The 122,228-nt window shown below is 42.5% G+C and overlaps 1 protein-coding gene across 5 annotated transcripts; it reads right to left on the reverse strand.

Annotated features, from left to right (window-relative positions):
* Window positions 1–8,552: 8,552 nt before the first annotated feature.
* ARMC3 (armadillo repeat containing 3) lies at window positions 8,553–56,873 on the reverse strand. 5 transcript variants are annotated; one of them, XM_058655301.1, is made up of 19 exons: window positions 56,730–56,873; window positions 53,907–53,955; window positions 48,778–48,895; window positions 43,490–43,615; window positions 37,025–37,093; window positions 36,593–36,768; window positions 33,037–33,231; window positions 29,733–29,916; window positions 25,365–25,517; window positions 25,164–25,269; window positions 23,064–23,313; window positions 21,179–21,315; window positions 20,261–20,429; window positions 17,622–17,722; window positions 16,140–16,238; window positions 15,726–15,833; window positions 13,729–13,929; window positions 11,092–11,254; window positions 8,553–8,948 (listed from the first exon to the last, which is right to left on the reverse strand). In XM_058655301.1, exons 2-19 carry the CDS (start codon window positions 53,952–53,954, stop codon window positions 8,739–8,741), a joined length of 2,613 nt encoding a protein of 870 aa, XP_058511284.1. In that variant the 5' UTR covers window position 53,955; window positions 56,730–56,873; the 3' UTR covers window positions 8,553–8,738. The 5 variants fall into 5 exon arrangements, with proteins under 5 accessions (XP_058511284.1, XP_004597701.2, XP_058511283.1 ...); XM_004597644.3 differs by lacking the exon at window positions 56,730–56,873 and adding an exon at window positions 56,615–56,715 and having other exon boundaries at window positions 15,726–15,821; XM_058655300.1 differs by lacking the exon at window positions 56,730–56,873 and adding an exon at window positions 56,615–56,715.
* Window positions 56,874–122,228: the final 65,355 nt, after the last annotated feature.

Consider the following 122,228-nt stretch of genomic DNA (forward strand, 5'->3'; position numbering starts at 1 on the left):
TCCATCTAACCTCTCGTTTCCTTCTGGCTTCCCAGGGGTTCAAGCCTACCAAGTTTGAAGGTGCCCACCAAAGGTTAGTGTAGCCTGTCCCCACATCCCCACCTCTCAGAACATTCCAAGGCCCCCAGCTTATAAAAAAAAGCCCAGCTCTCATTATTCACCGCTCTCATTATGACCTGGGAGAATAGCCGAGGATGGCTCAAAGCTTTGGACCCTTACAACCACCTGGGATACCTGGACAAAGTTTCTGGCTCCAACGTTTGCACCAGCCCAGAGCTGGCTATTGCAGTTACTTGGGGAGTGAACCAGCTACACGAAGATCTCTCTTCTCTCGCTCTTTCTTTTTGTCTTTTCCTCTCTAACTCTAAATTTCAAATAAATCTTTAAAATAAGTAGATTTTTAAGAAAAAGAAGTTTTCTAAAGTAGCTATAATGTAATACTTTTCCAGACAATTTTTATGTATTTAAAACTGTTTTTTCTTTTTACAGAAATAACGTCACTCAAAAAAAGTTTGGTTCTTATTTAAGAAAATAAAACCGGGGATGGTGGTCTGGAGTCATGAGTTAAACTGTTGCTTACCATGCTAGCTCCCCATGTAGCCGTACTGGCTCATATGTCAGCTGCTCCACTTTCCGTCCAGTTCCCTGTTAGCAATCCTAGAAAAGCAGTAGATATGGCTCAAGTGTTCAGGCCTTAGCTACCCATTTGGGAGACCCCGATGGAGTTCCAGGCTTGTGGCTTGCACCTGGAAGAGTTCAGCAGCTGTAACCATTTGGGAAGTGAACCAGACAATGGAAGTTAATTGCTTTTCTCTCTTCCTATCTCCCTCAGTCACTCCACCTTTCAGATAGACAAATCCAAAAAAATTTCTTTAAAAAAATGATAAAGAGTAACCCCATATTCAGAGTTAAAGTAGAGAGCAAAATATTATTAACCCAATCAGAGATTTAAGACTAGTTCTGATTTAAAGGAACGGTTTGGAGCTGAGGCATCCAGAATATTCCATTTCTGAGATGGGAGTTATTTTGAGAAGATATTCAAGTTCCTGTCATTTCTTACCTGCCTAAATGCGGAGCCTCCCAAGGGAACATGAGTGCACCTGTTGGTCCTAAGTTCCTCTTCCAGAGCAATCAGGGATGCCTGCTGCATCGCCGGAGATACCAGCCCAACATATTCAGACACTGTCATAAAGCTTCCACAGCCCCCATTTAGTTCTCTTTTAAAGGCCAGTTTGTCTCTCTAAGAAGTCATTGCTTTCCCTACATGCCTTAAGCACTTCTTGGCATTACATTGTTCTGTGAACTCTCTGACGTGTGAAACTCTTCTCTTGCTAACCTGTCTTTCATTGATTTAATTTTCAGGCTCCTAGAGCTAACCATGAGATCAGTAGAAATTTCTTGTCCAACATGTATTTTATGCTACTCTGCAGAGGAGTTCATTCTAAGCTCTGCTTGTGAAATCTTGTATCCCTCCAAATATACATGAAAATGATAAAACATGTCCTTGAGGGATCTCTGGGTGACCTCCCCCAGATCTCAGCCAGTGATAGGCTGAGGGGTGTATTTGGCTTCTTTCCTGGAGAGACTCTGTTTAAGCATCTGCTCTGTCATCTCCTATCAGGAGGCAAGTTTACTGCTCTAACCTAGCCTCGGCTTTCAGTTCCTTGAAGACAGTGGGAAACTTGGTTTTGCAACTTGAAATCATGTAACTGCAGAACTGTTTATGTAGGTTAAAGCTATTAATTCGTTAGTATGCAGATAAAGGACTTGATAACAGAGATGTGAGTGCATTTTTCTGGATTTTTCAAAAGTAAAAACTATGAAATCAAAAGGAAAGATAGGGAACTACACATGAACAACTTAAACTCAGTAATGAACTATGATTGTATGTCTGATATGTAAGTGCTCGGATAGGATTACTTACTATCTCACTGTGTTTCATTGCACTTGTATACCAGCTGGTTTTGCATTAAAAAAAAAAAAAGCTGGGACTTTCTCTAGATAATCAGAGACTTTCTATAGAATTTTGGGGCTGAGGCCTGTGAGCTGGCACAGGAAGCTGGCAACTCCTAGCTCATAAATCAGAGTTCAGAAACACATGACTGGCACATGTCTAGAGCAGATGCTGTTCACTGGGGTCTTGTGAGACCAAGCCTATTTCTGTCTAGGCTATTGCCTGAGGATGGTCCTTAGACAATTCAGAGACTTATACATCCTTAGCAGGGTAATAAAACCCCAAAAGCCTTAAATACACAAATAGTATGTCAGAATATTAAGTGTTGAGGACTGACGCCTTGGCTTTGTGGGTTGAGCTTCCACCTACAGTGCCCCAGCTGTCTTTGGGCTCCTGAATGCAGAGCTCCAGGATCCTGGCTTCAAAAAGGACCAGCTCCAGCTATTGCAGCCATTTGGGGAGTGAACCAGCAAATGCACGATCTCTCTCTGTCCTTTCTTCTTCGTGGAAATCTGCCTTTCAAATAAAAATAAATCCTTAAAAAAGGTAAGTACACAACATGAGTAATCCAAAATCACACACTCGGTCATCCAGCCAGCAATACTAAATCTTACAACCATGGGAGATGATATATCCTTTTGTAATAAAGCAAGCACAGGTAGGCAAGGTGCTGGTATTGAAGGGAAGAATATATGCATAGCGGAAAATCATCTTGGATATAAGCTCTCTAGAACATGATATATTATGCCTTTTTCACATTCTGCTATACAGTTTCAAAAGCTGATGTGCAATCATCATCACTTAAAAGGAAATCTAATTGGAGATGAAACTGATTTTCTTTACCACCCAAATGCTTTCACAAGTATTAAAATCAAAATGAAAACTAAATAAAAACCCACGTTAGGCCTTTAATATCAGTTAATTCAATGGCTGGAGATTGTCAAATGTCAAGCTGAGAATAAGCTGTATGCCAGATCTCAAAAAGTGCTTTTATTGGAGCAGATCAAAGCATAATAGTTAATAGTTGTCAAATATTTGCTGTTGATGAAAACAGAAGCTGTGGTTTAGATACAAGGGTGTTTCTTGGTTCATGGCACATGGAATTAAAAGATAACTCTATTTTGGTGCAACAAGGAGTTGAAATCTATGCAAAGTTTTTTTTGGTAACACATTCTATGGAATTTTTGGATATCTTTCATACATTCATGAAATATGTATGCAATAAGAAAATATTGAGTTGAGACTGGCACCATGATGTAGCATGTTAATCCACTTCCTGCAGTGCCAGCTTCCGTGTGGGCACTGGTCTTGGCTGCTCCACTTTGAATCCTACTTCATGCTGTTGGCATGGGAAAGAGGCAGAGAAGGGGCCAAGTCCTTGGACCCGTGCACCCATGTGGAGTCTTAGAAGAAGCTCCAGGGTGTTGGTTTCAGGAAGGACTGGCTCCAGCCATTGCAGCCATTTGGGGGAGTGAACCAGCATATGGAAGATCTGTCTACCGCTGTTTCTTTCTATAATTCTACCTTTCAAATAAAAATAAGTAAAACTTTAAATAAAGAAAATAGGGACTGAGGCCTATAAAAATGAAAAAAAGATATCAGAATGAATGTCAAAGACACTGCTAGTGAAACTGATCGGTAAAAGCTATCTGGAGAAGCTTAGTGAGGAAGCTAAGGCTTGATGTATAGTTCAGCTTCAAGTTTTGGTTGACAGTTTGCTAACAGGGATGTTACTGAAGCTATCTCTTTTTCTTGAATACGCTTCTGGTCCTACCAGAAAAAGAACTGGCCTCATGAACCAATGAGCTCACTCATTGCCATTTTTCTTATATGTCATAAGCATATATACATTTATATGTAGACATATATAAAAGAGATACTGTGTATACGTCAGTCACTTCTATTTTGAAGATAGATTCCTGAAAGTGTGCACTACGGGAATTGGTGAAACTGTTGGGAAATACTTCTCAATGCATCTTTGAATGTTGTCTCAACTTCTCTGTATTCCACACTATCATTTCAAGGACATGTAGTGAATTTCCTTGGAAGTAAAAGATACCTCTCACAGCCCACCACAAAAGTTTTGGGATCTCTCAGTTTAGGGTTGTGTAATAAACCCCAGTGCGTTTTTAGATGTTCTTCTGGATCTATCCACACTGATCCTGTGAGACTTAGAAGCAAAGAAAATGGACACAAATCGTCTTTTCTCACATTGCTATGAGTAAGAAGGATTTTTATCTATGACCTGGTTCAGTTCATCATACCCATCAACCTATACACACACTAATGATGATAGTTGCTTGGTCAGTTCTGTCCCCAGCCCCACACCCCATGCAAATCAATGGGTGGTGTGGCCCAGCCCAGCATGCCACAGACTTGGCCCTTGCACACACCAGTGAGGACTATAGCCTAGCTGTAGCAGCCTCCAATAACTCTTACCAGACCTGCCCCCAGACCCAGCTCTTGCGCATGCCAGTACATGTAGCAGACTAGTCCAGTCATTGCCACGTCTGAATCAGGCACTTGTGTATACTAAGTTGTACAAGTACACTAAGCTACACAAGTGCAATTTAGCTCAGCCCACCCCACCCCACAACTCAGTCCACACATATGTAGATTGGGCTGCAGCCTTGTCCAGTCTGGCCAGCCCCCAGCCCTGGCTCTCATGGAGCTGCAGCCCAGCAGAGGAGTGACCACAGTTTCTCTACTACGCCCAGTCCACATCCTGGATCTAGTACTTGCACTGTGATCCAGTCTGATATGACCTGCACCTTGTCCTGACACTTGCTAGTGGATGCCTTGGCAAGTTCCGACCAGTTGGAACTTATCCTGGCCCTTGCATTTTCCAGCAATCCTGCCCAGGGTCTGTTGCAGTCTGGTCTGCCCCCAGTCCCAGCTCTCACATTCACCAGTGGGAGTGGAGGCCCAGCAGGGCAGCTCCCACAGCTTCCCTCCCAACCAGGTTTTGCTCCTGGTCTGGGGTCTTGCATGTGCCAGTGGGTCCTGCAGCCCAGTCTAGCATAGCCTGTCTCATGTTGGCATTCACTGGCAGGTGTTGTAGCCTGGCTCTGCCTGGCCTTCCCCCAGTCCCAGCACATGCTGGGGAGTGCTATAGCCTAGCCCTGCCCAGTCAGTGCCCAGTCCCAGCCTGGCTTGTACCCTTTCCTGTCTCTTACACTTGACAGTGGGTGTTGCAGACTAGCCCAGCTGGCCCAGCCCCAGACCTGACCCACACGTATGCCAGCAGGTAGTGTAGCCTGGCCTGGACTAGCCTGCCCCTGCCTCCATTCTCATGCTTACCAACTGGGGCTGCATCTTAACAAGAGGGTGCCCCAAGCTTCCCTATCAGACAAGCTCCCAGTCAAGGATCTTGCAGACGCTGGTGGGTATTTGGTTCAGTCTGACTTGGCCTACCTCCAGTCCCAACCTGCACTGGCAGGTATTGTAGCCTTGCTAAATGAGCCCACGCCCATTCTGGCTCTCACTGTTGGGTGCTACAGCCTAGCCTTGCATGACCCAGCAACCATGCGAATCGTGTGAATGAGCAAGTGTCTCAACCTAGCTCAGCCCATCCCACACCCACTCTGGATCCCGTATTAGCAGGTGCTAGAGCCCAGCCCAGTCTGGCACATCCCCAGGCCAGCCCACACACATGCCAAGAGATGTTGTATCCATAGTGACCTTGTTAACTGTGGGTTACATAACAGGAGTAATGGCAGATTTAAAACTTCATAGAACAACACTAGATAATGCTAAATAATATGCTATTGTTCTTTCTCCACCATTTACCAGCAATAAACTGAGGAACCAAGAGGTTAAGTATCTTTTCAAGGTCACATAGTTAGAAAACCGGAGAGACAAAACTTACTTTCAGCCCTGATTCCAAAGCCTGGAGCTTAAATATGTATGTGTGTGCGTAACTGCTGCTTTATAACATATCAGTAATAAAAGCGTTTTGATCTTTTCAGTTTGAAAGTCAGAGTGTGGCTAGCATTGTGGTGCGGTGTGTTAAACCACAGCTAACGATGCTGCCATCCCATGTGAACACCCATCGCAGCTGCTCCACTTCAGATCCAGCAACCTGATAATGTGCCTGGGGAAACAGCAGAGCTCCAAGCATTCATTCTGCCACTCAGTTAGGAAACCCAGATGGAGCTTCGGGCTCCTGGCTTTGACCTGATCCAGCCGCAACCATCACAGTTATTTGTGGAGTGAACCAGCAGACAGATCTTTCCTTCTCTCTCTCTCCAAATAAATTAATCTTTTTAAAAAAAGTTAGGGATATACATACATAAATACTTACATAAACCATGCAGGTGATAAGTGAAATGCTTGCCATGTCCATATCCTCAGAAACCCTCAAAATATTCACACACACACACACACACACACACACACACACACCATCTTCCGGTTCACTTCCTAACTGCTTGCAAGAGCTGAGGGTGAACCAAAGTTAAAGACAGCAGCCAGGGACTGCTCTGGGTCTCACACACGAGTGTCAGAAACCCCATGATCAGAGCTATTACTGTTGTCGCACAGTGGCAAGAAGCTGGAAGCAGGAGTATGGAAGCCAGGCCTCCCATAACATCAGGCTTGTTGCATTTACAAGTAAAGTCACAAAAATGGAACTTCTTTGTGTTTTCCAGAAACGCTTATTGCTATAAGATGTGTGTGTGTGTGTGTGTGCGTGCGTGTGTTTTACTGGTAGATTCTGAGTGTCTCATCCCGTGAGAAGCTCCATAGGAGTTTTAGTGGAATTCACTATATTAATATATTAATATATCCTTTGGAATGAAACCTAGTTTTACCCTCACAATAATAGTATTTTTGATTTACAAATTACAACCTGAAGAAAAGCTTTGACTAATTGTAGTACCCAGTATTTTGTTTCCAATCTAGGTTTCCTATACCAGAGGCAGGGACTCAGCCTCTTGAGCCAACATTTCAAGATGCCCATGAGCAGGAATTCAGAATATGGAGCAGAGCCAGGGCCTGAAATGAAGAACTCTGCTACTCCATGCAGGCACCCCACCTGCCACCTTAACTGTGATGCCAAACACCTGTCCCCTAATTATTTTTAAAGAAAAAATAATATTTCTGAATACTGAACTCGAAGCTATCGACGCTATTGTTTGGTCTAAGAAAATGTCAAGGAAGTGACATGTTCCACGTCGTCTTTGGCCAGCTCATCCTGCTCCTGGCATTGAGTTAGAGCAGGGTTTGGATTGTAGCCGTTCCAAGAGAGGTTCTCAAAGAACATGCGTCACCTCCTGCAGCCTTCTCTCACATGCCATTTCCTGTCCCTGCCGGAGGAAAGGTATGGCAATATCTTGCACAGAAGTTACGATATATAGAAAGTCTAAATCAATGCAAATAAAAGTTCTGCATTTTGTTGGTTTCCTTAACCTGAACCCTTAGAAAAATGAAAGTGCTGTTACTTTGGCAAAGAAATGACAGCTTTGAAATCTGTGTATGCTGAGTGAAAGTAAAATTAAATGACTTACGGTGCTACAAACAGATCGAACATTTGTGAAAACGATTTGACTCAGCTGTCCATTTCTCCATTTTATTAACAGCTATTTAAAGTTATTATTAATATATCAATTTTAGTGAAACATTTTTGATCTCCATAAGTGAATTATTTTTAGATTTGTTTTATCTTTATTGGAAAGGCAGATTTACAGAGAGGAGAGACAGAAAGATCCTCCATCAGCTGGTTTACTCCCCATGTGGTTGCTATGACCCACGCTGAGTCAATCTGAAGCCAGGAGCCAGGAGCATCTTCCGGGTCTCCCATGCGGGTGCAGGGTCCCAAGGCTTTGAGCTGTCCTTTACTACTTTCGCAGGCCACAGGCCTGCAGATGAACCAACAGATGGAAGATCTTTCTCCCAGTCTTTTCTTCTCTCTGTATATTGGGCTTTCCAATAAAAATAAATCTGTTTAAAACAGGTTCATACAAAGTAACATTGACTTTAATTACTAAATTTAAAATCTTTTAAAAACACTTTCTAGGCAATTAATCATGCAGGCAGACTTCAGACCAGGAAACGCACACTTCATGGGGTTCATCACATTCCTTGTATCTGCCTTCTCCCTTGCAATGTGCTCTGCTCTCTCCTTTGTGCTCAAAACTGCAATTACAGTTCCCAGGAGCCTTTCCTCTGTTTGTATACTTCACAGTTTTTTCAAATATCATTTTTGGTTATATAAATTAAATAAATTAATATTTTGTGGCGTCAACATTCAAATGTTTATTTTTCTAAGCACGGGCAAGTCCAAGACACTTGGTGGAAATATTGTTTAGGGATTTTTTTACTTTCAGCTAAATATATACCACTTTCTCGGGGTATATTTTCAAAATATGAATAGATTTTTTAAGTAGTGAAACTACCAACATTTTAATGAAAATGAGGCAGGTGACTTTTCTGATTAAAAATGCCATGAGGATTCTCTCTCTCTCTCTCTCTCTCTCGCCTGGCAGCTCCTGGCATGATATTTCCATGACGGTCGTGTGAGTGACCGTAACAAGTGCTGTCCAGGAAACAGCCACTGACTGTTCTGGCAGAGAAGCTCCTGAAGAAAGCATGGAGGCGGTGAATTTTGACAATACGTTTTATATGAACAACCATGTGAGTAAGATGACCGAATATGGTGGACATCTTGCTAAGAAGCCAGAACTCAGCAGCACGGTACAGCTCTGCAGCGAGTTAAGTCAGTTGGTGGGCTGCTTAGGAAAGAGTCAACTTCCTGTTTCAGCCTTGCTCGTGTCCCACTAATACTTCAAAGAAACCTGTAGAGGTCAGCCTCCTTGGTTCCCAGCTTCATCAGTCCGCCCGGATGGAACATGAGGTCCACGATGTACACTTCGGGCGGAGAGAAGCCCCCAAGGGCTGCCTTGGGAGACGCAGTCAGGAGCTTCACCTCATTCCAAGCCCTGCCGTAATCTCCTCGGACTAGAGTACAGCCGACGCCGATCCGGTCAGCGAGAGCCTGCGGGGAGACGAAAACACATCCGGAGTGACGCGGGAGCGGGAGAGAGAATTCTTACATCTAAATCCCCTTGGCTGAAGGTAAAACGTCAAAGGCTTGTGAAGAAACGCGTAGTTTGTTTCTCGAGATTCGGTAGGACTCAAAAGCTCGCGTGCAGATCTTGGGGGCCGGGGTGGATGGGAGGCGGGAAGTGAGCTTTTTTTCCACATGTATTTACACTGTGTTGCATCAGGGTTGAGACTGAGCAGGGAACTGAACAATGTGTCAGGGGCGCTCTATCAGTGCACATCTGTGTGCTGTGCTGTCATTATGCAGTGGGGGATTGAATGGAGGCAGTAAATCAACTTATTCTTTGTAACGTGGATTAGTGTTCCAGAGCAGGAAAAGCCAGTTTGTGACTGGAGAGTCCTGACATGGGAGAAGGCCAGGAACCGGAAGCCATACTTGTCCTGTTCTATGTAATCCTCTGTCTACCTATGTAGGAATCAAATAATCCCTTTCCCTGTATGTGATCTGCCTTGACCTGGGACCCAAAGGTCTCGACTGGTCCCTTCCAGCTTCCTAAGTGGCCAGCAGCGGTGAGGGGCTTGGTCTCTCCCTGCAGACCAGGACAGGTGCCAAGGTACCATCTTCCCACACCCATCCTTTCTCTTCTTGACCGCTCCATTCTACAACAATGCCCACGTGTGTGTGTGTGTGTGTGTGTGTGCTTTAAACAAATGTTGTAACTTTGTACACTCTACCTGTGCCTATACTTAGATTGCTTTCCGAGACAAGAACCTGGACGAGGAATTTGGAGCCCGCCTCTCCCACACCAATCCTTTGGGGCTGTTTCATCTAGGAAATAACAATAATACCTATGTGACATGATGAAACTGAATGAGTTAACACATGTGGCTAAAGGTTAAATACCTAGTGGATAATGTCATAGCACAAGCATTGTCTTGTTTTAATAACAGGTATATTTATACATTGACTTACTACATTGACTACTATGCTGAACTGTCCCAGAATTTGGATTGAGAACGAGACTTAAGTATGGATTAGAAGTAGTGTGGTAGGTTTTTTTTTTAATTCAAATGGACATGAATTGAAATTCCAGCTCCATCTTTGGTAAATCTTGTATGAATTATTTCAATTTACATCAGTTTTCTTGTCTTTAAGGATGATAATGTCAATCTTTGGCAATTTTGAAAGCACTTACAATGACATTTGTCAAGTCCCTGAAAGGTAGCTAAAAACGAGCTATGGTGGGAGTTTGCAGATATGGGGAGAGATTTGTAATTTCTCTTTGATGGATCACAGTCAGCACATCTGTAATTTACAGGGGGAACATCTGACATGGAGGGAGGAGGCAGAAGACCTGATACAGCAAGAAATCCAAGGAAACAGGAAAGGCTGACATTGGGATGTCAAGCAGAATCAGGTTGAAACTAGAGTTAAGGTGTTTATGTTTGAAATGAGATTTACAAGTATTTTGAAAAGGGAATGAACACTTCAGAAAACAGTGGGTTATTTTTTTTAGCTTCTGTTGTGTGCCAGTCATTGGGATATAATTGAATAAAAGTTCTCCCTGTCTCTTAAAGTTGAGCTCCCTGTAGACTTGCATTTGAGTCACCAGTCCAGTTCTGTTCAGATGCCCCATGCAGTGGCCGGAAGTACTGTCCTTCCATTCGGTCTTAGGCACTTTGGGTTTTATATAAATACAGCATTTTCCTCTCCGTAACAATCTCCTTCATATCTTCACAACATAGCCTTAAGAGGGCCAACCATGCTTCTTGCTTTAGCCACCTTCTCACTGGAATTCCTGTATCTGTTTATGTCCATTCCCTCTTGTGCCTATAAGACGGCTATCGCCACACCTCTCCGGCTCTGCACTGGCAGGAAGCTGGAGTCACAAGCCGGAGGTGGGCATGTAACTCAGACCTGGCATTCCAACCGCTACATCAAACCTCCGATCCTAAATTTATCTTTTCATTTCATTTCCCATAAACTTTTTGAAATATCCTTGTAAGTCAAATATAAGTAAATATAAATTATAAGACTAATCCTGTCCAGTTAAATGTTAGCAACTAGCTCAATTCAATATGATTCAAGCAAACATTTTTACCTAATGGTAAATGCAGCAAAATGTCTTAAATACCTTGAAAAGCAAAGCCCGGTGGTAGAAGATTCCTTTTTTGATCAGTCCAATTGGAACAACATTGGATTTAAGTTGGAATTTTAGCTCACTTATGTGGAGTTCCCAGCCGAAAGAAATTATTTTCTCTTTTGCAATCTTACCACCCATTTTTTCTGCTACATACCTGTGTCAATTGCAATGAGATCAAATCAATCACATTTAATATTTCATTTTAAATTAATTTAGTGTATTACCCACATAGATCTAATAGAAAGGGTAAAAGATATATTCATTCTGGGTTTTATTGCTTGCTTTAATTAAAACATATACCTACAATTAGGAAGTTTTTCAGTTTATTGTACGTAAACAGAAATCGAAATTCTAGTAACTTTGTTGGAAATGCAGAAAAAAAATGAGTGCTAATTTTCCCAACATTTATAAGACACAAGTCAACATAACACCAAGTATCAATGCAGTTGAAAGGTCGCATCTTACTTTTGCTCTTTTTGAAAATGGTTATCTATTTACTTGAAAGGCAGAGTGACAGAAAGAGTGAACGGGAGGAAGAGAAAAAGAGAGAGAATCGTCTTTTAACTGCTATTTCACTCCCCAAGTGGCTAACAGCTTGACGCTGGGTGAGACGGAGGCCAGGAGTCAGTGGTTCCATGTGGATCTCCCACAGGAGTTGCAGAGGCCCGAGTACCTGAGCTAACAGATGCCTCCCTGGTGCTGAGTCAGAAATGGAGTAGCCAGGACTTGAAGTTCCACATGGAATGCGGGAATACACACAAAGCGGTGGCTTAACCCGTTAAGCTAAAACCCCTGTCCCATGCTACTTTGAAAATTATTTTAAAATATTTTAATCTGAACTCTGAGGCTCTGCACTGAACATGGCCCTTCCTACAAAGAATGTAAGCTCAGAGTAAAGACAAACACAGCTTTCCAATTTAATGCAAGTTCAATTTTTAAAATAATTTTATTTTCCTTCTAAATGTATTTTTAAATATAACTTAGAAAAACATTCGACATTACCTAGCACTGAAAATAGAAGAGACAGAACGGGAGGAGAAACAAACAAAAAGGGAGGGGGTGCAGGGAAGTGGTGATGGGACAGACCAGTGAGCAAGGGAGGAGTGGTGGGGTGTACGGGACCTGGGAGCTTCTCCGCATGTCAGGCTCTAAATGAAGAAGTCAGGGAAGATACCTGCACAATTCTACCAACGAAGCCACCATCACTACACTCTTGGAGTAAAGGAAGAATCTCAACTCTTAAAGAGATGACGTCCTGCTGTTGTAGGTGAAGCCATGTCTTTCGAGTAGACACGTGTCGTCACGCACATGGCAACTGTTTGAAAAGTCAGCAGCTCTTGCTGGATGCTATGGGTCACAGAGCCTTTATCTTCACAACCAGTAATTGCCTTTTCTTGTAGATACCTTGGCAATTTCTTAACCTTCCCTTGGTGAAATCAGATTAAACATTCTTTTAAAAAAAGATTTATTTGTTTTTATTGGAAAGGCAGATTTACAGAGAGAGACAGAAAGCTCTTTCATCTACTGGTTCATTACCCAAGTGGCCACAATGACCAACCCTAACTCTGATCCAAAGCCAGGAATCCGAAGCCTCTTCCGGGTCTCAAATGTGGGTACAGGGTCCCAAGACTTTGGGTCGTGCTCTAATGCTTTCCTAGGCCACAGCAGGGAGCTTTATGGGAAGTGGAGCATCCAGGATTTGAACCGGTGCTCCTATGGGATCCAAGTACAAACAGGGAGAGGACTGTAGCCATGAAGCTACCGTGCCGGGCCCAGATTGGACAGTTGTGGTAGGCATTTGGCACAGCAGTTAAGGTACCATTTGGAATGCATGTGTCCCCTGAGAGTGCACCTCGATTCAAATCAACTTCAACATCTGAAATCAGCTTCTTATTAATATACCAGCTGGGAGGCAGTAGATGGTTGGCTTTCTGCTACCCGCAAGGAAAGCAGGTACCTAGTTCCTGGTTTCTGTATGAGTCAACCCTAGCTACTGTACGTATTTAGGGAACGGATTTGTGCAAAAAGCATTCCCTTTCTCTTTCTTCCTCCCAAAAGACAAACATAAACAAGCAAAAACAGACTTTTTGAAGGGTGCAACCTCATAGGTTTATGTGGAATCCGCATCATCTCTTGCGATTTTCAAATCTTATGTTGGAACAATATGAAACACAACAAAGGAAGAAGACAATCAGATATATCGAAAATGTATAATTTATCCAAAATCACACGGAAAGCTGCTGCTAATGGTGTAGCTGAGAAAAAAAGAACAAGAATTTTCTTTAAGCAGTTTCTAACTCTTAGCTCTGATTCTTTCGGGAAATGTGACCACGAATAGAAATTAGGAAACTTTCCAATTCACTGCATTATAATTCACTGTCACTGACAAAAGTGAAAGGACTGTAAATTTCAGTTTCATTGCAGTTTATTTGAAAATTGGCTAAAAAAAGACAATCACCATATAATTATAATTATATATACATATAGACATGTAATTGTGTGTATATAATTATAATGTATATATACATTAAAATGAAAAGTATACATGTGTATATGTATGTTATAATCATACATGTTAATATATGATTGTGTTATATAATTATGTTTATATACAGAAAGAGAGCTTACTTGGCAAGAGCCTCAATCTGCTCCTTGATGTTGGTTATGGGCAGTATTGACTTGGTAACCTCATACACGTAGACGTAGAAATCAGGGTCCGAGGGAGAGCACCATTCCTTGTCGAGGTTTCCTTCTCCGGTCAGTTTTGGGGCTGCCAGAACCTCTTCTTCTTCCTTGGCTTTTTCCTCTTCCTTTCTTCCTCTGCCTTTCCTACAAGAGTAAATAACAGCAATAGCAAGCCACGTCACAGCTTCTGCTAAAAAAGTGGGCAAACTCGGGGCTTTGACTTAATCTGAAAAACATCAACAGAAATAAAGCATCCATGTCACATGTAGTTTAAAATTTTCATTTATACAAGCTGTATTATACAGAAGAAACTGATTTTTTTTAAAAGAATATTATGTAGTTAATAAATAGTATTAAATCATGCATTGGGCTTTCATATAATTGCTCTAGCGAGGTATCTGGGACTCGGCAGGTATGTAACACATAGTTTTGAAATAGTGGTTTGAAATTTGGGATGGATTTGGCCAAATCAAAGCAATAGAAAAGCTATCATAGTAGGTGAAACAGCAATCAAAAGCAAGGATGACAAGAGCCTGTGTAAATAAGATACTAAAGGAAATAAGAGAAAAGAAGAGACAAAACCTAGAGATTTCATCTGCATCTCAGGCCCCACGCCTTTGAGGACGGGCTGCACAGCACATCAATTCCTGCGCAATTCCATAGAGCATGGCGTGGCTGGAGAGAATCAGGTGTTCGTGAAATCATTTAGTACAATAATACTAACAATCATAGGTACCATTTGCTGCTTTAAACATTTTTTCAAGTCGCATTTAATTCTACAATAATGCTGTGAGGTGCATGCTAGTCTTATTTTCATTTTCTCAGCGAGGAAACAGGTGAATAAGATACTTAATTAACGTTTTCAAATGGGGGTCCTGTTGCTGATGATCTTTTCCTAAAGCGTTCAGACTGTTATCCTGTCTGATAGGTAGAAATGCCTGTTTATCCCCATCAAGGACCACGTAAGTACTGAGGATGGAAAGAGGGTATTCCAGCAAAACATGTTCTTATTTTCAAAGACTTTTATTTTTTGCAAAAAGAAGCTGAGAAGGAAAGGGACCGGAAGGGAAGACAACAGAAAACAATGTCAGAACAAGCACAAAGAGAGGAATGGCAAAACTCAGCAGGGATTGAGGGAAACAGAAGGAGAGGCAGGGAAAGTCGAGAGAGGGGCAAAGCTCACGACGTACCCACAGACCCGCAAGGCAGTCCTAGGAGAGATCCCTGCAATGAGTGCCCACGTCGAGAAACTGCAAAGGCACCAGGTAAACAAGCTAACTGTCTGTCTGGAGGAGCTAGAGAAACAACAGCACAATGCCAAGATTAACAGACACAAAGATACAATCAACGTAGGGGAGGAGATACACCAAACAGAGACAAAAGGATAAAACATAACGTCAATGAATCAAAGTACAGGGGAGGGGTGGGATACCTACACCTATAAAACTGTATCATGGAAAATAACAGCAACAGCAATAAGAATTGTTAAAATATATCAAATAAAAAGCACAGAGATCTACAATAATTGTTCCTTCAACTTAGATCTCTGTCCTAGTTCCTGCTACTCCTTCTTCGTTTTTCTATGCTCAGTGAGTGAGAGGAGGCAGCGTGAGAGCAAAACACAGGAGGAGAGAAGACACAAAGTTTGGAAAGTTTAATATCCTGCCAAAGGATCTCAAAGGGGAGGGGATGCTTTCCAGCTGCTAAAAACCCAGGGCTGGATATTCAAAGGACTGATTGGAGCTTGCGGCTCCTGTTGCTTTGTGGATGAACATGGTGGTAAGATGGCATAGTTCCTGCAAGTGATCAAAGTGCTTGTAACAGGCCACAATGAAGTCATTTTCAGCTCTATTATATAAAGAAACTCCCACTTGAGCAAACTTGCGGAGCAGTTAAAAGGGACGTGATGCTAATTGGGAGAAGGAGGGTCCCTTTCCTACCTTGTTCCTTTCTCTTTAGTGGCGCTTTTGCTAAGAACAGTATTTCGTCCAGAAGCAGGCTCTGATTTCTCTTCCATGGGAGATCCAAATCCAGTACTAAAACGAGAACTGATTTTTTTTGTCATTTGCAAAACAATACAACCAATTTTAATCATGTGGATAATAACGATATATTAATTTTGCAAGGCATTTCACTAAGCGCTTCAATTTCCATTGTATGGGTTTTTTTTTTTTTCATCAGCATGACACAAGGGCCCCAGCTTTATTCCACCTTACAGTTAAGGCAACTAAGCCTGCACACAGGTGCTGAGACATCCAAGATTGTTTTAGGCACACAGCGGACGGAATGTGGAACCAGACTTCCCGATTCCCTTTAAGAGGTACTTGAGGATAGATAAAACATCTGTTTCTTACTTGGTTTTTTCTCTGCTTGCCCGTCTTAAGGAAGATGAGGAAGAAATACTCCGGCCATATGCAATGTCTGATTTATCTTCCATAGATGGAGGTGGAGAACTGAAATTTTCCACATTTAAGATTATGTTTATATTAAAAGAACATATTTGTCGGTATTCACTGTACCCCACACACAAAAAAGATTTTTCTGAAAGCCAAACTTGTAGCTGACTTTTAACAGTGACACACTATTTGATAAGCTCAAAAGTGGAGATAAGACAAAAAAAAAATCTATAATCCTTTTCATAAACCCGAACAGGAAGTACTTTTTAAACATGGGCTGTTAATACCATATAGACATCTGAGGTGGCTTGAAAAGGCTTTATAAAAATCTACAATTAGAATTGTGTCTATGCGTGATGTTGGCAGAGTGACGCCCAGCCTAAGTTGCCACGTAGACACATGAATGCCACATTGGGGTGCCTGATCCAGTCCCACCTCGACCTCTCACCTGGCTTCCTGCCAGTAGTCCTGGGAGGCAGCCCAAGGATTTTGTTACCCCATCCCACCCCCTTATAGGAGACTCAACGTAGTGCCTGACTCCTGGCTTCGACTTGGTTAAGACTCAACTACTGCAGGCATTTGGAGAGTACATCAGCAGATGGAAGATTCTTTTTTTTTCTTGAAGATTTATTTTTATTGCAAAGTCAGATATATATAGAGAGGAGGAGAGACAGAGAGGAAGATCTTCCATCTGATGATCCACTCCCCAAGTGACCACAAGGGCTGGTGTCACACCAATCTGAAGCCAGGAGCCAGGAGTTTCTTCCGGGTCTCCCACGCGGGTGCAGGGTCCCAAGGCTTTGGACCATCCTCGACTGTTTTCCCAGGCCATAAGCAGGGAGCTGGATGGGAAGCGGAGCTGCTGAGATTAGAACCGGCACCCATATGGGATCCCGGCACGTTCAAAATGAGGACTTTAGCCACTAAGCCATGGCACCGGGCACAGACGGAAGATTCTTTGTGTTATCCTTCCTTTCAAACAAAAGAATCAGTCTTCAAAAAACCACAATGCCCATTTTCTATGAACTTTTGAAGCCTGCTCACAAACTAATAATATACATGGATCAGCTTTAAGAGAAATGCACACTTTCATTTCTAGCTCTGTTTTTAAATTCCTATAACAAAGAAAAATACTGGATGGTTATCATGCTCGAGTACACACATCTGGGGACTTGGAGGCACTTCATTTAGGTTTTCATTTATCTGTACTTTCTCCAAGCAAGAGGCTCTGACCTCAGAAATCTTGCAAATTTCCTAGTAATGTGGAATTGCGGCTTCTCATATCAGGCTCTTAGTTTACGGAGCAATGTTTATTTTTGGTGATCTTAGAGCAGAGATGGAAGATAACACATTGGGAATATTTACATATTTATATGCTGATGGCTAAAACAAAACATTGTACTCTCTCCAACCATACATCCCTCCCCCTCCTAAACTCACATATCAGAAGATTTACTGTTAATTAAGAGAACAGCACGCCGGTGATTTAGTTCTTGCAGGCAGAGCTCCTTCAGAGGTGGAAGTTTTGTGCCAGAATTTATCTACAAGAAATTTTAGGACCAAAAAGTAAAACTTGTGTGGGAGTAATTATAGAACATAATCTCCACTATTTGAGCTGTCTATTTTCACATACGCACACATACGACAAACACCTCAAAAATGAGAGATAGAAACTGAAATCTTGTGCATGTTGTTGTCTTTGGCTAAGATACATATTTCAATTCCCCATGCTCTTCATTGCTTTACACACAGCTGTTTCATTCTATTGTGACACCTTGGATCCTGAATCCATCCATATTTAAGGGAGAGTTCACTGTCTATGAAAGTATTGCAAGACTTCAACAGATTACGAAGAGTGTTACTAGGAAATCCAAAACCCGACTGGGAAAAACTTTACACTGGGAATTTTACTAACTGGCAGAGAGTTATAATAGATCACCTTCTGAGAGCTCTCCTTGGTCAAGTTAATTTAGATCACTTCCTTATTCCAAAGTAGTTCTCATGATCCTTTCTTAAGAGTAATGAATTAATTTATTTTCTGATACAGTTCCAAAGTCTCTGGAATTTCCCTTCCTTTCCTGCTCAGATCCCTTCCCCTCCCCTATTTCACTACCATAGTACAGTCCTTGAAACACACTCATGAGTCCATAATTCTGCTATTTAAGCATATCCTGACATAGGGATAGAGGCAAAATCTGAAGATAACACCTGTTTCGTCTGATGGCAAATTTACGGGATTCAGAAACTTTTCTTCACTGTTGATTTTAATTTTTTCAATCAGATGAAGCAGAAAATGCTGACTCATTAGACAGCCATTATAAGAAGTCCTCAATATTTTAATTCTTGGCTTTTCACCTCTCTCAAAGAGAAGATTCAAGATGACCATATAGTGTGCCTTCTCTTCCACCAAGATATTCCAAAGCTGCTAGGTCGATAGGTCTAAAGGTTTGCGGAAGACCAGTAGAAGCGGAAGGAGGGAAGCAGAAATATGGTGTAATAACTACAGCAAGCATAGCAGATGAGAGGGAGGAGAGAGACCAGGGCCTGATCAGGGCATTTGCTGCTGTTGGGGAGAGAGTGAACAGAACGCGGGCAGAGTCCATCTGAACAGAATTCGCATCCATCTATCCTCCTTGGAGAAGAATCTTGTTGTAACAGACCAGCAGCTCAGTGAGGAGTGCTTGCTCAAAGATCTGCGGCTCCTGGACTTTGGATTTGGCATCTGTGCAGTTCCCTTCCCTCCTTCTCAGAGCAAGGATTGTAGGCCTTAGATATCACCTTTACAGGGAAATTGCTTCCAGTTCTTGCCAATGGTCCCAGATGCATTCCTCATCCTAGCTTGGCAGAGTGAATCCTGTCAGTCCAACTGGACACAGCAGGGGAAGTTACAACCTTGTAGCCCGGGTCCACACAGCGGTCAACAACACTGTGGTAGAAAGTGGACCTGAGCAAGTGGGGAAGGAACACCCCAACAGGACAGGGAACCATTTCCTCTTCCGTTGCCTCTAATCCACAAATAAATTAAAAATCACAAGTTGTGATGTGATTCCCATGAGCTCACGCGGTCTGACTGTAAAGATCCACAGCTCCTGCACAGTGAGGACTGGGTCACACTACAGAGCGAGGCAGTGCTCCACACAGCGCACGTGCCAGCGTGGGTGATGTGTGCTGGCACTGTGAGTTAGCTAGTACACTGGCTCAGAGAAAAGTTGAACCTCGAACACACAGGTGTCTCTAACATAGCCTCCCCAGCACCGACAGCAGCAAAAGGATAGTCAATACACCCATCTGGGTTTTCACTCTGGCCTCTTGCCCATTCTCCAATGGTGGCGGATGTTCCCCAATCCCACCCAGCACACAGGGTAAGCTTTAGGTGTTCCATCTAGCCCCAAAAGGCACACCTCCAGAAATAAAGCCTTTAGTAAAACAAACAAAATCCTCCACAAGTGACAGAAGCTAGAGACGGCCCCTCTGATACATAAAAATCAACATAGAAATACGAAGAAACATGGACATGGAAGGCATCATGACTCCCCAAAAGGAACACTAATATAGATGTATTAGTAAACTAATATGGATTGGAAAGACAGGGAGATTGATGGAATGCTTCCCATCCAGCTCCCTGTTTGTGGCCTGGGAAAGCAGCTGAGGATGGCCTAAAGCCTTGGCACCCTGCACCTGCGTGGGAGACCCAAAAGAGGTACCTGCTTCGGATTGGCTCAGCTGCAGCCGTTGCGGCTGCTTGGGGAGTAAATCAGTGGACAGAGAAGATCTCTCCTCTCTATATTTAACTTTCTGATAAAAATAAAATAAATCTTAAAAAAAAGAAGTAATAGAATCTCCCAATTAAAAACATTCCTTGTAGATTGATGAAAATTGAGACTGATATTAGTAAGCTGACCTAAATACAAGTAATCAGATTGTAGTTAAAGGAGCACAAAAATGCAAAATTTTATAATTAAACAGAGGATAAACTTCAGTGTAAACAACTAAATTAAGCGATTATAATATTAACACAATGGCACCATTATTAAAGAAAATATTATTGTCACAAATAATAAATGAGTGGTGTCACTTACCCTCCCATAGTCGTAGAATCCATCACAAATTATGTCACTTGATGACAAATAGCCGGTCTGGCTGTATTTCAGGGACAGGTTATTGTTGAGCAGATTGTTATAAGCTATCTCACTGAATTTATTTTTTCGACTTATTGACAGATTAATTTCTTCAAGGACATCTAAAGCTCTGTCAACAAAAGAAAAAGACTAGTACTTAATTTCTGCAACAATCCGACGCTGATTTCATATATCTATATTTACTTAAGATTCTGTATGAGGAATTGATAGAGGCCTTAATAGTTCCTCCATCCTTCTAGCTAGAGCAACACTGACAGAAGAAGCAAATCAGCTCTTTTTCACAAAATATGTACTGTGACAGGACTTTCATTGGAGAGTTGAAACAAATGCTTTCAGAAAAACATCCATTTCTTAATTTCAAGCAAAAGTAATATTGGACCCCAACCTTTTTGTTTATCAAACCCGGCAAAATACACAAACAATAATTTAAAATCTGTACAGTAAACCTTCATGTGGAAGTTTAAAACCCCATTTACTGATGTGTCGGAGGTCACTTGCTCATCTTAAGTAGAGACGTGGGAGTGTGGGCAAACAAGTGCTTCCGCTCAAAAAATTGAAGTGGATGGGAGTGATAATTAGGGAACTCCTGGCTTTCACCAACATAATTTATCCTTAAATTTCAGAGACAAAGAGGGTTGTTTTCATCAGTAGCAGGAAACCATAAAAGAGAAGTGTTTATCAAGCTGATGATAAAAAGCTGTGAGTGGTAAGGGTGCTGAATGAGGGCTCAGGTCAGGACGGAAGGACTATCTTTCACCCGCAGGTGGTGCTCAGAGCTAGGCTGGTGGCGCGCCTAGGCAGAGCTGCCCAGGCACCAGAGATGGGCAGCGTAGGGCACTCCCATGCACATCCACTCACCCGAGCCTGCATAACTCCGTAGCTGTCAGTTCATCGTTGGCACAGGCCGCCACAGCCCAGCTAGCATGCCTTCTGACTTCCACGTTGTCTGAACGCAAGAGCTCCACCAGGGGTTCCAAACCACCAGCATTTCTTAACTAGAATACAGAAAACCAAAATTTGATGAATGAAACATTTCAGCTTTTAAGTAGCCCATTGTTGAAAAGTTTTAAGCTGTGTAAAATTGTTTTAAAATCTGTCCATAATGATATTTATTCAATTTTGCAGGGATAAGAGATTTTTTCCCTCCAAACTCTAGCCAACAGAATCCATCCACAGAAGACACTCACTTTGTCTTTAACAGGTGGACCAGCTGTAAACGGTGAATCTGCTAGAACAGCTTAACTTGCAAAGCTGTAGTCCTCCAGGTGAACCCAAAGACAATATCTAAATGTTAAAAGCCAAAACGCAGGACTAGCATTGTGGCTCGGCAGTTTAAGTTGCAATGGCATTCCACATGTGTGCTGGACCCAGTCCTGGCTGCACTTCTGATTGAACATGTCTGGGAAAGCAGCAGAGGGGTGGCCCAAGCACGTGGGCCCGTTACCCCCATCCCACACTCGCTTGGGCTTGGTCCAGGCCCAGCTGTTGCTGTCATTTGTGAACTGAAGTGGTAGAGAAAAGAGTATCTCTTACTCTTTCTCTCTCTGGCCCTTCTCCTTCACTATCAAATCTGATTTTCAAATAAATAATAATAATTTTTAAAGCTAACTACAACTCTGTGACTTAGCCCCCCCCCCCCCCCCCCAGTTCCCTGCAAAGAACCTGATGAGGCCACCTGTTGAGATGCTGAGATGTTCTGCTCACTGCATCAAAGGCAAAGAACAGGGCAATCATAGCAAACAAACTATCTCCAAGAAGGTCCAACAAGGACCCCTGTCCCCTCCCTCAGGCCAGGTCAGCCCCCTGACCCAGTCCCATGACCCCCTGGACCTCTGTAAAGCTTTCCTTTAGTTAATTGGAACAGTAATTAAAAGGGAAAAAGAGAAAGAGAAACCAAGTGAGAGGTACCACAATAGAAGAAACACATCTTGATGTTACAGGGAATAAGGAAGCCTGTCTTTCCCCCGCCCACTTTATGCATGAAGGTAGACTGTGCTGGCATACATGGCACATTTCACTGATTTTGAACTTGGTGTGCTCCATCAACCACATCCCCTCCTTTTGATTTTCTTAGTAGTTTTCAGAAGCGATACGAACAAAACAATTAGCTCCATAGTTTTTAACATGTACACATCAGATGGATTTTTTTATTTTTTGAGAGAGAGAGGCAGAGACCTGCCGTATGTTAATTCTCTGCCCAAATGCCTGAGAGCCAGAACTCAATGCAGGTCCTAGGTAGGTGGCGGGGACCCAAGCCCTGGAGCTGTCGCTAGCTGCCTCCCAGGGCACGAGTCTAGCAGGAATCACGGAATTGGGGGGGCACCTGGGGTTCCCACTCAGCCCAAACACCTGGCCTCTAGTTTTGTAAAACTTTCAGTGTGATGTGCGAATCTTCTATGGCTGCGGCTCATTCATTTGGCTGATTGGAGATTGAGCACTCCTATATGGCAAATCATTTATCCAAGCACCTAACAGTTGGACAATTGATGTGTCTACAGTTGCTGAGGTTATAAACAACGCCTTCTCGTATTTAGAGGCAAGAGTCTCTTTCAGGTAGATTCAGAAACAGACTTCCTGGATGATAAGGTATCTTAACATCTTTGCTAGAAAGTTGGTGATTCGTTTCCCTAATAGTCTTTTTGAAGGGTTCCAATGATGGGTAAGTTCAAATACTTGACAATGTGTTAAGTGAATCCATTGGTACACACTGACCAGGAAAATGAAGAGCAAGTGTAACTCTTACCTCTGTGCGGGCCTCCACATCACAGGCAGTGGCAGCCACAGTGAGAGCGGCTCTGCTCTGCACCACCGTGTTGGTGGAGCGCAGTGGGCTGATGATGGCCTGCATGAGGCCGTGGCTCTGAAGGGTCCCACGCAGGGGCTCCTGCATAGCCATGTTGGTTAACACTGTGGCGGCGTTGGCGATGGCTCCGTCTCGTTTACTGGATAGGATGTTTATTAGAGAATCAATGCCGTCAGCTTCAGCAGCAGCACTGGGGGCATGAAAAAAATCCAAAGAGATTCAGGAGACTGTCTTTGGAGCATTCCACCAGCCTTTTACAAATAAATGAGCTCCAAATGCAAATTTAGAAATAATTTCCCTGGTGATGAACCTTGACTTCAGGGCTAATGAACTCAAATCAAGTCTGGGGTCATTGAAGAGGGGCTTCTACAACTTTTCAATATAGAAACCCACCCACCACAAACTATTAGAAATCCTACTACGCTGTCAATTTTTACTCAGGAATAAGACCATAACATTCTACTCCAAGAACTGTTCAAATGTTCCTGATTGTTAGGAACACAAAAAAAGTAAACAGGAGGAATGTGGGAATTCAGGATTGGAGCTACAATTTTTAGCCCATCTCCTCCCCACCACTTTTAAGATTTATTTATTTATTTTATTGGAAAGGCAGATTTACAGAGAGGAAGGGAGACGTGGAAAGAGATCTCCCATCTGCTGGTTCACTCCCCAAATGGCCACAATGGCTGCAGCTGAGGCTATCTGAAACCAGGAGCCACAAGTTTCGTCTGGGTCTCTGATGTGGGTGCAGGGGTCCAAGGATGAGCCATCTTGTGCACCCAGGAGGGAGCTGGGCTGGAAGTGGAGCAGATACATGACCCAGCACCCATACAGACGGCCAACAATGCAGACTGAAGATTAACCTGTTATGCTACACACACACATGAGTACTACAGGTATAGTCAGTTGTTAAATTTCCTATTTACAGTATAAAAATACTATAGTTATTCATCAGTGTATGGATATTCTTCATGATGATAAAGAATAAAGTTTAAGAACAGGATATTTCTCTAGTTCTTGCTATTTAATTATTTTAAAAGCTCACCAAATGATACAATAAGAATTAGACTGTGATCTCTAGCCCTATATATAGCATGTATATTTGTGTATGTATATATGTATCAGATATATGTATATATCAGCTCTCTTTACATAGTGTATATACATACATACACACTTATATATAACAGAGTAACAACAGTAAAAACATGAGAATGATCCAGTTACCCATTGAAAGAGGAATTCATTAGGAAGCCATGGTACATCTACTCCATGAAATACTACACACCCTTGAAAAAGAATGAAATTCTACATTTGCCATACAATTGTCTCAACTAGAAACCATCACGGTCAGTGAAATAAGCCAATCCTAAAAGGAAAAAATATACTGTATGTTCTCTCTGGTATAAGGCACTATTAAAGCAGAATACAAAACATTTACATATATGGGTGTGCATTAGGTACATATATGCTCATAAATAAACTGTATAGCAGGGACTAACATACCAGGAAGTGAAATTACATTGTGTAGGCATCGATGCTCCTGAGTAAAATGGGGCCTCGCAGTGAAACTTTTCAATATGCCTTGACAGTATGATCAGGTTTTCTGTCTGTTCCTATACCTCTGATGGTATCATACGCTCAAATAGCAGAATGTTAAATTTGTAACGGTTACTAAATGACTGTACTACTGTCAGAATAGAGGGGAAAGTCGTGGGAGTGGAAGTTGCCGAAGGTTAAAGGGGCTCTAAAGGGGCAATCCTTGAATCTCCAGAGGTACAGCATGGAGAATCCTTAAAAAAAATTAAAAAGAAATAATATGCAAATGATCTTGACACTATAAAACATGAAGTTAAGACTATTTTGACTTGTTGAAACAGAAGGGCAACTCAAACATTTTATGGCTAATGGAATGTAAGATGCTTATTTTTGTGCCAAAAGTTTTAAAATCTCGACAGTTTTTCAGACAGCTCTTTCCCAGGCGTGCTTTGAATTTCTCTGGGTTGCATCATGAGTGGTGCTGAGTGCTCCTGTGCCTACCTGGCACTGACGGGGTTGCCAGTGGTCAGGTTTGCCAGGGCGAGAGCTGCAGCTTCCCGCACCTCTTCATTGTCACTCTTCAGCAGCTGCAGCAGCTGGGGAATCCCTGCGGAGAAGAAGGGTAGAAATGTGACTTTAAACGTGTCTCTCCGTGCGCACCAGAACATGAGAACCTAAAGCATTTGGTTCCAATTTGCTCACCGTGATTATTGAAAAGACGCTTGCTGCCTGAACTCTCACACATTGCCGAAATAGCTTGCGAAGCCGCAATTTTAGTCCCATCGCTTTCAGAACTCAAAAGGGTTACAAGACACTTTTCAACCTCTTGCTCTTGAAAAAATTTCCTATTTTCAGCTTGCATAAAACAAAGGGAAAAAACATTTAGGATTTTGGTGTAGAACTGCAAGAATACTGCTGACCTACCAAAGTATCATAGGATTTCAAACTTTCTGTTTCTTTACTGTCAGGGTCTAAGTTAAACAAATTCTATACCTTCTATTAAACTTTTAGAACACATCAGTTAAGCATCATGAGCCATGGTTGCTGTATTGCTCCCCCCCCCCCATTCTTTTATATGATGGTACTGTTGCAAAGAAAATTCTAAAATAGGTTGGGCAACTTCTCAGCTTTACCAAACATTCATTTAATGTCGGTCACGTGCTGGCATGCGCTTCTCAGTATTCACACAGGCTGTTGTCTGACTACGGGCAAGACTCTTTTATTTGATGGTTACTTTAAGCACAAAATCTAAGATTTAAAAATACATCACTTGGTAAGATAGATGCTTGAGACTTCAGATGGGACTGGCATTGTGCTGCAGTGGGCTAAATGCTGCTCCTGGTAGCAGTGTCCTGGAGTCTAGGGTGGCGTTCTGGTTCCCACCTGCATGTGATGTATGTATGTGATGTATGTTCTAAAGATATTATACAAAAGAACATTATATTAAAATAAAAATCCCTGCCAAAAGTGTTGATAATAATTTAGACTACAATATTTATAAGTGGGGCTAATCTATTAGTTCTATATGTTTCAAGTAATGTTTCACAGAATATTCTTCAGAAATTTGTAGTAACTAGGTTTTCTTTTTTAAAGTTAAGATACATTCTGATGACATCGTATGTTCATATTTTTAGATCATGAAATATAGCCATACCTGGCACAGGGCAAAGTTGCTAACACCTTGGGCATTTACTTTAAATCAACCCATGAAGCATGTCCTGTAATTCTATTGTTTTAATCCGTTTTGCTTTTTACTTAACATTAGAATCCAGGCACTCATTAACTGTGTTTCTAAAACAATATGTGACAAAAGATTGCAACCAATACTTCAATCTCAAGTATGTGGTTCCTAAAATGTTTTAAAATATATTTAATCCTTACCAATTTCCACTGAATAATATCTGACAATTTTCCAGAGCCTTTGATCTAAAATGTTTAGATTTATTTAAATATTTAGATTTAGCTAAGTCAGATTTCCTGAGTAGGCTACCGTTGGCAAGGATTCTATCAGGAGAATCAACCAAAATAATTAATGCAAGTTTAATAACTTTGTAGTATATAATTTTGCACTCAGAGAGTTATATCTAGCCATTGAAAATATTTTAATAATTTAAGTAAACATTATGAATATTTGATTTTTTTACCTTGCTGAGAATGCTAAATCCAACTGTGTTTCCTAAATCTCAGAACTGTTGACCACAGCATGACTTTAACAGATTTAAAAGATGGATTCACCTATTAACTAAGTACTTACATTCAGTTTTGAAGTATTTAGGTTTTCTTTTTTTTTTTTTTAATTATTTATTATTTAACTTCAGTAATTACATTGTATTATGTGACACAGTTACATAGATACTTGGGTTCTCCCCACCCCTCCCCAAACCCTCCCACCATGGTGGATTCCTCCACCTTGTTGCATAACCACAGCTCAAGTTCAGTTGAGATTTCCCCATTGCAAGCGTATACCAAACATAGAGTCCAGCATCTTATTGTCCCGTCAAGTTCAACGGCTTCTTAGGTATACCCTCTCTGGTCTGATGACAGAGCCAGCAGAGTATCATCCCAGTCAATTGAAAGCTCCAACATACCATCAGCAAAAATTTACATCATTATGGAATTAATTGACATAGTAATGAGTAACCAATATGTTAAAAGTAAATGCGGGTTCCCAGCCACCTTCTGTGACCACCTCACCTATAAAGTATTTAGGTTTTCATTGTGCTGATAGTAAAGACGGAAACATTGTTATGCTCCCAATAGAGTAAACTTTTTTAAAAGCAACACCTGTGGGGTTGGTATAATTATATAATTTTGTAAGTATAATTTTACAAATCCTCAAAAATACCATGTTTGGTATCACTGAGATAGGAAGTGTAGGTTTTGTTCCTGAAAGCTGTGTGAGCTCATTTGCAGAAGGTGGCATTGTGCCATGGCCATTCCTGCTGCGATGATAATGCCAGTTCAGAAACCTCACGTGAACATGGTCATTAACAGCTTCCTCCCGCGGGGACCCAGTCCAATGAAGCCTGATAATGCCTTTGTGCAGGGAGAATGCCATTTCAAACTTCACACAATTTAAAGAATGCAGGCTCTGTGTCCCAAGTATGTTTTGACATATAGTAATGTATGATATAGTAATCTCATTTTAAAAAATACATATGATGTCATATAAAAATAGACATTAGTACATATAGCTACATTGCTAATTTTTTTTTTTTAATTTATTGGAAGGTCAGATATACAGAGAAAAGGAGAGACAGAGAGAAACATCTTCCATTGACTGGTTCACTCCCTAAGTGGCCACAACGGCCAGAGTTGAGCCTATTTGAAGCCAGGAGATTCTTCAGGGTCTCCCATGCGGGTGCAGGGTCCCAAGGCTTTGGGCCATCCTCTACTGCTTTCCCAGGCCACAGGCAGGGAGCTGGATGGGAAGTGGGGCAGCTGGGGCAGGAACAAGCACCCGCATCAGCACATGCAAGGTGAGGACTTTAGCTACTAGGTTATTGTGGAGCCCTACATTATTCATTTTCATGAACAAATATTTGGTCATTTTTATCCATTATAGTGCAGGATATGGGGGGGGGGATCAAGAGACTGGCGCTATGGAGTTGTGTGCTAATCCTCTGTCTGTGGAGCCTGCAGCCCAGATGGGTTCCCATCCAGCTCCCTGCTAATAGTCTGAAAAATCAGTGGAGGGTGGCCCTAAGGCTTGGGCCCCTGCACCCATGTGGGAGACCTGGAAGAAGCTCCTAGCTCCCAGCTTCAGACCAAACCAGTTCTGGCTGTTGCAGCCATTTGAGCAGTGAATCAGAGGAGAGAAGATCTCTTTGTCTTTCAAATAAAACATAAATCTTTGAGAATGGGAGAGGGAGAGAGAGAGAGAGAGAGAGAGAGAGAGAGAGAGAGAGAGAGAGAGTGGTTTTGTATCCTCTGGATCTCTTAAAATATCTGTAATAGCCAGGGCTGAGTAGGCTGAGGTCAGGGACCAGGAACTCCAACCAGTTCTCCACTGCGGGTGCAAAGAACTCTTTTTTTTTTTTTTAAAAGCCAATACCTGCTGCCTCCCAGCAGAAGGTGGAGCTGGGAGTCCCTCCCAGGTCCTGCAGGTCAGGTGTTAAGCATCCCAAGCAGTGGCTTAACCAATTGCAACACAATGTTCATCACCATAGCATTTCTGATCACAGGTTTAGGAGTGTGTTTATTTAAAAAGCTACATGTACATGCAGTTTTCTAATTGCAGAAGTTTTTTTTTTTTTTTAATGCTCATGGTTAATTAGGCTTAATCCAGAAATGTTAGAATTTAATTGTGTGAACCCTTTTTAAATTTTTAAAGCTTGTGTTTGTAGTATAGAAACTAAAGCATGTCTAATTTAGCTTGACTGGATGTGGCCGATAGAGATCAAACAGAAAACAACTGGTATTTTTATAGACAAGTGAAATTATGTTTACTGCAAGAAAGCTTTGCCCTGAATACATTCTGTGCTTATGAAAGGAAACTTCATAATACATACGGAGAGATGCAGCTGTAAATATAAATCACTTAAAATGTTGTCAAAATGTAAAGTAGTGATGCAGAAAGAGAAAAATACAGTCACGCTCTTTGTTAAATAAAATATTGCACAGGGGCTTAAATTGAAATGATTCCTCATCCCCAGAGCTTGCAATTAATTCCTCCCATAGGCAAGATCGCTACCAACACAGCTTGTCACAGAAATGGAAACTGTACTGTTTAGATACTTTGTTACATCCATGCAAGATGGCGCGCTCAGCTCCAACTGGAACTTGAAAACTGCTTTACAAATATCACTTTGAAGAAGGGTTTCTTTAAACAGCCTTTCCAGGAGAGTATTTCTTTCATAGAAGTATAAATGTACTATGTAACTAAAAAATAAATGGGTTAAATCTCATGTAAATGGCATTTATTTTTACATTGAAACTGTTAGAACCTTGACACAGTAATCAGTACATTAAGTATCCCACTATTTTTCAGATGGCTAGTCAAAAGCAGACCAAAAATACCCTAGTGTTAAACAGGCTGAAGAGGACTTAATTTAGGTAAAAGAGACCTACAATCGTAGGCTGCTTTGGCGATTGCTTTTGCCGCATTCTTTTGAATGTCAGGAACTGTAGAACTTTCTGCAAATGAGAGGAACTTTTGCAGACCGCCCGTTTGCTGGATCAGCACCCTGGTGTCCACGTCTTCCAGGCAGTTGGCTATCACTGAAAGTGCTTCTGTGTGAAGGTCGTTCAAGTCCTAAGAGGGAAAGCAAGCAAAACTTCAGAGAGATGGATGGAAGGAAATTGACATAACCGACGTTTACTGCTGGAGGGATTGGCAGTGTTTATCCCTGCCAAGTTTACTGGATTTTGTTCAGCCAGAGGTCTGAAGAAGTAGAAGCTCTGTGTATCACCTCTCTACTCCTCTTTTCTCATTTTCCTCACTCTCAAATATTTGATAGATGAAAGGTTTTTTTTATTAATTATTGTGCATTATGTGACAGTTTCATAGGCTCTGGGAGTCCCTTCCCCCCTCCCCTCCCCTCCCCTCCCCCCTGGTGGATTCCTCCACTTTGATGCATTATTACAGTTCAAATTCAATCAAGATTCTTTCCTTGCAAACGTATACCAAGCATAGAGTCCAGCTACTTATTGTAGCTGGGTTATTGTAGCTACTTATTGTAGATGGGTTGAACAGTTTCTTGGGGAGACCATTTCTGGTCTGAAGTTAGAGCTGGTAGAATATCATCCCAGTCAATTAAGAGTCCCAATATAACATCAACAGCTATTTGCAATATTATGGAATTGACATGGTTTTGAGTAACCAGTATGTTAAAAAAAAAAAAAAAAAGCAAGTCCTAACCACAACCTATGATTAGCGATAGACGAAAGTTAAATGCTATTGAGGAAGCTTCCGATAATGGTTGTTAAATGAAATTGCCCTAAAAACCTTTCACATAAAACAATTCTAAAATCTAGAGGAAAAGAAAAAAAAAAATTTTTTTTTTAAAGCAGACAGAACCTGGAGGTTCTTTTTAAGCTGTGCAAAAGGGCAAGTATTGTGAAGTATTGTGTGCTTAAGGTATTTCTCAAATCCCTCAAAAGAAGGAAAAACATCAGGCTTGCCTACAACAGCTAGAAATTTCAAGGGGAAATCCTGAGGGTGAGGAAACAATGGATGGCCCTTAATCACAGCATTCGACGAAGAGCTGCTTCCAACTAGGGAACTCTCTTCACAGCCCAAAACGACAACGATGGACCCAACTTCATGCCACTCCCAGGTCTCAGCGTTTCCCCTAGCATCATAAGGCAACTAGTTGAAAAAGAATGGCAGATGGGCCTCATAAAGACTCACTTAGAAGGCAAGATTCTCCAAGAGGTTCCTGATGCTCCATGTTTGACCAACAGTGGCATTTGTCTAGAAATCAAGGCGTTCTATTAATCCTACTGACTTGCTAGCAAAATGCTTGCTTCCTATGCTCTACTGTTCCAGAGGATCTTACCTCCAAGTGGAGGGACACTTCCACACCAGGAATAGCTACGATGAGTCCCTTAAACTTAAAACTGCTGCCTGGATGCTTTGTTCTCCTCGTGTCTCTTCGTCAATAAGTAAGGGATACTGTGCAAAGAGGTGTTGAATTGCTTCATCACAATTGAAGGAAGGAAGACTGTGTGTGTAAAACATGCGCTCCCTTAGGGAATCTGCTAGCATGACCGTGCCCTATGACCAAAGTTGGTGGAGACTAACATGGCTCGATCCAAGACCGCAAATGGCTCAGATCTTCAAGAAACGAAATTATGATCACACGGCAGCCATAAATGATGGTGGTGCTTCCTGAGGGCAAAAGGATTAATGAACAGAGGGTGGAAGAGAGTAACAGTGATCACCAACTACAACCAGGGATTATTGACAGAACTGAGGTCCGCTTCTCATAGACACTTCTTTGTTATGAATGTGTTTGTCGGTATACATGTTTTCCTATGCTTTTCCCAATGATATGAATGATAATTCATGTAATATGAGATGTGTTAATTCTATGATGATGATTTTTATTTCCTGAACATCAAGGAGAATAAACATCATCCAAGGACTTCACATTGTTTTCTGTGAAACTGATACATTTTTCATGGCACAGAGATGTTATAAAATGGTAGAACAGAAATAAAACTTCGCCTTGTTTTGCCTGAATATTAAGAATGATTTAAGGGGTAGGCTTGTTAACAGATAAATACTGTGACAATTTAGGTAGGTCACAGTGTCTCTGCTATCTGACCAAGCATTATTCCAGATGTTTCCATGAAGATAGATTTCCAGTGAGATTAATATTTACATTTGTAGACTGGATAAATCAGATTACCGCCCATAATTTGGACACATCCCGTTTTAATCGGCTGAAAGATTTCATAGAAACACACTGAACTCCACATAAATAGAGACAATTCTGCCAATACTTTTCCTTAGCATTTCCCTGATTCTGCAGTTGGCTGGCTTTCTGGCCCCCAGTCTACTCTGAAGATTCTGCACCTGCCAAACCATTATAATCGTGTAAGCCAATTCTTTAAAATAATATACTCTTTTATATATATTTTGCTAATATCTAACTTAACTTACCAAACTTTAATAGGGGCAATGAATTTGAAATCCATGTACTACCATTTCACTATAGAACTAAGAAATTGGAAGCTTCCTTTCTTTTTTGCTTTCTTGCTGTCTTTGTTTCTATTTTCTGATATAGTTTCATAGGCTCTGGGATTCTCCCCTCCCCCCGCTCAAATATCCCTCTGCCTACTGATTTCCTCTATATTATTACACTAGTAGAGTTCTTAACAATATAAGTCCATCATTCTGCTGTTTAAGTGTATCCTGACATTGTGGATTTGAACAATGACAGAGTCCAGAATCCTAACCAAAACACTTCAAGTCAACTAAATGGTAGCCGTTAAACAGCATGACTGTTTTTGTAAGAGAACTAAGAAGAGACATTGCAAATTCTAAATGAGAGTCATTCACATCTAAAAGGCTTGGAAACAACTGTGGAAATTCAGATCCAATATTGATCAAAATGTGGTTAGAATGTGAATTAAACTTTATTCCTTAGTTGGAATAACAAAGCTTAGAAGATTAAATTCCAGTGTTTCAGGATACTAGGAGGAAGATCTACACAAGAATCAAAATATCTTAAATGTCAGAATACTTTTTAACAACCTCTGGTATAGCTCTGACTCAACCAGGCTAATTAATATAAATTGATTAGTCTTATGTCAGATGGTCTTATGCTAAAACCTAGTAATATTTCCTTGAAAATTTACAGTTCTTGTAACAATATTCAGGAAAGATGTATTTGCTCAAAGAGAACTGAATGGGTGACGTGAATACCTTACTTTCTAGGATCTTAATCAGTTGCTCCAGCCCTTGATGGTCTCTCAGCATTGCTCGGGACTCTTTGTCATTTGTAATGACACCCAAGGTCTTCAGAGCCAACAGCTGGATCACCGGGTAGTCCGACTTCAAGAGAGCTAACATGGGAGGGATCGCATTCAGTTCTTGAAGTGTAATCCGACATTGAAAATCCTGCCACAAGATACAAAGGACCAATTAGCAACGCTCTAAGATAAAAGGCTTTCTGAAGAATGAAGAAATACTGTCTTCTAGCAAAGCATATGAGTAGTTTTAATTTTCTCAACTTCTGTTTCAAGCTACTTCCAAAATATTGAAAACAAAAAGGAGGAACTCCTCAATTGACAAAACCAACATTTGTAGTTTAACCATGAAGACCCTGACAAAACAGGAAATACACATGATCTGTGACTTTTGTGGTATCTGTTTTCATAGCATGAAATGAGGGTCTCAATTCTTTATTATCTTCATTCAAAAGGATTGTTTGTGAAGTACCTGTGTGCATGCCACGTTGCTAACAGGTCATATGCATGCGAATTTATAGGCAGTTTAGTTCGGCTACATGGTTTTTTATTTTAAAATATTATTTTATTGGATGATATAAAAATATCTGAAAGATAAATAGGATAACATGATGTGTCTTAACATGAATAACTTTCTTTTACTCCATTGTTTTCCTTCACAGCACAGCAGGCAGTGACTCCATGTTCATTTCCTCTTTCATTATGCACTGTAGATGTCAGAATCCATGTACCATCCTCAGTCTCCCATTTATAAAGTAAATTAACTTGCAGGTCATTATTTATAGTAAGCATATATGTTTTTTTCTGCTTCACAAAGAGGACTTTTTTGTTCACGAAGGGTTAACGCAAAAAGAATCATCTCTGCGTATAGGATACCAGCACCACTGGCGAAGGATCAGTTTGTTACCCCACTGCGCCAGATGTGTGATTATCAAGACTCTTACAGTATCAAAGGATCATTATAATCTAAAAAACTTGTTCTCTGTGTTAATAATTCTGTGTGAGTATTTGGAGTGTAGGGGTCGATTGGTGTTGCTTTCAGTAGAGAGTGAGCAATGGAAAAAGTCATGAAGTCCAAAAACTCTGACTAGTAAATCATGACATTTTAAATAGTAATCTAGTAAATACAAAACCAAAGGTGGAAAAGATTCTATTTATGATTTAGCTTTCTTCTAGCCATCCTTCAGCTCACATGTGATCTGAAGTTTCTTTTAAATGAACAAAAAACATTAGTTAGCTCTGTTACGGGTTGAATTGGGTCCCCTCGTAACATACACTGAAGTTCTGACCTCAGTTCCACTCAAGATATTATCAGTCAGGATGAGGCCATCCTGGACGGCTATGGCCTGCAGAGAGAGACCCGGAGGGAGAGGGCACAGTGATGGCATAGACAGCACTCCTGAGGATGTGGCGACAACCACTAGAAACTGTCAAGAGGCAGGAAGAATTCCACTCCGTGTCAGAGGAACCACATTCCTGTCGACACCTTTGTTTTTAAAACCTTGAACTTCCAGAACTGTGAATGACTGTGGTTTTAAGCCATCCAGTTTGTGTTAGTTTTGTTGTCAAAGGTAATTGTTGTTAGCACAACAATTGTTTCTGGTACTAAGATCTGTGGAAGTTGTTCTTTTCGTTTCTGCATGGTAAAAATGTATGTTTGATGCTATGAAGAGTCTTGACATTAAAATCACAGCTATAGGAATGTTGAATGTATCTGGTGAGATGAAGCCCAAGCACACACAGTGGGAATAGCTCTGGCCCCTCAGAGCTTTGTCTTCAGATGTTTCTTTCGGGGAGGAGTGAAGGACAACTTAGTAAGGTCCCAGTCAAGCTGCAGTGACACATTCGGGCTGGGAATATTTATTCTTCCCTTGTTGCTTGAGCACTTATCACTCTTTGCTTTAAAACTTGCCTCTCAGTTAATCCATTCTCCTTCCTTTGCTCTGCTTCCATTTCTATTGCTTTCATATTCTACTGGTGGCTGCTTCAAATGGTGGTTTTGTGGGATCAGCACTGGGATATTGCGGCACAGTGAGCTGAGCCACTGCTTGCAATGCTGGCATCCCATATGGAAGCTCCTGTTTCAACCAGCCCTGGCTATTGTGGCCATGTGGTGAGTGAACCATCAGGTGGAAGAGCTCTTTCCCTCTGTTTTTCCTTCTTTCTCTGACAATCTACCCTTGAATAAATAAACACATTTTCTTATATTTTCAGCTGATACAATGGTTATCAAATGTGCATAGTAATGGTTAGGGAAGAGCAGCAGGAAGAAGCAGAGCAGTGTTTCAAAGTGTCACGAGGCTGTTGGGCAGTAGGGGTGAGGATGCGGCATGCTGAATTGTGTCTGTGTTATTACACCCAATGTGCTGAGGTCACCACAATAACAGGCTTCTCAGATTCAGCATGAATACCAGCTTTCCTCTTTCAGAAAAAAACACATTTTATCCGGTCTGACTCCGCCTTAATTTGCATGTTGTCTTATTCTTTTAAAATAGAAATAAATTTCTCAGATCTTTTTCATGGGAGACAATTACTTTGGAAATGTGATGTTTGGAACATATTTACACTAAACTTGCATGGTTTCAAAATATTAAATAGAAGTTAAACACTAAGCTCAGAGAAATGAATTCCTGGTATCACACAGCAGAGTGAGGAGACAATGGCTCCCAGTAGAATCAAGAAACTCCAGACCTACACTCGCAATGTCAAGCGGAAATATTGATGATCCTGTTTGCATGGGTATACATTCAATAATGACTGTTGATAAAAAATTAAACAGGCATTTCCAACGAGTTGCAGTGTATGGAACCTGATTTAAATGGTTTAACCTATTTCAAAGTTATTGAGAGCTTCCACATTAGTAAATGTTTTCCTTCATTATAGGAAAGATGAGTTGGATTTAATATAGGAGAAAAAGTGGACTACTGTATGTGCACTAATACGATGAAAGGTGACCACCTGCAGTGGACATGAGAGCGCCGTCCCCTCTGTCACGTCCCCTGACTTGTCTTACAAGTGTATCCTGCTTGCTAATTCTGGGCTATGCCTTCTGTAATACATCAATTAACATAAATAAAATGATAATAAAGAATATTTAGGACATCTGTGGATAATTACTTAAATTAAGGTATTGTTAATTTGTTAGATATGATTATGTCTTACACATTTAAAACAACCCTCATTTTTAGAGATGTGTGCTGAAATATCTCTATGACATGAAATGATATAAATTGTTTTGCAATATTGAAGAAGATAGATATGCAGGTAAAAGAAAATTATTGTGTTACTATATACTGAATCGCATTATGAAATGTGTATTTTAAATTCATAATTATGTTGCAAAAAAACTCAGTTTATATTTGAAAGCTTAAGTAATAGACATTTTAGAAAAAAGAGAGCAGCAAAAAAGGGGTTATGTAAGATGGATGGGTTTTTAAGTGTTTTCTTCTTAAAATTGGGAAAAAAGTCGAATGTCATCTTTTGTCAAAACACTTTGTATGAATGCTTCTTACCTGTACCAAGTTGTAAAGGCTCTCGATGGAGTTCTTCTGGACATCAGGGTCCGGACTGTTCAGCAGTCTGATAAGTGGCTCTAACCCACCATGCTCACAAATTTGCACTTTCCCCGTGTACTCTACAGACATGTTTGCCAAACAAAGACTGGCAAATTCATGGTTAACCACGTCTTCTGTACACACACACACACAAAAAAACAAGAAAGACAAGTATGTGAAACACTTACTCAACCACTACTGTTGAAATATGTTTTGAAAACTAAAGCACTGCAAATTTCACCTACATGTTTCTAAGTTCAAAACAGAAATAAGTTCAAAATTGACAGAATCTACAATGATCACTTCATGAACTCTTTTCAATAAGCTATCAAATGTAAAAAAAAAATAAACAAGCTCTACTTTAAAAACATATAAAGGATATGAAATTACCTTCTGGAGCGAGCTGGGAAATAACAGAATCCATGACATCTAACTCCCTTAACAATTTCTTAACATCATCTACACAGGGAAAGACAGAACATTGATGCTTATTATTATGATGAATAAATGCAACATATATTAGACAGCACTGATGGGATAGGTAATACCGTGATCCACTTTGGCAGTTAAGGAAACTGAGGTTCCAAATCACAGAGCTTCACGCCCAGGTAGGTCTACTCCTGACAGACCCTAGCCCCCACATTACTGGACAATTAGACTATCATACCTTTCAAAATACTAAAATGTGTACACATGAAAGAATAAGTTGTGTGTAGATTAAATATCAAGTCAAGTTCCTATGTCCTAACAGTTGTTTATTATAGAATAATTCATTTTCAGATTTTTTGGAGGGTATTTTTAAATTTTGATTTGAATAGAACTTATACAACGCAAATAAAATTATCTTAGCATATTTCAGTGAATACATATTGATTGATTACGTTTGATGTGATCATAAGAAATGCTAGGGATGTTGACTAAGAAGTAGGTTACTTCTTAGAAGGTCATTTTTGTGCAATTTATATTAGCCCAATTAATGCTGGACAGATTATACCCCTATTTCTTTCTTGAAATCTTCATTCTTAGTCTTTTCTTATAGATAAGACACAGTTGCTGTTTTGTTTTTTTTTTTTAAACAATTCTAAAATGAACCATAATACACATTTGTTTGGATATAGTTTGATCAAGGCGATCAGCTTTTTCTCTTCGACTGACTTTATAACTGGAGGCATGATGCTCATTTCTGGCATTTTGTTCATAAAACACATTCTACGTTCTTGTGAGTCCGTCATCACACAATGCTGCATGACGCTGGCAACTTCTTCCTTTGACCTAACTCTAATTTGCGGCTCATGTCCAAGCTGCTTCCAGCCCCTTATCCCTCTCCAGTCCTCAAGGGTGACCACTGCTGTGCTTGGACAGAGCTGTGTGCTGTGCTTTTGTTTTAGATTCCATAGACAAGGAAGGACATGTGGCATTTATCCTTCTCTTTCTGGCTTATTTCATCTAACACTATGACCTCCAGTTCCATTCGTTTTGCTACAAATGACAGGATTTGATTCTTTATTATGGCTGAATAATATTTTGCTGTATATATGAAACATATTATCCTTACCCATTCATCTGTTGAGAGATACCTTGGTTGATTCTATGTGTAAAATCAGAAACTATGATATTATCATCAGCATCATTTACAAATGCGTTTTATATATATATATATAGCATCTCGCCTAGTGAAATAACAGAGTCCCCCAGAGATAAATTAGCATATGCTTTCCTTGATCTATAATAAGTAATACGCAGAAGATTTATTTTGTGAAGAAAAAAAATCTGATGAGTAATTTAGACCCTCACAGACACAGCTCATTAACTCTAGCAAAACAACAAGAGTTTCTTTTTGCAATTGCAAAAGGGAACTAGTGTTTCCAAAGGAATCCTTCCAGTGTCTGTCATTCTGTTGCAACATCAGATTCATCCACCATGAACACTGACATCAACGAGTACATGAAAAACCTAAGATAAAGGTTTCTAAAAAACCATCAGATATCTTAAGATTGTCCGACGATTATAGTTTAACTGTGTATCTGTTATGATCATTCATTGCATATTAAGCTAAAAATGTGACCTTCCCTTAGGGATCCAATAATAACTAGCTACTCATTTCTTGTTCAATGTTTTCTTGCATGAAGAATAGATAGCGATTAATATGGTGATTCTATTAACACAGAAAGCATTTCTAAAGCAATTGGGGATTTATTTTTGCTTTATCAATACCATCAGATATTTCAAATACAAAGCAAACCAGACGTTTCCAACAATTTTTTTTTACTTTTATCGAATTTCTGAATCAAAATAAACTTCTAGCTATTATTTTTTATAGCTGGAGTTCAGGCATGAAGATTAAGCCATAGTCTACAGGTTGGCATCCCATATGATTGCTGATTTGAGTCTGTTTTTTAAGATTTACTTATTTTTGTTGGAAAGACAGACATACAGAGAGAAGGAGAGACAAAGATCTTCCAACCACTGGTTCACTCCTCAAGTGGCCTCATCAGCCACAGCTGAGCCGATTCAAAGCCAGGAGCCAGTAGCCAGGGGCTTCTTCCACATCTCCTACGTTGGTGCAGGGTCCCAACGCTTTGGGCCATCCTTGACTGCTTTCCCAGGCCACAAGCAGGGAGCTGGATGGGAAGTGGAACAGCCAGGACACAAAGTGGCATCCGTATGGGACGAAGCCTGTAAAATTCTTCATCACACATTTTGTTGATGTCTTCCTCAGTTAACTCTGAGGTTGACAAAAGTTTTTGCTCCTTTATGGTGAGTCTTCAGTAATATTGCTTGTATATCTGTTTGTTCTTTTTCTCTGGGTCATTGCTATTTTGGTTAGCAGATTCTCCTCCTTAGGGCTGGTTTCTACGCTGTGCTGCCCACTGGTCTGCAGGTCCATTTTACTGATTGCGTTTGTACCCAGTTCTTCATTTGCAATCATTTGTGCCACTCCCTTGTGTTAAGCTTCTACCATGGTCTCTGTCACCCAGCTCCTGGCTCACCACACTCCAGCCCTTGTCATTCTGCGCTGTGGCTGCATCCTGGTTACACAGGCTAAACCCAATTCCCAGCGCCAGCAATGCCCAAGATTAGGGATACACCAGCTGCGTTAAATCACTGGGTGCTGGTCTTGATGGAATCTGCTGAAGGCCACCGGTACCTATTTTTTCTTAGAACGCATAGGATGCGAAGTTGGTACAGATTTCCCTGTGAGATCAGTGTAGTGTGCTGAGCTGGAACTGATTTTGCTTCTGGCTTAGCACTTGCACAGCTAACTGTTTTCACTCTGGTCCCTCAGCCTTTGCTGCAGTGCGCAAAATAGTGCTGATGTCTTCCGGTTTAGTGCATGCACAGCTCCCTTTTGTCCCTCTGGTCCTGCAACATTTGTCACAGTGCATAAGCTGGTGTCTGGCGTGGCACTGGTGGGGTTCTGGGTCTGCTGGCTTCTAGGTCTGGGGGCCACCCAGAGCTGTTTTGCTTGGAACCCATAGGATACCAAATTGGTACTGATTTCCCTGTAAGACCAATGCAATGCCCTGAGCCAGATATGATTTCACTCCTGGTTCAACACATGTGCAGCTCATTGTTGTCTCTTTGGTCCCCTCAGTCTCTGCCGCAATGTACAAAATGGCTCCCAATTGCCATGGCTTAATGCATGTGAGCACATTGTAGGCTCTGCCACAGTACACAATGACGCCCGATGTAGCACTGGTGGGGTTTGGGCCATGAAACCCACCCTGTTCCTGCACAGTGGCTTGGGCCTGCCTCTCTATCTCCGCTTTTGCTCAAATCAAATAAATCCGCAGGATAGGCAGTTCTTTGTGTTAGCTCACCTTCTGATCTCCTAGGGAACTTCCCTTCCCACTGGGTGTTGGTAGAGCTCTATTCACCGATTGACTTTTTTTTTTCTCATGCACATCTAAGGGTATTTTCCTTATGTTCAACTGAAAAGAGTTTGACTATCATGTGTCATGGTGAAGATCACCTTTGATCAATCTTATTGGGAGTTTTGTGCTCCTCCCTGATGTTGTTTTCCCAATTCCTTTTCCATATTAGCAAAGTTTTCTGTTGTTGTTAGTGGTGGTGTTTTATTGAATCCAGCTTTAAAGCTAGCTTTTCTTTCTGCACCTTCTGGAATTCCCTTAACTCTTCCGTGTGGCCTTTTAATAGTGTCTTTCAATTCTTGAATACTTTTTTTTGGCCTGATCCAGTTCTGCTTCCAACTTTTTGGTGGTTTCCTGATTCTGCCTGGTCACTGCAACACCACTGCATTGTCTGCTGCTTCCCCATGTCCATGGTCTCCAGATATCCCTTGCCGTTGGCTTGTCCTCTTATTTCCTGAAATCTGTCCTCCACGCTTCACCCCCGCTAATTACTCTCTGCCTTTTAAAATCTGTCCTCACCTATACTGCCATCTGCAAGTATCCTTGCTTCTCATATTTTATGGTTCAAAACCAGAATAAAATAGTCTTTCTATTTTTTTATTTGTAATGTTAACGTGTTTTTGATTGTAAGATCAATATGATAGTACTGCAGAGTTATTACGTAGGAGATTCCCGAGATGAACTTACAAGTGATTCGTAACACAAATGTCTACTGCCTTGTTTATTTATTGATTTTTTGCCTCTTGTCTCACATGTATACAGAATAGCACTTAGCTCATAAGGCTTAAATAATTTGGTACCTATTTCGAATAATGTCTGGCATAGTGTAAGTGCTATGAACTAGTATTATTAACATAATCTAGCTGGTAGGACATGTCTGCATTATCCTGCTGCCAGGATGCTCCGCGAGCGCTTGTACGATAGCAAAGCCACCACTAGCACTCCTGAAAATCACTGCTCGCTCCTAAGCATCTCAAAGAATTCCAGCTACGCCAGACACTGCAAGTGCTGTTATGCAATGTCTGTGTCGGAGAATATATTTGCACAGATGTGACACCAAATTCCCTTTTCTTTCTTCTTTCCATCCTCTGGTGTCCCTGAAGGTACGTTCCTTCTGAGCATCATGGAATAAGAATGCCTCTCTTGGGGCCGGCGGCATGGCCTAGCGGCTAAAGTCCTCGCCTTGAAAGCCCCGGGATCCCATATGGGCGCCGGTTCTAATCCTGGCAGCTCCACTTCCCATCCAGCTCCCTGCTTGTGGCCTGGGAAAGCAGTTGAGGACGGCCCAATGCTTTGGGACACTGCACCCGCGTGGGAGACCCGGAAGAGGTTCCAGGTTCCTGGTTCCCGGCATCGGATTGGCGCGTACCTGCCCGTTGCGGCTCACTTGGGGAGTGAATCATCGGATGGAAGATCTTCCTCTCTGCCTCTCCTCCTCTCTGTATATCTGGCTGTAATAAAATGAAAAAATCTTAAAAAAAAAAGAAAAAAAAGAATGCCTCCCTTGTCATGCAGAGACCAGAGCTTTTGTGGTGGTAGGGTTGGGGATAGCACAAAGTAGGGGAAGCAAAATGCTGTTGTGTTCTACTACACTATGATAAAAGGGGAAAGTATGATTTTTAGCCATGGTTGGTAATAGACACACATATTTATTACTGGAAATTTGAGTTTCATAGGATTCAGTGTCATTTAAGATTTATTATAAGTTCAAGACCTTTTTGGGGTGACTCATAAACTGTCCTAATGATATAGGTAAAATGAACTATGTGCAGAAAGTATATCCTGTTAAGTTAAAGACTGTAACGATATGACTTTGGAAAAATTGATACCTTCACATATATAAGAGTATGCTTTAATTAATATAATTATACATCAGATTAAAACATTCCAAGTAACTAATAGCCCTGATTTAAGGAATAAATGCACATTTAAATTTATTTTTGGAAAAAATACAGTTTCACTATGAAATATATATGAAGGGAAACTCATGTTTAGTTAATCAAATATTAGAAAAAAATTATTTTTTAAAAAAATGATGGTTCTCCCAATTGGTAAGGTTGGTACATATCATGACATCAAGTCTTAGAGGAGGTTTTGCATGAGTGTAATTTCATATAATTTTTACATTAAAATATCCTTTAAAATATGAAAGTGCACTTGTTATATTGAGTTTAGTCTAGACAATGTTAAAACACATCTTTCCCATCCAGCTCCCTGCTTGTGGCCTGGGAAAGCAGTCGAGGACGGCCCAATGCATTGGGACCCTGCACCCGCGTGGGAGACCCGGAAGAGGTTCCAGGTTCCCGGCATCAGATCGGCGCGTACCTGCCCGTTGCGGCTCACTTGGGGAGTGAATCATCGGACGGAAGATCTTCCTCTCTGTCTCTCCTCCTCTCTGTATATCCAGCTTTCCAATAATAATAAAATCTTTAAAAAAAAACCACATCTTTTAAGTTTATTTATTTATTTATTTTTAAAGATTTATTCATTTTATTACAGCCAGATATACACAGAGGAGGAGAGACAGCTTTCCAATAATAATAAAATCTTAAAAAAAAAAAAACACATCTTTTAAGTTTATTTATTTATTTTTAAAGATTTATTCATTTTATTACAGCCAGATATACACAGAGGAGGAGAGACAGAGAGGAAGATCTTCCGTCCGATGATTCACTCCCCAAGTGAGCCGCAACGGGCCGGTGCGCGCCAATCCGAAGCCGGGAACCTGGAACCTCCTCCAGGTCTCCCACGCAGGTGCAGGGTCCCAAAGCTTTGGGCCGTCCTCGACTGCCTTCCCAGGTCACAAGCAGGGAGCTGGATGGGAAGTGGAGCTGCCGGGATTAGAACCGGGGCCCGTATGGGATCCTGGGGCTTTCAAGGCGAGGACTTTAGCCGCTAGCCCACGCCGCCAGGCCCACATCTTTTAAGTTTAAATGGACAGTGCATCATATAAGATTGGTTATTCCAAAAGACTGGTACTTACTGTTAGAAGTCAAAATGCCAAATATCATAGTAGCATTCCTTTTTACTATTTTGTCCTCGTGGATCAGAAGTTTAGTCAAAGGCTCCACAGCTCCAAGTTCAAGGAGAGTTGCTTTATTTTCTTCACCTGACATCACAGGTAAAATTAAATCATACATGGATATCAACCAACTTCATCAGCACTCTTTTTGTCAATCTGATTTCTTACCTGCCATTTTCCTTTCATGGTCCTTTTTGTGCCCCTTCTGATTCTCTAAGAACCAACCTGAGAGCAAAGGTAGCCCACACACGTGCTGGCCTCCCGCCCCGAGAGCAAAGGTTGCCCACACACGTGCTGGCCTCCTGACCCTCCTGCTGAACGTGGACAAGCTGGCTTCCTCTCTTCCCTGACATGGGCTTTCTCTGCCCCTTCATTTTTGTTTCTGGTGTTTTTTTTTTTTTAACGTTTATTTTATTTTTTAATTGGAAAGGCAGATACACAGATAAAAGGAGATACAAAGAGAAAGATCGTCCATCTGCTGGTTCACTCCCCAAGTGACCCCAATGGCAGAGCTGAGTCAATCTGAAGCCAGGACCAAGGACCAAGGAGCAAAGAGCTTCTTCCAGGTCTCCCATGCAGGTGCAAGGTCCCAAAGCTTTGGGCCATCCTCTACTCCTTTTTTCCCAGGCCACAAGCAGGGTGTGAAGTGGAGTAGCTAGGATACAAACCTGCTTCCCTATCAGCTCCTGGTGGATGCAAGGTGAGGATTTAGCCACTAGACTATTGCGCTCGGCTCCAACGTTTTTTACTGAATGGTGTTACACATTTTTTTCTCATCTCTCCTTATCCTGCTTTATTTACATTAGACCACCTCTTGCTTTAGTGGAATTTAGCTTTCTTTGGGGACAGAGAGCCTTGTTCTCATCTCCCTGGGTAGGCAGCACATAGTAAGCGTTCAGTAAATGGCAGCTCGCATAATTAATTATACACGTGACCATCACATAGAGTTCCTACTTCAAGTGAAACCTCTTGAGGACTCATTTTTCACTAAATAGGGTTACAACTCTTAATATATTACACAAGATGTACCTAAATTTCAGCACAAAGTTGTACGCAAGGACAGACTAGCTGGGGACCCTGGTTGTAACAGGGCCGACAGCAGTTCAGTGAGACCAGAATCTAGCATAGCTGTAGTAGGCTGTCCACACCAAGATGAGTGGGCTACCTATATTATGCAAATCTGGAATGTTGTGTAGGTCCTGGTTAATTTCTGCTTTTCAATTTTATTAGCTATGAAAATATAGCTGCCATTTTTGAAACCGCTTTCAGAGTGTAATCTTTTTGCCCAGTTTTCTCTTAATACTAAACCACTTTATATCTTAAGGATGGGTTCACAGTCTAAAAACAGATTTCAAAACACAGACTATATTTCTGTGTATTTAATGTATCAAACACATCACTAGGTAAGAATATATTGAGACACACATATTGAAAATAACAAAATTACAAAAATTACAAAATCTCACAAAATGCAATATTTCCATTTTGTTTGAGTTCTAAAGTTAATTTTTTAAGGTAAAAGTGTCTTATTATACAAACCTTACGAGAAGTTTTAAGGTACTTATGGTTCAATAAAAACTCTTTTACATATCAAATTTTTGCAACAATTAAAAATTTTATCTTCAAAATTTTGTTTTGAGATTTTTACATGTAGTTTGAATTATTCGTTTACACATTTATTACTAGAATATTTTTTAGATTTTCTAATTTCATAATGCAAGGAAAATAATTCATAAAATATGTCAGTTTTGTTAACTATAGTCTTTGATTTTGAGATTGATACATGTTGTGGTATATATACTATAGTTCATATCTATTACATAGAAATACAATAGTTCGGCTGGATTTTATACTAGTTCAATATTAACTCTTTGAGAAACTGACAAACTGTTTTTCCAGGGTGATTATCCTGTTGTATGTTCTCACATACTGTGTGAGGTTCCAGTTTGTCCAAGCTCTAGATCACACTGGTTAATCTTTTTTTTTCCGTTCCAGCAATCCTAATTAGTGTGATTTTTCATTGTGCTTTTAGTTTCAGTTTCCTTAATGACAAATAATGCTTAGTGAAGTGTCTTTTCTTTTTTTTTTTTCTTGCCATCTGTGTTTCTTTGTGAATTGCGTCTATTTTCTTATCATGTAATTTACAAGTTCTTTGTATTCTGGACACAACAAAAATCCCTTACTATTTTATTGGACATATGTAAAAACAGTTTTTTACTATGCTTTTAAAAAATTAATTTCACATTTATACAAAGAATGCACATGTTGTAGGAGGTTAAGCTTCCCCCTTCATTGCCTGCACCCCTTATGGGCACTGGTTCATGTCCCAGCTGCTCCATTTCCAATCCAGCTCCCTGCTACTAGCCTGTGAAGGCAGCAGAGGATGGCTAAAGCCTTGGACCCTGCAGTAAATGAGAGATCCAGAGGAGTCTCCAGGCTTCAGACGGACTCACCTCCGGCCACTGTGTTCATGTGGGGAGTGAAACAGGAGATAGAAGATCTCTTTCTGTCTCTCCTCTCTGAATTTGTTTTTCAAAATCAAAATAAAATAAATCTTCAAACAGACAGTGACCCTGAAATAGTTTCCATATAGTCCCTTTCAATCCCAGGCCCTCTACCATAAACATCTTACTTTAGTGTGCTGTGCTTAGTACCACTAATGAACCAGTAGTGATTTTTTTTTTATTAACTAGCATGTACATCTGGTAAATACATCAACTTTCACTTTTCATACTGTAGAGTTTTATGAGTTTTGAAGATGCATAATCATCATTACAGCATTGTGCCAAGCAGTTTGACTACTTTGAAAATTTCCTGAGCTACATTTATTCACCCATCGCTCTTCTTTGTCAGTTTTTGGAGATGACTGATATTTTTAATCTCCTCATAATTTTGCTTTTCCTGGAATAGTACACAATTTGAACCATGTGGTGTATAGCTTTTTCAGGCTGATTCCCATCACTTAGAAATATATATTTCAGGTTCTTCAGGCCATTTGTGACTTTAGATGTTTTTTAATTAAATCTATTTTGTTTTTCCATTGGGAAGGCAGATTTACAGAGAGAAAGACTGAGAGAAATATCTTGTGTCTGCTGGTTAACTCCCTAAATGGCCTCAACAGCCAGAGCTTAGCCAGTCTGAAGCCAGGAGCCAGGAGCTTCTTCTTTGGGTCTCCCATGCAGATGCAGGGTCCCAAGGCTTTGGGCCATCCTCAGCTGCTTTCCCAGGCCACAAGCAGGGAGCTGAAAGGAAAGTGGAGCATCCCAGACACAAACTGGTGCCAACATGGTATCCTGGTGCTTGCAAGGTGAGGATTTAGCCATTGAACCATCTCACTGGACCCATAGAGTATATTCATATTGATGATAATTAATCCATTGTAATGGATTTTAATAGTTTATACATTCAGCGTCTAGAGGAAATCTCATTAAGATTTATTAAAGCTGTTCCTAAAATGTACAACTGTTTATGTGTATATTTTTCCACATAGCTATCATTTTTTCCTATTGTCACCAGCAATTCATGAACATTCCTGTTGGTCCCCATGCTTGGCAGAATCTGATGATGCCAGTGCTTCAAACTTTAGCCATTCTAATGGAAAATGTAGCATTCATTCTTGTTGTAATTTTTTTTCCTTAATAGCATGTGATGTGGGGCACATTTTCATATGCTTATTCAACATATCTAAATCTTTGGTGATATTTGTGTTCAGGATATGCTTTATGAATTCACTTGTTAGGTTTCTTTTTTACTTTTTAATGTTTCTTTTTGTTTATTGGGATGTTGTCCATGTTTGTCCTTGGAATAGGTAGGAGGTATTCTTTTTCTCTGTCTCTAGTGCATCTTAAATATCATTTTTAGGCAGGTTTGTTAGAGGTGAAATCTTTCTGATTTTGCTTGATTTGGTAGTATTTTATTTCATTTTCAAATACAAAGGATAGCTTTGATGTGTATGTTATTCTAGATTGACAATCACATTTTTCTTTTAGAATCTGGAATGTGTCACTCCATTCTCTTCTGATCTGTTTAGTTTCCTTTTAAAAAAGATTATTTTTGTTGGAAAGGCAGATATACAGAAAGGTGGAGGAGACAGAGAGGAAGATCTTCTGCCTACGGATTCACTCCCCAAGGGGCCACAATAGCTGGAGCTAAACTGTAATCTGAAGCCAGGAGTCAGGGATTTCTTCTGTGTCTCCCACGTGGGTGCAGGATTCCAAGGCTCTGGGCCATCTTCAGCTACTTTTCCAGTTCACAGGCAGTGAGCTGGATGGGAAGCAGCGCTGCTGAGACATGAACCAACACTCATATGGAATCCCGCAACTTGCAACGTGAGGATCTAGTGACTAGGCTACCACATGGGGCCTCCCTGTTTAGTTTGTTTTGAGACATCAGCTGTGCATCCAATTGTGATTCCTCTGTAAGTTAGATGATTTTTCTTGCATGCATTTTCAGTCTTTTTTTTTATGTTCAGCTGAAGAGAGCTCTGTTATAATGTGTAGTGGCAAGGACTGCCTTCTGTCTACTCTGTTCATGATACTTTTGATGACTATGCATTCAGTATTTCAGAAATTTTTCTTGCATTGGAATTTGCTTTTGCTTTTGTCACGATTAGGCTGCAATTATGGGCACTGAGCAAAATAACTGAGAAATAATGTGTCATTTCATTACATTCCACAAGGGAACATATTATCATCATGAGCTATCACTACTGGTGTGAGGCAGTAGCTGTCAGCTTTTTCCACTATAAACATGTTTCCTGATTTCTTTTTTGCACTCCTTGGAGAGAAAACACTGAACTCAGTCCATACCTGCAGAGTGAGAAGTCTTAGTTCATCTCTTTGAATGTGGAGAATCTACCTAAAGTATTTGAAATCCTTCTGTGTGGAAAATTTACTTCTTCCGTTGATTTACTTTTCCAATCATTTATTTACATCAGTGTAGACTCATGGAAATTCATTTCTTTGGGCTGTGATCCAACATCATTTATTTGCTTGCTGAAGTTGTTCGTAGTTCTTTTAGCTACTATGATGGTAAGACTGAAATACAAACTTCACCTTGGCTATCCAAATTGCTTACTAAGCCATTCCTTAAGGTTAAGTTAGGCACTTAGGGACATATATTACTTTCAGGATTGCATTAAATAATCTGATTGTATGAAATACTAAATCTGTGAGGAAAGAATCCATTACATGATGATTCTGACAAAAAAAACTAATAAAAAAGAAAGATAAGCTGAAAAAATTCCAAACCTTTTAAGGCAAATTTATAAATAGCTTCACATGCTTTTGCCAAAATTTCTTCTTCGGGAGAATTAAGCATCAATACCACGGTTGCTGCATTTTTGCTCTCAATCATTAATGGATCAAACTGCAATGCAGAAAGAAAAGTCAACAGGTTCGCATGGTTGCTTTAAAATCTAGATGAAAATCATGATGTCTTAAAACTTAAAGAGAATGTAACATTGAAAAAACTCACGTGACTATGCCATACTTGTGTTCTTATGTCTTATCATAACAATATCTGATAAGAAAAACAATTGACAGTTCCATGGTTTCTGTGGTATAATTGGAAGAGCAAGATGTTTTGGAATGCAAACATCTAGTTTTTCAAGTTAACCAGGTAGAATCAAATAACATACCCCAAAGTGCCTTGAATGTCAGTTTCTTTTACTCTATGGTGGGAACAGTAATACACAGATCATGTCTTTAAAGCACTCAGCACACGGGCAGGTACAGACTAGCTGCTTATTAATAATATATGCTTCTGAAAATCTTAGCCTGCAGGAATCCTGGATTCCTGGAAGTATAACAGTGACATATATTTTGGTCCTCTGACAATCCCAATGATCAACACTTTCCTTTTACCAGTAGACTTTCTAAGACTGTATCAATTACACGCTGTGGTTAAAAAAATGCAATAGAAAAAAGCATGCAAAATAATATGAAACTTGAAATATGGGAAAATGAATTAAAGTGTAACAAAAAGCATAGAAATCTAAGAAATTCAGCATCTTGCAATTTAACTTGGAGAACTGATGTGTAGTTAAAGAGAAAAATAAAATTTCCATGTAGTTAATATGTAATTATATAAATTTCATATAAATCCCTATTTACAAATGCCATATGTTCTCTGCTTTTAAAATTAGATGAGATTAAATAAAAGTTTTGAATACACCCAAAAATGAGATTGTTGGGAAAAAAATGGAGAAAGAAATCTCACAATAGATGAAAAAATACCTAGGAATAAATTTAACCAAGGAAGTGAAGATCTGTAATATGAAAAATTGCAAAACTTTGATCAAAGAAGTTCAAGATGATACAAAATAGGAAGACAGTCCATATTTGTGGAGTGTGAGAATACTGTTAAACCATTGATAATACCCAAAGCTGTCGACATATTCAATATGATTTATATCAAAATAGCAATGACATTTTTAATGAGCTACAGAAAGCAATGTCAAAACTTGCATGCAACCACAAAATACTTTAAACAGCCATGCTATCCTGAGCAGAATCACGCTAGAAGTAGTACAATATATGACTTCAAAAAGTACCACAAACCTATAGTAAGCAAAACAGCATGGTACTGGCAGAAAAACAGACCCAGCTTGATTACATCAAACTGAAAAGCTTCTGAGCAGAAAAGGAAATAATAAACATATCAAAGCGGACACCCTACACAATGCAAGACAATACTAGCAAAGTGATCAACTTTCAAAATACAGAAAGAACTCAACTCAATAGCAAACAGACAAATCATCCAATGTCAAATGACCTTAATATTTCTCAAAAAAGAGGCCATTCAAATGGCCAAAAGAATAGGAAAAAATGCTCAAAATCATTAACAATCAGGAAAATACCAATGAAACCACAATGAAGTTGCTAAAATGGTTACTAGAAAGAAACACGAAACTTGGAAAAGGCTGGTAAGGATACAGAGACGGGGCAATTGTCATACACTATTGGTGAGAATGCGCATCAGCACAGCCATGAAATAGGGTATGTTTTTTCATGATTATAATATGATTCGTCAATCCCAGTACTGAGTGGGAATACAAGTGAGGCAAAACCAGTATGTTGAAGAGACACCTGTGCTAAAATGTTGTGGCAGCGCTCTTCAAGATCTTCAGTTACAGATGAATGGGCAAACGAATATGATATATATCCACAACGAAAGAGTCACAAAAAGAATTTCTGTCATGGAACTGGATGACACTTTGTCACATGAAATAAGTCATGCACAGAAAGATAAGTCCGATCTCTCTTATGTGAAGAGATAAACCTGATAACAAAGACGTACGGAGCAGAACCTGTAAGCAGAGCCTGTTGCCATAGCCTTAGACCAGCCGCCTTGCTGTGGGAGAGGGGAGTTGGAAAGGTGGTGGCTAACAATTGCAGGGATAAAGTTGGGGAGCACAGCAGGATAACTGTGGTTTGTTAACAGTGAGCTGAATATTTCAAAATAGATGCTAGGATCTTAAACCTCCAATACAGAGAAACTACGTGTATGAAGTAATGTTTGCCAATTACTCCGCATTGTCATTACACACTCTAGACACATATTTAAATACACACTGTAACCCAATTACTATACGTTACTTTAAACTCTTTAAATTTTTTTTAAATGCTGTGAAAGCTGAGTTAAAAGCCAGTCATGAAAACAACCAAACTGGATGCAAATGATCTAACATTCCTGAATAGATATCACCAAACTGAATAAAATGCTCAAATATAAATTATCCATGAAAAAACTCACTTGACAGAAATACATACATAAATTAAAAATAAAACACAGAAGAGACAGATATCATGCAAACATTAATCCTAACAAACTTGCAGTCCCTTTGTCAGATAAAACACACTGCACTAATTGGACTAAACATTAATTAAACATAATAATAAAAAGGTTCATTTTAGGAAGAACATGTTTCTCAATGTAGTTAGCAAATTGCATAACTTAAAATAAATGAAGAAAAATGGTACTATACAGTGACATAAATCAATGAAATACTCAGATACAAGTTTTGCAAAATTAAGAACAATTCAAGATGGTTGAATGGTGAGAAAACGCATTGACCTTAGTCAGATGAGAGGGAGGTGGGGAGAGAGAGAGAGAGAGAGAGAGAGAGAGAGAGAGAGAGAGAGAGAGAGAGTTTATACAACAGAACAGACACACTGGGGCAGACACGCTGTGTGGCCAGCTGCATGGCTGAAAAGCACCATCTGCCCAAGTCCACATGAAAAGGACACGCTGTATCACCCACTTCTGGCATTTTTAACTGAGGGAGAGCTGCTCAGCCCCTCATTGATTTTACTCTCACTTGGAGATTTGACTCGGGTCTGAGTGAGTATACATGGCTCCAAAAAGGAAAGACACATTGCCTTTATCTCTGCAAAGCATCAGATCCAATTGGCTCTGTAGACACACAACTGACCTCTGATCCAGGGACAGGAGAAGTGACCGGAACCAGAATCAGAGCAACTTACAGGATGGAGAGCAGACCCCATACACTGTGCAGCTCTGAGAGTTCTGGGCATTAACAGCGGAGCTGCGTTCACTGCCTACAAGATCTTGAGGGGACTCCCCTCAGCTTCTTTGGGGCAGTACTAGCAGAAGCCCATAGAACATGGACCCAATGTAAGGGACTTGCCTCAGTACCTCCCAGCTTAGGGTGCTGACAGCCCCAGTCACACGTTCTAGCAAAATCTTTGAGCATCATTTGACAACTGAGATTAGTTTTTTCTGTGCTTTGCAATACCATGACTCTTGCTACTCTTATATTCAGACCAATTTGCATCACTTTGCTTCTCCCAGACCTTGCTTCCACTCTGGGCAATATGAGCGATGATCCCACTGTACATTTAGAAATACAGCAATCACTACTAAAATTCCTCAACCTACTGGAATCTACCTGATGGAACCGAGGGATGAGCCCGCCTACTCTCTACCTTCCCAGACACATACCAGCAGGTACGAAGTCTTACATGCCTATCATCATCTTGTGGGATTGGAACAGGACTCCATTTATATCCCCTAGTTCCAGGATTAGTGCTGTTCATGTCATATACCCCAGCACAATTACACTCTATCATCAGGACCTGAGAAATGCCCAAGTCACATCACACACACCTAGAGCTGTCGTTACTGCCGTAAGTCCCAGATGAATAATGCTTGCAGTGGACGAGGCAAACTGCACCTCACACACACCTGACTGTCGCAATCACTAAGTGTAACTAACACCAACTTCTTAGGGTCTCATAATACACACACTATGAAGTCCACAGTCACTCCAAGACACAAACCACTTGACCACTGTGTCACTTACAGATACAGCCAACAATGATGAAAGCATGAATACATCACTCAGACACTTTGGTTTCATCTACAGAAAACCAAAGCAACGAGTCAACTGATACCCTTCATTCCATCAAAACCGTGAACTGATAATAAACCTATTCCATAAAGAAGAATGCAACAAAACAAACTGTTAGGCAGACTAACAAGCCAAAAAGAAAAATAATTACTTCATGTTAATAGTAACAGCAATGCCATTGGGCAGCAAAATGCACAGTAATGGAAACCTATGATGAACTGAAAAATTAAGTGGGATTCTGCAGCATTTTTGTGGCACATCTGAAGGAAAGTAGCCGGAACGGCAAAACCAGGTCATGAGCCTGCAATGACTGTCAGTCACTATTAGTGAATACAACGACTGCTGGGGTCTGAGATGTAGGAGTCCGAGTGATTCTCACGCCAGTAGCTCTGATCCATCATAGATAAAACACCGAATAACCTTAATTTCAATTCAATAATGGAAAGCATTTGGATGCTGCAATGCTTACTAGAGGAAAGCATCTGGGAAGTGCTGAAAGATTTGGGCCCAAGCAAACACTTCCTGAAGAAGACTTCAGAAGCAGAGGCTGAAGACAGGACACCATAAGCCCATCCAGGCACACAAGAATGGCCGGGACTGAATTACTTAAATAATCACTGTTGCTTCTCAGTGTATGAATTAGCAGGAGGCTTGGAGCAGGAGCTGAGCCTGCACTCTAATCCTGGTACTCTCATATGGCATGCAGGCATCCCAACTGGTGTCTTAAACACTAAGCCAGATGTCTACCCACAAAACAGCTATTTATTAACTTAGGCATAAATATACCACTAAATGGAAAAACTTAACAATTACTCTCTGAGTCTGATCATTAGAAATGACAACCTGGTAAATGTTTGGTATACATAACGCCAGATTTCAGTGACTTGCTCTTAATCAGTCTACAGACTTAGGGCACCGTGGATTTCTATACATCCTGCTATACAATTTGAACAATTTATTTTAAAAACCAATATTAAAGTGCTAACACGACAATCATCAACTTACCACATCCTTCGGAGAAGGCTCTACTTCCTTTTTAATTTTTTTACCCATCCTGGAAAAAGATAAAGACACAAAGGATGATTTGGGCAATATGTGTACAAATCTCCCAGATACCGTCATTCTTTGGAGGAAGTGTATTTCCTGATTTACATTTATATATGATGGAAGACAATGCAGCACGTGTAGAAATTGTTACACACGTAAGAATATGGTACCTACATCCCTACATTCAGCTCTGTAGTTTTAAAAACTTGGTGATCTGATTTTCAGCATTCATCTTGGTCTCCAATCTTGATTACCAAATTTTACTCACATGACAGAAATTTACTATCATACTTATATTCTACTTATTTTGGGATTGGGATGAAATAGAGAATAATTCTGAGATCTACAAGGATATGCTACAGAAGGTAGGGACAGTGGTTCACTCTCTTCCTAAATGCATGCAGTGGTCAGTGGGCTAAATCTGGGATCCAGGAATTCCGTGTCTTCCAGGTGAACGGCAGGAACCAATTGCTTGAGCTATCACTGTTCCCTTCTAGCAAGAAGCTGAGCTCTAGAGCCTGAAGCATTCCAAAGTAGGATGTGACATTTTAACTAGAAATTAATGCCTGGGCCAGCTATGGTCTGATTATAGTTTCTGGAATTATGTTTGGCATTGGTGCAATCTCACATAGGATACTTTTTGCTTCACATAAATAAGTTTTTCACAAAACCTGAGAAGACAGTCTTTACAGAGAATGTACAATGTCAAGGTTAATTCAAAATGCTTTGCAAGAGTCAAAAGCAACTGCTATCATTGGATACACTAATCAGAATTTATGAGGAATATTTGCTGGAGGGGAAAATGGGGAAGGATGAAAAGAAGGGAGAGAGAGGAACCCCTATGCCTACAAAACTGCATCATAAAAATAATTTTAAAAATAATAAAAATAAATAAAACAGGAAAGAACTTAACACTTAGAGATGTACGGATTCACAGACTCTCGGGAAATCTGAAGGACCTTTTTGTCTTCAGGTCACTAACTTCAGGCCACATGCATTTTAAGACCTCTGAGAGTTGGGGAAAGCTTATTCAGTGGTATACTACCTTACAATATACCCAATAGGCTAAGATGTATAAGAGTTCCCTATTAAATATCACTTTCACCATAAAAATTGAAATTCATATTTTTAAATTTCAACAATCAGTGTGTACATTTGGAAATTCTTGCAATGCAAGCTGAGAAAATTGTTTTCAAATGAAATGGTAAATTTGCTATTTTTATAAGATTTCTTTATTTGAAAGTTAGTTATAGAAAGAGAGGGAGCCATCTTTCCTGCAGCTCAACCATCTTTCACAATCAGCATATGGAAAATGCACAGGTCCTAAACATTGTGCCTAAAATATTTCAGACAGACACATAGAAACTATTTTGGACAAATGGGATTCTATCACATGATTATTCTTCAGGAATAAATGAGTTCATAGATTTTATAACTAATGCCAAGATTTAACAAACTTTTACTTAAAAAATCATCTTATAATATTTGAGAAAGTAGTTCAGTTACACGTGTGTCTAATTTTCATTTACAAACTCTTTCTTCCTATTCCAGAACAGTGTCTTTGAGTGGCTGCCTGATCAGGAGGGCAGAACTGGAGTTGTTCAGCGAACAGTACTTGTGATAGCAGAGTTGGTGCCAGGTAATCCTGCGACACTAGAAGCGTTATGTGTTTTATCTCTGTGCTGGGTCTATCAGGGAAGATGGAGACAGGAACTCACTGATACGAGACAGACGCAAGGAGCTCTTGAGTTGAATGTGTATTCCTTACAACAGCAGTACATTTCGTTGCAAAGAATTTGGGAAACAAAGAATACAGTTCACAAAAGAACAGTCATTCACGGGTAAGCTTAGGAAAAGAAGTGCCAATTGTATGCAGTTCTTTGTGTGTGTGTGTGTGCATTCCGAGTTATTTTTACCATCGGATCTCTTTTCTATCCCTTATTGTCACCTTCTTGCCTTAGAATCGTTTCCCTAACAAATCCTGAAATGAAGCGACACATTATTGAATTATAAGTGTCCATGTACTGCCTTAATCATCTTCAAAGGATTAGCGTATTATGCCATTTGAATAATAGCTTCAAGTCCATTATACTCCGATTTTCTGGGATTATTAAAGTTGCCATGTCCAACACCCATGGACACATTTTTCACTCCCAATGCCGACGGTTTCTGAAGGACATATTTCGAATATAAAAATAGCTGAGTGAAAAAATTCAGGCCATTGGAAGACAGAACAAATAAGTTTTAAATGTGCATCTTCCGGATTACTAGAGTCACAGTTTTTCCCCCCGTTTTTAGTTCTCCTTCCTGGACTTCGACTACAACCTCAGTATTTTCTAACAGAGATGTGTCTCAAAATGGCTCAAAGGGGAGAAAGCAGAGTAGGGCAAGTCGGGGCCCACTTCCCAAGTTGCTATCAAGAAATGTAATCTCAGACCCTCAGATCCTCTCTTGGGTCTCACTTCGGCCCTCGCAAATGGGAAACTACAGAATGCCCAGGAAACCCACTGGACTGCTTAACAAGGCGGGCCTCAGACAGGATCAGCCCCAAACAGTGTCGGCTCAGTTCCCCCAGCAGGCGCCCCCCGAGCTGACCCTTCTCCTTTGGGCAAGTTTTGTCGGAGCCTTTGCCGGGGGTTGTTCCAATCGGCGGGACCTGCCTTTACCTGCCAAGAGGTGCCACGGGAGCGGCTCTGCAGACCCAGTGCAACGCGGGCAGCTAACCGCCTGCGCATCCCGGCCCAGTGTTGTTCTCCGTTGCTAGGAGACGCCCTGACCCACCTCTTAACTGCCGCTGTCCAGGGTTGCTAGGTGACCGCTCGCTTCAGCAAGCAGCTCGCTTTGTGGACTGCTGGAATTATCGATCAGTATCGGAAGAGTCCAGTACATCCTCAGATCGCCGAGGCCATTCTTTGGGGCCGAGTGGAAGCTCGGAGCACTTGCTGGTTATGCAGGGCCAGCCTGGCGAGAACTGCAAATGGGCTTCTCTCTGGCCTTTGGCCAGCCGACTTGCTGTGGGTTCAAACACTGGGGAGTCACTGCGCTTTCCCGACAGAAAGTGTCTGCTGTGGTCTCCTCTGCAATTCCTGCTCAGACTCTGCTCAGTCCCCACACACTAAGCTGTTCAATCGTCACAAACGCAGTGATGACTCTCCAACAACCTGCTACATTGCCCTCCTTTGCTCTTTCTGCATTCCTAGGCAATTGTTCAGATACCAAACGTGGCCGGATAAATCAGTTGGCTGGTACATCCTGTTCCTTATCTCCTCTCCTAGGTCCTGTCGTCCAGTCCTGGTCAGCATTTTTGGTCCTTTAACTGATGAGTTCAGTACCCTCACCCTTGCAGCTCTTCGTATCTATCGCAGACAGTTGAACCTTCAAGAAATATTGCTTCTGGTCAAATACCTCGCAGTGACCTCCAACGATGAAATTTAAACATGTTTGTCTGCCCCATCTATATTCTTTCTGTTCAATCTTCCCTCCTTCATTCTCCATTTTATTTTTTTTAATACTTAATTCTATGTTAATGTCATGTTAATACAAAGAAAATAGACTCAATGCAGTTCATCACCAAATTCTAAGAATGCAATATTTCTTTTTTTCCCTTCTTTCCTTCCTTCCTGACTCCCTCCCTCCTTCATTCCTTCCTTCTTTCCTTCCATCCTCCCTTCCTTCCTCTCTCTAATTTAGTTAACTAATATTACAACCAAGGGATTATTGATCCCTTAAAAAAGGAAATAAGTAAAAAGCTTAGTGGTAATATCGGCAAGGCCTATAAAAATATTCAAGTGGAAGGATGACCATTTCATTCATATGCAATAAAATTTTAAATAATCATAGATCATTGTAATGTACTAGAACATTCTTTTACTTTTTTAAAAACCTAGGCGAACACAGTCATGCAACCTGCTTAAACATTGGTTTGACAAATATATATATCAAAATTTGACAAATATAATTGCAGCAACACTGATGCACACAGGTATTTCCTGTTGTTGATTTCTGACTTTATAAGTTTTAATTTCAGCTGCCACACAAAAGGGAGAATACATGTTATTTGTCTTTCTGCATCTAACTTATTTGGCTCAAACCTATGTACCTCAATTGCATCTAATCTGGCATAAGTGGTAGAATTTCATTCTTTCTTTTTTAATTTTTTAAAATTTTGCTTCTTTTTTATTATTACTATTTTATGATACAGTTCCATCGGCCCTGGGATTTCTCTTACCCCCTCCCCAATTCCCTCCTCCCTCCCTGAGTTCCCCTATATCATTACTATTGTGTAGTTCTTCATACACAGTCATACGTCCATCATTGCGGGCATGGACAATGGCAGAGAGTCCAGCATCCTATTGTCAGGATAGAGTAAACAGTTTCATTTTAAGTCCTTCTTTGTCTGGAAATAGAGATACATACTGCATTGTATCCTCACATCTGGATATGATAGTCTCCATTACAGTTATTCTACATCCCCTTAAATGAAAAGCCACAGTACAAAATCAACAATAGGAAGAAAAATGAAATTTACAATGCCATGAAGTTAAACAACATGCTGCTAGATATGATAGTCTCCATTACACAGTTACTATACATCCCCTTAAATGAAAAGCCACAAAACAAACCCAACAATAGGAAGAAAAAAAGAAATTAACAACACCATGAAGTAAAATAACATGCTACTGGATGACTAATGTGTCGCTGAAGAAATGAAAAAGAAAATCAAGAACCTTCTTGAAGAAAATGATGCTACTCTATGATCTATGAGTCACTGAAGAATTTAATCAGAAGAAAATGTTTTGAAGAGATGAAACTAACAAAAAAATCAAAATCCATGTGATACACTTTCCACTGACCTTTATTGGTGAAATGTGTCATCCATAGGCAACAAATAGATGGGTTTTGTTTTTAATTCAGTCTTCTAATCTATGACGTTTGATTGATGAGTTTAAGCCATCTACATTCAGAGTTAATGTGAATGGGTGGTAATTTGGTCCTGTCATTGTCACAATGGGTTTTTCATTGATCTAGTCTTCTGTTGTTATTTTGCTGGAATGTTCTTCGCATTTGCCTTTGGTTTTGGTGGGCACTATTCATTTTCTCTGTCAAGAGAACATTTTGAAGTATCATTTGTAGGGCAGGTTTGAAAGAGGAATATTCTTTTAACTTTCCTTGACTGTGGAAAATTTTTATTTTATTTTCAAAGACGAAAGAAAGTTTTGCTGGGTGTGTTATCCTGGGCCGTCAATTTTTTTGCTTTTACAGTCTGGAATCTATCGCTCCATTCTCTTCTTGCCTGTAGAGTTTCCTGTGAGAGGTGTCCTGTGAGTTTCATTATCATTCCTCTATATGTTAGTTGATTTTTTTCATGTGTACATTTAAGGATCTTTTCCTTCTGCTCAGTTGAAGAGAGCTGGATTATCATGTGTCGTGGTGAAGAGCATTTTTAGTCAAGCCTGTTGGGAGTTCTGTGCCCCTCCTGTATGTTATTTCCCAATTCTTTCTCTAGATTAGGGAAAATTTTCCTTACTATTTCATTAAATACATTTTAAACCCAATTTCTCTTTCTGCACCTTCTATGACTCCCATAACTCTTAAGTTTGGCCTCTTATTCATGTCTTTCAATTCTTGAATACTTTTTTTGGGGGGGTGGGGAGGGCCTGAACCAGCTCTGCGTCCAGATTTTTGTTTTTTCCCCCTGGTGACAGGAAATGTCTTCTAATTTTGAGATTCTTTCTTCTGCTTGCTTCATTATATTTTGGAGACTCTCCATTGTACTTTTCATTTGCTCCACTGTATTCTTCATTTCTGATATATCAGCTTTCATTTGATTCATTTCCAGTGTGACATATTCTTTGTATTCCTTGAAGACCTGCCTTATATGCTTCTCACTGTTGATAAGAAGTTTTATAACAAGTGTTTTGAGTTCTGTATCCCCCCGTTTCTCGATGTCTTCCTCAGTGAACTCTGAGGTTGGCAAAGGGTTTTGCTCCTTTGCAGGGGAGTCTTCAGTAATATTCATTGTGCCTCTGTCTCTTCTTTTGCTTTTGGTCATTGTACTTCTGGTTATCAGATTCTTCTCCTTGGGGCAGGTTTTTTAAGCTCTATCACCCACAGGTCTACAGCTCAGTTTTACTTACTGCAGTTGGTACACAGCTTTGTTTGCAGTCACTTGTGCCTCTCCCTCCAGCGAGTTCCAGGTCTGGGTTCTTAAGTTAGATTTCCACCATGGTCTCTGCAACCCCACCTCCTGGCTCACCAGTCTCCACCTCCTGCGATACCATGTGGAGGCTGCACTGTTGTCTGTACAACCTTTCTCCCACTTCTGGTTGGAACAGGTCTTATACTTTCAGAATTAAAGCCCAACAAACAGTACATTTCTGAAAACCTTAGCTTGCTTGCTCAGCTTTTTGCCTAAGTCCATTTTTGAAGTGCAGATCCATAGGCACAAAAAGGAACTACATGAGGAAGTATGCTCCCACTGCCCTTTAACTATTGAATACAAGCTGTGCTTAAATATCTCTGAAAAACACTAGGATTTTTTTTTGAGACATAATCATCTTCTATTTTCTAGCAATAAACATCACAACAAATTTGACTACTTACGACTAAAATTTAAAAAAAATTTAAGTAGAAACAGGAAAGCCTACCACACCTGAAACTGACAGAGAATGGTTCCAAGAAATAATTGTCACACTTACCAAAATAAAAGGTTAGCGAAGAAATAAGAAACTGGCTTGTTTACCATGCAAACCCAAGGCAGAAGACGGCAGGCGGTTGGAGCCCGGGTGACCACCAGAGTCCCAAAGGCAGGAAACACAGAACATAGTGCCTTGCTTCCAGTCAGCAAAGTCACACTGAACAAATGACTCTCCCTGCGGTCAAGTCAGGGTAATTGCCCTGCACGGAGGCGGAAGACACCAGGCTCCCAGCTCAGAAGTGTGACCTATCCGCATCAGAAAGGCACAGTTGCTGTGGATAGAGCCTCATGAGCCGAGAGAGGGCGCTCGGCCCCTGCTGTTGGCCCTGTCTGCTCCATGCTAAATCCACACTCCTCCTGTCACTGCACCTGCAGCCCTCTGCAGCCATGCGGGATGGCAGCCTTGGAGGGCTAAAGCTCGGTGAGCAGGGACACAGCTTGGCAATCCATCCGTGCAAAGTGACATGAATCAAGATCTTCCCACAGAGAAAGTGTTCTTTGGCCACTCGCGAGACCCACTGAAGAGCAGGGTACGAAGACAAATAGGAAAGCAAAGGAGGAAGTTCAGGAGTTTGATGTAGTTGGCTGGGGAAAACACCACGAGAGATTGAACTAGTTCACTTCCGTCAGGAACAACTGGCCCTGGTCCTGCTGGTAGGAATCTCCTTGGTACAAAGGAATCACACTGAGCAAAAGTGTTGGAAAGATGCTCTCCCCAGAACGGACAGAGCTCCAGTTGCGATGGAACAAGGCCTTTCTGGAAAGAACCTTCTTGTTCACCCAAGTATGACAGGTCTAAGCTTTTCCACAAAATGCTTCTTAGTATAGCCTCACCAAGCAAAGGGGGTGGCCCCAGATTTCTGTCCGTCACCCTGTTCCCCATCCCATCACAACTCAGCCTCATAAACCACTAGCAATCTCTGTGATTTTACCTTTTCCAGAATGGCATAAAAATGAAATCAAACAGTATTGAGCCCCTTCAGTCTGTCTTTTTTGACTTAGCAATATGCATTTCAAGTGATTCAATGTCTTTTAGTGGCTGTATAGAACATTCATTTATATCAACAAATGATATTCCTTTGTGTGGTGTTCCATTTTTTAATTCATCATCCATCTCTTATTAAAAGAATTATTTATTTAAAAGGCAGAGTAAGGGAGAGACAAAAAGATAGATCTTCCATCTGCTGGATCACTCCCGAAATAGTCTCAATGCCAGCCAGTGCTGGGCCAGGAGCCAGGAAGCAGGAGCCAGAAACCAGGAGCCAGGAGCCAGAGCCAGGGGCCAGGAGCCAGGAGCCAGAGCCAGGAGCCAGGAGCCAGAAACCAGGAGCCAGGGGCCAGGGGCCAGGGGCCAGGAGCCAGAGCCAGGAGCTAGGAGCCAGGAACCAGGAACCAGAAACCAGGAACCAGGGGCCAGGGACCAGGAGCCAGAGCCAGGAACCAGGAACCAGAAACCAGGAGTCAGGAGCCAGGGGCCAGGAGCCAGGAGCCAGAGCCAGGAGTCAGGAGCCAGGGCCAGGAGCCAGGAGCCAGGAGCCAGAACCAGGAGCCAGGAACCAGGAGCCAGGAGCCAGTAGCCAGGGTCAGGAGCCAGGAGCCAGGAGCCAGGAGCCAGAGCCAGGGGCCAGGAGCCAGAGCCAGGAGCCAGGGGCCAGGATCCAGGAGCCAGGAGCCAGGAGCCAGGAACCAGGAGTCAGGAGCCAAGAGTTAGGAGCCAGGGGGCAGGAGTCAGGAGCCAGGAGTCAGGAGCCAGAGGGCAGGAGCCAGGAGTCAGGAGCCAGGAGCCAGGAGCCAGAGCCAGGAGCTAGGAGCCAGGAACCAGGAACCAGAAATCAGGAGCCAGGGGCCAGGGGCCAGGAGCCAGAGCCAGGAGCCAGGAGCCAGAGCCAGGAGTCAGGAGCCAGGAGGCAGGGGCCAGGAGCCAGGAGTCAGGAGCCAGGGGCCAGAAGCCAGGAGCCAGGAGTTAGGAGCCAGGGGGCAGGAGCCAGGAGCCAGGAGTTAGGAGCCAGGGGGCAGGAGCCAGGAGCTGGATCTCGCTCTCTCACCTAGGTGGCAGGGGCCCAAGGACGTGGGCTTAAATGTTTTCTAGAATGACTATCTGTGCATAATTTGTTGGGTGGCCACCTGCTCCTAAATGATCCGGGGCATCCTGCGCTGTATCCTGGGAGCAAGCAGCTGAACATCACCAGAACCCAGCTTTTCTGGCTTGCTCATTCACAGTGGAGACAGAGATTTCCTCTTCCATTGTTCTGCGCAGAGGTCGGGGTTATATCGCACAAAGGGAAAACCTTCCTTGGTCCTTCCGGATGGCTAGACGATGTGCTGTGGACTTTGTTCATATTGTGTATTTAATGTTTCAGCAAACATTTTAAGAACACTTATTTTTTTTAGAAGTATCTCCCCAGTGAGACTTTTACTGCTCATAGCCTGCCTCGTAGTTTTACAGATTCAGGTGGGGGGGTGGAAATCTCAATATGGATGGGAGACAGACAGCAGAGTGAGCCGTGCAGGCAGAGTTGGGGAGACCAGCTCCACACACCTCAGAGCCACCATTCTCTGACTCAGTTTGGGGTTTGATGCATCCGGTTATCTACAGTGCTAATGTTAGCACAAGTATGGAAATAACTGCATTCAAATCTGCAAAATCGTCTGAAGTTTAAGTGTTATTTAATCCCAAACCAGAACGTAATAAAATATTACTTTCTAAGCATGCTACCAATAGTTCTATTTGCTTTGCTAAGAAACTCACAGCTTAGGGGAAGGCATTTAATGCAGCAATGAAAACAGTGCTTGGAATGCCATGCCCAGGGTTGAGTCCTGCTTAGCTTCCTGTTCCAATGTGCACCCTGGCCAGCAGCAGTAATGGCTCCAGCACTGTTTGTGTTCCTGACTGCCATATGGGAAACTGATTTATGACTTCCTGGTATTGTCTGTTCCGACTCCAGCTGCTGCAGGCATCTGGGCTTGGGAGGGAGGTCTCTGTCTCTACCTCTCATGTCTCGCAGACTTTCAAACAAATAATCTCTAAAATATATAATAAAATTATTGGTTATTTTTTATACAAATAAGACACAGATACCTTATGTCACTGGCTCCACGATGACATATTGACATAATGTAATTATAAATTGAGGTAAAGGTAAACCTTGTTGTGATTGGACTTTCAGTAAGAATACTGTAGGAGGTAAATTCTTGCTTTAACACAGAATGTAGCAACAGCTAAAGACATATCACTTCTTTTTCCTTGGGTTAATCTAGGCAATTATAAGCTTGAATAACTTTCTGAACACCTCTGTTTTAGAAAATACATTGACAGCTCAGGACAAGGGCTCAGTGGCGAAATCCCAACCTCTCATGCTCAGGATCCCATATGGGTGCTAGCTTGTGTCCCACCTGCTCCACTTCCCATCCAACTCCCTGCTTGTGGCCTGGGAAAGCAGGAAGGACGGCCCAAAGCCTTGGGACCTGCACCCACTTGGAAGGCCTAGAAGAAGCTCCTGACTCCTGGCTTCAGCTCAGCTCAGCTTCAGCCACTGTGGCCACACGGGGAGTGAACCAGCAGATGGAAGATCTTTGCATCTCTTCTTCTCTCTATAAATCTGTCTTTCCAATTAAAATAAATAAATTTTTAAAAAGAAAATATAATAAAATGTCAAATTGATGCCATGAGTTGTGTTCCCAATCCACCAATGCTTTTGAAGTGACAAATATCTGCATTATTGCTAAAAGATACATATTGAAATGTAATAAAACAAGAACTCTTTGGTTGGTTCACTCCCCGAGGGACTGCAACAGTTGGAGCTGAGCCAATCCGAAGTCAGGATCCAGGAGCTTCTTCCGGGTCTCCCACGCGGGTGCAGGGTCCCAAGGCTCTGGGCCGTCCTTGACTGCTTTCCCAGGCCACAAGCAGGGAGCTGGATGGGAAGTGGAGCTGCCGGGATTAGAACCGGCGCCCATCTGGGATCCCGGTACGTTCAAGGCGAGGACTTTAGCCGCTAGGCTAATGTACTGGATCCAATTCTCCCAATTCTTCATAAATCATTAAAACAATTGAAATGGAGTCTGAAAACACTAATTTTAAAAATGTTTATGGTTTTCAAATTCTATTTGAAAGGCTGATTTATAGACAGAGAGATCTTCCATCAGCTGGCCCAGTTCTTAAACAGCCACAATGGCCACAGTCAAGTTCATCCGGAAGCAGGAGCCAGCAGTGGGTTCGTGGGCACAAGTACTTGGATTATCCTCTGCTGCTTCCTCAGGCCACAGGAGGGAGCCGCACTGGGAGCAGAGCTGCAGGGACATGCACTGGCACCCAAATGTGATGTCAGCACTACTGTAGAGGCTTAACTTACATACCATGATGCCATCCCCAAGACTCATTCTATCTCATTCATTCCAAAACTAGAGAATGCCACAACAACGAAAGAGAATTACAAGCAAATAGCCCTGATGCACGTTCAAGTGCAAAAATCCTCAACAAAACACTAGGAAATAGAATCCAGCAACACATGAAAAAAAAAAAAATCATCCATTCTGACCAAGTATAGAATTTACTCCTGAGTTACGAAAAGGGTCCAGCACACACAAAACTATTGTGACATATCACATCCAAAACAATAAGGATAAAACTGTGATTATTCCAAGAGATGCAAAGAACACATTGGATAAAATACAACATCCTTTGATTTCCAAAAACCTTTAAAATTTGGTATAGCTGAAGCACACCTCACCACAGTTAAAGCGATACATGACACACCAGCACCCTGATGGGTGGGAGAAGGCTGGGAAGGTTTTCACTAGGATCCAGAACTGGACAAGATGTCGCTTCTCACCACTGTGATTCAAAGCAAAATTCTGGAAACTTCAGCCAGGGACATTAGGCAAGAAAAAGAAGCCAAAGGAATATAAATTGGAAATGAAAAAGACAAATTATCACTGGTTTCAGATGACACGATCCTTTTTGTAGGAGAACCACATCACTCCACTAGGAGACAGTTAGAAATCATAAGAGAATTCACCAAAGTTGCAGCATATAAGATTAACACACACACAAAAAAAATCAATAGCACCTTGGCTGGGAAAGATCTTGTAAGATCAGTCCCACTCACATTAGCTAAAAATATCCAAATGCCTAGGGATGAATTTAATCAAGGATGTGAAAGCTATCTACAATGAAAATCACAAAATATTAATGAAAGAAATAGAAGGGGAAAACGTTTTTCATGCTCACAGATTGGAGAATTAACATCAGAATATCCATATAACCCAAAGTAATTCACAGATTCAATGTGATCCCAATAAAAATACCAAAGATGTGATTCATAGATCTGGAACAGTCGATCCTAAAATTCATATCAAAATACAAAAGACCCTTCGTCGTCAAAGATGTGTAACATTTAAACAAAGCTGGAAGTTTCAATACACACTACAGATCTGTTGTAACCAAAACATCCCCGTAGTGGCATAAAAACAGACACGAAACAAGTGGAACAAAACAGAAATCCCAGAAATGAATGCATGTGTATTCAATCAGTCAGTCTTTAACAAATGAGCTAAAATCATTCCCAGTAAAAAGGGACAGTCTCTATCAAAAAATTTTTTGGGGAAATTTGGATTTCCACATGCAGAAGTTTAAAACAAAGTCCACATTTCATACTCTATACTAAAAGCAGCATACAGTGGATCAGAGAACTAAAGTTAGGATTTGACATTGTCAAATTACTAGAGAAACATATGTGGAAAACACTGCAAGAAATTATCCTAGACTAGGTCATCTTGGATAAGACCCAAGAAGCAAAGCCAATAAAAGAAAAACCAAACATGGGTTTGCATCAAGCTAAGAGGCTTCTGCACACCAAAAATATAAAATGATGAGGCAATGACAGAATAGGAGAAAATATTAGCAAAGTATGTGTCTGATAAAGAATTACTATCCAGAATATGTAAGGAGCTGAAGAAACTCAGCAACGAAACAAGTAATCCAGTTCAGAAATGAACAAAAGGCAGGTACTCCATCACGTTCAAGAGCATTGCCTGGCCCTCACTGCCTGCCCACACTCTGAAGCTTTGTCCTGGTGTGACCTGCAGCCAAGCCTTTGAGGTCAGACCATGAGAGTCAGAAAACTTATTTAATTCCCTGGAGAGTGATTATTCATTGCATTGATCTGGGGACTGTCAAAAGATGTTGATTTAATTGAAGCCAATGGACAACTAAAGGTCTTTATTGATCAGAGCCATTGCCCTGGGAAGGTTGATACACACACACACGCACACACGCACATTAGCCATTGAATAGACTGGAACACAGGCATTTGCAGCAAAATGGTTGCACCAGGACATCTTCCAAGTGAAATAAACCAGACCCCAAAAGACAAATATCACATTTTATCCCATTTATGGTAATTAATATACAGAGAGAGTACAAGAACTGTGAGGATATGTCACTTGGTATATAGTTTAAAATACTGCTATTTTACCACGCCTAGACAATATGATCTTACTTCAAACATTAAAAAAAAAATGGAGGGGGGATGGCGATGGCTCTTGGGTACTCGTGATGTTTTGACCTGGCTGTGCCCTGGCCAGTGCAGCCAATTGGGAAGTGAGCCAGTGGATGGAAGCTATTCTCTCTCTCTCTCTCTCTCTCTCTCTTTCTCTTTTCTCTTTCTCTCATTGTGTATTTATGTGTGTATCTATATCTCTCTCCCACTGTACCACTGACTTTCAAGTGCATCTTTTTTAAAAAAACTAGAAATGGACCTTCCATATTATCTGCCAATCTTCATATTTATCAAAGGCATGAATTCATTATAACAAAAAGTTACCTGTTCAAACACGATTATGTTAGCACAACTCACAATAGACAAATTATGGAATCAAGCAATTGTCCATTATCAGATGAATGGACAAAGAATATGTGATATTTATACACTATGTAATCTTATTCCCCCATTAAAAAGAATTAAATCTCATCATTTAAAACAAAATTAAAATTGGAAGACATCATATTGAGTGAAATAAGTCAGATGCAGAAAGTCAAATATCACATTTTCTCCATTATCCGTGGAAATTAAACTATATTTTAAAACTCAACTTGAACACAGAATATTGATTATTGGATGCTGTAAGGATGGGGAGATAAAATGGCTTTGGATTTAGAAATCACAGAAAGCTGTGACCCATTAATTGTGACAAAGATACTTTTATGAGATAATACTGGGAAAGGGACTAAAAAAATGTGTAGGAACTCTTTGTAATACCACCTTACAATTGTTGTCTTGTACATTTAAAATTTGCCCAGGATAAAATGTTTTTAAAGAACTGTGCTGTACCCAGAAAAGATAACGGTTAAATAATACCAGCCATTGGATTCTTTGTCTTCCCTACATTCTTTGATCCTTCTGCTAAACATACGTAACGTTCTCCAAGCAGCGGTTAAAATAATAACGCGAAAGGAAGCCATGTAAAAGCGCTGACACCATAAGAATTAGAAAATAATCATGACTTTTTTCCAAACTAGAGCCAGGCATTTCCCAGCACACCACTGAACACATATTCCTAAACAGTGTATCATGTTCATCTGTGTCTTTTTTTCCTCATTGTCTGAGTGATACACACACACACACACACACACACACCCATTGCTGCTAACGTTTATCCAATAACCTATTATAGTTTAGAAGAACAATCACCTCTTTGTGCTTATGAATCTTTAGTTCGCACAAGGTTTCAGAAGGACAGGTAATTTCCGCTTCGTGTTATGTCAACTCTTCTATCTCCCAGCTGTGTGATCACGTGCAAGCTTCCATTTTCTGATCTGTAAAATGTGAAGAACGCCATTCACTCTGGGAAGCACCGCGTTTCACATGACATGAACCTTATAGAATTTTGCTATCGAAGGAAATAGTTCCTGACACGAAATAAACAAAAGAAGTTAGGATTAAAATCACATTTTCAAATTTTAAAAGGTTGAAAATATCACAAGCAATGGAAATGCAACATCATATAACTTATCAGTTCACTACCCATGGCACCTCTTTTTCCTCTCTTACGTATAATATTACACTTAGCATATAGTCTAGAACAAGTTCTTCATAAAGTAAGGGTTTTGTAATGTGCTATCCCCTGGGGAGAACAGGAAGATGATTCAGCCTTTATTGTGGTTGACCAAGGCTTCATTTACTTGTTTGGTTTTTAGTTGATGGCTTGAAAGCTGTCCCCATCACAAAACCATGGGTTGGAGTAAATGATATTAATGCGGGTACTCTCATTCGTTTCTCCCTCTTGCTCTCTCTTCTTTAAGATCAACTGATGAAAAAAAGCAAGAGAAAGAAAACCATTAGGCCTTTTCCCACTGTCAAAATATGAGATTCAACAAAGTGGAGCTTCAGTTGTTGGAGCCATTAAATAAAATGATTCTATGGAAAAATTAGTACAGTCTCTGGTCTGAAAAAATACGAGAATTCTTTCTACCAAGGAGCCAGCTACAGCTTGCCTCAGGCACCAGCCTGACAGCTTTCCTTGAGAAGAATAGTTAGCCGTATACAGTAGACAGGGTCCTGTCTTCACCTGTCACAGGAGGGAGAGTACAGGAAGCAGGAAGAGTCTCAGAAGGACTCATTGGCTACACACTTGCCCTGAACAATTATGTCCGCTTCTTCCCTGGATCAGTGAAGTAATTTGGTAAGCTCTTACACATAATTACATTTCCAATGGTGTCTTCTTTCATCTTGATTCCTTTACTCCAACTTTTCCAAAAAGAAAAATGAAGCTAAATATACGCCATTGGGGCCAGGGGTAGCCTAGTGGCTTAATTCTTTGCCTTGCATGCACCGGGATCCCATATTGACACCAGCTCATATCCCAGCTGTTTCACTTCTCTTCCAGCTCCCTGCTTGTGGCCTGGGAAAGCAGTCGAGGACGGCCCAGAGCCTTGGGACCCTTCACCCGTGTGGGAGACCCAGAAGAGGCTCCTGGCTCCTGGCTTTGAACCACCACTTCAGCCACTTTGGGAGTGAACCAGCAGAAGGAAGATCTTTCTAGCTCTCCTTCTCTCTGTAAATCTGCCTTTCTGATCAAAAATACATGAATCTTTGAAAAAAAAGCATATACACAGTGACAAGTTATTGTAGCACAGGTTAAATGACTGCCTGCAATGCCAGCATCCTATTCAAGCACGAGTTCGAATCCTGGCTGTGTCACTATGACAAAACATCTGAGACAGAAAGGACAGAAAGCTATTGACTACTGGTTTGGAAGACTAGAAAGTGCCAGAGCGCTACCCTGGCATTTGATGAGGGGCCTTCTTGCTGCATCATAGTGTCCAAAAATATCACGTGGGGAGCCAAGGGGAAGGGGGCAAACTCATCCTTATCAAGAATACTTGTTCTGTAATCTAAGTTCAGCCTCACGAAAGCAGAGCCCTTACAACCTTCTTAAAGAGCCCTGCCTTTGAGCACTGTTGCACTAGGGCATAAGCTTCTAATACATGAACTTCGAGTACACACTCAAACCATTATAATGATGCACAGTGACTGTAGTGGGACGCACTCAAGCAGGGCATAGTGCCTCCTCAGGCCCACAGCCCGCCACACACACACACACACACACACACACACACACACACGCTGTAAACCTCCTCGTGCCAGGGACCTCAGCTAGCCAGCCTGACACTTGGCAGTGATAAACAGTCTTATGAGCTAACTGATTCTTGGGGGACACTAAATAAAACTCTCAGAGAAATTGGACTTAAAAGTGAAAGTTATTTTGGTGCAAAAATATTTTTAAATGCCTGCAGTTTTTTTTTCATAATAAGCATTTTCACAAATTTTTTGAAGACTCGTCATATACATGAACATAAAAATATATTACACCAAAATAAGCATCTTCAATGCAGTCTTTCACAAGTTATTTGAGGTATTCTGGCAACAGGCATCAACGAATTTGAGGTCTTTTCCTTACCTCTTCATCTAATCAGATCCCCAGTGTAAGCCCCAAAAGGTTATATAAGCTTGTCCTAGAACCAGATGTCACAGCCACATTAATATCTCAGGATATTGCGATGCTATAGGATAGCAACTGAATCCCACTTCCAAGTTAGCCCATTTCAGGTCTTCTCCCAGCCACCAGCTTCGGAATAACTAAAATATAGAAAATGAAACAAAACAATTTAAGACTATTATTAACCAGGATGGGTATTATTAAGTCCCTTACTATAACCATAAGGCTTGTTAGTAGTCCTGTAATGAAAGTGGTTAACAATCACGCAGCTCTTTCAGGAACGGTACCGTCTAGAGCAGGTGTTGTGGCACAGCCATTACAATCACCATACCCTATACCAGAGTGCCAATTCCCTGGCTGCTCTTCTTCCAATCCAGGTGCTTCTAACACACCTTGGAACAGGTGGTGATAGTTCAGGTACTTGAGTTAATGCCACCCAAATGGGACGTCAAGATGGAGTTTAGCCTGACCCAACTCCAACTGTTGTGGCCATTTGGGAGTGAGAACCAGATATCTCCCTCTTTTTTCATTTTTTAAAGATAAATATTATTTTAAAAAATAAAGATAAATATTATTTATTGGAAAGACAGAGTTACGGAAGGAGAAAGGGAGAGAGAGAGAGATCTTCCATACTCTGGTTCACTCTCCAAATGGCCACAATGACCTGGGTTGGGCTTAGACAAATTCGGGAGCTTTATCAAGGTCTCCCACATGGATGCAAGGGTTCAAGAATTTGGGCCGCCTTCCTCTATCCTCCTCAGGCACATTATTAGGAAACTAGATCAAAAATGGAGCAATGGGACTTGAACTGGCATCCATAAAAGATGCTGGCATTGCAGGCAGCAACTTAACCCATTATACCATAATGCCACCATTCTCTTTCCCTCTCTAGCCTTCTTTTCAAATAAACAAAACTTTTTTTTAAAATGGAACTGCCTGTCTGAACTCTGTCTCTTCTTCACAGCTCAAGGAAGAATCTTCACAGAGTTATTACTTCTAGTACTCAGATGAGAAAGAACAATCTCAAAAAGGTACAGGTTCCAACCTCTCCCAGGATTGATCGGTTTTCTGCCTGACCTCTTTGTAAGGGACTGTGGATGGTACCAACTGAGGGAGCACTTTGCAAGCTGTGTGTGTGTGTGTGTGTGTGTGTGTGTGTGTGTGTGTGTGTGTGTGTGTGTGCAGATGCTACCACTGCTGGCACAACTACTGTACCCAACGTATCTGTTCTCCAGTGTACTGGGCATTGACTCAATGAACCACCGAGCAGGAAGTCTTTGCTTCTGCAGACCTCTCCCAAGGACGTTTTTGAAGGTTTCACATCCTGTATTCCATCTCCAGGTCCAAATCTCAGCTGACCAAAGGCTATTCCTGTCTCTTTGTACCCATGTGGCTCCCAAGTACATTTCTTTAAACTTCACACTCAGTGCTGTACCTTTTGTTCCCAAGCTTGGACACAAACCCCTGTTTTTGTTCAACCAGAGCCAGGACTGAGTAACTGAAGGCTGAAGTTGAAAATCATTTCCTGTGATGCATCAAGAGAAGTTGTTTCCCAGGCAAGGACCGGCCACTTCTCCTACTCTTTCACAGGCATGGGATCCCCGTGAGTCCAAAATCCCCAGTCCCTCAGCCTTAGCGTGTGTCTTCCTACTGGACTCAGCCTGTGTGGTCCCACTGGATATGACTAAGAGTAGGAAGTTCATGTCCTAAAGGGAAGGCCAGGTTCCCAGCAGCTAGAGCAGAGCTAAGTCAGCAGTCAGCAGTGCATAAGCCAGTGTGGCTTGTTCCAGCGTAACACCTTGGGATACCCTAAGAGTTTCACCCCCATAATCCATATTTAGGAGTATCTGCATTCTTCAAGAAATATCCTGTTCACCTAGATAAACCCACCGTCTTGTTTTATACCAACTACATTCAAATCATTGCGATCGGTCTAGCAGTAACTTTGTGATCCCTAGTCCTCATTCCCTTTTGTCTTGGTGATTGTAAAGATTCTCCCCAAACAAAGATATTCCAGCACCTCTGCAGGCATCTGTGACAACTCATGCAGGCGGAGCTCCCATTCACTCACTGGAACAAAGGTGACCAAAGACACTCATAGAGATATTCCCTGGTGGCCCATGCCCAAGATAAAAGTGGCAGGCCTGCCTCTGGCATGATTTGCCCTTCACCACTATAGATCATCCAGTGTCACCCTGTTCAAGTCCCACAGCCCAGCCCAGGTGCAGCACTGTACAACCCCTCTACCTGAAGATACTAGAGGTTTTCATAGCTGCCACAAGGATCATGGGTTCCTGAGGACTGAAACTTCCATGCCCACATCCAGTCACAAGATCCTAAAATAATGAAAAATAGATTATATGAATTAGTATGTGAAGTGTCTCTGAGCTTCCTGCTGCAAGAAAACCAGAAGTTTCTGGGCTGACATTGAGACCTAAGAGGGGGTAGTTGGCTTTTTGCTGCCTCCTTGCAGGCAATAACATCTGTGTCCCGGCCACCTCGGGTACTACACATCCACTCTTCAGAACCTGTCCAACAACCCATTCTGGGGTTCAGATCACTCCCTCTTGGGAGCTGCCTGCCAGTCTCCCAGTGGGTCTGTGTAGATTCCACCTGTCCCCTCCACCTGCCTCTGATGACCTACATCTGCTTACTTTGTAGTCACGGCACTTTATAGGACAACTTTCTAGGGCCAGGTTGGGCTGATCACATGCTAACATTCTGGGGTTTTGTGGGACCAGGGAGAAGTCAATATTATTGGGAACTGAGGATTCAGAAAAGCAAGAGCGGGCACTGGTCTAACAGTTAAGGCATCATAACCGTGCCTCACTTCATGGTGTGCCTAAGCTTAAGACCCTGCTGCGTCCTTGATTCAGAATCATGCTTCTTGCATAGCCTGTGAATATGAGGAGGGAGCATGCAGCAGTTGTGGCTCAAGAAGCTGGAGTTTTGAAAATTGGATTGAGTTCCTGGCTCTTAACTCCCAGCTAGGGGTCACTGCCAACATCGAGAGCATGAACCAGAGGTTGAGTGTGCTCTCTTTTCCTATTTCTATGTCTGTTGCTCTGCCTCTCAAATAAATAAGTAGTTTTAAATGAGTGAATGGGAAAGTCACCGATTATCTGGCTCCTGGCTTCAGCCTGACCCCACAGACATCTGGGGAATACACCTGAATTAGACCATCTCTGTTTCTCTCTTTCTCTCTCTCTCTCTCTCTCTCTCTCTCTCTCTCTCTTCCCCCTCTGTCTCTCTCTCTTTCCCCCTTACTTGAGCCCCATCCCCAATCTTTCAAAGAATACATAAACAAATACTTTTTTCAAAGTGGAGTAGATTTGTAGTCATAAAGAAACACTAGACATGGAATTAAAAACAATCACCCTCTCCTCCTCAGGTTTTAATTCTGGGTTTGCTCCTGCCTGCGAGGTGTTGGCCATCAGTCCCTTAATTCAGCACTGGGCCTTTAAACAATCTAGAAAGGGGTGCCCTCTGAGCACATTCCGGCACTCTCTTCTATGATTCTATCTTTGTTCTAATACCTGCCTGCTGAGGTAGTTTGACCCTCATTCTTTATTACAAACACTCAGTGTGTTTCTGCACAGTCTCTTGCTGTTATGGGTCTGCTGCTTTGGAAACAAATCACACGTTTCGTGTTCCATAATCCCCACTGGTGTGGGAATTTCTGGTACGACACCATTTAGCTGCTGAACAAACATGTTGTGCTTTGCCCCTTTGGGAGGGGGTAGAGAGGGAGAAAATGAAAGCTAGGACAAAGAGGAAGGTTCAGTTTTCTGCAGCACTTTATGTCCATTTAAAATGCTGTCATGTTCATGTGAAAGTCCGTAGAAATGCAAGATATTATCATGCTCACGTGAAAGTCTGTAGAAATGTAAAATGCCATCGTGGTCACCAAGAAGCATGTATAAATGAAGCAGTGTTTTCGGCCTCTGTTGCATCCTTCTGACGGTCCCTTTTGTTCCAAGGCTGCTGACACTTAGATTGTGACAACACAATGTCGGAACCTCGATGCTAGTCCTCACGGACCAAGGTCTGTGTACTTGATAAACCCTCCCCAGGTCGCAGAGTCAGCATTGTCCTGGAATGGACAGCACCTTGCTCAGGAAGGCTGGATGGGGGAAGCTAAGGGAGGACACACCTTCTGCCAGGTCACAGGTCCATGGTTCAGGATCCCAGCCTGGGGACACTACTGAACCTTCTGAGGATAAGGGTGGATTTCAACCTTAGCAAGATCTCCATATCTTTGGGGTTATTTATAGTTTGGGAACTGAAGAGGGTGGGTTAGATGGTGGATTGTGTCCCCATCTGATCTGGAAACAGTACTGGCATTATTTAGAGCCTGGATCCCTGCCGTGAGAAGTTGGTATTTAGGATGCCAAATCTTTGTGGAACTTCCATGTAGCAGGTGAACTGTCTTATCTCATGGCCTGCTTGGGGTGGATTCTCAGCCTCTCTCAGAGCTTTATAATCACCTGCAGGAATCTTAAAAGAGACACCTGGGTCTTATGCCAAAAATGAAATTTGGTTTGAGGTTTGTTCAGGGAAGCACTTACACATTTGCTATCATCTGTCCATCCATCCATCCATCCATCCATCTGTCTGTCTATGTATCTATGTATCTATCTATTTGTTCCCCTGTGGCAGGTAAAATGTCAGTTGGTTTTCCCACATCCCGTGGCTCAGTCCTAGCTAGCCATGCACCCTGAAAAGCAGATGGTGATGGCCCACACTGCTATGTTTGGAAGCTCATAAGGCAACTCTAAGATGTGACAGGATCCAAGAACATTGGTAGGTCCCCAACACTGTTAAAGTGAAGGTTATAGTAATGACGCATCGCTAAACAGGACTTTTTTGAGTTTTGTTTTGTTTTCTGGTTGGTTTGTTTGCTTTACAATTAGATCTCACTATACATTACATCAAACCCAGATTCGGAAGAAGGTAGACAGGAGGTTTGGTATTTTATATAATTTAAGACTCATCCTGTTGACAAAATGTTCTGAAGTCAGTAGAAATGTCAAATGAAATGGATGTCAGCCAGAAAGGCTGCTGACTTTAGCAGGATGGCTGAGCGATTGCGGAAAGAAGTTGGTCTGTGCAGGCACAACACGTCACTCATTGCCAACAGGACCACAGTTTCTAACAGCTGATTGTCCCCTGGTGCTCCCAGTTTGAGGCTTAACATCAAAATTCTTGGCCTATGTGCATGTTTATTAAGTGAGAAAAACAAACAAGTTTTTGCTGAAATAACAATTATTCCTGTGGCTAGATCTTGAGATTCATGCTGTGCAGCCAGTCTTTGTTGAGTAGCTTATCAGATACATTGAGGAATCAGACATAGCCATGGATTCTCCCCGTCTTCCAACTGAGGCAGGATTATTGAAGTACAATCCATGTATCGTATAACTCACCTCTTCAAGTTTGTAATTCACTGTTTCTTAGTTCACAGGAAGGAACATCCTTCACCATGGTCCACATTAGAACAATTTCATCACCTTAAAAAGAACTCCACACTCTTCAACCATTACCCTCTTGGGCCCTGATCCCAATCCATCCACCCACACCATCTTCAGGCCTAAGCACCACTATTCCTCTATTCTGGACTTCCATATAAACGCAGTCATATAGTATATGACGTTCTGTGGCTGACTGCTTTACTTAGTGTATTTTAAGAGTCATCCATGTTGTCGGTTGTGTCAGTACTTTATTCCTTTTATGACTGAATAATACTCCATTATATGACTGTACAACAATTTGTTACTCCCTCATCAATTGATGGACATGTGGGCTGTTTCTGCCGATTGGCTATTGCAGAAAACACTGCCATTAACACTTGTGTCCAAATGTGGGTGTGGACATTTGTTTGCAACTCACTTGGGTGCATACTTAAGAAGAGAATGCCCAGGTCAGAGTATGATTCTCTGTATTACCAAGAAGAGACTGCAAGGATGCCATTGTTGTATCATTTACAAACTCCTTATATTGTGTGGTGTTCCAATTTCTCTATAACCTGTAAGGTGTATCCTATTCCATTTTCTAAGATACTATCAAATAGTATCTCAAATAGTATCTCAAAGTGATTTTGATATGCATTACCCTGATGACTTAGGATATCAATACATAACTGATAAATAATAAATTGACTTTGTTCCATAGACACAAGAAATAAGAATACATTCTAACTATAAGCTTATAGACTCCTTAAAATATTTACTACATATGTCCTATAGGTTCCAAATATAAGATTTATAAATATTTAAGAACTATAAAATACACAAAGATCCTAGCTTTAACAACTAGTAGATAAAAACACTAGGAGACTTTTTAAAATATAGATTTACTTCTTCCCGGTCTCCCACGCAGGTGCAGGGTCCCAAAGCTTTGGGCTGTCCTCGACTGCTTTCCCAGGCCACAATCAGGGAGCTGGATGGGAAGTGGAGCTGCTGGGATCAGAACCAGCGCCCATATGGGATCCCGGGGCTTTCAAGGTGAGGACTTTAGCCACTAGGCCACTCCGCCGGGCCCTTAAATATAGATTTACTAAGAGTTATTCTGATGGTCCAGTGCACCAGTGACTCAGAAGGAATTTTGTGTTATTAGAGAAAAGTTGAGGAAGACAGACACATAATCTAAAAAGAAAGCAGACAAATGGAAATTTGTGGGATTTGTGAGTGAATTCCTTTTAAAATTTTTATTATTTTCCATAATATAGTTTTGTAGCTGTAAGAATTCCCCTTTTTCCTTTTACTCTCCCCATTTTTTCCTCCAGCCATTTTCCACGTATTATTGCAGTAGTATAATCCTTTAGAAATAGTTACAAGTTTAACATTCTATTTTTTAAGTGCATAAAGGAAGAGTAGGTATATCCAAAGACAGAACATGTAGCATCATATTAAGATATATTTAGCAGTTACTTTTTCAGCAGCAGAATTGTATACACAACAGTCTCACTTCCCAGTATGCCAGTCACCATTACACAATTCATCTATAAGAATACAAGTATATACTTGTTTACCTATGTATCTATTTATTTTGTATTTTTTCATGGAAGCTGCCTTATACCGGAGAGAACATATGATGTTTCTCCTTTTGGGATTGGCTTATTTCACTGAGCATAATGGTCTCCAGTTGGGAGCACCATAAATACAGACTGCAGGTCACTTTCTCTTGTACAGACTTCAGTTCATTTGGATATATTCCCAGGAGTGGTATAGCTAGGTTATATGATAGCTCATGCCTCTGCACTCTAGAAGAAAAAGAGGCCTGCCAAAGAAACTATTAACTAACCTTGACAACTTGAATCTAGATTTCCTGCCATTCCCTGCACCCACAGTGCTATGTAACACTTAAACAGCAGAACGTTAAGCTTGTAGCTGTTACTAGAGGTCTGTATCACTGTTATAATATGGGGAAAGTGGGATGGGAAGAAATGAAAGAGGAGGGGGAAAAAACCTATAGCCACAAAACTTTATCATAGAAATAAGAATAACATAATAATTAGAATTGACTTAAATCTTCCCAGGGCTACTTAGCCCTAGTGGTTTATAAAACTTTCCAGATGTTAACCCCAACCAACCCAGAAACAATGGTAACTTTTCCTTGTGTGCTGCCCATTTTCCTCAAGGTTCTCCCCATCTCTGTGGCCCATGAGATTCAGTGTAAACAAGCTGTGTTTTCCCTCCCCAGTCTTGGAAGGATATTCTAAGTGATGCTCAGAACACATTTTTTTTTCAACTGCTCTGTAGCTTTGTTCCTATATATTTTGCAGGAAGTTGACACAGAACCTGCTCTTTTTCTGGCTAGTATCTGCAAGAATTCAATAAACCTTTTTTATTTCAGATATCTCTCAGGCTGAAGAGTTTTGCTTGAAAAATATGTGCTTTGGAGATACATCTGTCCAAATCCTTTGCTTGTTTTTAATTGGACTGTCATTGTGTGGTTGGGTTCTGAGAGTTCTTTATGTATGTATAAGAAATACATATCTACACATACATTTTAGATATGCGATTGGCATAATTTTTCTCCCTTTCTGTGGGGTTGTCTTTTCATTTTTCTGATGGTGCCCTTTCAAACACAGACTTTTTTTTTAGTATTTATTTATTTATTTGTGTATTTTCATTTTTTTGACCCAATCCCCATCTTTGGGGCAAACTAACCCATCTGGCTACATGCCTGTGGCTGGCCAATGGGCCCCGGGCATCCCGCCCTGAGCTATCACCTACTCTCTCTTGGAATGCACATTCCAGGTATCTGGGTCAAACGCAAAGCCAGGATTCCAACCCCAGGACCCTAATCTGGGACATGAATGTCTCAACCAATTTTCTAATCACCACATCAAATCTGCCCCCTAGGAAAGCTACTTTAACCAGCTTTAACGAGTTTTGAATCTTACACTTCAAGAACAAAGGAAAATCTAGCAATTGGTAGCTGACTGTTAAAAGGCAAGGTAGAGCCCAACTTGCAGCATTTTGTCCTCTCCATCGGCACTGAAGCAGTCGGTGGCATCAGCCACCTGGCTCGGAGAGTCAGTGAAGCAGGGAGCCCTCATGGACACAGGTGTGGATGTATGGTGTACATCCTGAGTCCCAGAAAGAGAAAAGTGTGTCCCAGGAACGAAAGAGGAAGAAGACAGAGATGAGATGGAGACTAAAAGCAGCTCTTACACACCTCACATTGGAGTAGTGTTTGACAGACAGTAGACACAGAAGAGCATATTGTCAGTCACCAAGGGCCATGAGGAAGGAAGATAAAATAGTACTTTACCCTGAATCAGGGAAGACCTCCCATCCCAGAGTGCTGTGATTTGAGCAGAAACCTGACGACAAGAAGGAGCCCATGAGAACTAAGGAGAGTCTTCCAGTCAGGTGTAGAGGCTGGGTAGGCTTGCCATACCCTGGAGGGCAGGAACAACCGACGTGGCTTCCTTTGGCTCCTGGGGGACTGTTGAAAGTGGGTGCAGAGGGAACAGTGAGCCTGGACCTGCTGGGGGGACCTCAGAACCAAAAAAGGCATGGTCTTGGAGTTTGAGTTCAGTGTGAAAACCAGTGAAGACCTGTCCAGCGAGAGTGGCTGAGTTTGACGTTACAGAAGCCTCCCCGGGCTGCTAGGCAGAGACACGTTGCAGGAGACTAGAGCAGAACCGGGAGGCTTGTTAAAACAAGCTGCCGCAGGATCCGGGGTGCAGCAGGGAGGTCAAGAGAGGGTAGTAACTTTCACTGGATCATAACCCTGGTGACAGGGAGAAATGCCTGGATCGTGGCTTGAGTTTAGAGGAAATGATGACAATGTTGGCAAGAAAGAAAGAAAGAGAGAGAGAAAGAAAGAAAGAAAGAAAGAAAGAAAGAAAGAAAGAAAGAAAGAAAGAAAGAAAGATTGATGGGCCTAGAACACAGAATTGAGCCTGAGCTCCTGGGTGTATTACGGGATCTGAGGCTGTGTTGAGCTTCGGATGTCTTTTAGACACGCCTTTATCTTCTTTCGGGAATGTAAACTTCCCCCACATGGGATGTGAATCTGGAACTCTGAGAAACAGTATCGCTTTCAGAGTCATCAGCCCACACACAGCTTGAAGCCCTGAGCTGGACACAGCCACACAGAAGGTAGAAAGAGACTCAGCGCAGAGCCACAAGTGGTGCGTGAACGCTGAGGCACCACTGAACCAGAGAGTTCGTTCCCTGCTAAGTGGGGCTCTCTTGCCATTCCGGTATAGCCAGATGCCTTTCCCATCGTGTGGCTTCAGGCACATCATGCCACAAGTTCGTTTCCGCACAGCCACAGGCTTCAATGTCCAGCACATCAATTCCTGACATTTCCCTGCTTCTTCCCCTTACCCTGCTTTTGCCTTCTCCCCTTCTCCCAGTGTAATGCTTTGCTCTCCTGGCGCTTGAATCTTGGATTCATCAGATCACCTGGGACATTTGCCAAGTTCACTGCTACACAGACATCTGTGTCTCCCCAACTTCTCAGGTGGTTCTGATACCCAATGTAGCAAACCCACAGCTGCAGGCTGCTGAAGCGCTGGCTGGCTATGCCTCCCTCTGGGAGCTGAGGCGCTGTCCTGCAGAGGGACCCTTCCTCGCTGTCCTGTGCTCACAACTGCTAGGCTCAAGCATGCTTCTGAGCAGCTCCAAATTCCACTTTAAAGTCATGGTTTCGTGTGAATTCATAATAGACATCGACCGTGGAAGCCTGAATCCACCTGTGGCTGATGAATGCAGTGAATCGTGGCTCAAAATCATCTTATTTCACCAGCAGGACCACTGCTCATTCCAGAAAAAAAAAACTATTTATTTCAAATAAGATCAAAGACCTGACTTTCATATGTACACAGCCAAATGTTAAAGCAGATAGCTTTTTCTTTGAGCACTTCCTCTGTGCTGGGCTTAGTGCCAAGTGTGTCTTGTGTGTTATCTTGCCTAATTATTATAACAGCCTGATAGCGTAGGTACAGCACTCCACATAAAAAAAATCTGAAACTCAGCCAGGATCCTTAACCTGTCCACACTGAGAGAGTGAGGAAGGAGCCAGGTTAGAAGGTCCAGAACACCTGACTCTGTTCTAAAGGGTGTTCACATCTGATGTCACACCTGGATTTTCAACACTCCGACCTTTCTCTTGCTTCTCTGGAACAAACATCCAGGCATAAGCTCTTATTCAAACAAAAGCATCACTAGTGTTCTATTCTATTTCAACTGTAGAAATAGCCAACAGTCAGCTTTTCTCACTCAAATGTCAAAAGTATTTAACATAAAAAGTAAGACTGTGCAGTTCCTGATCAGAACGAAACATTAAAAGTACTGCTGTATAAAATAATCTTGTCTATAAAATTCTAATGATTTCGACTTTTTCATTTCTTTTTTTTTTTTTTTATGTGCTTAAACCCAGAAGTTCCAAACTTTGTTTTCTGCTTTGTTTTACTGTTTGTTTTTAATTTCATCTTTCTTGAAAGTTAGAAACGCCCATCTACAGACTCACTCTTCACCTGTAATGGGTGGGGCTGGACCAGGCTCAAGTCTGGAGCTCGGAATTCAACCCAGATTTCAACACGGGTGGCAGGGACCATCTCTTTGTGCCCTCATCTCTCTCTCTCCCCAGATGTCCATTAGTAGGAAGCTAGCCAAAATTGAGGATGGCGTCAGACCTTGAACCTGGCACTCAGCTCCAGTACATAGTGTCTGACTGTTATGCCAAACATCATCCCCTATTTTTATTCGGAATGGCTTTTGTGTTGAAGATTGGCCTTCAAGTCCTGGGGAATCATGATTTGCTGGAACAGAAGAACATCTTTTCTAAGTGCACCCATGGTTACACATTTGTGATCTTGACCAAAGCACAGATGTGACCTTGTGTGTGTGTGCTGGGGAATAGAGAGGGAAGCATAGCATCACATCATGGGACAAAACTTGTCTCACTCGGGGTTCATTGTCTTTCTCTACAAGCCCAGGAGCTGAACCTCACTAGCATACCCCATATATCCGATAGGAGTAAGGGTTGATGGAATAAAGATTTGAGAAAACCTTGCGTATGTGATCTGGACAGGCAGGAAACTGGTGGGCAAAGAGGAGCTGAGAGGCTGCGAGCAGCCTCCGCACTACAACCCCACACCACACAAGCCCCACTCCATTCTGTGCCAATCCAACATGGCTGCAGGCTCTACACACCGATTCCCCATCATGCACCAAGCCTCACTTCCCATCCATCACCCACAAGAAGCCATGATAACCACACTGGTGCTGCAGCCCCTGTAGAGACACCATAACACCTCCTGGAAATCATCCACCTCAAGTTCTACCCCATTTGAGCATCTGATCAGGGTACTATACCCTACTCTACAACAGGGACAATGCCAACTTTGGTGGACGCAGCTGCCCTTCCTTCTTCGTGAAGAGGCAGCTAGCACTCATATCTGAGTATGTACGACTTCTTAGAATAAATCCTGCTTTCCATACACCCTTGCATCTGCTCTTTGAATCCCTTCATGCACTGAGACAGCAACTTGGAATAAGTCCACGCAGGAGCCAATGGCCCACAACATAGGAACTGACTCCCGTATCTGAAACACTTGGACCCAGAGGTACTTCGGACCCCAGACATTTTCAGATTTTGTAAATTTGCATATTTTAATGAGATCGGGCTGAATTTAAATATAAAATGTGTGTGTACACATAAAGATAAGTTTATGGGCCCGGTGGCGTGGCCTAGCGGCTAAAGTCCTCGCCTTGAAAGCCCCGGGATCCCATATGGGCGCAAGTTCTAATCCCATATGGCAGCTCCACTTCCCAGCCAGCTCCCTGCTTGTGGCCTGGGACAGCAGTTGAGGACGGCCCAAAGCATTGGGACCCTGCACCCGCGTGGGAGACCCGGAAGAGGTTCCTGGTTCCCGGCTTCAGATTGGCGCATACCGGCCCATTGCGGCTCACTTGGGGAGTGAATCATCGGATGGAAGATCTTCCTCTCTGTCTCTCCTCTGTGTATATCTGGCTGTAATAAAATGAATAAATCTTTTTTTTAAAAAAAGATAATTTTATATGCTACTGTAAATAATTTTGTGCATAAAATCAAGTTCTACAGTGTGGAATTTTCATATCAATACTCAGAAAGCTTTGCATTTCAGAGCATTTTGGTTTCAGAATTTACATTTGATGTTAGATTAGTAGTTGACCGAACATGTATTCAGGTGGAGAACTGAAACCTCCCAACCCCAAAGGCTCTGTCAGGCCCATGTAGGGGTGAGGCTGGAGATCAGAAGCCTTCCCAGAGGTTGATGTTGGCGAGGAAGCAGGAAATCACTCACAGGGGAAGTCCACGGGGTTCAGACATGACAGGAAAGGGGAGAAGGAGGGAAGCGCACCCTGTTAGGGCAAGTGCAGGGAGGTCAGGAACCCTTGGATGAACTCACAGAGTTGATTTAGGGGCACTTCCCTTGCGCTGTGCAATGTGAGCTCTCTGGGAATCTTTAGGAACAGCTGTAAAGTTAGGCTGTTGCCTTCAAGCACACCCTTTGGGTCCAATGCTCACCAGGGATGCATTCCTCTTGTTCTATTTATAGTCAAAACGTCATGGGATTTGAAACAAAATCCATGTCTGTAAAGGTGGCTGAAATCAGGCCCAGCGAACATGAAATTGCAGCAGAACATGAAATTAAGCCCTGAAATTTGAAGAGACACAAAGGCTAAGTCAGTTCTATAGCTCTGGTCAGAGAACCAAGCCTGACTGCTTGCCAGTGGTATTCAGGGCGCCCAAGCATTCCCAGAGTGACAGGTCATCCATAAGATTCAACAGGCTTGCACAGGGAGGGAACCCTCAAGGTATGACACATGTGCCCTCAACACCCACAACAGCAAACATGTGCCAAACTGGCCAAGGTGGCAGCAAGCAACTGAGCAGCAGAAGCGAAATTCTACTGTGGACATAGCAAAGGTTTCCGCCTCCGTGTGGGAAGGCTTGTTGAGTATAAACACTTATTCATGCTGTTAATAATGAGTACATAAGTATGTTTTGTGGATACACATCTATGTATAATTTCTGTCGATATAACAATACTATTTTAAGTAGAAGTGAGAAAGAATTAAAATGTAGGTAAAAATTATTCGTAATTAGTTACGTATTAGAGCAAAACCCAAATGAGCCAGAAAATATTATGTAGAGGATGATCTAGTCCATGATACATATTAGATATGATAAGTAGTTATGCTTTTCATGGGTATGAAATGATGGAAAAGGGTCACAATAGAGTCAAAAAAGGAAGCTTCAAAATCGTGTTTGCTACTCATTTAACTTTGGACTGTACAATTATTAGAACAAAAATATAACAAATTCTAGCAAAAATATATATTGTTTAAGGAAATGATGAATTTATGAATTAGATTCCCATTTAGACCATGCTGGTGACATACACAGATGTGTAGTGCTAGGTTCAGAGGCACTCATACAATCACTTGAGAGGGCTTGGCGAGGTGACTGGGTGGTGAAAATGGCCTCCCAGAGCATGCAGCACTGGGCTCTTCTGTATCTTAGCAGTGGGAGATGGGAGACAATGAGCTCAGGCAGCCGCTGCTTGCTCTATGAGTGTGACATGTTCAGCCAAATACTCATCATGGTGGGTGTCAACTTTTGTGCACTGAGGCAAGGTCTGGGTGGTCCCAGCAGGGCATTCCGGACATTCCTGGCTGGGAGTGTTGGCTTGAGCGAGGGCCACGACTTCAGCACAGTGGTCGTCATGAAATCACTTCAGCCTAGTATATGTAAGTGATGTTAAGAGTGGCCGCTTTACAATAAAATGATTATGGATAAATATAGCCCAAACTTTCTCTTTTGAAATTTTTTTAAAGATTTATTTATTTTATTACAAAGTCAGATATACAGAGAGGAGGAGAGACAGAGAGGAAGATCTTCCATCTGATGATTCACTCCCCAAGTGAGCCGCAACGGGCCGGTGCGCACCGATCCGAAGCCGGGAACCAGGAACCTCAGGCTTTGGGCCGTCCTCAACTTCTTTCCCAGGCCACAAGCAGGGAGCTGGCTGGGAAGTGGAGCTGCCATATGGGATCCCGGGGCGTTCAAGGCGAGGACTTTAGCTGCTAGGCCACTCCGCCAGGCTCTATTTCTTATTATTTTTCATGATACAATTCCATAGGCTCAGGACAATCCCTTCCACTCCTCCCCCCATTTATTTCTTTTTTTTTCACTGAGATATACTTTCTATGCCATGAAATTCCCCCCTTTAAAGTAGGCAGCATGGCAGATGCCTCCAACAGCATCATCATCATCATCATTCAGAGCATCATATCACTCCCCCAAATTTGTCCTCACCCCATCGCTGTCATTCCACAATCCTTTCCCCCCACAGCTCTCAGCCTGGACCAATCACCGATCCACTCTCTTTTTCTATGAATTTGCCTCACTGGTTGACGCAAGGAAATGGACCACACAGCATGACCTTGTGAGAGTGGCTTCTTTCTGTTGTCAAATTGACTCTACACCTGACTCAGAATCAAACATCTAGCACATGCCAGGGGCGGCTTCAGGTTGGATGGGCAGAAACTCAATATTGATGATGCTCTTTCCAGGAGGCTTAAAGCTGGAGTTAGAAATGGGGCTCTGTGTCTCCAGGAGTCTCACAAAGGATTTGTTTAAAAGGTACATTTCTGTTCTCACTCCTGACCCAACCCATTATCCTCAGCTTCCACATACACTGGGGCCAGACATGGGGAGAAGGATCCAGCAACCAAGAACCACAAGGTCACCGAGACAGCACTCGGTCTGAGTTCTGGACTGGAAGACTGGCACAACGCACGAAGTGCTCCCTGAAGTTTGTTCTAGACCTGCCTGGGCCCTTGGGCCGAAGCAGCCTGTGCCCCATGCCAACTTGTTCTGGGCATTCCTGCCTTCCCAACTCATAGCAGAACCCTGCATAAGCCCAGGGATCAGTCCTTCCAGAACCTTACCCTCCAGGAGCAACACGTGTAAGTCTTTAAAAATCATTTTATTTCTTTTTTTTTTTTTTTTTTTTTTTTTTAAAGATTTTATTATTATTGGAAAGCCGGATATACAGAGAGGAGGAGAGACAGAGAGGAAGATCTTCCATCCGGTGTTTCACTCCCCAAGTGAGCCGCAACGGGCCGGTGCGCGCCGATCCGAAGCCAGGAACCAGGAACCTCTTCCAGGTCTCCCACGCGGGTGCAGTGTCCCAATGCATTGGGCCGTCCTCCACTGCTTTCCCAGGCCATAAGCAGGGAGCTGGATGGGAAGTGGAGCTGCCGGGATAAGAACCGGCGCCCATATGGGATCCCGGGGCTTTCAAGGCGAGGACTTTAGCCGCTAGGCCACGCCGCCGGGCCCGAAAATCATTTTATTTCTTAAAGGTTATTGATTAACATGACAGGGCACTATTTAAATCTGTATGTTGTAAACCAATCAAATAAGGCAACCAGCCTTCCATGTCCGTATCTTTTCTCTGTGCTTGGTTCTACCAGTTCCTCCCTTCTGTACACCTGTTACTGTGAGTTCCAGTTTCCACAGTGAACCAGAACACAGCGATTTGCCATTTCTGAGTATTTTGGTTCCTGTTAGCCATATTTCCCCCGTGTCCCAACCTGCAGCCATCCCTGTCCTAACTTCAGATGGGCATTTTTTTGAACTCCGCATATGAGAGAAAACATAAACGGCTTGTTCTCTGGGCCTTTGGGGCGCTATTGACCCCTGGCTGGTGTCACAGGGAGATCTTCACCAAGTCCCCATTTAGACTGAAATCATCGCTCTTATAAAAAAAAAAAAAAAAAAAAAAACCTGCTCCTTAAAAGAAAGTTCCTTATCATAATCAGACTGGATTCCAGTGGTTCTGTGACCTGAACCCCAGCACATTTTCTCAAAACACATTTGCTAATCTTCTGGCAAGGGCTGTTGTAAACACTTCCTACATACTTTTAGCACAATTTTGCAGTGCTGGGAGAGGCCCAAGGCCTCCGCTCTGTCATTTGTATAGAACTGGCCTTGCAGCAGTCAGAGCTGAGGGCTCCGGGTGTTTACAGCTGAACTTTGTCAAACCTGCCAAACTGGCTGCATCTGGACCAGCCAGGTGCCGGAAGCTGTAATGGCAAACCAAGGACAGAGAGCAGCCTGGGGTTAAGGGCTCCCAGTGACCAACGGTGCAAGAAGGAAGAGGGAATTCAGGATTGGTGAGTTCTGCAGATCGTCTCTCACAACCCCAGGCGCTCTCAGGAATGCCGCGCTTTATTGATGGGCACAGGTGGCTCAGGAACTCAGTTGATGCGACCTCAGGCAGGTAGTCCATCTTGGGGCACTCCGAGGTTCTTCTCCACTGAAGAAGCGCTGAGTTCATCACACAGGCTAAAATAAGCTGAGAATGTAATGAATAATCATACCATCCTGGGTCCTTTTCCCTTTCCCTCTGACTGATGGCTCCTGGACAGCAGGAGCCATGGGGCTTTTATTGGAGAGCCTGGTACTCATCTCAGCCTGCAACTGATCCGCATCGGGAAATTCCACCAAGGCTTGTTCCGTGGAATGCAATCCTGCATGAGGGAGAGACAGTGTGTATAGATAACATACTTTGGGATTCACTTATCATCTTTTCTTGGAAAAGCGTTTTATTGTTTTCAGAGACCTTTAGCAACAGAGTGAAGTCTTACAACAGAGCAGTGTTGATGAGTTAAGTGCAGATAATCCAAACCAGATGGATGAAATTTCCCTGTAATGCTTGACTGGGCTTCTAGAAATGGAGCAGAACTGGGGAAGAGGGAAGGTAGAAAACAATTGGCAAAAGGAATTTTAGAGATTACTAAGCAAGAATGTAGGAGGGAGTGATCTCACTGGGTCCAAGGCAGGGCTGGGTTTTGTCACTGCTAATGAGAAGCAGGCATTGCAAATATGTTAAAATCCCTTTGGAAAAAAGTTTTTTTTTTTCTGCTGACTCTTCTGTTCTTCTTATCCTTCTGCCCCGGATGCCAACACCTTAACACAAGGTGCCTGGTTCAAATAGTTTAGTTTGTCCCAAGTGAATTGGAAAAAAATTGTGGCGAGTCAGGCCTCTGAAGTTGGTAACATTCCCAGACTCCTCTGCAATTGACGTTGCAAGCTTGCCCTGCCACTAGTGCCGAAGCATTTCTGTTCCGGGTCTTTCTAAAAGGCTGTCTCTAGCTCAAAAAAAAAAAAAAAAAAATGGGTTCTAAATATCTTGCAGATTCAGAGAGGAAAATAACGGGTTCTGCCAAGTGTCGGTCAGGAAAGATGGAAATTGACCCAGCTTTGGGGGCAAAGGAGACAATTTTCTACTCGAAGACAGTGGAGATGGAGCGGAATCTACCTTCAGATGAAAAGTGATTGTCCCCACAAGAGGCTGCACAAGACCTGGTGCCTGTGAGGGGAATGGGCACTCAGTCAGGGGTCTTCTTAGAGTGCAAATGCAGTCAAGAACACAGCGCAAAGCACATCCAACTGCTTATTTCCTGTTTCCTGGCTTGTTCGTGTCACCCTGAATGTCCTGACCTCCAGAACTTTGGAAAATGATGCTGTGATGGAATGCTACTAGGCAGCTCCAAAACGCACTGTATGCAAACTCTGTGGAGAGTAAGCCCGTTCCTCATAGGAAAGGGTTAGATAGCCCCACATCATTGCGCAAACACACTGGTGTGGCACCTGTGCACCTGTGACAAGAGCCCGGTTTCCTGCTGCCGCAGGAAGACGTCACAAAGGAGGCCAGAGCGACCGAGGAGAGCAGCAGCCTCACACACCGTGCAGACAGAAAGGGAACAAGTGGGAGGAGGTGTGTGCACAGGGGAGTGTTCTCACAGCTGCCTCCTGGTTCCATCGACAGAGAGGGTCTGGAGTCAGGGGTAGACATGCCAGCGGCACAGCTTGTCTCTGGAGGCCATCCTGAAAGCCAAGCAGCCAGTAGACAAGTTGGCACAAACCCTCCCCAAGTGCCCCCAGCAGCCTGTACACTCAGTCAAGGTCTTCCATGTGGATGAGCAGAAGCCCACACGGAGTCATAACCACGGTACTCCTTGGAGAAGAGCGGAAGCCAGGAAAGGGTTCAAGAAATCCTAAAAGAGGGCTAGACTTTTTCTGGTGCAGAAAGCTGATGGAATCTGTAAATGTGCAGCAGGCAAAGCCACGACAAGGCGAGCAACCAAGAACACCAACATAACACTGAAATATAGTGCCCAGGAGAGTAAGTACTCTTGACTACATACTAAGGAAAATAAATAATTGAAGAAGAAATTTAACTGAATTCACCAAGTTCAGTGTCTGGAAGTGTAATGCCCAGTGGTGGTGGTGGTGGTGGGGTGTCCAAATGTTCCCTATAGAAGAAGGAAGATGGATTTAAATGACAAATATCTTCTATAAAATATTTACAGAACGCTGAACATTGTTTACATATGCATATTTGGAATATGAGCTCTTTCTTGTTCAAAGCAGGAAGTTCAGAATTTGAAGTTCCAGCTACTGTCTGTTGTAAATCTATTAAAATCACCTGCATGGTCCCTGGCTTCCCTCCTCTTGCTCACTCGACCATTTCCTCTCGTTTGTGACCTTCATGGAAACTGAAGGTTACTTGCCGGGAAACCAGACCCACAGAACCACAGACCCACAGCAGCCAACGCCTGCAAACCAAGCATCCTCTGCAGACGTCCCACCGTCATTGACCTCTGTGGCTCATCCCCCCAGCTCTAGGGAGATGTGATCTGCCACTGCTGGTCCGTGGGCTGCCCCCCGGTGCCGCTTGCTATACATTCCCACAAGCAGACAGAGTGCCGAGCACAGGAAAACTGCTCAGTGATTATCTCCTGCCTCAAGATCAAAAACCATGCTCAGCTGCTCAGAGTGTGGGAAGCCTGGCGTTGCAAATATGGCTTATCCATGTCACGATACACCTAAACAGCAGAGGGATGGACTTAGGACTGCTTAGGAAGGACTGGACTATTGGAATGACGTAGGAGGAATCAGTAGGGGTTAGGGGATTTGGGGAGAGGGTAAAGGAAATCCCAGAGCCTATGTAATTGTATCATAAAATAGGAAAAAGTATCGCTTATTGATGTGTAAACTAGTCTGGCTGCCACAAAGATAACTTGCTAATAATTGCTAAATTTGCAACATAAAAATCCTTAGGCCCATAAATCCTATTCTTTAGCAAACACCGTACATATTTCTATTGTGTGGGTAAAACGGTGTATTTTATGAGTATATACATTGTAATGTTGTTTGCCTTATGTATTCATCAGAGGCAGCCTAGTTACATAAATCATGTGTATGTCTTCATAATGGAATAGTACGCAGCTAGGAAAAAGGAAAGAAGCGCACCATCTATATGTATATGGACAATGTTGCAAGACACAAGGTAAGTGACAGCAACATCAGGTAGAATAGTGAACGTAGGACTATACACTTTGTGTGAAAATATATATTCATGCATATTCATAATCCTAGAGAATCATTCTCACAAGACACCTGAGAACCCTAGTAACGGTTGCATTGGTAGTAATTACATGGAATGAAATGAGAGGAAGACTCGCTTTGCCCTTTTGTAACTTTAGACATTTGTTCGTGTGGCTATTCATGTGAAACAACATTAAAATATGAATAGGATTTTGGTTCTAATGATATTGGAGGGTGCTTAAAACTTACAGAGTTTGAAAGCACTGGCCTAGTACCCTTTGTTTTGTCTGAGACACACAGAACAAGAACTAGCTTCTCCTGAGAAGGCAAATGACGAATAACCGTTGGCAGACAATGCCAGAAAGGACCGTGAAATGGTGACATGTGACCCTTAACCAGTCGTCACCCTAGGAGCCAGGGAACGTGCCCTGCCTTGCAGCAAAAGACTCCTGGGTCACACTGGATAGGGGTTACACAGAGATTCTGCCCCTGGGAGATCATTCATGCATTGCTCAATCAAAGCACATTGCTGTGCGCATGGTCTCTGATGGGAGAACGCAAGGCCAACAGCCCAACACAAACACACAGTGACTAGCTGCTGTTTGGGAATTAGCGCTTCCTCTGTGTCAGGCCATCCAGGCCAGCACCACCCATCATGATGTGATCGTCGTCACTGGGTGGAGAGACAGTGAGTGTTGCCAAAGCAGCATCACAAGTGGCTGCAACCGGCCCGGGGCCCCGGATGCGTGAGTCAGCACCTTTCCTGCTCCCTGATTTTCTGGACTTCCTCGTCATGGGCATACCCACCACACAGCAGGCTGCAGGCCAGCTGCCTGCCGTCCTTCCGTCCTCCCTGAAGTTCTAGGGGTCACCCTTCTCGGGAAACCATCTCCTCCTCTCCCACACAGCTGCCATTGCTATTAGCATTCTATGATTGAACTTTAATAGTAACTTTGGTCATGGGAGGGACTTGAGCTTTCTTTGCTTGGCAAGGGTGAGCTCTTTGAGGGAGGGAGGGAGGGAGGAGCAACAGGTCTATGTTGATGTCTTCTCCAGTGCCCGTCAACACCACTCAATAATTTTTGAGTGATTACTTGACAGGATCCTCCCTCCCCAATCTTGCTCATTCAAAGGACAAAGTCAGTTGTCCTCACGAAAGTGACTTTGAGGAATGCGAGTGCTGTCGATCCTTAAAGGAAATCGAGAGTGCATCAAAAATAGAGAAGAGGGTGGCCTGTCCCTAGCCACAGTGCTCAGAGGAGAGGATGACACGGCTTCTCTAATAAGACAGCCATGGCAGGGTGATTACACCCTGACAGTAGACCCTGCGGGGTACTCCACAGCACCATCTGGGTTCTTCCTGGCAGTCTTTGTGTGTGTGTCTGCTCCTCTCTCTGCAGCCCCCCTCTCAGTCCTCAGGACCCAGGGGTTGTGGATAGAACCTACCTCACCCCACCCAGGGTTCAGTCGCAGGATGCACATTTGGTTGTAAGTCTGGTCTCACTAGGGCAGGTCTGTACAGGTTCAGACCATGGCCATCTATGTGTCCCTCTGGTCCTTATTTCTGGGAAACCGGTGTTTCCACACATCCGAGACCAAAGTGCTGATGCCCTCATAAACACACACATGCACACATACATGGGTACTTTACAAGCATCAGACAAAATGCACTCAAAAGACAAGCTTATTCCGGTTCAAAAAAAAAAGATAAAGTCTTGGTAACATGATGATAAGAGTGGGCTGTGTTGCCTTGAGAATAATTGAGTTCCTATTGTAGTGGCCTGTGGGCAGAAACCCTGTATTTCTTATGAGTGCAGAATTCACATTTTCCACATTTGGACAGACACCAGAACTCCTGATAAGGGCCTGAAATCATTTGAGTCATATTTGTCCCCAGATGGTGGAGCCTAGGCAGGAACAGAACACCTTAAATGTCCCATCCACATCCCAGTAGCAGACGCCAGCTCTCAACTTCATCTTGCTAACTTCCCAAGTGCCCCTTGGAAAGGAAAATGCTTTGTCTTTGCTCACATGGCATTTCTCATGCCAAATGTCTGGTTTTCCCCTCGAGGTAAGCAATGGCCTGGTGTTAGTGCAGAACTCTGGGGTTAACGGATCAGCCTCCAAAGTCTTGGCCCACTTTGCAGGCCAGCAGCCTCAGCAGCCACCCATAATGCTGATTGATTGGCTGTATATGGTGGGAGAACACCCCTGTCAGGTTCAGTAATTCCCCCAGACTACTTCACTGAATGCAGTAAAGTAAGTTCTTACAAGTGATACATCGTAAAAGAGAAATTTCAGGTACAACCCGCATAAGCAAAGTGTGGGGCCCATCAGGATTCCCCCAAGCTTTCTCCAGAACACCATTCTCTTAACACTTCCCAGTGCTCGCCGACCTTGAAACTCTCAAACTCTTGACATTTACACTTTTCTATGGAATTTCATTAAGTAGGTGTGATGGAGTGAACAGTGATGGTAACTGTATCAGTGTCCAGCCCCCTTCTCCTCCTCAGAGGTCCAGGGGATGGAGTTGAAAGCTCCAATCCTTTCTCCACATGCTTGGATCTTCTGCTGTCTAGCTCGTGTCCTCCAAGGCTCACCTCATTGTCAGAAGCTTAGAAAGGAGTTGATCACAAATAATGAAGAGCATCTCTCTCTCTCTCCTTGATAATTAGGAAATTCCAAGTGTTTTAGGAGCTCTATGCCGCAGACAGAACAAAGAACAAGCATGTATTTCTCATTATATCACAAGACTGTGCTCCCCCTCACCCCACATCAACAAAGTGAGGGCCTCCAAATGCAGAACCCAGAAATCAGGGTTCTGCTTCCCGTGATCCAAGATTGACAGCCATAGCCTTGGAGTAAGCTAGCAATGTCTTTTTACATGCTTTTGATCAAAAATAAAAAAAAAAAATCTCAGGTCAATGGTTAAAGCAAGAAGGATTTTTGTGTCACAACACGTCCAAAGATGGAACATTCTAGGGGCTGGTTAACCCCATAATACCATGCCGTCATCAACAAGTTCCTAACTCTGCTGAGACACTGGGCACACCGCACCTCTGCTTACTTCCTTGTTAAGGGAGTGACCATGTGAGCGCACAGGGAGCTGCAAGCCATGAAGAGCCACTGCAGCTCACACCTTGATCTCAGACGGTGAGAGCCTGGGTGTCTGCTGTGGGAGCCCCAAGGTTTGGCTCCTATGCAGGCAGCCTCAGAGGACTCTCATGGATGCGAATATAGGTCTAACACCCCAGCTGATCCCAGCGGGCGTCAAAGGCTGAGTGCCACTGTTTGATTATGCTTCCAAAACGAAGAGCTCTGGGACCCTACTCCTATGGGTTCAGACGCATTTGAGTCAGAGTGGCAATTTTTTATCCATTTTTTTTGAAAGTCAGAGATAGACAGCAAGACAGTTAGGCAGGGTTCTTCTACCCACCAGTCACTCCCCAAGCTCCCATAGCAGCCCATAGACTCAAGCAGGGTCTTCCTTGAGCCATCTACTGCTGCCCCCTTAGCGCACATGAGCAGAAAGCTAAAATCAGGAATAATAGGCAAGTCTGGATCAAGGCGCTTCGGTGTGGGGTGCTGGTACCCCGAGTGGACTCACAACCACCTTGTCATGGTCATCAGCAGTTCTGAAGCTCTACAGGTGGCACCGCGGGTGAGGACCACTCTAGCCCTGGGAACCACCGCCCAACTGGGGTGGGGGAGGGGCTCACATTCCCCGGATGCTTCCCTGGTCTTTGGGATCCAGACATCCAACTGGTTAAGACAGATCTATGGCTTTACAGTGAAACCTTGCAAGGAGGTGGGGTAGAAAGAGAATAGAGAGGCCGTTGATTATTTAATAGTTTAGCTTGGATTCCTTCATTAGAATTACCTTCCCCTCAATACTTAGCTGAAGCAATTGTCCTGAAAATTACACATTCAAGTAATGGGAGAGAGAAAAATGCAAAGCTGAAAATTAAAAGGTAAACACGATGTCTTTCTTCTACTCTCTCTCTCCCAAAGGTAGCCTCTATTAACAATTTCTTCACTGTCTTCCAGGAAAAAAACATTGACAAGTGTATCTGGTGAAATATGAGCCTTTAAATTTTTACACAAACAAGAATGTGCATGCACATTTAGAAGACAGTGGAGAAAAATAATTAAAAAATAATTAAAAGATACGTTTTGTATTTCATAAAGTTTTTAAATCCAAGCATACTATTTTCATAAAACTCATTTTCCACAAACTTTTCAATACAGTTTTCATGTTATCACACTGCCGCTTTTCTGCCCCTTTTAAATTCTTGCTTTGGCATAAAACCACTGCACACAGGACTCCACACTGCCCTGATTCCAAATTCCTCCCTCCCACCAGAATGTGCCTCGCCAGCGTCTTCTGCACACCAACTCCCTTCTAACCTAATCCACAACGCTTTGCCCAGACTCCTAACCCCAGAGGCCGGATCCAGTCCTTTCTGCTACCTCTTTAGGGCAGTAATAAAGCCCTTCTCCACTCCTACAACCAGCATTGAGAGTGCAATCAGAAACAATAGCGAGCCTATCCCATCTGGGAATGCTTACACACATGGAATTCAAAGTGTTTTGGCACCGAGATAACCTTATCTGCTAATTCCAATGTTTATGAAGTTTCTGAACTCAATCATGCAAACAGCTAATCACATGTTTATTGTTTTTAACTTAACAACACTTTGCAGTTGAATTCCTCCCACTGTTTTTTCATGTTCAAGTCTTTCCTGTTTAAAAAAAAAAAACAGAACCCCCACTCCTTACTCCATTCAACTCACAACCTTATTTCTCCTCTGTGTTGGCACATTTTTCAAGAGTTCTCTATCCCCATGGTTTATTTTCCCACTTCGTGCTTTGCTCAGCCTGTTCCCATCATGTATCTCTTTCCTGGTCACACTGACCATGACTGCCAGGCACTGAATGCAGAAGGCATGGTGCCCTCTGTGGTCCTCCTCCACTCCTCCCACTCCCCTTCACCTCTGTAGGGCAGTCCTCAGCTCCCGGCCCTCTGCACCTGAGGCTCCTCAGATCCTGGTCAATGACCCTCTCTCTTTCCCGCCTCTCAGCGTGGTGATGGACACAGCAGTTGTGTTCATTGGCTGAATCAGTAAGCAGTGAGAGAAGAAATGTTTCTTGGCAATCTTTCTACATCCTATTACATATCTCAGCCTTTCCTGATATAAAGTACATATATAAAAAGAATTTTCGGAAGTTATATATACCTATGAGAGCAGCATAGAACCAACTAGAACCAGAATTCAGAAACACCATTCTGCTTCCCCCCAACTTTTAGCATGCTCTTCAGGGGCTCCCCCCGCCCGACACTTGATGAGCATGTCTATAAACTTAGCGATAGAATTGCTGACTCACACACTGTGTGGCTCTGCAAGTTTAACTCATAAGGTCAAAGGGATTTTCAAAGTGATTGTAACAATTTACCTGCAAGAGCAAGCTTTGAAGTTTCTACTTGCTCAAGGTCTTTGCCAATGCTGGGCGTGGTCTTTCACATGGGAGGCATCCAGGTGGAGATGCAGTCCTACCTTTGTTTTAAACACAATTCAAATACATATGGAAGGGATAAATTGTCAGAAAAGGGCACTTCTGAAAAAGATAGCAGACTTGTGACACTGAGGAAGTTAGCTCAGGGTTGGGATGACTGCTGAATTGCAGGTGATGGTACAGTTTAATGTAGACAAGTACTTGTTGATTGTCTCTAACCATGATGCACTGTTCAATGTGCTTGATGAGTAATACTGTGTAAAAGCTTTTTGCCAAACCAACAGCTAACTGCTCGAGTCACGTGTGGTCACGTGGTGCTTCAGCCAACACTGGGCCATATAGACAACAGTGGGCTTACAAGGTTGTATCACCTAGTGACCATTGAGGCGAGCTGTTTGTGTCAATGCGCTTCATGAAGCCCACTTGGTGACTGAAGCACTTGGTGATGTGTCTCTCAGTGTGTCCATGCTAAGCAGCACAAGGCATGCGCGGTAACTGTAAGGCCAGCTTTCCAGGGGAGTCCCTCCTGCTCTTGCACAGGTCACACCGAGGTTTTCTCTTGGCCTTCATTGGATCACAGGAAGTAGTGATGTACACTGATGGTTTATCCCTTGCTAGTCTTTCTAACAAGCTGGGCACATCTTTCCAGCGAGCTTCATACTTGAACTGCAAACTGTATAAGCGACACGGCCCGAGATGCTAACCCTACCTTACCCCCCAGACAGTATTTGGCAGGTCCGGACCCGTGAGTGCACATTTCTAACAGGGTCTCTGGGAAGTGTCACATGAGCAATGATGACCTAATTGAGAAGAGGTGAGAAAGTTCCATTCGGAGGAACGTTGAAATCACATTGCAGAATACTGCTGCAATCATCTAGAGGAGATGCCACTGATGATGGGTGGCATGGAGTTATGTCCTCTTGTCCATCCAGCAGCAAGTGGGTGAAAATGTGTTTATTTCCATTTCTCAAATACGTGCATGCATGTGTGTGCATGCACAATAAAAATCTATGTCTGTGATTAGTTAACACATATGTTCAGTGTTCAGAAACAATGCCGTACACCTCCACATATACATATGCATGCATACATGGAGTTGATTGGCGTTATTCAGATCTTGGATTTGAAAAGTAACCTACTGTCTAAAAGGTACGGGTAGCCTCAAAATCAATACTCATGGTTTTTGTGGTCACTTGCAGACATGAGCAGAACAGACCAAAAAAATTATGTTGCCCAGCATACACATTCCCAAGCTGAAGTCCCTAGCCATGCCCTACACCTCTCCTCCAGCTTGCATGCCAAACACTAGTGTTTTGCTTGGCTTGTTTAGTGCCCTGTCTTGCGCTATGTTTTATGCCTTCTGGTGGTGACTCGTAGTCCCCCCAAGCAAGTGCTAAAGTGCTGCTTCGTGTACCTAATGCAGGAAAAACGTGATGATGGAAAAAAATTCACACTATGGAAACCCCATTAGGTGTGAGCTGCGGTGTTGTAGGCAAACGTTTGAAGTAAAGGAATTAAGAGCACGCATTAAATAAGGCATCTTTAAATAGAAACACACATAAAATAGCATTATGAATCCATTGACTAACATGCTATGGCCACAGGCTCTCAGGCCCTAACTTTGTGCTTCCCCAAAGCCATGCTGCCATGTTCACAATATAGCATTTGTAGCGACTTTAAAGAACCCAGTACTGTGCAGTGCTGTGAAGAGGAAGTAGCTCATGTACTTGGTTCCGGGCCAGAAGCCAGACCTGAGTTCTGGGTCCAGGGAGCCTTCCTTTCTGCATCTGAACTCCAATGCCCTCACCGTTGTTTGTGGACAACTGAATGAACGAAGGGATTTAGGGGTGCCAGTCCCACCCCCTGGGGACTGTGAAAGCTACATGAAAAAGACTAGCAGCAATGAACCTTCACATGCCAGCAGCCCGGATTCCCTAAGCCAGTCTTGGCTTTCAATGAGTTCCTGAGAGATCCTTTATGATGCACTGGGGATTCCGAGATCCCAAAATGAGGATTCAAAGCTAGTGGGAAGGGAAAGGAAAGGCTAACCAGACACAGAGTGCATTCTCTACATTCTCTGGCATGGACTCTGCAGTCTCAGAACCAGCATCTAGGATTCTTTGACTTGTGTGCAGTTTCTTCAATGCAAATATTTCAAGGAACTTCAGTTCATACAAAGGTTTTCCAGATGATGGGCGGACAATACATTTGAATGTTTTTCCTAGGCTAAGCTAGTTAGAAAAACAATAGCAGTGCACAGAAGGCATTTTGCCCTGAGGACATCGCCACCATGCCTATTGAACATGTCCTCCCTGAGCCTCCAAGAGGGATGTGGGCAGCTCTCAGGCACAGGAACAGCAGGGCGTGAATTTGCCCCTTGGGAAACAGAAGGCAGATTGTGGGCTCTTGGAAATTTTCCCCAGCATCCCTCTGACTCACACTTAACCTTCTAACAAAGCTGAAGATGGGGGTGAGCATTCAAGAGCTTCGACATTTTCATCCTTACAATCATTTTTAAAAATTCCAAATTCTAAGATGAGGCTAAAGGAAAGACCCACTTATTTTTTTAGCCAAAATAGGTCAAAAGATCTTTGCAGGGAAGAAAAATGTTTGATTCTGACCAGCCCAAGAGAAAGGACAATGTGATGATGTTGCTAAGCAACACTGCATCCCCTTCCCCTCCATAGAGCCACCTTGTATCCTAGCAGCAGGCTGCCCTTGGTCCCTCACACTGAAGAACCCCCCATGGGGTACCATCTGATGGGCCTGCCATATTCCTATCCTCTGACCACAGTGGTTCATTCTTATAACAGATGTATTTACAGGATGCCTGCACATTCCCTTGTCAGGCACTAGGTATACACAGATCTAAAGCCAAGGTCTCTGCTTTGAAAGAGAGCTGAGCCTGCTTTAGGCGGTCCTATATAGAAACAGAAGGCTTGATGATCACTTACCAGTGCAAGGAAATAAAATATCAGCATTAGAGTTCTCCATCAGGAGGGCACTCGCTTTACATGGGAAAATAAATTTATGAACTTCTGAGACCAGCTTTGGCACACGAGAACCTGACCATTGAGAGGGAGGGGAGCTGAGGGTTGGAGATCTTTAAAGAGAGAGAGCAGGACAAGGGCAGGGCCGGAAGACCCATTTGAAAGAGACATGCATATTTTGTGCTTAATTTTTTAAAAGCGCTTCTGGTGACCAGTAAAGTTTCAGTGAACAAGCCACAGCACCCAGGAAGACTGCCTTTAGTCTCACCTGCAAGGAGGCGTCTAAAAGGAGGGGCTCCAGCTCCTGTTGGGTGATCCCAGTGGAGGAAGAAAAAGACCAGCCACAGATACAGAGCACAGTGAAGCACAGCCAAGGCCACATATGTGCCCAAGGATTACCTTGATAACATAAATGCAGTGTCATACAATTCAGTGATATTCTGGGAAGCCTGAGAAGTTGAACAATGGACAGTGGGAGCCCAGACCATTTCATTGTCTAGGAAGAAAGGGAAAGAGAGGAGGTACTTCTGGTTCTGTCTGAGGAGTGAGGAGAAGCACCCAGAGGAGATCACAGCCCAGCAAACTCCTGAATAGGGAGATGTGAAGGGGTGCTCACGAGACAGCGTAGGAACAGCAGCAGAGGGAACAAAGGACCGTGGTTGAGGTACTGGACTCAGACAGTGGGACGCTGGTCAGAACACAACAGGACCCTGTGTGGACACCAGTCGAAAGGAAAACCTAACTCAAAAGGCAACTTTAGTGTTCTCAAAAACTCAAATTTCATACAAGAATAACTCTGTCTGCTTTGGAAAGTGATGCTTGAGACAGTCTTGAAATATTTGATAGTTGGATAGACAACGGAAGGAAGGAAGGAAGGAAGGAAGGAGAGAGAGAGAGAGAGAGAGAAAGAAAGAAAGAAAGAAAGAAAGAAAGAAAGAAAGAAAGAAAGAAAGAAAGAAAGAAAGAAAGAAAGAAAGAAAGAAAGAAAGAAGACAAAACTAACTGGGGCGGGGAGAATGACAATAGATGGGTAGAGACAGAAAGGAGGCGAGAGATGAGAGACAGGCAGGTAAATTGATTACACACACACACACGTACATATAAACAAACACACATTTTGCATATATATCTAGTGCTCACAAAGATGAAATCCGTTGCAATACTCGCACTGAGCCCTGTCCCCATGTAAGACAGTGTAAAGTTAAGTATTGTGAGTGCCTCAGTTACCTCCTTTACAGACAGAAACGAGGACTCCTCTTCTGTTGGAAGTTCAGCACTACTTCTTCCATTGGATTTTTCCTCAACTTGCAGAGCCCCCCAACTTTTCTGCCTCTGTTCTGCCTAAAGTCACCTCATGCTCAGGAAAAAGGCAAGACCTTCCTCCGCCTGATGACATTGGTCAAGTGGACATCTGTTTGACAGGACTGAGACACCAGTCCATGGGGACTAGGCTTGTTCTTTGAGTCTGCATATGCTTCCATTTTTTTTTAAATGACCAATTTACAGAGAGAAGGAGATATATAGAGAAAGAGAATAGAGCGAATCTTCCATTCGCTGGTTTACTTCTTTAACGGCCTCAACAGCCAGAGTTAAACCAATCTGAAGCCAGGAGCTTCTTCTGGGTCTCCCACATGGGTGCAGGGACCCAAGGCTTTGGACCATTAGCTTTCCCAGGCCACAAGCAGGGAGCTGGGTGGGAAGTGGAGCAGTCAGGACAGGAAATGGTGCCTATATGGAATCCTGGTGCATGCAAGCTGAGGATGAGCTATCACACCAGACCTGTGTCTTGGCTCTTTCTTCTGGACAATCCCATTGCACTTAGCTGAGTACTTCCCCATCAGTGGCAAGGAAGGGCCCGTAAAAATGCACCTGGTGTGCTGGTGCAGGATGAAGCTGGGAGGGCCAACCTCCAAATGAAGAGGAAGATGCTGATGAAAAGTTCAACCCCCATTTTCACCAATGCTTTTGGGACTGGGAGAGTGAAGGCAGGAAGTCAGAAGTTGTAAAGCAATAACCCCCACGTCTGGGCTTGGGTTTGATGGGCAGGGGAGGGCAGATGTTGGGAAAGACTTGTCTTGTTCATTCAACATGCGAAAGAGGAAGGCTGAGGCCACGGAAATCATGTTAGCTTTGGAATGATAATACACAGGGCTGTCCTTGGAGCAGAAAAGTGAAATGTTACCTGTTTTAGTGGTAGGGCTTTGTGGCCAGATAGGATGATGCTTTGTTTGAAAAGAACAGGAGACCATGAGCAATGGGAAGGCAGTGACCACGGAGACAGAAGAGGGGTCAACACACAGTGGTCTGCTTTAAACTGGGAGCAGGGAACAGGAAGTCAGCAGTTGGGTCTCCAGCAAGGTGAGAATCAGCCTGTGCACTGCAAGCTCTGGTGTGGGTTAACTTCACATGGGCTGGGATCTCCTCATCACATGGCCCAGGTCCTGGCCTTTGCAGAGTTCTGTCCGTTGAGTTGTTTGAGGCCCTTAGTGAAGCTCTCACAGTAATAGTTAACCTTGAGAATATGCAACCAATGAACAGGAACTTGTAACCAATTTAAATATTTGTTTCAAGTTGGACTTCTCCCAACATGTTTTTGTTCTTTAGTCTGTGACAACATGAGTAGAAAATACAGTTGGGGGTGTCCTTGTCGGGCAAGGCAGGCATCTGTTTGCTGGAATGGAGGAGAGCCTGCATAGCAGCCTCCCCGGCCCAGCCTGACCCTTTCACAACTCAGCAGAGAAGAGATGGAAAGGAATCCAGAGGTCATTCCCAGGCAGCCGGAAGTGACTTAATCTCACAAATCATAGCCTGGAAGTTTCTGTTCCTGTCATTGAAATCATAGGTTAACACTTCATCCCAATCCTGTAGTGAATGTTTGCAATCTTCATTTTTTTCTTCTCTCTTAGAAGGATCTTGATTTCTCTGATCAATCATCCACTTTTTCTAAATTCTTGCCATCATCTTGACAAACTTGAACAAACCATGATTTATCTCCTTCTTGGCTTGAGGAGTTATTCTGTATTCCCTGAAATGTGAGTTGAAGAAGACTCAGGATGCTCACTCACATGACATTAAATAATGCCTACAGGCAAATTACTTTTCTAATTAGTAGCTAATTATCCTATGGAATACATTTCAAAAAGCATGGGATATGATAAACACTAGGATAAATGAAGCTGGGTTTCCTTCGGAATTTTATTTTTTAAATGTTTGTTTTTATTTACTTGAAAAGCAAAATGGCAGAAAGAGAGTGAGAGAATGGGAAATCTTTCATCTACGTATTCATACTCATAGCTTCTAATAGCCTGGACTGGGCCAGGCTGAAGCCAGGACCCAGGAGCTCCACAGGAATCTCTTGTGTGGGTGACAGGGACCCACGTACTTGAGCCAAAGTCAGCTGCCTCCCTGGGTGCACAGGAGCAAGAAGGTGGATGTACCCCATTCCAGCACACTCTAAAATAAGAAGCAAATATTCCAAATAGCAGTTTAATCCGCTGTACCATAATGTCTTTCCCTGGAATTTAGATTTAAGAAAAGTAGTTACAAATTAAAAGAATGTGCTTCCAATGGATAATATATACCATGCTCATTCAACGAATTATTATTAGGTCCCTACTGTTTGAGAAATTCTTTGCCATATCCCATTGACATAAGGGATATTCCAGCACAACCCTACATAAGGATGCTTATGACATGGTAGCAGGAATAGAAGAAGTGTTATATGAGAAGGAATACAAGTATCAAGCTAAGAAAGAGAAGGGAGGTGACTCTTCTCTGATCCTTGCTGAACTGCATTTGTAGAAATGGCACTTGAGTTAGACTTGGAAGAACAGGTCATTCAAAAACAAACAAACAAAAGCATTGGAGCGAATGTAATTGCATTCACTGTACATTTGAGGACACTGAGGCACAGGAAGGTGAAACCACCCAAGACTAGGCCAGTAACAAGCAGCAGACACAGAATTAGATCTGTAAACTCTCTGAAAATAAGCATCTTTCTCCCAGAGTACCTGGGCTTCCGTGCAAACTGCCTCACTTCATATGATATATGGAAGATCCTTTTAGATTAAGAGAGATCACACACGTAATTCAGATGGAAGGGGAGATGTAGTTATGTCATCTCTGCTTTAAAGTAGTTATCACTTTAACACTGTGGTCAACACTGTGCGGTAGCATGTCAAGCTGCTGCCTGCGATGCCAGCATCCAACATGAATGCTAGTTAGAGTCCCAGCTGTTCCAGTTCTAACCCAGATCACTGGGAAAGCAATGGAAGATGGTTCAAGTGCTTGGGCCCTTGTCCCCACATGGCAGATCCAGAAGAAACCCCTGGCTCCTGGCTTCAAAGCAACCTGGCTCCACCCATTGCAATCTTTAGGGAGTAAGCCAGCAGATGGAAGATCTCTCTATCTATCTCTGTCCTATCTCTTTCTGCGATTCTGCCTTTCAAATAGATGAAAATAAATCTTTTCAAAAAATAAAATCATCAGGACCTCTTAGGCAACCCAAGTGAACAAACAGGGCAAAATCCTACCTGCTGGGGTAGTGGGGAGGAAGCGTGGTGTTGACACACAGTGGGGACCTCCTGGCTATACATCTCTGCTCCTCGGAGTCCATTTGTTCTCTTCCTCAGTTTCCTCTTCCTATGAGTCATCTCTGCTTATCCATGGCCCCCAAACTTTCCCAAACCAATGACACTTGCACGCCTTACTCATTTGACTGTGAAGTGAAAAGACTCAACTGGACCAGTTCTTCTGTCTAAGCTCAGTGCTTCACTGGCTCTCATTCCTAAGAACCATGGCTAGATGGTATGGGAGGAGAGATACATAGTTCATGGCTACTTAGCAAAATGTGATGGTAAAGCAATAAGATTACCACCACTCTATGAATGACAACCCTGCCAGAGAGAGATCATGCAACATTCCCAAGGTCATACAGCCAGGAGGCTGAGGAGTAAAAAGTCTGCTGCCATTGCTACATCAGAAGTGTGTGTATTTAACCTGACTGATAAAACTCCTACCCTTGACCATGAAAATTGCCCTAGGAAATCTAGGGTTTGGGAAGTCGGAGATTGAAAGCAGTAACAGGCCCAAGTAATATTATGACCTCACAATGACTTAATTTGTTATCTTTGCATAATGGAGGGGAAGGGATAATGAAAAGCAAAACTTTGAGTCACGATGTGGGTGCTGCCCTGTAATTTTGACGGCAATATTGACAAAAACAATAATAACGTTCCTCAGACTGAAAGGTTAAAAAAGAGAGAGATCTTTATTTTTTTAAGAAAAAAAAAATATATGTAGGCTGGGATAAAACACAACTCAAAAGTACACTGAGCTGATACAAGGAGGTAACACCCACAAACCAGCCAAGTGAAATTTATACGTTCACAGAAACTCTAGGAACTCAATTTCTTGGTACAATGATGTACAAATGTATGGCACATGTGAGGTCATACGACTCCCTGCATCCCATGTGAAAATCTGGGGTGGGGAGGTTAGTGCGTTCATGGGGCACTTCAACACCTGTGATGTCGCAAGGTCACTTATAGGGAAGAGTGGTCACTGGTGAGGTCTCTAGGGATGGACAGAACTGCCACGTGGTCTGTGGCTGTTATCAGGGGCTGGTAACAATATGGTAAAGTTTCATTTCTTGTGCACCCAGAACTTAAAGAAAGAAAATGGATTGTGACAGCTTCTTGCAAGAGGCCGAAGTTAGCACTTCTGGAATGCTCCCTGAATGCTGTCTGAAGGCATTTTCGTTTGTGCTTCTTATGACTCTGTTTTACCAACTGGACTGTAACCTAGGGCTTAATCAGATTTTAGTTCTTTCCGATCCAAGCGAGTTCATTTTGCAGTCTTTTGCCATCGGCTGCTTCACTAGTCGTGGTGAGTCTGATAGTCACAATGAGCAGGTGGTAAAAAGAAAGACCAGCTTCTTCGGGATGCACCAAGGAGGTCACAACATAAAACAAGCAGAAACCACAGAACAGATAAGCTTAAAGGCTCCAATTCAGCTCAAACCATGGCAAAGAGGTGGAAAAATTCTTTTTATTATTAATTAATTTATTTTATTATTTTATGATGCAGTTCTGGGATTTTCCTTCTCCCCTCCTCAAATCCTTTCTCTCCCTGCTGATTCCCCCTGTTTTATTACAGTGGTATAGTCCTCCATAAACAGTCATAAGGTCATCATTCTGCTATTTAAGTATAACCTGACATTGTAGGCATGGACAATGGCAGAGAATCCAGCATCCTATTGTCAAGATATATTCACCAGTTTCATTGGGAACAACAGACCACCTGAGGTCCCACATGGCTCTTGCCTAAGCGGTTGTGTGTCGCTAGAGAGCCTTGTCTTTGAGATGGATCCAGGAAGTGAAAGAACTCAGTGTCCAATTGGGAACAGAGACACATACTAAAAAGAATTGGTTCTGAGAGCAGGACTTCTAACATTATTTATTGCAAGCTGAACATTGATCGAGCAATGAGAGTGGATGCTGGCCAACAAAGAAAGGCTTGGGTTAGTTGTTTGTCAATGCCTTCTGACAATTTCTTCCCTCCCAGACTTCCCTGCCAGCACTGAGCTGTGATTGTCCCAGGGGAGGTTCTGGTGGGAGACTGGCCACATCTCCAGTTGATTGACCTCTGGTCTCGGCTCTTGCTGGCTTTCCCATGATGTTTAGTCGCAGCCAATACAGGTATCACTAGTTGGTCTCGACATGACTAATCTCTGGGATGACTCATCTCCAAGCATTCTTTGCCCCGTCAGTCCCAGGCTTGTCCCTAACTCCTTAGATTAAATTCCTGTCTCTGAGGCTCAAGCTCTATTTCAGGAACCTGACTCATGCTACCTGTGCTGTCACATTGCCAGAATCTATGGGAGGAGTTTTATCACCTCAGTGACTTAAAATCCAAACGAATACAAATGTTTTTGTATTAGCTGAAGAATCAAAGACATACACATCAGTGCCCTCCGGGGAGCTGAAATTATTCCAGGAAACCTCAAATCCTTTGTAAGATCGCCCAATATGAGATCACAGCTGTTTTGCAACAAGTGGTTGCAGCTCAGAATTATCATATCTGTTATAACAAGTATGCTGGCAAAAGATAGGCTGGGGCCTCCAGTGGACAAAACTATCATTGAGATAGCTTTCTTATTTTCTTTTTACATAAGTAGCTGCCCTTTTGCATGAAATGCATCAGAGAGGAAGCTTTCCAAATGAAACTTTATATTCTAGGTATTAGGCCTTTTAAAAAATGAAAAATAAAAAGCTTTCAATCCAAGGGCAGCATTTGGCATGATGGTTAAGACTCAGCTTGGGATGTTCGCATTCCTTATCAGTGTGCCTAGACTCAAATCCTGCCTGGTCCAACTCCCATTTGGGGCAAATATGCACCATAAGAATAGAAGTGGTAGCTCAGGTAACCGAGTGCCTGCCACCTGCATGAAACATGCACTTTACATATTTTAGACTCCTGGCTTTGTAAGTCAACATAGATGATCTTTCTCTGCCTCTCAACCTTGCAAATGAACTAAATAAGTAGGTGTAATTTAAAACTTGGAATCCCTTTCAAAATAAAAGAGATAATCCCATGTTTAATAACCATTAAGAATTTCCGCAGGGCATGGGCTTTTGTTGGAGCAATTCAGATGCTCCTCGGGATGCCTGCATCTCATATTGGACCATCCGGATTCCAGTTCTGGCTCCATTTTCTATCCTGTCTCCCTTCTGGTGCATACTTTCAACAGGTGATGGCGTAAGTACTTGGGCACCTGCCTCCCCCACAGGAGACATGCACCGAGTACCCGGCCCCTGGCTTCAGCCTAGTCCGTGGCTAGCTGTTGCAGGCATTTGAGAGTCAACCAGGAGATAGAAACTCTCTGTATGTCTTTCTGTCTCTTTCTCGCTGCCTTATAAATAATTAAGTAAAAATGAAAACAAAATTGAAATTATCTAAGATAGCCATTTAGCTTTTCATCTGAGACACCAATTGGGGTATCCATCCTATTCATCATAGTGCCTGGTTGTCTCCTTGTGCCGATTCCTGCTCCAACCATTGTGGACACTCAGGAGGTGAGCCAGCTGATGGAGGTGCTCTACCTGTCTCAAATCATAGAATAAAAAGTATAAAAATAAAATGCATCCTTTGGGAGATACAAAATGTAGATTCCTTTAAATACTAACTCCCGTAATGTATTCAAAGAACCACTTGCTGGAGCACACACTAGAACACACACTAGAATACGACTCAAGTTATATTCATTTAACATTTAGAAAGCAAGTCATTTTAGCATTATAAGCAGTTTTCCAGTTTGGCTGTTGCCAGGTATTATTCATTTTACCTTTTATCTCTTACATAAAATTTTATTTTTTGGGAAACAGAGCATATTTCAACATACTGTTTTATTCCTCAAATGACCGTGTTAGGTTCAAAGACAGGATGTGGAACTCATCCGGGGCGTTGATGGAGGTAGCAGGGACACAGTGGCTTGTGCTGTCACTGCCACCTTCCGGAAGGCCTGCCAGGGCAGGAAACTGGAGTCTGGAGCTGGAGCCGGGAAGCAAAGCCATGCACTCAGACATGGGACAACCTCACTTCAACACATGTCTCCTTTTTCCAAATAGTTATTGTTTATTCTTAGACATCAACAAGAATTTCAATGTTCCTTTTTAGTAAGCATTGTTTTCCATCTTTAAGTATTGTGTGGCACATTTAAGGAGCACCGTGTAGAGGCAAGGCCACAAAGCCGATTCATTGAGCAGAGAGGCAGGATCTCACCTGGTTACTCACTATGTGGGGAGTGGCCCAGAATCACCAAGGAGAGCCTAGCCCACCCAGCCTAGCCCACCCAGGCCCCCTGACTCACAATCTGTACTGCTGTAGGGGTCCCCAGCAATGCGGATGATTTGTATTCATGTTCAAGTTTAAGCGTCACAGCCCGACAGCGCAAAGGTATTCCTGAAGTAGTTGTGGGTAGCAGTACTGACTCTCTAAGGCAAGTTCACCAGCACACCACAATGGCTGCCCACTGGGCCCTGTGGCCTGTCCAGGGAGGGATGCCCCCTTCCTGTAAGCACCAGCTGCTTGTGGCCCTTCCCATCCCCCAGGTGGCTGTGTTTGCTGTGGCCCTCCCTGCTTCCTCCTCCTCTCCAGTCTCTGCCAGGAACTCTGAGTGGCCCTGGCCACTCTGTGTCACTCAGGGTGTGGTCCCAACCCCAAGACTCTACCCTTGCCTAGGAGACTTCCAAACCTCTCTGACTTTGCACAAGGCACTCTGAGCACTCAACTCTTAACCCATCCCTGTGTTTAACTTCTGGCTTCCCCCCTCAAGCTGTAGCCAAGAGTGCAGGATTTGGACAGAGAGAGGGACAAAAGCCTGAGCAGAAACTAGCAAACATTTTACTTACTCGTGTTTGTTTTCCAGAAGTTCCAAAAAGCTTCTACTATGACATTTTTAAAGATTTGTTTATTTTTATTTTGAAAGACAGATTTACAGAGAAACAAGAAGTAGATTTTTTTTTTCATCCACTGATTCTGCTCCCCACATGGCCACAATGGTTGGAGCTGGGGCTGTCCAAAGCTGGGAACCTGGAGCCTCTTGTAGATCTTGTCAGACATGAGTACAGAGTCCAAGAACTTGAGCCATCCTCTGCTGGTGTCCTAGGTACATCAGCAGGGTGCCAGATCAGAAGAGGAGCAGCCAGGACTTGACCTGATACCTGCTTGAGATGCCACCCCCCCAAACCCCCAGGTAGAGGCTTAACCCACTATGTGACAGCTCTAGCTCCACAGAAGGTACCAGACCACCACAGGCAAGGAGGACTCCAAGAGCCCCCCGTCTGAGGAAGCCTGAAGATATATGCTGCTCCCCTTTTCAGCTCCTGGACGCTCCCACAACCCTTGCATCTCAGTGTGGTGGTTTCTTTAGAGAAACACACCTTCCAACCGCCTCCTCTACTTGCCAACAAGTCACTTTCTGCAAACCACTCCCACTTGAAGTTGATTACCTGGTGACATCCCCAAAGGGATCGACCCATATGTTCACTAACAAAACTTATTCTTCATCTTCATAGGCACAGAACTGTTCAAGCCAGACACTGGAAATCATTGTTTTTTTAACCTGCTCTATGATTCCAGTCAGACACAATTAACCGAGCAGGGGCAGAGGGCGGGTGGGGTGTGACAGGTGCCGGGCGCTGGTCTGGGCCACAGCCACCGGTCGGCCTCCTCCGTGGTGATTCACCGAGCCGCAGAGACTAACTCTCCACTCCCATGTCAGCAAACACAGCACAAGAATATTCTTGGCCTGGTTTTAAATAGAGTGGCATTAATGTCACTTTATATTTGTATGCTACTCTACACTTTCCATATGTTGTATGCATGCTATATTTAAGCAGAAAGTTTATTTTAACATGACCTGATATTGTTACATACCAATATTTCAGTGCTTGACTGTCTTGAAGATGTCACAAAGACTTTGAACTGACTTTGAACTTGTTTCTTCAAACCAGACAGACATTGATTCAGAGCTTGCTCTTTTGCTGGGCTACCTGTCACTTCGTAGCTGATTCTCTGTCTGCTCCAACAGACTGCAATGAGGAACTCAGGGGGCAGGGTTGGGCCATGTCACACACTCCTGTAGCAGGAGGCTATCCTTCATGACAATATGGGGGTCACTAATGAGCACTTGGCAAGGCTACGAATAAGCACTTGTGGAGACTTGTTCTTAAGGTCTCAGTCAAAACCATCAAGAAATTTTTTTTTACAAGAAGGTCTAAAAGCAACCTTAGCTTTGCTTCTCTGGCTCTCACATTACAAGATAATGAGTTGCTGTGCTCTGTCTAGGCAGGTGGCTTCTATTTCATTATCTTTCCCCCCCTCCCACCACCCCTAGGGAATGGGTCTTTCAACACTGGAGCTTAACCCTCTCCATCCCTGTCCTCTGTCACTCATTTCCTTGGAGAGACCCTACGTTTGTCTGGGCCTGCCAAGACTGCACACACCCTCTACATGAACTGTTTGAAGGGATTAAAATGCTCATGAGTAGTTCTAGTCCTATTGGTACAGAATAAGCAATACTTAGCTGCAGCCGTTTCTGTTCAAGTTAGGACCAAAAGTTTACTTTTGAATTAGCGAGTGGACTCTTTGGTTAACCACATATCCCTAACTCAGGAGGGTCCTCTGAGATCACAATAATACAGCAAAACCCTATCTTACCCTAAGGATTTGCTTCTGTCTGTTTACAAGCTAGCATTTATTTATTTACTTATTTACTTCTATTTATTTGCTGATTAGCTTCTATTTGAAAGGCAGATAGACATCTGAACAGCTGTGCCAGATGCCCACCCTCTGGCCTTGGCACCTGCTACACCAGGTGCTGGCAATCGATAGAATGGTGAGCAAACAGCCATCAGCCCTTGCCCTCTGGGAGCTTCCATGCTGACAGAAAAGACAGACAGCAAAATATCCTCGGGAATCTTTGCCTGGTGCAGGTGTTCGTTCTAGCAGTTGAGGTCTGTGTCTGACATCAAAGTATCCAGATTCAAGTCCCGGCTCTTACTCCCAATTCCAGCTTTTGTTAATGCAGATTTGGGGAGGCAGATGGTGATGGTTCAAATACGTAGGTCCCTGCCACTCACACGGGGAGATCCGGCTTGAGTTCCTGGTTCACAGCGTCAGCCCATACTGGCGCCCAGTTGTGGCAGGTCTTCGGACAATGCATCATCAGAGGAGAGAACTCTCTCAAACACACACACATTTGATGAAATAATTTGGGGACACTCACTTTAGTCTGGGAAGCAGGGAAGGATTCTTTAAAGAAATAGCACTTAATTGAAGATTTAGAAGTTAGTGCTATGGTTTGAGTGTGTTCAAGTGTTATAAACTTAATTCCAAAATGCATATGTTGAATGTATTGGTAGGGGGAAGCTTTTAGGAGATAACTAGGGTGAATGGAGGTCAGGAGATGTCACAGTTGGCTTTACAAGAAGAGGAAGAGACCTCAGCTGGTAGCTTAATGTGCCTCGCCTTGCTATGCCCCCAACAGATGATAGCGAACAAGGCATACCCTCCAGAGGCTGAGCAGGTGCTGGTTCCCACTAGGCTCCTATGCTTTCCAGCCTCCAGAACCATAAACCAACCACAATTCTATTCTTTTAAAGTACCTGGTCACAGTGACAGAAATGAACAAAACAAATTAGCAACCAGAAGTTCTATAATTGTTTAAAATAGTCAATCACCATGTTGCACTTTGCCCTTCTTTGATGTCTGCTTAATTAATGCTATCGTTGGTCTCTGATCTCTGAACATTATGTCCAGGAATAGTATAGCCTTACACGTTTGTAGTGTGTTGTTGGGCTTCCACAACACTGCATCACTCACCAAATGTGGCTCTAGGTTTTTGATTCTTAGTCGTAGAAATCCACTTACATAGGCTGTGTAATTACCCTGAAAGGAAGTGACCAAACCCAGAGCTGTTTCAACATTCTACTCCTTGGGTTGTGCCTCTCCAGGTTCATGTGCTCATTTGCTCGGTCTTTGAGGGTCTGGTTACAGGACCAGCTTCAGAGCCCAGGCCTATACAGCATAACAGAGATTGCTGTCTCTCACCCCTGACTCCTGATTCTCAACCGAGATCTGCTCTGCTCAGTATTGTTGACATCAGGCACTGTCAGAGGAGCTTGGGTGAGAGGGAGTTGCCAGGTGAGACTTCTGGAACCACAGGGGTACAAGCAGCCAGCATCCAGATCTGAGGATGAGGCCCAAGGGAGGTGCTGCTTCCTTTTACAGGCTTTTAAGCATTTTTTCCCATTTTTTAAATTCTTTAGAACATGAAAATAATTGAAAAATATGAGGCAGGTGTTTGGGCTTATCAGTAAACATTCAGTTATGACACTAACTTCCCATATCTGAGTGCCCAGGTTCAAGCCCAGCTTTGTTCATTGCAACCATGTGGACAGGGACTGAGTGGATGGGAGATGCCCCTGCCTTCCTCTCCGCCTCTCAAGTGAGACAAAATGCTGCAAATTTGAAAGTAGGCTCTTAGCTTTACAATGAGGCACAGAGTGACTTGGGGCACTGGTGGGTCCATCTTCATAGGCACTGCTTTCACAGCAGGATCTGGACCAGACTAGATGAGCAGTGATTGCACTTCTACACGAATGTAACTGGTGATCTGAAGAACAACTCTACATCGGGATTTGGGGAGGCAATGAGAAACGAGTCACAGGACAGACTCTTGAATTCTTGGAACATTAACAGGAAATCATTTGACTCTTTAAAACTATTGCATCGGGCCCGGCATGGTGGCCTAGCAGCTAAAGTCCTCACCTTGAATGCACCGGGATCCCATATGGACGCCGGTTCTAATCCCAGTAGCTCCACTTGCCATCCTGCTCCCTGCTTGTGGCCTGGAAGAGCAGTTGAGGACGGCCCAAAGCTTGGGACCCTGCACCCACGTGGGAGACCTGGAAGAGTTCCAGGATCCTGACTTCGGATCAACACAGCACTGGCCGTTGTAGTCACTTGGGGAGTGAATCATCGGACGGAAGATCTTCCTCTCTGTCTCTCCTCTTCTCTGTATATCTGGCTTTGTAATAAAATAAAATAAGTCTTTAAAAAAAAAAGATTGCGTCAAAATGTCATTCGTCAGGATGGCTGGTTTTGCAGGACCTTCTTTCCCCCTTACATTCTGCAGCTGAGGTCTCCTGCTTGGCTCTGCTGCCGTCGGGCTTCCGGCTTCCTTTGACTTCAGTTCCCTTTGGTTCTCTTGGTGTCTCAATGAAGCTTTTGTGCACATTGTGGCAGTTTTAGCTTGGCCATGCTCTGAGCAGGGAGTACAGGAAATGGGAATGGAAACCCTAAAAACAGAAGTACAGGTGACAATCATCACCAAAGAGTGTTGGGAGCACTGCACGAGTGCCCTGCCCTAAAATAATGACTGGTTCAAGGCCAGGAGGCAGCAGGAAGACAGGAGGTCACAGGTGAGGCGGATCTGCCTCCTTTCCAGGGCCTGGCCAGTCAGGAAGCACCCAGTGGACCACGGGAATGCAAGTGATGGGAGTGAGAGCTGAAATTGCTATGGCAATAAGTATAGTTATTGTTATTTTATAGGCTAGCCTGTTTTTGCAATTTTTTGGAGCATAGAAAATGTAGCTGTTTTAGCCGCTTTTATAATTTTTAGCTAGAGGAATTAAGGATGCTTTTATTAAAGCAAAATGTTTTTGATTATTGTTTTATTTATGGAGTTGCAGGGTCTATAGTTGTAGAGGGATTTAATATTTGTAATTTTTGTTTTTAGATTTATATTTTTTCCCCTTGTAAACTATTTTCCCATTGAATAATGGGCAAGTTGTAGAAATAGAAATGTGGTAGGAATGTACTACTGATTAGCAGGTAATTGCATGTGCCTTGGCCTTGGAGTCCTGGCTGCCGCTCCATGGCTACTGTTGAAGAATGAATAATGGCTTGCTTTGAAGAATATGAATACAGTGTTTTAAAGAATTATCTCTGGGGACACCTGCTTAGCCCTGAAGTGCAGACGGAATGACCGAATGTCTGTACATGCCCCCTTAGTCTTGGAGAAAAAAAAATAGAACAATTAGTTGCTTGTGCAGAAGCTTGTGAGGTTTTGAGTAAATAAAAAGGACAGCTTTTTCTTGGGCTGTTGTGAGAACGCACCAAGTGTCAGTGTCTGTGTCTTTCTTTATCGCCGACTCCACGCACCCTTCCCGAGCTCCGAACTCTCGGCTGGAGCTAGACTCTGGCAAAAGAGTCACACCCAACCCTTAATATGGGACCTCTTTGTGCAGGTCCAGTTCTGAGAGCTTTAGCTGTGCTTCCAGACTCTAACCTCCAAACACCTCCACCAGGTAAGCACCATGAGCACCCCCTTTGATACGAACTGAAGCAAGGGGAGGCTGGATCACATAGTTAGGCGGTAGGTCAGATCTCCCAATGGACACAGACTGACCAGGCCCGAACCATGGTGCTAGCCCACTTCTGAACCTGTCGTCCTTCAGGCCTGGTAGCATCCTGCAAGCAGAGAGGGAAATCTCCTTCAGTTATAAAGTTGAGAGGGATCAGATTTCTTTCAATAAGGCATGGCTGTGCTGATGTCAGCAACAATTGACACATAGGGCACGCACAAAATCTCAGGCTGAAAGGGTGAATTTCAGGCATCATTCATCAGGGACTTGGCCATGAGAGGATGGGTACCCACCCTGGATCAATTCACAAAGACTGCTTGGGGCTCTAGACCCTGGGATCGGTGGTCTACTTGGGAACTGGGGATGGTTTACAACACAAGTCCTACCTTCTTACACCCTTTCTTCAAACTTTCTTTCTCTCGTTTATGTATAGGCTGCATTATGAACCTACCACTCTGTTGTAAATCAAGGTTCTAAGACAGCAGATTAAGGGATGAAGTTCACTGGGTCTTTGAAGGTGTGGCTCAGAAACAGAAATGCTGTGCTAGGATTTGCCAACACTAACGGTAAGATCACTGCCAGAACTGTTTGACATTTGCATCCTGCTGACTCCGAATCCTGAAATTGTGCTCTGGGGGGGCTGACAAAAGCAGCCCCTAGTGATTGGGGCAGTACTGTTTCCTGGGTGGGGACCAGCAGGACTAAGCCAACCATGGAAATGTCTCTTAAAGTAGACCATTTTGCCAGAGTGGCTTTGTTGACCTCCTCCTGTGCTTGTTCTAAGTAATGAGCCTTGTGGCCTGGCAACCAATGGTCTTGTGATCTGAAATCAAATATTGACAAACAGCCCCAGTAGGCAGGGCAGAATCAAGGTCCAAGTTTGAAAGACACTCTTACTTCCTGGAAAGCACAGTGGGAGCTGCAGACTTAAATTCCAGTCCCAGGCCAGAGCCCTGCAACAGGGTTTAAATGCCCTTGGAGACCACAAAAGCCAACTCACAGCTTTCATGGGGTTGCTGCAAAGACTGATCTTTTTTGCTTCAAGAAATTTTACAGATGACTTCTTGATAATTATTTTTGAACTGGAAAATTCCTCTCTAACACAAGTTGTTTCTCTTTAACCCTACTCTCTCCCCTAATAACCTGATATGAGGCCATGGTTTTCAATACCATCTATTATAACTACCTTCAACCCCGGGCCTGGTGTCCACCTGTAGGAGGACAGGCTCACCTGGCCTTCTAATCACCAACTCAGATTCATTCAACTTCTAAATGCTTCCTAACTCTCCCAACTCAAACTCCCCCAGGTTTTTTCCTGTAACCTTCCTCTCAGTTGAACAAATCCAAAAATCTGTAAAGCTTGTTTTCTTCCTGTCTTACCCCAGGATTGTATCCCACACTCAGTCCTTGTTACCAGCGTCCTCACAACACCAGAGTGGGAGGCACATTCCTCTCTCATCTAGAATATACCAGAGGTTTCCCTCTCCCTGCTCCTTTCTCTCATTTATTTTTTAATTTTGTATGTGTCCAGAAAATTTTTTTATGGAGCTGGCCTTGTGGCACAGCAGGTCAAATTGCCCCTGGGACTTTTGCCCCCTTACACCAAGAAACAGTTTTAGCATTGGCAGTCCTGCTTCAAATAAAGTTCTCTGCTGTTGTGTTTGGAAGTTGCAGATGATGGCTCATTGTGCTTGATTTCCTGTCAGCTGCATGATAGATTTGAATGAAATTCCTGACTTCTGGACTTAGTCTTTTCTAACCTTGATTGTTGCGGCCAATTGAGGAGTGAACCAACAGATGAAAGATCTCTCTCTCTCTCTCTCTCTCTCTCAGAGTTATTGAAAAGGTGGATTTATACAGACAAGGAGAGACCAAGAGAAAGATATTCCATTCACTCCCCAAGTGGCCACAACGGCAAGACCTGAGCTGATCCAAAGGCAAGACTCCCAGATGGGTGCTAGGTTCTGGGAGATTTGGCCATTCTCCACTGCTTTTTCAGGCTGTAGGCAAGGAGCTGGACAGGAAGTGATGTAATAGGGACCAGTTTGGGGCACCAGTTAAGGCACCAGTTTGGGGGAGAACAAAAAGGAGGAACAGGGTGAGGCCAGATCAAAGCAGACAGAACGATTCCCGGAGGAGAAGCAGAGAGGGTGTGATATCACATCATAGGAATGGGCAGAACAATGGGGAAGAGATACCAGGACCCGGGAAAGCAGCAGAAACAGCGATGGTGAGAGGCAAAGAGATGTGCCAGCAGCAAGCAGGGCACTGCTGGCAGACAGGTGTGACGGGGAAGTTGGGGGGAAACACAGGAGGTGAATCAAACCCTAGAACTTCAAGTCCTGGTGGTTTTTTAAAATCTGATCATGAGTCAAAACAGGGCAGTGGGTGCGGGAGCGGCTGGAAGTTCACAGCCCAGCATCCGAAAAAGCACCACCAATGGCAAACCAGGTGCCATCTTGAGGAGTGTGGCAAAACCCCTGGGGAAACCACAAGATTCACATGCTTATGTCAGGGGAGAACCCACTTCCATCTCAACTTTTCTCTGGTCCCACCAGGAAAATAATGTCACTTGGCATCCCACACATTCCATCCGATATAGATATATATAGATATAGATATAGCTACAGATATAGATATAGATATAGATATATCTAGTAATATATATCTATATATCTGGGTTGCCCCCAGACATAGCTACTAGCAGGTTCTGACAATAAGAGAGAGGAGAAAAAATGCAAGTGCACCATCAGGGGCAGGTGCCACTGAGTTCCAATTTAAAGACATAGCCTGTCTCTCTCCCTCATCCTGGGTACTTGTAGAATCAGGAATGGGAGAAAGGCTGAAGAGACAATGGTGTGAACATGACAGGGAGCAGAGTGAGATGATCTGGGTGCCGTGGCTGCAGAGGCCACGGCAGGAGCACAGCATGGCAGCCCAGGACAGAAACTCACTGGGTGGTGTGGCACAAGTGAAACAGAGAGCCAGCATGGAATGGGATCAGTAGAGTTCCTGTAGACCTATGGGTGACAGAGCTTAAATGTCGGTCTGGTGAAGAATCCACTGATCTAGATTACAATAGCCAAGGGCAGAAGAGGCATGGACACCAGGAAAAAGGTTACCAAGGCTCCCCAGCCAACAACCAGAAGATTTCAATCTCAGAATTAGCTGATGGAGACATCCAGGAGCTGCCAGATAAGGAATTTTTAAAAAAATGTATTACAAAGCTCCTTCTAAATAACCAGTAGCAGATGCAGGGGTTCAAGGAATAAGTAACACAAGAAAAAGCAGCATTGAGACAAAAATCAAACTGAATTATTAGAAAAGAGGTATCTCATAGAGAAAAATCAAAATATTCAATGGAAAGTCTCAATAGTAGAATGAGACGGAAGAATTTCACAACGAGCAGACACCTCCTGTGAAAAGGTACAATCAGAAATACGAAAGAGGAATTGAGTAAAGTTAAGCAAACCCTCCAAGAAATGAGGGATAACACTGTAAGGCCAAACATAAGGGCTATGGGAGTTCCTGAAGGCACAGAAAGAGAAGCTGTATCGTGTGATGGACCCAATGAAATAATAAGTGAGAACTGTCCCCCACGATGAGAACAACATGGAGAAATAAAGGGGAAACCAAAAAGAGAGAGGGCAAGGAACCCCAAATAGACTCGACCAGAAGTAATCCTTCCAGAGATGCATCATAATCAAACACTCTTTGATCGAACATGAAGAAACAATACTTACGTATGCACCCGAGAACCAGGAAATCTCAATAAAACCAAAAAAGCAACCCAAATCAAACGAGAAACCCAATCCTGAAATGACACGACTAATATTATTCCTGAATACAAAAGGCTTAAAATAATCAATTAAAAGATAGATTAGTGCACTGGATAAAAAAAACAGGCTCCACCTATGTGTTGCCTACAGGAGACGTTTCTCATCAATGAAGATATGCGCATACTGGACATAAAGTATGGGAAAAGATATTCCACACCAATGGAGAGAAAAAATGAGTTGATTTAGATGTTCTAATAACAGATAATTTAGACTTTGACATGAAAAGTGTTAAAAAGAAAGATGAAGAAGGTCACCGCAAAATAATTAAGGGATCCAACATCAAGAGGAATTCAAGATAATAAATGTATATGAACCACACGCCGGGGAACCTGACTACATGAAAAAATATTAATGGATTTAAATGGAGACTTAGACTCCAGTTAAATAATATGGAGGACCTTAACTCCCACTAATTTCAACACACAGATTGATGTGATAGAAATTCAGCAAGGAATAAAACAGCTCACCCAAACACTAGAACAAATGGACTTAATTAATATCTACATAATCTTTCCTCCTACGGAGAGAATAAACTTATTAAAAATCATTACATGAGGGTCTGGGGCAATAGCCTAGTGGCTAAAGTCATCACCTTGCATACACCAGGATCCCTATGGGCACCAGTTCGTATCCTGGTTGGTCCTCCTCCCTCTAGCTCCCTGCTTGTAGTCTGGGAAAGCAGTAGAGGATGGCCCAATGCCTTGGAACCCATGTGGGAGACCGGGAAAAAGCTCCTGATTTGTGCCTTCAGATCAGCTCAGTTCTAGCCAATGCAGCCACCTGGGGAGTGAACTACTGGAGGAAAGATCTTTGTCTCCGTCTCTCCTCTCTGTAAATCTGACTTTCCGATAAGATAAATAAATAAGCCTTTTTAAAAATTCATTACATGGAACCTTCTCCAGGGTTGATCAAATTATAGGTAACAACACAGGCCTTAGCAAATTTTATTATTTTGTTTTTTCAGACACTGCACTTTCTATTAAATCACCCTAAGTCAGATTCTAGAAGACTCCACCACACGTTGGCACCAGCACAGGGCCCAGGCTGGACAGGCATAAACTGCCAACCGACCTGGGCAGGGCAGGGCAGCGCAGGTCACACAAGGGAAGGGGCAGCCCCCCCACTCCTCCATGGCCTGGCATGGTACACACATGGCCCAGCACTCACGGAGAGCCAGCACCTCCACTGGCCCCAAGACCACACATGTGAACTGCAATCTGCTCATGTCAATAAACCAGAAAGACACCAGGTGAAATAGCTAACTATACATCTGAAAAAGCTAGAGAAGCAGTAAAAGAATCCCAAGATTAGGAGAAGAAAAATAATCAAAATAAAGGAGGAAATAAACTAAAAGGGGACCAAAAGTACAATATAAAAGATAAATAAAGCAATGAACTAGTTCTCTGTGGAACATATACAAAATAGATATCCCATTAGCCCAACTAGTCAAAAAAAAAAAAAAAAAAGGGCAGAGAAGACATGAATCAAAGAATCAGGAACAAAAAAGGAACTGTAACGCAGATCCCTCAGACATGCACACCAAAATGAGGAACTACTTCAAGCAACTACACACCAACAAATCAGATCTACAGGAAATGGATAGATTTCTGGACACGTACAATTTACCAAACTATGAGGTAATTAAAATCTAGATTTATAGCCAGCACAGAGATTGCATAAGGAAGTAAATCCCTCCCAACCAAGCAAAGCCCACAACCAAATGACTTCACTGCTGACTCCTACCAAACATTTCAAGATCTTCTCCCAATCTTCCACAAATTATTCCGAACTATAGAGCTAGAGATAATCCTTCCAAACCCTATGATGCCTACATCACCTTAAAACAAAAGCCAGATACAGATACAGCAGAGAAAGAGAAGTGCAGCAATATGCCTAATGAATATAGATGCAAAAGCCCTCAAAAACATACTAGCCAACATGATCCAACAATACAACACACAAATCATTCACCACGGCCAGGTGGGGTTTATCCCTGGCATCCAAGGATGGTTTAACATATGCAAATGAGTAAATCTGATATACCACATCAACAAAATGGAGAATAAAAAACCATACAATTGCAATAGATGCAGGGGAGGCATTTCATAAAACCCAAAACCACTTCATCCTAAAAATCCTAAGGAAGATAGACGTAGAAGGAATATTCTACAACATAATCAAAGCAATATATAAAAAACCCAAAGCCAGAATCATTCTGAATGGGGGAAAGAATAGAAGTGTTTCCACTAGGACCTGGGACTAGACAAGGATAGCCACTCTCGCCACTGCTATTCAACATAGTGTTGGAAGTCCTCACTAGGGCGATTAGGCAGGAAAAATAAATGAAAGAAATTTAATGGAAATGAAGAAGTCAAATTATCCCTGTTTGCAGATGATATGATTCTCCACATAGGAATTTCAAACAACTCAATAAAGACAATATTGCACTTCATAAGAGTGTTTGACAAAGTAACAGGGCACGGAGTTAATGAACATAAATCTATGGTCCTAGTATATACAAATAGTTCCATGGCTGAGACAGAAATTGTAAGAACAGTCCCATTCAAAATAGCAGGGAAGAATCTTAAATACCTTGGTATAAACCTAAGCAAAGACATAAAAATCTTCTATGATGGACATCACAGAACATATAAAAAGATAAAGAAGAAGACATTACAAGATGGAAATGCTTACCATGTTTCTGGATCAGCAGAATAAACATCATCAAAATGCCCATATTACTTAAAGTTACGTACTAATTCAATGCAATAGCAATCAAAATCCCAACATTCTTCTCATAAATAGAAAGAATGATACAAAATTTATCTGGTGGAATGGCACAAAAGCTTCTCCCCTTACTCCCTTATTTCCTCCTTTCCCCAGGATACAGGAAGAAGAAAAGAGAAAATTTGGAAACAATGGTGTCACGCACTCTCCCCTAATTCTCGATTCTTCCCACCCTAATCAACTATGTAAACATCATCAAAAGTAAAATTAAAAAAAGATTCTTCTGGGACACAAGAGACCATGAATAGTCAAAACTATCATGAATAATAAAAACAAAGGTGGAGAAACCACAATTTCAGATCTCAAGATCTAGTATAGGGCATGGCAATCAAAACATGCTAGAGAGAAGTTCACCATTCTGATACTGTGTAAAAACAGAGAAGACCAATGAAACCGAATAGAAACTCCAGAAGGGAGCCCACACACGTACAGCAATTACTCTTCAACAAGAGATCTGAAAATAACACAGAAGTGTTGGTCTATTCAACAAATGCCGTGGGCACAGTTGGACATCAGGTTGCAGGGCTAAGGAGCAAGACCCTTACCTTTCACCTTCGAGAAGAATCAGTTCTAAATGGATCAAAGACTTAATTCTGCACCTAAAAGCCATCAAGATATTAGAGAAAAACATAGGAAGGACTCTCCAAGATACAGGCATCGGAAAAGATTTCTTAGAAAAGTCACCCAAAGTATGGGTAGTCAAAGACAAAATAAACAAATGGGACTACATCAAACTAAGAAGCTTTTGTATAGGAAAGGAAACAACTAGCAAAGCGAAGAAGCAACCAACAAAACAGGAGAAAAACTTTTCACACTACACAACAAATAGGGGACTAATATCCAGGATTTACAAAAAGCTTCAGAAATTCCACAGTGGTAGAACAAACAACCCTGTGGCAACGAGTGAGCATTCTTCAATAGAACAGATGCAAATGGCCAGAGGATGTAGGAGAAAATGGTAGGCTCGTTAGCTGTTAGGAAACTACAAATAAAAACCACAGTAAGATTCACCTAACTCCGGAAAGAGTGGTCTGTATTTGGAAATTTACTAACAACCTGCTGGCATGGATGTGGGGAAAAAGATACCCTACCCCACTGTTGGTGCAAGTGTAGGCTAATGCAACCGCTAGAGAAAAAACGCAAAGAAAACTGTAAATTTAATTACCGTGATCGAGGGCTCCTATTCCTAGGAAAGTATCCAAAGGAAGTGAAAGCTGCATGTTCTCCTACTGTATTCTCTGTAAGTCAGTATTTATTCCTAGAGGCTTGTTCACATTCAAGAATAAGTCATGCGCGGTGTTGTCTATTTGTTTATCAAGATAAACACAACTGCATTTGTATGGGTGAATGGCTCATAATCCACAAGGCATTGTTTCATTAAAGGTTGGCAACCTCTGCTTTGGGACTCAAATTACAAAATGTAACTTCAGTCGGGTTAGGGTTAGAAAGCAACATTTTAGGTTTGAATTAAGGGGATTCTAAGCACTTTGAATACTTAGAAATGTAATACACACGAATCCTCAGATCAACCATGGTAGTACTAAGATCTCAGGGACACCCGCCCACAGGCACTGAGGCCACCAAGGGATGAGGCAATGGTGTTCTTGGGCTGCAAG

The sequence above is a fragment of the Ochotona princeps genome, chromosome 26, assembly GCF_030435755.1.
Source record: "Ochotona princeps isolate mOchPri1 chromosome 26, mOchPri1.hap1, whole genome shotgun sequence".
Classification (NCBI taxonomy): domain Eukaryota; kingdom Metazoa; phylum Chordata; class Mammalia; order Lagomorpha; family Ochotonidae; genus Ochotona; species Ochotona princeps.

What these genes read in the sequence shown, in the direction of transcription:
- ARMC3 (XM_058655301.1), bottom strand. Translation starts at nt 53,954, where the DNA reads ATGGGTAAAAAAATTAAAAAGGAAGTAGAGCCTTCTCCGAAGGATGTG. An exon ending in GGCAACCCCGTCAGTGCCAG is followed by an intron (nt 23,314 to 25,163) that starts GTAGGCACAGGA and finishes TCATGCCCCCAG; the next exon opens with TGCTGCTGCTGAAGCTGACG. An exon ending in ATGTGGAGGCCCGCACAGAG is followed by an intron (nt 21,316 to 23,063) that starts GTAAGAGTTACA and finishes TCTGTATTCTAG; the next exon opens with TTAAGAAATGCTGGTGGTTT.